Genomic DNA, 144,179 nt, shown 5'->3' with positions numbered 1-144,179 from the left:
ATTTGACAAGTTGTTTGATATATATTGTGTATTCATTCAAATAATTATAATTTTTGTATGTATTTGAATAATTTGTAATTTACACATTTTAAGTGATTCAAATGTTTGAATAATTTTACATGTAGAAATCATCATCATGCCAAGGAAGAAACCAAAAACTCAAACAAATGAAGATAGAGAGAGAGAGAGAGATTAGGAAATTAAAAGAGATAAAATGAAATTACTATGTGAGCAAAGAAAATTTCAAAGCAATAATGAAGAATTGACTTTTGAAGAGGATCAAGAACCATCGGTACAAAGAAACAAAGAGGAAGAATTGGAAAGACAAAGAGAATGAATGAGACTAAATTATGCTCAAGAAGACAATTGAATTGTGAAGCTACACCATCTTCCAATGTTGGAGTCATATTGTCCACTACACCATCTTCCAATGTTAGAGTCATATCATCCACTACACCATCTTCCAATGTTGGAGCCATATTGTTTGCTACACCATCTTCCAATGTTGAAGTCATATCATCCTCTCATGTTGAAGAGACACTGATTTGTAGATCTGACGATATACACACTCCATCATGTCATATTGTAGGCACAAAATCAACACATCAAGTAGGTGATATTCTATCTTTTGCATATTATTTTCAAGGCACATCATCTTCAATTTAAGGTATGCAATACACTCGACCTTATGTTGATGTTCAAAATATTGAGGGAATGGAAGAGATTATAACACCTTTTAGAATTCATTTTAGAAGACCAAAATATTTGATTGATATTGATACTAACATTTTGAAATCAATGCCTAACAAGATTAGAAAGTGTACTTGTCAAAGGAAAGTTAATTGTATGTGGAGATTATTTTTTGAAGAATTAAATATTACAGGTCAATGCCAATTATTTGTTGAAATGATGAAAAAATTGAAATTTAGGCCTATCATGAAGATTCTTGGGCTAAGAATGATGGACGATTCAAATGAAAAAAATATTGTAAAGAATCTAATGAGTGCTTATGACAAAATGGGTTCTAAATCATGCACCAAAGATAGTAATATCACAAGATGAATACTTACATCGACAATAGTAAGTAGCCAAATAAAGAAAGCTCGACTCATAAGAAAGACAAGAAAAACATTAAAATTTGGTAGAGGTACTCTAAGGAGAGCCATGCTAAGGCGTGAGAGATTGGAAGATCCAAAAAAAATGAGTTATGGAACTTTAGTGGTAGACTACCATGAAAGGATAAAGAAATTAGTGAAGTCTTGAAATCATGATTGAAGATTTTTTGGAAAAATAACACACGTGTTTCTCCTAATCAAAGAGATGTTGTAAGAAGGAGGATTGGTAGCCAAAATTGTGACCCACATGTGAAACATTTTTTGGACTCAACTTAGACAAAAAAAATTGCAAAATTTATTGGTATGTATCCTCAAATTTGAATAAGTCAAAGATTTTTTGAGATGGGTAAACCTTTTTATGTATACATATTGAATTTTCTAACCAATTTGATGTTTTTATGCATATATGAATAGTTTTGCATTCTTAGTTTCTTTTGTGGGATTGTGACATGAATGAGCCACCAAAATCTTCAAGGGAATTCATATCCAACATTTTATGTGAAATAGAGGATGGCCAACAATTTTACAAGACATCATGTTTGGATGGTACATGCTTATTTTGTGGTTCTTTTCAACTTTTATCAACTTGTCAACATATGGATAGTACACATGCAATTGGAAATGAAATAGTAGATTACAGAAAATTTAAGATAGTGACATATGCTCTAAAAGATGGGAAACATGGTAAAACATGTGATTTAGTCATTGAAAAGATTTCAGTGTATGAGTTCATGAAGATTTTTTGTGAAAAGATTATTTATGAGTATGCAAGGCATGCCCATAGAGCTCGATGGTTGGATTTGCAATTCAATTTGTGCAAGGATACATTTCCACTAGATACCATTGTTTTGGTTGTAGATTTCATAAAGAACTGCACACTACAACCACAAAATGAGGTGCAAGCAAAGTATTATACTCCTTAACAAGTTTCCATATTTGTTCACATAACATTCATGCATTCGTCTACAAGTATAGAGGATGATAGGAAGATTTTGAGGGAGTACCATTTTTACATCAGCGATGATCGATCACATTCTATGAAGTTCGTACATGGTTGTTTTCAACTATTTTATGGAGATTTGGCTAATAGGGGCATAACATATCATCAGCACATTATTTGGTTAGACAATTGCACATCTCAATTCAAGAATGCACAGATGTTCTATTGGTTGAGCAGGATGTACAGGTTGTGTAGAATTCAATGTATGTAGAATTTCATAGAGGCTGGTCATGGTAAGGGAGAGCATGATGGTGCAGGCACATGCATTAAAAGTGTCTTGGCTCGTAAAGAACTAAAGTACAAAGATGGAGCAATATTGATAGATGCAAAATCCATCATCCAATGGTGTAACACTACAATGGGTCTAGGTATGGAAGGTGAGTCTATGGTTCATAGATTTTTTTGGTTGATAGATAATACTAACATTGCACCATATCAAGATTGTTGCACACTAACATGATCTAGTGAGTTACACTCTTTTAGAAGCTCTGATGCAAGTTTATAGAGTATCCACACACAAAAAATGGCATGCTATTTTTCATAATGTGTAGAGGAAAATTGGAATGACAGTGAGTCAACTGAATGGGTGGACAAATGCAATATACGAGTTTTGGACCCAATTGACACCTATCATCCCCCACAAGCACTGGAAATGGTAGAGATGGATTCGTCTATTGACTTTACCGACTTGTCAGATCTATTACAACCTGGTAATATATATATATTTATATGTATTTTTAATTTCAATATATAACATTATAACTTTTGCCTAAGTATTTTATGAATTAATGATCGCATTTTGTACATTTGTTATTGCATGCCATGTTTTTGCTATTATTGCACCTAAAGACAATGAAGAAGGGACAAATTATTATCTGTCATTGTGTTGAAGCCAAAAAAAAATTGGATAACTTGGTTATAGATGGTGAAGGTTTAGAGTACCATGTCGGTGCGGTGGTTGTAACAGGCACATGACTTAGACAATATTCTATGAAGAACCCTGACTTGTGGTTATTCGAGGATTGGAAAATAGAGAGGAAGATTCTTCATTATTCAAACCTCTTTATTACATCAAATATCCACTTGATAAAATATGGTGGAAAATCACATAGTAAGATTCTTTGGAAATTTCACGAGTTAGACCATGAGGCAATACTTGAGACATTAAAATGTTGAGCAGATCCAGTTGGCTCATTAGATTGAATAGGGAGAGAGGGAGAGAGAGAAAGAGTGATCAATTGGATCCAAATACAATGTTAAAACCTCTTCCCCAAGATGATCCACATGACTAAGGTGGACCATATTGTTATGATGTGTAAGTGATGAGATTTAGTTTAAATCATAAAATTTATGTTTTTATTTGTTTAGAATCTAGATACGTTGTTTGAATTTATATTAGATTTTTTAATAGGACCCATTTTTAGATTAGTTGTTTGAATAAGTGAAAGTTTAAAATTTTTTTCTTAGATCAAAATGTAATAAAAGAACATGAATATTGTTAGGATGTGAATGCTTTGTGATGTAAAGTCATGATTGTGTGCATGTAACATGAAACTTCAAATTGGTGAAAGCAAGGATACAATGGGAGAAGTTTTCAATACTCATCAAGCAAGGGTTATCATATAACTTAGAAAGTAAGGATTTCTACAAATGTATAATTCTTAATGACAAGCCAAATTCATTTTTTTTCATTCTCTAATTTTAGTGGATTAATGTTATCTTAGATTTTTTTACTATGCTAATTCTTCATTTACAGGTCACCAAAGAAGAGAGCTAATAAAGTCAAAGCACAAGTGATAAAGGGCGAGATGCCAAAATCATCTACAAAATGGTATTATCAATTCACATCCTCAATATTTATTAGTTTTCTTTGTTCAAGTACCATTGTATGTTAATTATCTTATGCCTGGAATTGTAGGGGATCACAATCATCAAAAAGTAAGAAGGAAAATAGGTCTCAATCTGATGATAATGGGGTAGTTACAGATATAGTTCTCTGTAAGGATAATGTTGATCAGCTGATTTATAGGTTGAGATAACCAAAAGACTATTTAGGTCTACTGAAAAGAAATCAAACTTTTGATATTTTAGGATACAAAATGTATATTGATGGATTTGACAAGAATTAAAAGTATACAGACAATCAATTTAGTCTTCCATAAAATGGTTCTTATATTAACAACTTTTACTGTATTTATTGATTTTGTTACGGCATTTAATGTGATGAAAGTAATGTTTTGACTCACACAATCTAATCCAAAAACATTACTTTCATTATTAATGGATTGTGGAAATTTGATTATGTTAATTTAATGTGATTTAAGTGATGCAGGTATATATTGGGTAGGTTCAGCGTATACTTTGAATGATTTATCCATGATCATCATAAGATGACCATCTGAAAAGTTTTTATTAAGCTCATTTTCCTTGCTACAAGACTAATTTACTCTTAATTTTCTTCCAAAGCATGGTTTCTTGTAATAGATACACAAGAATACTTGCAATCATTGCATTTCAATTTGTTGGACTTTGACTCATTATTATCATAAGGTTGGAATGTTGGAAACAGTTAATAATTGATTATGTATATTCATCCCATATGTGTTCCATGAGGTTTTTACTATTGTAACATTTTAAGATTTAATTTTGTGGATATTTCCCTCATTTTGTACATGATAGTTTGTTCAAGTGACATATGATGAGGTTGTCTATACAATGTAATGATTGAGTTGAAGTGATTTATGAAGTAAAGGGCTATTTAATGTAGCTATTTAAATCATGCATATTTGATGGCCATTTCCCTCTATTTTGTAGTCCTTTTTCAAAACACTATTTCTATAATGGTTTTATTTGTTCAAGTTCATGAATGATCACAATATTCGTGACTATACAACAAGTGTGTATGTTTGATGCAAAGCCCTCCTATATTCCCTAAGGAACCACAACTCAACTCTGGGATTCTCTTGTATTCTTGGAATCTACCCAAGGAACTAGACTCTACTAGGGTTCAAGAGGAGGTTTTTGACTTTGTAACATCTTTTGACAACCATCTCTAAGAGGTTATAACCCAAATCTTCAATTTGTCTTCTAAACACTCACATTGTTCATCATGCACCTAGTGTACCCTGGTGCCTCCAACATACCAAAACTCGTCCTTGGCTTCATACCATGGACCTAACACCTTGGATCATCTAAAAACATCCCATCTAACATTTTCAAACTCCTTGCACACTCTCAGCAACTCATCTCTTACACTTTCTCACTTTTGCCTCTTCTAGGCTTGTTCCAACTAGCCCTTGCCAGTCACTAATTTTATGTTTTCTCCAAAAATTTCCATAGAACTTCCTAAAATATTGGGTGATTAAAATACCCTTTTCCTCACTCTAAAATATAATCCAAAACCAACTACACTTGTTTTGTAAAATATCACTCAAAACTGGCTATTTATGTCTACCAACTAGGCCTAGTTTGAGGCCATTTGCAAAGCAACTCACAATCCTTTGACTTTTGGAACTTGCATGACCCAAAAAAGTCTTAAGAAATGACACAAATGCAAGGATTCTTCTATTTTTTTGGTCTCATGATCAACTTTACAATGGTTTTTACAAAACCCTCCTTTCTAGCCCCTTTACCCTAGGGCTTTCTAGAACTCTTATTTGCAACATCTCTAGAACCACAAAATGGTTCAAACACATTCAATTTGGTTATATTAGATGACTCCCAACATAAAATGAAACTCTTGTTTGGAGAAAACACTAAATCCACCTTGGGAGCAATCACATACCCCTTTTTATGCACTCAAATTTTAGGGAAACCTATGCATTCATTGCTCAAACTTCAAAATCCTTATATTATCAATCAATTTTTACTATCCAAACTTGTCTCCCACATGTGGTAATGAGGTTTTAAACTCATTGAGACTCTCAAAACCAAATGAAACCTCCCTAACTACCCCTCTAACCATCTTTGTGCATTAATCGCCTTATTTTGTTGTCAAATTGACACTTTTAGTTGTCAATTGACAAATTTTTTATATTCCTTGCTACATTAATATCCCATTACATTAATATGGTCATTTGAAACCTTATTAAACTCAAAAAATAAAACAAAAATCGTATCTACCCTTTGGACCCCTTACATGACTCGATTATTGGCAATTTTACAAAATATTGCACTTTTAGTGCCTTTTACATCTTTTAGAGGCTTTGATAGCCTTATTACATTATTCAAGACCTTTATAGGTATTTTCTATCCAACCCTAGCCTAGGATCAATCTGAATCCATTCCTAGTGACCCCTAGGTACCTTGTAGGCTCAATAATGTCATTAAGGCTTACATTAAAGCTTTGATTACAATATGATCAATCTATGATCAAAACAAGATCACATGTCCATGATTAAACTCATTAAAATTTTTAATGACCTTAGAAGGCCATTTATCTTCCAATCTGCCTAAGGATTTCTCATCTTGCCTCTTGCTTGTGACCTTGGTGCTCCTCCACCTGTGTTGGCCAACAATTGGAAAATTTGTGTTATTGATTGAGCTACTAGATCTTGTCATTTTCATTTTTTTCCTTGAGAAAATTCTTACACTTAGCATAGCTACTATCTTTTAAAATTTCTTCCTTATCCTTATAAATATTTGATTTGAGTTTAGTTTCAATATTTGGTAGCTTATTACCAAGAGTAGTCATCTCATAGAAAAAAAGTCTTCCAACGTAAGCTTCTCTTGAAACTTGTTTTATACTTCTTAATTTCAAAATAGATACAACTTTTTCATTGTAACATGTAGGCACAAATCTCATAATTTTACTCATGTTAATCATCATCACTTAATGGTGTTGGGGCACCAAGGTCATTCTATGAAGATACATTCATTGAAGACACCAAGGACTAAGGATCTAATGGACTTTTAATACATTCTTGAATGTTCTCGGGCACACCGAACTAGAATGTCCCTAAGGGTCACTAAATGCCATAGGGTTGTGATCTTTGACAAGGCATATCTCAAAGCTCATGTGAGGTATGGATTCTAGTTCTTATAGGATTGTGTTGTGGAGACCTAAAATAACCTCTCTCAATTTTTGGAGATCACACACCATTTTTATTTTACGACACCATCTCAGGTGATGCTGCAACTTGCAGTGTTGGCCAGTACAAAGTTGCCAATGCCAAATCTCTCTCACCTTTCATCGTGGGATCAAACTATCTACTCTGTTAGCTCTAGGTGGTTGGGTAAACGCTATCCCCAACCTTGTCCTGTCCCCTTTAGTGCTCAAATGTTCTCAAGCATGTCGAACCCAAATGTTCCTAAGGGTCACTAAATCCCATAGGTCTATGATCTTTGATGGGGCATATCTTGGAGCTCATGCAAGGTATGGATGCAAGTCAAATTCCTATAGGACCATGTTGCTGAGACCTACAATAACCTCTCTCACTTTTTAGAGATCACACTCCATTTTCATTTTATGATGCCATCTCAGGTGATGTTGAAACTTGCAATGTTGTCCAGTACAAATTTTTCAACTACCAAATCTCTCTCACCTTTCATCGTGGGATCAAACTGTCTACTCTGTTAGCTTCAAGTGGTTGGATAAACCCTATCCCCAATTGCACCATGTCATCTTCAGTGCTTGAACATTCTTGGGCATGCCGAACCAGAATGTCCCTAAGGGTCACTAAATGCCATAGGGTTGCTATCTTTGACGGGGCATATTTTGGAGCTCGTGCAAGGTATGGATGTGATTCTATTTCCTACAGGACTATTTTTTGGAGACCTACAATAAACTCTCTCATTTTATGGAGATCACACTCTATTTTCATTTTACGACGCCATCTCGAGTGATGCTAAAACTTGTAGCATTGGCTAGTACAAAGTTTCCAACTACCAAATCTCTCTCACCTTTTATCATGGGATCAAACTATCTACTCTATTAGCCCCAGGTGGCCAAGTAAACCGTATCCCCTTTAGCACTCGAATATTCTCAGGCACATCGAACTAGAATGTCCCTAAGGGTCACTAAATGCCATAGGGCTACGATCTGTGATGGGGTATATCTCGAAGCTCTTCTAAGGTATGGATGCAATTTTGGTTCCTATAGGACCATGTTGTAGAGACCTACAATAACCTCTCTTACTTTTTAGGGATCACACTCTATTTTCATTTTATGACGCCATCTTAGGTGATGCTAAAACTTGCAGTGTTGACCAGTACAAAGTTGCCAACTGCCAAATCTCTCTCACCTTTCATCGTGGGATTGAGTTGTCTGCTCTGTTAGCTCTGCGTGGTCAATTAAACCCTATCCCTAACCTCGTCCTATCCCCTTTGAAGCTTGAACGTTCTCGGGCACACCAAACTGAAATGTCCCTAAGGGTCACTAAATGCCATAGGGCTATGATCTTTGATGAGGCATATCTCAGATCTTGTCTAAGGTATGGATGTGATTCTAGTTCCTAGAGGATTGTGTTGTGGAGACCTACAATAACCTCTCTCTCTTTTTGTATATCACACTCCATTTTCATTTTACAATACCATCTTAGATGATGTTGAAACTTGTAGTGTTGGCCAGTACAAAGTTGCGAACTACCAAATCTCTCTCACCTTTCGTCGTGGGATCAAATTGTCTGCTCTGTTAGGTCTGGGTGGCTGAGTAAACCCTATCCCCAACCTCATCCTATCCCCTTCTAAAGAAAATGAAAGTATGATGAGCCCTTTAGACAACCCAAAATGAGGAAAAGTGTAGAAGTGTTCCAAGAGACCCTTCTAGGTCTTGATGGGAAAAATCTACAAATAGTCAACTCTAGAAGGTTTCAGGACATCAATAGGTTTATTTTGGCATATCTAACTTGTTCCAATCAATAACTTTTAGTTTCAATACCTTCTAAGCCAAAATGCTCAATGTACCAAAATGTTGTCAATGCAAGTTTTTCCAATTTTATGACAGCAACAAGACAAATTGATCAATAACTTTTTTTTTTACCAAAAGAATCTTTGAAGAAATGGATGTTTTGGATAACCTTTATCCTCATGAAAAACATATATAAAACTTAGATACCCTTCCTTTGAAAAATATCAGAGATCCTTCACACTGCCCCTATTTCCAACAATGTAAGAATGATGCAATTACAAAGCAACTAATAGGAAGACTTAAGATCTGGTATGTTGATATCAAATGTAGATTTGGGGAAATTCTCCTATCTAAAGTTAACTAAAGGAATATGTTGATTGTATCACTTCATATGTACTGACGAAGAATATCATATGTATGAATTGATGTAGTGGAATAATCCATTGAGGGAGATGTCTTAGCATGACTTATAGAGAATTCTTAGCATGACTGGGAGAATTCTTAGTGTGATGTTGTAATGCCAAAATTATTTATATGGAGATAAAGATAAAATATTGAATGGACTTATATCAAAGGTAGTGATGTAAAAATAGAAGATACGAGTCAAAGGGGGAGAAATGAACTGTTGGTGAATGCTACTCAGGGAGAGAAGTGTTATAGTTAAGATATGAGTCAAGAAGAGACATGAAGTAGAGAAGTGTTGCAATCTAGTTCTATGAGTATTTTCATAACGGGGAATATATAATAGAAAAAATTGGAAACATTATTGTGTTTCATCATAATTTGAAGATGATAAATATTGGTGAGTATTGAAGAATATGAGTGTACTCATCCATGAATAAGTCAAGAGGATATGTGAGTATTATCATGTTGTAGTGTTATGATATGTAATTGTTGCCATTAATGTATGTTTTAAGATGAGTATTGCCATTAATGTTAAAGGGGGAGATTGTAGGCATAAATTATGCAACACTGCTACTTGATTTATTGATGAATATTGGTATAGATTTGATAATATGTGAATCCATTTTTTGGTTTTCATTAACATTCGATATTTTACTTAGTGTTTTTAGTATGTTACTAGATATTGATTGAATAAAGTATGCACTGTAGAATATTGTAGGAGTTTCAATCATATAGTTTGATTATGCTATGTATAATGATGATATGTTTATGATAGTACCTCTTAATATGAATAATTGAGTAAGTTACGATTGATGAGATCAAACTAGGTAATTCCTAAAATAGTCATTGACAAGCAATAAATTTATTTCAATGTTATAAATATCAATAACATATTAAATAGGTTTTTTTTGGCATATCTAACATGTTCCAATCAATATCTTTTAGTTTCAACACCTTCTAAGCCAAAATGTTCAATGTACCCAAATGTTGTCAATGCAAGTTTTTCCAATTCAATGATAGCAGCAAGACAAATTGATCAATAACTTTTGTTTTTCCCAAAATACTCCTTGAAGAAATTGACGTTTTGGATACCCTTTATCCTTGCACAAAACATATATAAAACTTAGATACCCTTTATACCCTTCCTTTGGAAAATATCAGAGATCCTTCACATTGCCCTTGTTTCCAACAATGTTAGAATAATGCAATTACAAAGCAATTGATAGGAAGACTTAAGATCTGGTTTCCAAATTTTTCACAGTCTCTTAAAATGTCTTTAATTAGGAGATTCCACACTCAATTTCAATCTAAGAGTTCCCTAACCCCAGAAGTCCCAATTCACCCTTTCAGAACCCTTGTTCCTAGGGCTTGGTCAATCTCACACGTGCCGACACTTTTCTGACCAATTAAAGATACAAACATCAATTTTTTTTCATCACAACCATGCTCCCAAACTCAAACACTATCCTTATTAATACAAATATCCTGCTATAGGTCTGTCCCCTGAACTTTAACCCGTGTTTTCACAACTTTCTTGCTTGGTGGCCACCTATTCTTCAGATTAAATGCTCATTACAAGGTTAGTAAGCATGGTACATGCTAGAGAAGTGTCTTAGGGAGTATGGTTTTAGTTGTGTGATCGTATTTGTGGTGATTCTTACAAACTAAGTTGATTTTTTGAAGATACTAAGTTGTGTTATTGTGATATCTCTACTATCTCTACTACTATCTCTGACATTTTTTAATTGATGATAAAGAATGGTGGTTATGTATTGAAGCTTAACAAATGGAGAGCTTCTCAAGCTACTGATTTCTTTCATGGAGTTCCTAATAAATCTTAAGGTTCTCATTTAGGTGACCAATTGCCAAGAGGTCCATGAATATTGCCTAATAAAGTTTATTGCCAAGAGGTCCTAATCAATCTTGACTGATAAAGTTTATTGCTAATCAATATTGTATCAATAATTCAAACTAATTAGGTATTGAATTAAACTTGATAAACAAATGATAGAGAAGGAAAACTTTAAACATGAACAAGATCATAAATCATATGACGATGACATATTGCAAATGATTAACTTATGCTTAAATAGTGATAAATTTTATTGTTAATCAATACTCTATCAAAGTTTCGAATAGATTAGCTATTGAATTTAATTTCATACATGGGTAAGTGCACCAAGCTGTGGTGCCAAAAGGGGGGTATAAGTGGACACCTTTTTCCTGAAATCAGCAATTTCTAGACTTCAACAAGAATTTGAAGATAGTTACGCTCAAAATTTTAAGATATGAAAAAAATAAAATTCATGGTCCTCTGAATCTAGTTTCTAAACTACTAATTTTTTTTTTAAATGGTTTCTTTTTAGGTCCTCAAAAAAGGGAGCCACAAAATGTGGTACTATTTATTTCAGAAAAACATAACATAGTACAAAGTGTGGCCCCCTTAAAATTTTAACCTTTTTTTTTTAAATCTTTAATCGTTGTGGTTAAAAGTTACCTAACACTGTGTAGTTTATCCCAAAATTTTTGGGTAATTTTATAATGTGTATTTCTTTTTTATGAATTTTTTCATCAGACACATCCCAAAAATGTGAAATATCTGTGTGCTCTCCCTAGAAATGATTGAAAACTAATCTAAAATAAAAAATTCTCTTTTTCAAAGTGTGTAGAATGGAGTCTAGTTTCTAAAAAAGTAAGTTGTTGCAAAATTTGATGAACAAGCTAAAATCTACAACCCAATTAGTACATGTTGGTTTTTGACAAAAAATAGGCATACATTCAAAAGAAATTATAGATGAAAGGCTTGAAATAGTTCAAATAAAAAATAAATTATATGGTTGTGTAGCTAGCATAGAGACCTACAATGTCATGTAACCTTATTTTATCGATGCTCAACCATGAGGAAACTGGAAGGAGAGCACACAAGAAAAATCAATCATTTTTTGTATGTTTGCAGAAAAACACGTCTCAGACTAGTTTATAGACTCCAAAGCTTTGGGTTAGATCCCCAAGGCAAAGCCAAACATTAGGCTTGGTAGAATGTAAAGCTTTAAATAGCGCATGTGCCCTATAGTGCGTGCGCGCCACTATTTAAAGCCTTTTAAATTTACTTTTAAATAGCGCATATGCGCTTTGTAATTTTTTTTGAAAAGTGTGCACGCGCTTTAATGCGTACACACTATAGCTCATACGTGCTATGGCTTGGTACACCCAAGCCATAGTGTGTGTGCACTATAGTGCATATGCACTATAGCACGTATGTGCTTTGCAAAACTAGAATGAGAAAAAGAGGTGTCATCTTTTTGGCACCACAACTTGGTGCACTTACCCACATAAACATATCTAATTTAATGTCATACATGAACATATCTAATTTAATGTCATACATGAACAAACATATAATATAAAATGATAACTAATAATGTCATGTACATTAATAAACACATAATATATTATGATAACCAATAATGTCGTATATGAACAAACATATCATATATTAACCAATAATGTCATAAGTTGAATAATGTCATACATCAAATAAATGTCATACATTAAATATAAAATGTCATATACATCAAATGTGTATCAAATTTTTCCACTGATGCCTATATATATATACATGTCTAGATCAACTATATCTTTTCCTTCCCATGAGAGGAAGGAAACAAATCTTTCAACATCTTCTATCATCATGTGGAGGGAGATGGTGGAGATGACAAGGTCCTCCTGACACACTCGCTCATCCTCTTATTGAGGCTCTTCTCCAGCTCGAGCTAATACAAACAAAGTAGATATGAATCAATATTTATTATACGTTGAAATCAAATATATGTACACACAAAATCAATTATTTTCTTACCACCATCAAATAGTCACTTTGTAAGTCCACCTTGAAGGCTCGTGGATGATCAGGCGTGATGAGACCCTACAAAAACTCAATAAATATAATCACTTATAAATAACATTAGAAATGTTGAGACTAACTATTATAAACAACTAAAATGAAGAAAATTCTTTCATACCTCAGTCAATGGCTATGAGCTAGCCATAGTTGTGGCCACTCCATGATCAACAAACTATCAAAGATGAGGAGGTGTGTCCGACATCATGAGCTACATGTCTTACAATACATGTTACATGTTACATGAAACATGAAATAAATATAATCAAATGAATTAAATTGACATGAAGCAATTGTACTTGTACGAAGCTCGTATAATGTCTATGCTCCAAGTTCGTAGTAAAGGTTGAGGGTCCTGTGGAGAAACTAATGCACATGCATAATTTTTTTTTCAATCCTTAATATGATTACTTAATAAATATTTTTATTAATTAAATTGATTAAATTGATACATACCTCTGAACTCATGGAGGGGACAAAAAATGGGCCTGGAGGATCACTGCCAAGCCTGACAACACTCTAACCCTGAATTTTGAGCAATGTCAATAGATGCTAATTAATTAATCATTCACTATACATATTAAATGTGATCAAATTAGTAAATTATAATTGTAATTTACTTGTGTGTCAATGCCAAATGTGTCATTCAGGAACTGATCAATGACAAGCCCATCATCTGCACCATCTCTAGCATGAGTGCCAAATGTGCATAGGGATCCACATGAAGTGCACATGTGACCATGATGCACAGAAGGCTCCCCCTCAACTAATGGGTTTGTGGAATGGATTAGGGTCTATGTCAAAGAATTAATGGTCCCTAGAGTGTTGGCCTCTACATGTTCCTTCACAACTAAAGGAATAGTCACATGCTCGTGTTGTGGCTTGACCACAGGTACCCTAACTACATCAAGGTCATGATGTGCTCCTGACCTCTCAAATGATGACCCCCCACCTCTACCCTGGGAGTCTAATATATCAAAATAATTGGGGAGGACAAACTCACAATATAATTTCTTCAAAAAATACATGGGGACCTTGTGATTGTGTCAAGGAAGGGCATCAAAAACCATCCACCATCTATCCCAAAAATTATTTCTAATAGCATCATGTATGCACCAATGGATGGGGAACTGTTTAGTACCCTCTCTAATAATATTTTGCTCATCAAGTTTTCTAAATAATGCACATATTCTACCTTTTGGTATTTCTTTTTTTCTAACATCTTCATATGACAATTTATTTGCATAAAATCTTTTTTGTTCATCCCTCTTAACATGCCAAATATCTAACTAACCACTAACTAAGGCTATCTAGGTCTTAATGGATTCAAAGGATAATGCCAATTGAGCCCTCATTGGATTGGTTTTTCCAAACTCTTTCAACCAAGCAATGAGTCCTTCTAATTCAGTTTTGCCTCTCTCTCTATTTCATTTATTATATTTTCTTGTGTTCCTAGTGGAGGTCTTGCAATTGGTTCAGGTTGTGGAATTTGTTGTTCTTCTTGAGGAGGATTTTGGTTTTGAGGTTCTTGAGGGTTTTGTGGATTTGTCGGTTGATTATGGACATTTATTGATAAAAAATAAATTGAAATCTAAATAAATAAACAAATCTAAATAAAAATTGTAAAAACCCTACAAAATAATATGAAAAACATATCAAACAATGCAAAGTTAAGTTTAGATCGCATACGGTGTTGGCGTGGGTGTGCTTGTGATCTTGAATTTTGCTAGCGAGGAGGCATATTGGCAAGGGATGGTGAAAATGTTGAATTTTTTAACCTGCATGTGCGTTGCTCTGTAGGAATAGTAAAAACCTTTGATAAAAATGATGGGTTGTAGGTGTGCAGCCCATCATATATAAAAATTTGATTTTTATAAAAGCTCATATGTAGCATTGAAAATATGAAGAAAAAAAAAAGCTTGTCAACTTTTTGGCACCACTACTCAGTGCATATGCCCCTTGATAGATTTAGTCTAAAAAACTCAGATATTATTCATATATTTCTCTCTCCTAGTTTGTGCATAATATGTTCTTCTTTGATAGACATATGAATCCCCTACTTGTAGGTGAGAGTGAATGGGCAACAATAGAATAAGGTAATCTTTCTCTAAATATTGAAATCATCTTTACCTCTAGTGTCACCTTCATATTCCTTTGTATTTCTTGATATCATTCCTCAAAAATATGAGATTTTTTCGGCCTAAAATCTCTCATTAATAGTGAGGATTACTGTACTTACCATACTAAAATTGCAAATATACTTCATATTATGATTGACTCATTCAATTGATTACTAAATAATTAAATTTCTTAATCAAGACTCTATTTTTTTTACTGTATATCTTGCTATTACTAAAACTATTTGGGCATATAATTGATTATGTGTAATCTCCTATAAAAGATTCTTCATTGTGATTGGCTCTCTTTGTGTTGCCTTAAATATGATGTTCATATTCTCATTCTAAATTATTTCCTCCCATCTTGAATCATAGATTGATTTTGAAATGATACATCAATATAAATGGATATTTGGTCTTAAAATCATTCATGGAAAGTTCAAGTCAAGATACTAGTGGCTTCCCATAGACTTCTAATTCAAATTTCATAATAGAAATTTCAAAAAAATCTACAACATATTTTTTAACTAGATGCAATACATATAAGGAAACATACTTGAAAAATAATCCATAAAAATGTTTATCGTTTATTTAACAATGCTCTAAAATTGTAGTTTATCTAATCATTTTGGTAGCAATTAAAATTGAAAGCAAAATATCAAACACAAACATTATCAATTTTTACCGAGCAAAAAAATAAATGATACAAAAATAATTGATTACAAAATGAAGGAAATAAATTCCCTATCTATTGAGAAATGTGAAGCTTGCAGATTCAATTATTGATGATTGGTACTATCAAATTTGGTTCAATCAATAAAAGCATCATAGATTAAGAATCAGTTGAGGTTTTATGTCAACAATCAAAAAATGGTTACAGTTTAGTTATATTATTCAATCCATTATCTACCACATCAAAAAATTTAAAATTCAAAATAAGGCTAATTGAAAACTATGTTACCAGAATTTCACAGCTTTTTGTTCCTTTATTATGTTCTAATCCTTCGTAGATTTAAGGGTGCTTATTTGACTAAGGAGCCTTTTGGCTAATTAGTAAATTATTTTATTATTATTATTTATTTTATTTTAAGTTCATGCATATATCCAGTAATAATATCAAGAGTAGAAACATGTTTACTAATAACTTGTTTCAGAACATCCTTTCCTTTTACATACTTTAGTTTATATGGAAATGTAGAAATGAGGATAAATTTCAAGGCAGTGGTCAAATACTTGCTGGTTTTCATCAAAAACTCATATATTTTAAAATTACTTCTCAAGTCTAATGTATGAAAAGATTGGAGAGGGAGAAGCTGGTAAAATTTCTTCAAGATGGTCACGCCACCATGTTTATCTATGAAATGAAGGATGGCTTCAAGTGAGCCAGCATTGCCAACAATTATCATGTCTTTAATAAGGCACTTAAGAGACTAATTAAATAAATGAAACATACTAGAGGGCCATAGTTTGACAAAGTCAAACTCTTCACTCAAATTTTAGAAAGAAAGAAAGTGGTTTGGATGGAGGGAGCTACTAGTTGGACCTCTTGGATTGAAGACTATAGCAATATTCTATCTTAAGCTTTTCCTATCATTTTTTTATATTCCAAGCTCTAACTACTAGCTTTTTTTTTTAATGTATTTTTTGGGTTCCATATGATACTTTGGGATTCAGGCTATGCCTCCCCAACTAATTTTGTAACTCTTCCTTTCGATTGTTAATATAAAATAAAAATAAAAATTCTTAGTATTATCATTGAGATAGAATTAGATAACATATCAAAACAATCATACATTCTAATAAAAAGTAGTTGCACTAGAATAATAACATTTTTTATTTGATTATATGAAAATGTATAAGGACTAGATTTTACTTTTTTTTATTTAATTTAATAAGTATTTTGTATATTCTATTTTCAAATATGTTCTTTCTTCATCTTTAAAATAAAATTAATATGGTGGATCTAATTTTAGCACTACTAACTAGAATTTCACTTGATTATTTGGATTATATGTTAAAATTTAATAATATTATTAAAAATAACATTAGTAATCAAAACTAAAAGACAAAATTATTATTGTGAACTTTTTTATTAAGATTGTAAAATTCTGAATCTACTCAAGCTTCACACATAATAATAATTAATCTAAACAAATAATAATAATCTCTAGGCTTCAACCAATTACCTACAAAAAAAAGAAGAAGATTGCAAGATCCTATCTTTTATTAAGATTCCTTCATCCACTCAATTTTGGTCTTTAAGGTTGAATTATTTTTTTAAATATGTTTATAGTACTTATATAAAGATAGATATAGAGATAGATATGCACCTATAGATTTCAAAAGTTGTGAGAGAGAAATGACAAAAAAAAAAAGAGTTAAAATATAAAAATCTAAAAATAATTGTGTAGAAGATACAAATTTAACCAAAACATAGCCATTTATTTAATCATTTGTATAATGTCATTTATTTACAATACAAATATTTACTAGAGCAAAAACTTCATGTTAAAGTGTGATAAAGAAAATAGGTTAATTCATAGGCAAACAAAAAGATTTATCAAAATATACTAATAAATATATTTAATTTATTCAAAATCTATTTATTTATTCTTTAATTAATTTAGATAAATATCAAGCACAAATAGGATCAAGTTTTACCAAGAAAAAAGTAAATGATGGAAAAATAATAAATTACAAAATGAAGGAAATAAATTTCCTAATTGTAGAGTAACATGTATACAATGATTGATGATCAGTACTATCAATTTAGTTCAATCAATAGAAGTGTTAAAGATTAAGAATCAGTTAACGTTTTATTTCAATGATTAGAAAATTATTACAATTTATTTATATTATTAAATAAATAATCTACCACATCAAAAATTTAAAATTCAATATAAACATAGTTGAAAACTATGTTTCCTGAGTTTCATGATTTTTCATTCCTTCATTATTTCATTATCCTTCACAAATTTAGCCACAACATATTCATTTATTTAACAAGAGCTCTGAGGAGCTAAAGTCCCTGCCTTTTGAAGGAAATAGAATATGGATTTATGTTTTGTACAGCATAGAAGATTTTTTATGCCTAGCATTTGTGTATGGTAGTAGACCATTGTTCTTCATCTATACCATTTGTAATTAGTGTGTGGCATATGTATTTGGCAATTTTGAGGTTATTTTCTTAGTATATTGTATAAGTAGTTGGCAATTTGGATTTAGGGGTCATTTTTCTTTGTTTCTATCATGCTATATTGATTTGAAGGCCATATTCACCTAACATGGTAGATTTAGAAATAGGTATGAAGGGCATGGGAAACAAGTGGTAAAATTTGTTTAAAAATATTTAAAATGAGGAAATTATAAAGAAAAGAATGTTTGAATCTTTAAAATTATTTAAAGAACAAATTTTAATTCTTACACTAATCATAATTTTTCATTTTTATTGTAAAATGCCCTTAAAAAATATATTTTATAAATTCATCTATTTTTATGTTTTAAAAATATTACATTTGCTTAAATAAATTTGTTTGATAGAAAAGAAATATTACATTGAGACAAAAGGCAGGCAAGACTATTTCTTAAAAAAGCCCTTTGATTAATAATATTCATACTTAGGGGTTTTGTCTCAGGACTGCCATTTTGAATGGTTCTTCTCCATGAAAGTCATTTATGATTGTATTTGTGCCTAGGATTCTACTCGAATTTTTTTCCTACTTATGTTTGATCTCTGTAAGCAATATTTGTTCCACTAAATTGATCTGAGTTCAATGGAAGAAGTGGCATACAGTCTAATAAATTACTATCAATGATGAGAGTTGAGACTGATTGAAGAACATTTTAGAACCCTATTTTTCCAATTTTTGATCTCAGAAGATCAATTTTACCCTTGGAAAAAAGGGGACTCGCCAATAAAAAAATAGAAATTATTGATTAAAAATTAAATAAAAAATAAATCACTATTTAAGAGTTTTGTAATGACATGTTTCAAAATATAATCATGTACCACCATTGGAAACATTAGTTCCCTGCCTTATAGATAACGTTGAGACTACTAATTCCTATAATTTTATTTATTTACAATGCAAATGTTTACCCAAACAAAAATTTCATGTTAAAGTATGATAAAGAAAATAAATTAATTCATAAACAAATGAAAAGATTTTTAAAAATATGCACATAAATGTATTTAATCTATTCAAAATCTATTATATCACAGTCTTATCAAAATTAAATTACTAAAATCTTTTGAAATTTTCAATGTGTAGTTATTTATACTAATATATTTCTAATTATAGTTATCCAACACCATTTATTATGATTTTTAAATTTTCACAAAAATCAAACTCATTAAAACAATTCAATTCTATAAAATCCTAGGATTCCTGATAGAAAATTTGTATGTTTATTTCCTCTAAGTAATAAATATGAATATAGAAATGAATCAGATCTTTCTATGTATACTAAAAATCTAACTCTTATTGATCATTAGTGTATTGATATTTGCAAACCTTTTTTGCTAAGACATAAGTATTATGTTCACTGCTATTAAGTAATATAAATATTCAATAACATAATGATTTGAATAATCAGTAAATCAATGTTCTTCCACTTTTCTTTATACTGTCATTATAAGGATTTCTACTTATTTTATGATATTTGTGTGGACATATAATACAAAAGTTCACTTATATTCCTTTATTCAACAAAGAACTAGTTAAAACATGTAATGTTAATAACTATATGGAAGAGCTAATATGGATAAATATAGATATAAATGTTATAGAGTTTCTTTAAAAAAATAAAAAAAATTCAAAAATACCTACCAAAAAGCCAAAGTCAGTATAAGCCAACAAATTTCTACCATTAAAATTATTTATTGTTATGAAATTAGCGTTTATGATTTTGTTTTGTTTAGTCATTTTGTTTTCATTATCAATTAAAATAATTTTAAAATATTATATGGAATATATAAAGATAAATGTAAATATAAATAAGATATCTATAATTTAAAAAATAATAATTTCAATATAGTAATAGTAAGAATAGAAAATTTTAAGATATTGTGTTATATATAAATAATATATTTATAATTAATTTCAAAGTGGTCATGCACTTAATTCAAAGCCTCATTAATAGTTTAATTTGGAAGGACCTAATTTTATATATATATATATATATATATATATATATATATATATATATATATATATATATATATATATATATATATATATATATATATATATATATATATATATAGTCTTTTTTTAATCAAATGGAAGAACTTCTAAAAAACAAGCTCATTTCATATAGCACATTATGAGAGTATTAAAATTTAGAGTTACCTATTGCTAAAAAAATTGGATATAACTTTTACATAATTATTCTATTTAAGACTATATTATATTTCAACGCTTGTGATTGGAATGAACTAATCTTTCAAGGTTGGAGTAAACAAAATTAAAATTAAATATCTACAAATCTTAGTCAAGTATATTGTAAACTTGATAATTAATTTGGTTAGAGAACAAGATAAAATATTTTTATAATGTAAATATTGAATGCATTTTTCAACTAGCGTAGCTTATATTAATTAATAGTTTTTTAAGTATTTATTTTATTTTAAAATGTGACATATTTTGTGTATTTCACAAGTAGGTTGTCTATTTCATATAAGAAATGATAATTAGAGGGATTGAGAGATATAGAAGGAGAGAGGTTATACAAGGTGAATAAGAGGAATAATATGAAGAGAGAAGTTAGATAAAGAGATGAAATATTTGGTATTGTTGTCTGTGTGTGTGCATGTGAGAGAGAGAGCGGGAGGGAGGGAGAGAGAGAGAGAGAGAGAGAGAGAGAGAGAGAGAGAGTGTGTGAGTGGGGGGGAGGGATGCATACAAAAGATCAAAGAAAAATAGAGAAATACAGAGAGATATACAAATATAGAATAAGATGAAGAGGAGGGGATAGAGATTGTGAGATATTCAAATTATTGATTTCAAATAAATTAGTTGTCCATTTTGTATAGAAAATGAGAGTTATAAGAATAAATAATTATAATGAGAGATAAGGAAAAAGTGGGGGTGGAGGGGGGAGAATGGGTAAGATGAATAATATAGAGAGATAAAGAGTGTAGAGATGTAAAAAGATTGATAGTGATAAAAATAAATAAAGAAACATAGGGGAAAACAGTAGATAGATACATGGAGTGTAATCAAATATCAAAATAGAGGATAGCTATGAAAGGAAAAACAAAGAGGGGGGCAGTGATAGGGAGACAATATAAGAAGAGAAGATGAGGTAGCGAAGGAGGGAGCGAGGGAGGTGATAGATTGACAGTGAATAGATAGATTTAGATAGAGCACATACATCGAATAAATTAAAGAGATATAGAAGAAGTATGATATCTAGATACATAAGAGCGAACACTAAAGAGGGAGAAAATAGTGTCTATGTTTGTGAATAAGAGAGATATAAAGAAAGGGTAAGGAAGTAAAGAGAGATTTTATGAATAACTACTCAAGAATATATCAAAAATATACAAGACTATCAGCTTAACCCTTGCACGCTTCAAAGATACAAGTGCTTGTCTAAATAAATTTAAAAATATTTCTTCCAAAAACCTCCAAATATTCATTTATACAACACAATTTCAACTTTTCAAAATTCAAACCGAATATTGTAAGATATAAAGAAGGGCCGCTCTTAAAGAGACGATATCATTAATATTGAGGTAACTAAATTAACAGAACCGGAGGGATCCGCATGTTCACTCTTCATAAATCTGAGACAGATAGTGATGTCGAATATCACCGAGAGTGACTCTCCTCGAACATATCGGACACTATAATCATTTATATAGAAATTAGAAATGAAACAAATTGAAAGGCATCAAACTAAAATAGAACAATAAGAAAAATGATCAAAAATTGACTTTCACTTACAGTGGAGGAAACGAGCCTTTCTGCATTTCCCAAAATCCACTTTGTTATACACGATTTCCCGAAGAAATGGCCACAAGAAAGAGAGCTGCATCTCCACAGTTAAGAATGTTAGAGAAAAGAAATAGAAGAACTACTATAATTTGATATTGTTTGTATCAACAACATACCAGACAATATGTTCTCCTGACTGAGCCCATGGTTCCAAACAAATTGAACAGTTCAACAAATCATTAACCTCCAAAACCTTAATAACATATTTTCTCTTCTTTGTAGCTCGCGGAGCCGCTCCTTGCTGATCGCATACTTCATCACACTGTTCTTTCACTGCAGCAAATGTATTACGCAGCTCGCGTAGCTTGTTTCTTGTTTCCTCGAGACTTTGTTTGCTGGATTCCTCCCCATCCTTGGCCTTCTTGAGCTCCTCCCTTTGTCTCTTGTTTGTTTGTAATAATTTCTTCTTCTCTCTTTCGGCCCTAGCCCAATAGGCTTGCATGTCATCAAATGCAGATTTGACAGAGGATTGTAAGGATTGAATACGCTCTGTGTGATTTCTCGCAGCTGAATTGTCGTCCTCGCGTTGTGGAGAAAGAGGCGCGTCATCATGAATATTCTCCGACGCCGGAGATTCCTCCCGCCGGAGAGTCTCCGATTCTTGTCGATCCCGCTGCATCGGAGATGTTGATCCACGTCGATTTCTCCGTCGGCAGTCTTGCCGGACACCCTGCGCGGTATAAAATCCTGGGGCACGAGTGGGTCGAACCAGATGATCGTGAGGAATACCCCACAGAGCTCTGTATGTTGATTCCTCAGGTTCCCGCGGCACAGCGCCCTATTGACTCATTTTTCTTTCCCTTTCGCCTCTCTAACCTTGTACAAGGGAGATCACACAATTACGTTTACCAGGAATGCAGATGCAACAATAACAATTCAAGTTTAGATGATAAAATTCCGAGCTTTTTTTTCAATTTGAAAAGCTATTTTGATTTATATGGAAGCAAGAGAGGGCGTATGTCTAGGCAGCCGACTAGATGGTTTGATTAGACATTTATTTGTTAGTTGTTAAATAAATTAAATATGCATTTCAATTTATTTGTATTTTTATTTTAAGGCGAGAGGCTTTCTCATTTCAACTTTTCCATTTGTGGAATGGCCCTCCACAAGATAGCAACTGCTATGCAACCAGGAACACCGTTAACCATACCAAGAAAAAAGACACTGTTTATTTTCTACAAGTTGTAAAATTTTATATAAAGAAAACGTATCTCCCCATAAGATACCCGATTTAGCATAAAGAAATAGTTGTTGATTAACTATATTAAATAGATTCGACTTTAAGGACGGTCAAAAAGGCGTTAACGTTATTGTCAAAGGCCAGATCTCCAATCCATTTAGTAACAGAGCGCCACAGAATTTATTTATAGCGACGTTCTGCAAACTGCTATGTTTTTGAAGAAAATCTTGATTAAATTAAATTAAATTCATTGAAATGGAAGCGAACAGTTTTTAATTGATCGGTTACAAGACTGGGAAGAACAATCTTATATATATTATCCTGTACAAGTGATCTTCTACATTTGTATTTTTCTGCAGGTAATCATATCTTAATTGGCTTTGGCGAAAGTAAAGAGAGACAAGATTGAAGTGAAAGAAGTTGCTTGGGAAGAGGCCAAAAGTGCACAAGTTGACAAAAGGTACGGACTTATTTTTTTAACTTTTGTTTCTTTCCCAAACATATATTTAATATTCTACACTCAATTTAGATAAATACAAAAACTATTGTCTCGCATTTAAAATAGGGCATAGTTTGCAGGAAATAGATGTTTACAAATATATTTTTGTATATTAGATATTGGAAATATTACTCTAGCATCCTTTTAAAGCTCAAATTCTAAGACTAATTGATGAAGTATCAAAAGCTGATTAGAAGTTATCAGCAATCCTAGTCACTCCTAATCACAATCATGATTTGAAAAACATACATATATACAAAGATGTATCAACTTCTAGAGCATAAAAAGAAATAGGTATCAGATAACAAGGATTACAAAGGACTTTTTACTTTTAAATGGAAATCATCTCTTCGTCTACTCATATTTATTGTTATTTTACTGTTTCAAAGAATATAACAAAATTTAGTCATCTAAATCTGAAGAAATTTCTTTTAATGCAAATTCTTTCTTCATTTTATAATATTGACATTATTTTACTGATTTCAAAAAAAATAAAATGGAACTTGATGAAATCAATGAGTGGAAAGTATTTCAATGTTTTGTATGCTGTTACTTTCAGAAATGATGGTAAGTTGAACAATGAACTGTGGAAAGCCACTGTCCATGGTAAAATTTATTAAAAATAGACATCAATCGAATGTTTTCGTTATTCATTAGATTTCAAATCTATGTGTACTGCTAGTCATAAATTGAACTTCTTGTTGTGTGAATGTTGAAATTTCATGTTTCTATTGGTTTAGTCCCTCAAATTTTAAAGAAACTTCAAACTTACATTGTCATACCAAGAGCTTTTCCTTTAATCCCTGCATTGCAACAACGCGTAACCTTCTTTCCCATTTGATTTTGTGCTAGCTATTTTTAATGGTAAATTTTTCATTGCCTAGAAGAATAAAGTCTTGAAATCTACATTATTGCTTCAGTGCATGTATCTTTCCTTTTCATCCAGCACATCACTAAAGGTATGAAAGTAGTGTGATAATTGGATGCCTGCATTATAGACTAGCATTTCTTCCTCTAATAGAAAAATCATAAATACACTCTTTGATAGCTCCAAGACAACAAAAATCTATAAAATAATATACTATATGGATTTTATATAAAATTCAGTAAGGTCTCTTTCAGATCCCTAGAATGCTTACAAATATTTAATTAAGTTTTTTTAAGAATATTGAAAGAATTTCGTAATGTTCCATTTAATAAACCAGTTATAAAATAGATATGCATGACATCTTTAAATATGTAATGAACATAATTTATTTTTTCTTTTTTATTAAAGAAGAAGATTAATAAATTTTGAAGATAGAAAGAAGACTTAACTTTATCTTTCAAATATACTTCGAAAGCTGTGATACAGTTATCATTTGTATCATTAGCTCTTTCAATGTATTATTTCCTTTACATATTATTATATTATGCACCTCTCTATGTTCTTGTTGTAGCGATTAGTAGCATTTGAAGACTACCTTTTATTGATCCTTTTGGTGGTTTCATACCATAATATGGTTAACATTTCTAGTTTTTGTAGATTTATTTTCTTTTATGTTTTTTTTTTTGACTTTCGGGAAAGGAAGTAATGGCTTGTCTTTGTATTTTTTGGGTTTAGACTATTCTTGCTTTAATTTATGTTAGCAAGAAAATGTATGTAATTTATCCTTTTGTTCTCTTATACTCGGATTGGGTAGACATTATTAGACTTAGTTGCTACATTTAAAAGGAGACATTTTGGTACTAATGATGGTTATAACTACTTAGAGGAATCCGTGAGTTTTGGTTCTCTTCTCAATTTTCTTTGTGAAGGATATTTATAATGGTTTCACCTTCTTGTTTATTTAATTCATTAGGTGTAAATTTATGATCTTTACAACATTGGTAATTTAACATTAACAAAAAAGGAAAGTAGATCCTCTGGAATTCAAGGATGGATGATTCATTGCTTTCAGTTCTATATGTGCTCTAACATGTTGATTGATAAAGATGAGTAGGAGTAATCTGAGTTCGGCATGGGAAGAATTACTACAATCATGTGGTTTTTGTCTCTAGAGTTGGCAAAGCACAACAATGTATTAATAATTGTGACATAGTCATTGAATCCTATTAGGGGTATGCCCCTATGCATGATGTAAATTAATTTGTATTGATATCTGGTGATTTAACTGGGATATGCCCCTTTTAAGATGTAATAATATAGGATGTCTATCCTAGGCTAGACTAGAGGTTTTCTTCTCCATTTTGTCCTACCAGTGCTTGTTTAAACGGAGTAAAGATATTGTAATTATTTATTAAATTAATAAAATTAATCAAGGCCTTGTCCATTTACCGATTAAAAAGAAAAAAAAACTTTATCTTTTGGATATGTTCACCTTTAAATTGTATCATGATGACACTACATCACTTTTGGACCAACTATTTTATCCACCATTTAAAAAATATTATGTTGAATATTAAAGTTATTATCATGTAATTGTTTAATATATAATATATTAATATTAAGTGTATTAGAAAAAGTATATTTTATAAAAGAAAAAAATGAAAAAGAAAACTATAAATAATCAAGTTATTAAAAAAGTGTGTAGAATCCCCTTTTTCAAGATATTGGATTCAAGGAATAACATTATGTTCTCATACACAGTTGCCACTTAAGGGTAGTGCTCCTAAAAAGAATGATCACATCTTTATCACCTATAAAAGATTATATTCTTCAAAATTTTAAAGCTTTAGAAAACTAATAAAATTAGTTACATTTACTTGCAATACTTTTTCTCGAGTGTGCATGTAGATGTGAAAATTGTTTAATAGTTTCAAATGTATTGAAAAGATATAATATTAAAGCATCCACAAATAGAGAAATGGTATCATAGTTTCAAGAGCATAAAATAATTATTTTTCAAGCTATGGGTATAAATTGATCTAAAGTCTATAATTTTACGTGTCATTATTTGCATTCCATTCAAAACATATTAGTGTTTTATTTAGTTATTTTTTAGAAATATTAGATTCAGTTCAAATTTTAATAGTTTGTCTTGTAGGTTATATTTAGTTTATTGATTTTAGTTATAATTTTTTTTTGAATAATATAGAAACATTATTTAGATGTTTTTTTAATGCCATTTGTATGAGGCAATATCCTATTTTGAATCAAATGAGACCATTTTTCTATTTTTTATTCCATTTTTAAAATTCTATTTATAATTGTGTAATTTAGTATAGTTTCAATTAGGGGACTCCAACTTCACTAAAAAACTAATATAAACTAAATATTTTTTCTATTACTTTTTGCTAAATTCTATGTTTTGAAAATATTTTTTCCCCCTAATATGAATAATATAAACTATATTTACTATTAACAATTATATTTATGTTATCATTTTAACAAGTAAAGTTTTCTATTTTTTTAACTGTGTAAAAAGGTATAAGACATGGATGTGCATATAGGGATGAAGGTTGAAGTCTCTTTTGATGAGAATGGTTTTGAGGGTGCTTGGTTTGAAGCAGCTATCATAGGACATTTTCATAATACTACAAAAATCAAGTATTATGTTAGATATGAGCATTTCATAACTGATGAAGTGGTTCCAGAGCCCCTTTTGGAAGAGGTCTTTCCTGAATATATGCATCCAATTCCACCTCAACTACCATTGCCTTCAGTTATAGAAGCTAACCTTCATGTCGAAGTACTAGAAAATGACTGTTGGTGGAGGGGAGTCATTGTTGATACATTTGAGTCACCTCTTAGCATGAAAGAGTTATATGAAGTATATTTCCTTGATAGTCATACTCTACTACCATTTTTACACTCCCAACTACAACTAGCACAAGAATGGGTTGGAGGTCAATGGATTCCAACACAATAATATTGAACAACTCACAATATTTTTGTATTGAGATTAACTACCTAATAGATAATTTTGAGTACTTTTTTTCTTTGAACTAAAAACTACTGTTTAAAGTATTCTTGAATCCCTCAGTATTTCCTTTTCTACTGAATCAGGTACGTTTGAAATCCATTCAACTACTTGTTAAATAATGTGCTTAACTTCAATTTTTCTTTCTATATTTAATTAGTAAATAAAAATTTTCTATTGGAAATTTAATTTGATTCTTCTATCATTTATTAAAATTATATTGTAAGTTTTGTTTTTTGTTTTCTCAATTAGAAGGAACAAGACTTGAGAGTTTTCAAGAAGAAATGGCACATATCAAGTATATTTTGATTGATGAAATGAGCTTCATTGGTCAGAAAATATTGGAGAACATAGACTCTTGACTTCAACAAACATTCCCTCAAAATGTAGAGATAAAATTTGGAGGTAAAAGGCTTCACTATTCCTCATTAACAAGTGCACCACGTACAAAATATAGACTAATACTTTACTAAAATAGAATTACAAATTATTCATTCTTGCATAAATATTTTCATTCTTATATTTCAACTGTATCTATTATTTTGGTAGGAGATTTGGGGCAGCTTCCTCCAGTTAGTGATAGACCAGCATATGATAGTAATAGAAGGGAAAAGTTGCTATGGTAGGAATTCAATATTGTTGTTACTTTGGATAAGATATTCAGAAAAGATGGGGAAAATGATGATCAACAAAAAAATTGTCAACTTTTGATGTATGTAAGAGATACAAACCCACATATTGATGATTGGAGGTTGCTAGTGACAAGAACCCCTATCAACATAGATCTTGGAACAAATTTACAGTTTGAAAATTATGTCCATCTATTCTCAACAAATGAAAATGTTCGTAGTCATAATAAAAAAAATGTTACATTCATTGAAGTATCCTATTGCACATAGTGTTGCAACAAAAATAGGACATGGTAATGCATTGGAAAATTATTCAAATGATGAGCTTGATCTGGAGTTGCCACTTTGTAAGGATGCAAGGTTCATGCTAACTTCAAATCTATGTGCACAAGTAGGTCTTTTAAATGGATCTTTGGGGTACATTTGAAATATAGTCTACAAACAACGCAACATTCCACCTGAACCTCCAACATATGTGATGGTTGAGTTTGATAACTATTCTAGACTACCATTTGAAGACCATCATCCAAAAACAGTTCCAATAACACCAATATAGAAGGGTAGAACACTTCAATTTCACTTAAGATTGGCATGGGCATTGACTATACATAAATTTCAAGGTTTGACTCTTCCAAAATTGACAATTGATATAGGACCAAGAGAAAGAACTTCATTGACATTTGTGGTGATTTCTCATGTTAAATCTTTATAGTGTCTAAGAATAATGCCTCCATTCATGTATGATCACTATGCGAAAATGAAAAAGGGTAGACAAGTCACCAAGTGCAAGGATGAAGAAAATAGAATTAAGTTGTTAGAAGAAAATTGATGTAATATATATTTTTTCAATACTTTGTGCAATGCAAGTACAATTTTAATTTTCTAGTTTAATATTTTGTAATTTTTATTATACTTACTATACTACTGTACGATTGTAGTATTTAAATAAAGTTTTCATGTACTTGTATACTACTATGAATCACATTTCAAATGTTTTAAATACATGTTTTCACATCCATAATATATAAATAGACTTTTAATATAACCTTGTAAATTCCTTTTAGTATCCTTACATTAAAGAAGATGACCACTTATTATCTTATGCCCTTATAAGTTTGTATAACAATATGTCAAATTATTATTTTCAAGACAAAAAATACTAACATTAAAAAAATGTGTCAAGGTATCAATTTGATCGAATATATTTTATGTTTATGTCATTTAAAGTACTTTAGTTTAATGATAATGGTTACTATCCTTGATGCAACATTTCTTTCCTTTTTGAAAAAGTCATATTATTTATCATGTTTTAATGATATAATTTATTTTCATAATCTCAATGCAACTTATGAAGAAGACAAATTACTTAAAAGCGAACTAGTGGAGCATTTTCTTAGAGAAGAAATTTATTGGAGAGATAAGTCTAGAGAATTATGGATTCAGGATGGGGACTCAAATACAAAAATTTCCCTTACTTTTGTAAAATTCAAATTGAGTCACCAGTAGAATTAACTACATAGAATATGAGTAGGGGAGGTGTTTTGACAATTCGACACAAGTTGAACAAATTGTGGTTTGTCATTTCCAAGCTCTTTTAAGAGCTTCTACTAACATTGTATCTCAGATACCCTCAATTACATTGCATGCTATAGATTGAATCATATGGATTGAAGATAATATATGGCACATGCGGCCATTCACTCCTCAAAAGATTAACAAAGCCACTTTTGACAATCCTCAGTACAAAGAAGTAGGGCCAAATGGCTTTCCTTTTGAATTAGTCCAAAAATGTTAGGATTTCATGGGCTTCAACATTCTCAATGTGGTAGAAGCATTTAGGAGTAAGGGGCAGTTCGTGAAGGAATTGAACAATACGATTATTGCTTTTATTCTAAAGAAACGAGATTGTTCATCTATGGATGATTTTTGTCCAATATCTTTATGTAATGTTCTATATAAAAAATTTCCTAAAGCCATGGCTAGTAGACTGAAATAAATTCTTAACAAGATAGTCTCTATAGAACAACATGGTTTCATGTTGGGTCATGAAATTATGGATAGCATTCTAATAGCAGGTGAGTTAATTCATAGCTTGCATCCTACAAAGAAACCAAGTATGATTGTTAAGCTTGATGTTAGAAAAACTTATGATGGAGTTCGATGGCCCTTCTTATGGCAAGTTCTTTCTAGATTTGATTTTACTCAAGATTAGATTAAATGTATTTCTTTTTCCATGTCATTTGTTCATTTCTCCATATTCATGAATGGAGTGGTATGTGGTTTTTTACAAGAAACTAATGGATTGAGATGAGGTGATCCAATGTCTCCATTTCTATTTGTATTGATGGAAAAAGTTCTTGGTAGATTCATTAAGAAACAAACCTCGCTTGGTAGATGGAGAGGGATCTCTATCCACAACAAGGTGGAGCCTTTTTCTCACTCCCAATTTGTTGATGATGCAATTATGTTTGGGGAGGCTACCATTAAGGAGTTTGAGATTATCAAGGAGGTATTGGACATATATGCAAGAGAATCGGGCCAAAGTATGAATATCCTCAAATTAAAGGTGTACTTTCTCAACACCATCCACAAAAGGAGGGAAAATATATCAGCCACTTTGGCTTTCAAGCAAGGTACATTCTTGATCATCTATTGAAGGGTACCTCTATTTCTAGGTCGGGTGGATAACAAGTTTTGCGAGGAAATCATTAACAAATATTGGGGGAAAGTCGCATCATGGAAGAGCAAGTGGCTTTCTTAGGCTAGAATGATCCTTATGATTAAATCTATGTTATCAGCCATTCCAATTTATTATTTGTCAATTTAGAAACTCTTGAACAAATTTTCAGGTGATTTGGAAAGTATTTTCAAGAAGTTTCTTTGGGAGGGTTCTAAAGATGAGAAGAAGATTCCCCTTATTAGTTGGGATACAGCCTGTTTGGTAAAAGAGGATGGAGGGGTAGGTCTTCATAAAATGTCTTTACAAAATCAAACATTGGGTGCCAAGTTAGCATGGAAAATGTATAAGTCACTAGAAAAACCATGGTGTCAGATCTTGTTGGAAACGTATCTTGAATCATGGGAACTAGACATAATTCTAATAGTAGAAAATGCACCTAGTAGATCTCATTTTTAGAGACATATTTGGGAGAGTCATGAGTTAATAGCATAGCATCTAATGTGGTAGATTGACAATGGGTGAAGACAAAGATTTTGGAGGGATTCATGGGATGGGGAACTTCCTATTAACTCCTTAGACAAAGACTAGGTTAATTTGATGGAACACATGGAGGGACAATGGGTTGCAAATTACATGGTGTTTGAGTCCTCATCCTCTAAGTGGGCTAGTTGGAGGTTCGTAGGAGCTACCTTATCGCCTCATTCTAATACATTACATAATATACTCTTGAACATAATTGTGCTTCAATCAACTTTCAAAGACTCTTTAATTTGGCCTAATTCCAAATCAAGTACATATAAGGTCAATCTTGGCTATGAACTACCTAGGCAACGGAAAGTCAATCCATTCTAGCCATCCAGGCTTTGTTGGGGTAAAGGGCCATTACTAAAGGTAGGGGCTTTTCTTTGGGTAGCTTTGCATAGAAAGATCTTGATAGGTAGTAGATTGAAATCAATAGGTATTGAAGGTTGCAATCAGTGCATTCTATGTAAGCAAGAAGAGGAGATTATAGATCATCTACTATTTTGGTTCCCTTTTGCATGTGAATGCTAGGAATGGTTGTTAGATAGGTTGTAGTAGTTTTCTATCACAAATTGCTCCTTATTTGAGTTTCTCTCTTCGTGGCCCATAGATAGATTAAAGTCTAAATGGGGATTTATTTTGTTAGTGAGTTTGTCGATACTAGTGTGGCATATATGGAAGGAGAAAAATTAGATGATTCACAATGGTATAGATAAATTACTAATAGAGGGGGATTCACAAATCATACTAAATGGTGCGGCTAAAGTAGAATTCTATAGCTGGAGATTAGATAACTAGTTGTTGAGGATAGAAGAGGCATTAAAATCATTGCATGATTTTTGCATTCAACATGTATTTTATGGAGGAAATAGAGTTGTGGACTATCTGGTAAATTTGGGGATCAATTTTGCAGCAAAGTAGTTTTTTGGATAGGACAATCTTATCCCAATGGGGTTGCAAGATGTCATCTTAATAGACATTGCAACACTCTTGAGAATTGGGATTGGCTAATTTAGTTAGTCTTAGCCAATGTGATAAGAGTGAGGTGGTAGACATTGTACAAGTTTGTTGACCCCCTACAACTCTGCTACCATCCTTTGTATCCATGACAAGGATTCTAGAAAATCTAGATTAGGTCTTGAGCTTGATATAATGTGCAGAGCCATCATACTTTGGAGACAAATTTTCAGTGGCACTATGACAACTTTCTTGGGCATATATTGCAGATACACTCAGGTGGAGTCACTGGAGGAGACCACACAGGAGTAGATAAATAGGGTTTTAAAATTTTCCAATGAGCAAGAAAAGGAGACTATGATTTCTTTACAGGGAGACAAATATTCGATAGGAGTCCACATTCACAATGGGAAACTTGTATTCAATCTTTTCCAGCCCATCATCCAAGTCTTTGGAAACCTGATGTCAGCTTATGATATGATTCACAAAATGGTTGGTGATGAGTTATACTTGGAGGTGCTCAAAGCTATGGATATGATAGACACTAATATTTCTAATCATGAGTCGTTGGGATTTTTTTGTTTGGAGGCTGAAGGGAAGAAGAGGATTATGAAGAAGGCTTGCGTATTGTTCAAGTTGTGCATAGTAAGGGAGAATGATATCTTCTATCAAGCTAATGTTAATCTCTTCCCAGAAAAAGTTGCAATTAGGTTGATTTCTATTAGCAAAGGAATTAGTTATTTGTATCATTAAAGATGGGTGATTTAGCTTGTTTTGGTTCAGTTTTTTGTATCTAGAGAGATATCTCCAATATCATATGGAAGTTCTATTTTGGCAATATAAAGTGTAGTACCCCCTAGGCAAGGTTTGCTTTAAAAATTAAAAATAAAAGATGATATATAGATAAATAAATAAGATAAATATTGAATCAAGTAATGGAATGAAATTGAGAGTAATCTTAAGTAAAAGTAGTATACTAAAAGAGAATAAAAAATATAAAAACTTAAAGGAACTTGTGCTTTTGTGGTTCACCTAAGAAGAATATTAAATTAGCTTTTCTTCAATTTTATAATAACTCAACATCTCCATGACCAAAATCTTTAGATGTCATTAGATAAGTAGTGCCTAAGAAATTTCTTAGCAATAAAATTAAAAATTATATATATATATATATAATAATCTTTCTTTTTATTTGTGAGCACTTATCAAACTAGAATGAATTTAGACATGGTGTGAGCTATTGCTCAATAAAATTTAAGAAGGTGAACTAAAATAACTTTTTAGGACTTTGATTTCAAAATTAGCTTTATCTATTTATTAGGCACATCCCGTCAATATATTTTGTTATTCGTTTAATTTTGGTGTTTAATAATTTTAGATTGGAGCATTTGTTTAAAGTCTATTTAGACTTACATATTGGCTATGTTTCAACTAAATGAGTAGCATTTTAACAACTAAATACAAATAACTAATATTAAAATAAAATATTGAGGACATATTTTTAAGAGAGTTGTATTATTTCTATGAAGTTAAAAATACTCTTATTTTAATCATCTTAATTTATTTATTTATTTATTCTTTATTTCTAAATAATAAATGTCCATTCCTTCATAAACTTATTTTAAACAATTGAATCTTTACACTTTGTGATATTCATGAATCATTGAAAATATTAGACTTGGTTTAATAGTTCAAAAATCAAAGTGCGGACTTGACAAGAATATAAAAAATTAACCTGCTCAACAATCCTTGTAATCAGCGACTAGTTGAGAAAACTCTGCAACACCTAACTTAGTGCAAAAGAATTATATGGACTCTACAAAAGAAAAATTAATGTTAATAAATAAATAGAAACATCCATGTCATCCTCTTCTTTGTGAATCTGGCATTCAATTGTGGCCTACTAACTTATTAAGAATTATTGCAGTGCAAATAGGATTGTAGTTTTTCTTTAATGGCTTGATTAGGATTCTTGACCTGTTATTGGTAGATTTTTTGTGGGCTTAATGTTTCAACTATAATGCCAAGGCTACTTATTTTTAACTAGTTTTAGTTTCAAAACTTGTCATGAATTGAAGGGGTAAAGAAAGAATCCTTTGTGGAACTTAGATTAAATCCTCATTGAAACTAGCAAATATAGAAGAATAGAAAAAAACATATAGATGATAAAAACATATATTATAAATAGAATCATGTATCCCTAAACAAAAAAATGTTTATGTGTTATTTCCTTGATTTATTTTATAATTATTTTGTACCTTTTATAACATGTAATTAATTGACAATGTTTTATTGCCAATCAAATGATATAGTCAAGTAGTGTTATGAATCTTAATGACATTTAAATATATATTACAAAAAAAAAATTGAAATTATGCAAAAATATTATTACAATACTATGCATTGGGAGTGAAGTAGGTGTTCTTCTATATTTTTAACAATGATAGACTCTATGTTCTTTTCATTTGGTCTCAGTTTCTTAGTTTTTATATTGGAAATGTTAAATCATAAGACATGCAATTTTTGAGTATGTATATGTGTGTGTACATATACATATACATATACATTTATGTACATATATACATATAAATATGTGGATAAATACACACACATGTGTGTGTGTGTATATATACATATATATCTAAGTATATGCATACATACATACATACATACATACATACATACATATATATTAATATATATATATGTATGTATATATGTATACATGTAAGTATATATATACATATACATATACATGTGTATGTATGTATGTATATAAAATAAAATAAGCTGAGAGATACCTTGGAGGTGCTCAATGCTTTGGATATAATAGACACTAATATAACTGATCATGATTTGTTGGGATTTTTTGTTTGGAGGCTGAAGGGAAGAAGAGGATTATGAAGAAGGTCTAGGCATTGTTCAAGTTGTGCATAGTAAAGGAGAATGATATCTTCTATCAGGCTAAGGTTAATCTCTACCAAGAAAAAGGTGCAACTAGGTTGATTTCTATTGGAAAAGGAATTGGTTAATTGTATCATTAAAGATGGGTAATTTAGCTTGTTTAGGTTCAGTTTTTTGTATCTGGAGAGATATCTCCAATATCGTATGCAACTTCTATTTTGGCAATATAAAGGGTACTACCTTCTAGGCAAGGCTTGCTTTAAAAATATAAAATAAAAATATTATATAGATAAATAAATAAGTGAAATGTTGAATCATGTAATGGAATGCAATTGAGAGTAATCTTAAGTAAAAGTAGCATATTAAAAGAGAATAAAAAATAAAATAAAAACTTAAAGGAACTTCTGCTTTCATGGTTCACATAAGAAGAATATTAAATTAGTTTTTTTAAAGTTTAATAATAACTCAACATCTCCATAGCCAAAATCTTTAGATGTCATCAAATAAGTAGTGCCTAAGAAATTTCTTAGCAATAAAATTAAAAATTATATATATATATATATATATATATATATATATATTCCATTAAAAGCTGATATTATTTTTCTTTTTATTTGTGAGCACTTATCAAACTAGAATGAATTTAGACATGGTGTGAGCTATTGCTCAATGAAAGTTAAGAAGGTGAGTTAAAATAGCTTTTCACAACTTTGATTTCAAAGTTAGCTTTATCTATTTATTAGGCACATCCCATCAATATATTTTGTTCCTCATTTAATTTTGGTGTCTAATAATTTTAGATTGGAGCATTTGTTTTAAATTCTATTTAGAGTTACATACGTACTATGTTTCTAATAAATGAGTAGCCTTTAACAAATTGAATAAAAATAACTAATATTAAAATAAAATATTAAGGACATGTTTTTAAGAGAGTTGTATTATTTCTATGAAGTTAAAAATATTCTACTTTTAATCATCTTAATTAATTTCATTATTTCTTCTTTATTTCTAAATGATAAATGTTCATTCCTTGATAAACTTATTTTAAAGAATTGAATCTTTACATTTTGATGATATTAATGAATCACTAAAAATATTGGACTTGTTTTAATAGTTCAAGTGTGGACTTGATAGGAATGTAAAAAATTAAACTTCTTAAGAATCCTTGTAATCAACAACTAGTTGAGAAAACTCTACAACACCTAACTTAGTGTAGAAGAATTATATGGACTATGCAAAAATAAAATGAATGTTAATAAATAAATAGACACATCTATGTCAACCTCTTCTTTGTGAATCTAGGCTTCAATTGTGGCCTACTAACATGTTAAGAATTATTGCAGTGCAAATAGGTGGTTTCTCTTTAATGGCTTGAGCAAGATTCTTGACCTATTATTGATAGAGTTTGTATGGGCTTAATATTTCAACTATACTACCAAGGCTACTTATTTTAAACTAGTTTTAGTTTCAAAATTTTTCATGAATTGAAGGGGTAAACAAAAAATGCTTTATGAAACTTAAACTAAAATCCTCATTGAAACTAGCAAATATAGAAGAATAAAAAAAAACATATAGATGATAAAAACATGTATTATAAATAGAATCATGTATCCCTCAACAAAACAAAAATTTATGTGTTATTTGCTTAATCTATATTTATAATTATTTTATACCTTTTATAACATTTTATACAGAGAGAGAGATGTATGTGTGCATATTTGTATGTATATGTGTATATAAATATATATATACATATACAAATACATATGTGGATACACACACACACACACACATGTGTATATATAGATATATATACAAGTATATATATATATATATATATATATATATGTATGTATGTATGTATGTATGTATGTATGTATGTATGTATGTATGTATGTATGTATATGTGTGTGTATATACATATACATATAGATATATGTATATGTACACATACATACATATACATACGTGTACATATATATGTATGTATGTATGTATATGTATGTATATAAAATAAAATAAGAGAGATACATTGGAGATGCTCAATGCTATGGATATAATAGACACTAATATCTTTGGTCATGACTTTTAAAGATTTTTTTGTTTGGAGACTAAAGGGAAGAAGAAGATTATGAAGAAGGCCTGGGCATTGTTCAAGTTGTGCATAGTAAACGAGAATGATATCTTCTATTAGGATAATGTTAATCTCTTCCCAGCAAAAGTTGTAGCTAGGTTGATTTCTATTGGCAAATAAATTGGTTATGTGTATCATTAAAGATGAGTAATTTAGCTTGTTTTTGTTCATTTGTTTGTATCTGGAGAGTTATCTCCAATATCATATGTATGTTCTATTTTTGCACTATAAAAGGGTACTACCCCCTAGGCAAGGCTTGCATTAAAAATTAATATTAAAAAATATTATATATGTAAATAAATAAGTGAAATTTTGAATCATGTAATGGAATGCAATTGAGAGTAATCTTAAGTAAAAGTAGTATATTAAAAAAGAATAAAAAATAAAATAAAACTTAAAGGAACTTGTGCTTTTGTGGTGCATGTAAGAAGAATATTAAATTAGTTATTTTTTAAGTTTTATAATAACTCAACATCTCCATAACCAAAATCTTTAGATGTCATCAAATAGGTAGTGCCTAAGAAATTTCTTAGCAATAAAATTAAAAGTTATATATATATATATTACATCAAAAGTTGATATTATCTTTATTTTTATTTGTGAGCACTTATCAAACTAGAATGAATTTAGACATGGTGTGAGCTATTGCTCAATAAAAGTTAAGAAGGTGAATTAAAATAATTTCACAACTTTGATTTCAAAATTAGCTTTATTGATTTATTAGGCACATCCCGTCAATATAATTTGTTCCTCGTTTAATTTTGGTGATTAATAATTTTAGATTGGAGCATTTGTTTTAAAGTCTATTTAGACTTACATAATGGCTATGTTTCTACTAAATGAGTAGCTTTAACAAATTGAATACAAATAACTAATATTAAAATAAAATATTGAGGACATGTTTTTAAGAGAGTTGTATTATTTCTATGAAGTTAAAAATATTCAATTTTTAATCATCTTAATTAATTTTTGTATTTCTTCTTTATTTCTAAATGATAAATGTTCATTCCTTGATAAAAAAATTTAAACATTGAATCTTTACACTTTGGTGATATTCATGAATCACTGAAAATATTGGACTTGGTTTAATAGTTCAAAAATCAAGTGTGGACTTGATAAGAATATAAAAAATTAAACTTCTCAAGAATCCTTGTAATCAACAACTATTTGAGAAAACTCGACAACACATATAACTTAGTGCACAAGAATTATATGGACTCTATAAAAGGAAAATTAATGTTAATAAATAAATAGACACATCCATGTCAACCTCTTCTTTGTGAATCTGGGCTTCAATTGTGGCCTACTAACATGTTAATAATTATTGTAGTGCAAATAGGGTGGTAGTTTCTCTTTAATGGCTTGATCAAGATTCTTGACCTGTTATTGGTAGAGTTTTTATGGGCTTAATATTTCCACTATAGTGCCAAGGCTACTTATTTTAAAATAGTTTTAGTTTCGAATTTTGACATGAATTGAAAGGGTAAAGGAAGAATCCTTTATGGAACTTAGACTAAATCCTCATTGAAACTAGCAAACATAGAAGAGTAAATTTAAAAACATATAGATGATAAAAACATGTATTATAAATAGAATCATGTGTCCCTAAATTAAAAAAATAATTTATGTGTTATTTCCTTAATCTATATTTATAATTATTATTGTAACTTTTATAACATTTAATTAATTGACAATGTTTTATTGCCAATGAAATGATACAATCAAGTAGTGTTATGAATCTTAATGACATTTAAATATATATTACAAGAAAAATTATCTATTATGCAAAAATATTATTACAATACCATGCCTTGAGAGTGAAGTAGGTGTTCTTATGCATATTTAACAATGGTAGACTCTGCGTTGTTTTTCTTTGGTCTTGGTTTCTCAGTTGTTATATTGGAAATGTTAATTCATAAGACATGAAATTTTTTAGGTGTGTGTGTGTGTGTGTGTGTATAAAGAGAGAGAGAGAGAGAGAGAGAGAGAGAGAGAGAGAGAGAGAGAGAGAGAGAGAGATGTACGTGTTTGGGTATGTTTATGTATATGTGTATATATATTTTATACATATACATATGTATATGCATATACATATATATATATATACAGACACATGTGTATATACATGTATATATACATATACATATATATACAAATATACACATGGATATATGTATATGTATATACATAGGTACATACATATACATATACATATACATATACATATACATATACATACATATACATGCATACAATACATACATATATATATAGACGTATACATATACATATATATGTATGTATCTATATAAAATAAAATAAGTTAAGAGATACCTTGGAGGTGCTCAAAGCTATGGATATGATAGACACTAATATCTCTAATTGTGATTTGTTGAAATTTTTTTGTTTGGAGTGTAATGCCCCGCCAAGGGATCCAAAAGAATTAACCTAAAATTTTCCTAAATTTGCCAAACAATTTTTTTTTTTAAACATGAAAGATAAACCATTCATCTCAAATACATAGTAGCAAAAGCAATAACATACATTCAGCCTAAGCATACATAACAAGTTACATTCGTTAAGGATCCCAAGACATTGAGTCACATTTAATCTAATTAATACTAAGTGTAACAACTACCACATCCACATGAAAGAATAATTAAAGAGTCTAATATCCTTAATACACATTTTTTATGAATGCCTCTTGGCAATTAAATTAGAAATGCTCAATCATCCACTATACATGTCATAGGGTATGAAAGGCTTAAAAGATTAAACATATGTAAAAATAAAGATACATTATCTTCATTGAATCCATGATACAAGTGCAATAAAGTAAATGAAACCATTAACATACATGATACATCCATCCATTAATAAAGATATAACAACCATCGTAAAAGATAACCATCCATCATAAAACACAACTAACTAAGTGCATGGTTCCTCCCAACCGTCAATAGCATCATTAGACCATCATGGGCCCTAGCCATCCCTCTGTGCATAACATCCCAAGTCACTGAAGAGATCATCGGTATTATAGTAATAGGAATGTCACTCCTAAAACATGCTACAACATATGCATAAAGAAATCTAACATGTATGAATAAAACATAAGATGATCCTACAAAGTAGATAACATCATCTATCATATGCTAATCATCAATATAAAAAAATGTACCAATAAATAACATCGATCATAAGATCCAAGAACAGAATGAACATAAATGCCAACAAAGAATGCTCCAATCATGGTGTCTTAGATGGATCCCAAATGGTAAGAGTGAAAAAGCACTACCACCTGACCGCATGGAACCTAAATGGACCACTCCCACCACGTTGAGGAGATAATCTCAAGTTTCAAAAAAATACCAAATCACATAACACAAGTACTCTCTAAGTCTAGGAATCCTAAATGTACACTAACTCAAAGATTCCACCACACAGATTGACATCTAATCCTAGAGGCACACAAGACATGTAGGAAACCTACTATGTAAGCAAGAAAGTGTCATCACACAAATCATGCTAGAGTTACCTTGGTAGTCTCTCAATAGACCCCGGCCCCCTAGTGATCCCTATGTGGCCACTAGTATCCCTTCTACTGACGAGGCATACTACAAAATGCAAGGTCATAACCAAGCGTTCTCTCTACTCCCATCCTAGTGTATACTAGCACTTGAGGCATGGGCAAGAACATACAATTATCTTATTCTGTTCATTTTAATCCCCATTTAGTGTAATTTTTACACTTATTAAAACAACCTAAAATGAGTTACCTTGATAGCCACTTAGGGCCCTAGCCCCAATTGCAAGCCACTTCTCGACACTATAAGTAGATAACCTACCCTAGGCTCATGAAATAAAAAATCACAAAATCAGCTCAGTCCTATACAAGCGATTGGAAAGCATCATAAAGACAATCCATGATAATCACATCAGTTCTACATGAGTAACCGAAAAGTATCAAATGATAATCATAATAATCATAATAGTTCTCTATAAGAAACTGAAGGCATCAATGATAAATCACAATAACCAATGGTTCTCAATGAGCAACTAGATAGTATCTCAAAGTAATATTGATCGAAGACTCCAAAATGGTCAAGTCAAAACATGTCACAGCATGACATCATCAAGATCAAAACAAACACTTTAGTCCCATCAAGGTGAATAGAAAGTAACCCAAGTATAACTGATCGATGACTCAAAAATGGTTAAGTCAAGTATCTCATATACATCCACCTCACCTTCACGCAAGAAGACTAGAAAGCAATAACAATCAATAAATTGCACACATCATAGAGCATGCCATCGCATTACCATGGTTAGGTTTAGAAAGATCGAGATCAAATAACATCAACATGCCATCACATTCGCATAACTCCCAAGCCTTTGGTAGGCAACCTAATTGGTCAACACTCTAGGACCACCCAAACCCCAAACATGGATAGCATAAAGAACAAGATACAAACACATATTTTAGTTTGCTTTTGCAATCACATGGTTAAGCCAAATATGAGGTTTCAGTTTTCGATTCAAGTATACTTCAAGTGTATCAACCCATTTATCTTTTCAAATAAAACATAGAATTGCATCTCCATTATTCTAAAACAATTTTCAAATAATGAAAAGGTAATTATTGCTTATGTAAATCATTGCACTAGCACCCATTGACTTTCCATAAAATTAATCGCATTATTTATTAAAAATCAATCAAAAAACTTCCTTTATTTCAAGAAGCATCTTCTGTTATCCTAATCATTAGAATAATACTAATCAACTTTTCAATCCCCTTAAAATGATATTATTGATAATCACATAAATTGCATAACTTAATGACTATTTAAATTTAATTAATTCTAAAATTAATTAAATTAATTAATAATTTCATAGGGTAAAAGAACAAACCTCTATCACCTTTTATAAAGGAGAAGTGATATCAAAATTTAAAGTCTTCAACTTTAATGAAATAAAAGTGGCATTTGTGGTTAGAATTTCAAGATGATGTAAACTAATAAAATGTGTAAAATTGGATGAAGTTTATGTCTATAATTTTTTTTTAAAAATTTGAGTGAAAATTTTATTTATTTTTGAATTTTTAAATTGAATTTTTTAATTTTTTTAAAATAATAAAAATATAGAGTTTTTTTCTCTGTAAACAAATATATGCAAATGTTCATATTTTGAATTGATTTTGGAATATGTTAGATTTAACATGTATACCTAGTGTACCGAAAAAGAAAAATTGAAATTCGGCTAATATTTTTAAAGTTATAACTGGTCAAAGTCAAAGTTATCAAAAATTGACAGCTTTTTTCTCCCGTCAAACTTTTTCCATCAAATCTACATATTTTTTTAAAAAAAATTACATATTCTTGAAGAATACTCTCTCCTCTAGTGCAACATAAAAAGAAATTAATTTTTTAACATAATTTACTATTTTTTTCTTATTTTTGAATAGACATCTTCCTGAATCTTAAGATACCTACTTGTCATATTTTCAAATTATAACATATTATTCATAACCAAAATTTTAAAAAATATATATATATATGATCATAATCGTGACTTCGAGAACTACAAAAGTGTATTTTTAGTTTTTAAAAAAACTTCAATTTAGTAGGTCAAATTTCCCTTCAAAGTGAGATGTTTACAGAAGTTCTAATTTTTGCTTGTTTGGCTGCCACATAGACTATTTTGGCCGAAACAATTTTGGCTGGAACAGTTTCAGCCAGAACCCCTGTCGACAGATTAAACCGCCAACGGTTATGTCACTGTTTGATATAAAAAATAATTTTTTCTTTTCTTTTTAAAAAAATTAAATATATAGGACATCGAAAATTGGAAGAGGATTTTCAAAAGATAATTATTTTTGAAGCAATTTTCAACAACTATTCTGTGGATTTAATCAATATTGCAAAGGATCAAATATTTTGAAGGTGCTTTTTTTCTCGTCTACTTATTTTTATTTTTATGTATTATATATTGAACCATTAGCTGGTATTTAGTGAAATCTATATTTATTTATTTATTTTTCTATAGATTGAAATATTCAATGGGTAGTAAAAGGAAAAGATCAAGGAAATATGATAGAAAAAGAGATGACAAAATGAAAGGCAATACAAAACATAGTCAAAACCAACCTATTGAAATCCCTGAACAGGATGAGATTCATGAAGAAAATGAAAGTAATGAAGAGGAAGAAATTGGTAGTTCTATTGATAGAGACAAATTAGAAAGCATAAAAAAATTTGATGGATTTGGATGAAGAATTACTTTTTAACCAAATTCCATCTAAAGATATGATAAATAATAAAACTATCAGAAAGCATTGTTAGAACATGTGGGATGAACATTTCAAGGATAAAAGTATATTTGGACAGGCACAATTATTTTTCAAATTATTTAGGAGAAAAGATATGAGACCTGTTTTAGAGTTTTTGGGTGTTGATAACAGGAAAAGCCATGTGGATAATATTAATAAAATAATAGTTGAAAATTTGCAAAATGCTTATAACAAAATTGACAACACAACTTGAGGAGGTGATTTGAGTAATGCACGCAAAGCATTGATGACTAGTATATCTAGTAAAAAATTGACACGTAGAAAAAGATACGTGCAATTTTTGATGTACTACATATATCTAGAAGAATTGTCCAGAGATACATCAAGAGGAGAAATATGCTAGATAATAAAATTGAGAATAACTGGGTGAATATTTGTAGAGTTCCTCAAAAAGACAGGATTTCTGAAGAAGTAAAAAGACAAGTTATTGAATTTTGGACCACACATTCTTGTGTTTCTTCCAACAGGCATGATACTATACAAATTAAAGATTAAGAAATAGGGGCCAAAATTGAACATCCAAAACATTTCATAGATATAACTCAAAGTGAATTATTTGAAGCATTCAAACAAGAATTTTCAAATGTCAAAATATGTCAGAGAATGTTTGAGATTTTATGTCCTTCCTTTGTAAGCATAATAAGATGCGTGAAACTTGTTTTTGTAGAAATCATGTTGAATTTGGTCTACACTTGCAATCATTTAAAAAAGTTATGGTAGTACTTGATCCTAATTTGGTCATCCCTAGTAGTACAACACAATTTGTTAGGTCCATATTATGTGAAAATTTAGAAGATTCAGATGAATTCAAAGTGCAATGCATCTAAAATCAGTGTGAAGATTGTGCAAATTTACACAAATTTTTTGAAATTATGCAAGTTGAGAATATTAATGAATCCACACTAGTTTCATGGATGAGATATGAATATGAGACATACCAAAATAATAGAGGAGATGAATCCAAAAAAATTGTATTGAAGGAGAGTGAATTGCATTATAATGAGTTCATGACCAAGTTCTGTCCATTGATATATCCACATATCCAACATTGTCATGGTGCATAATGGCAAGCTAAACAGTTTCGTGATTCCAAAAATTGTTTTCCACCTGGTTGTATACTTTCAGTTGTAGATTTTTCTGAGAATTATACATTTGTACCTCATACAGAGCTCCAAGGCCAATATTATCATTTTGAACAAGTTGCAATATTTGTGCAAGTGACCTATAGACATGCACAATTTGAGGTGGATCAAATAGAAAGATTGGATGAAAATGAACGCATCATCATCAAAGAGGTTCATTTCTATATTAGTGATGATAGAGTTAATGATAGGAGTTATGTAGCTCATTGTTTTGCAATGTTCTCTGAAGATCTTAAAAATCGTGGAATAAATGTTTCAGAGCACTGGATTTGGTCTGATGGATGTGCAGATTAGTATACATGAAATAGTTACACATTTATTTAACTTTATTTTAACTTATATTTATTTGGAAATGTCTATTTCTATTTGATATATGTACACGGATAATTGTAGATACTTATAATGTTTCATGTTCACAGGACAATTCAAATCTGCAAAAGCATTTAATTGGTTAGTAATGCAACATGCTAGAACCAATGTTAGGTTTTTATAGAATTTCTTTGAAAGTGGACATGGAAAAGGGGAGCATGATGGAATGGGAGCATGTAAAACATGTGCTTCAACAACATGAACTTGCAGGTAAATATATGCATTTTTTAAATGTGCATGTTTAATACTCTAGTAGCATATATTTTAAATTTTATATATACATGCATATTGTGTCTACATACAGGGAATAGGATAGAGAGCGCACATCAAATTGTTGAATGGTGCAAAGTTCATTTTGCTACTTGAGATACTGAATACAATAAGCGTTACTTTTGGGAGGTGAAAGGTGAACTAAGTTATATTTATTTTTAATGTATTTTTCAAATCAAGTTGAGTTTTTAATTAAATATTTATTTTGAAATTTAACAATTATTTTTTGTATTTGTAACAGATATAGATCGATCTAATCCTTACAATTGTCAAATGGTTCCTGGTATTAGAAGTTTACATCAAGTGATGACTACAGGAAACCATAAACCTCCAGTAATTAAAGTAAGAGAGAAAACATGTTTTTGTGATGGTTGCATTAAGGACAATCTAGTGAGTGCATGTGAAAATATTGGGAATGGATATGTTTTACATTGGGATTTGAAGGAGATAGTTAGAAAGCCTCCTTTTGAAGATGTTGACATTGACATTGACATTCATGATCCTGTATATTCAGCTGATTATCAGAGCATTTCTGATTTAGTTATGGTAGGTTTGTGTGCATATATACATATATAGAAATTAATATACATTTATATTTTAAAAAAAATTAATTTATATTTATCTATATTTTTATATACATGCAGGAGATATTTTTGCAGTTCAAGCCTTACCAGATAATGTAGAAAATGTGGACTATTATTTATTAAGATGCACAAAAGCAAAACACAAGTTACTAGAAGGAACTATAGATGCTGATCGATAGTCATATCCAATTGGATCATTTTTTATTGAAGGAACATATTATCAAAAAACAAGGGTAATTGATAGTGGTATTGAATTTATTGAATACAGGACTGGAGAAAAGGTTTTACACTACAGTAACCATGTTATAGCAACCAAATTATAATTTTAAGCAATATAAAGAAAAGAACGTCGTGGAAATCAAAAGTGGAAATTTCCTATTGAAGAACATGAAAAACTTCTAGACATAATAAAAAGTAGAGAGGATCCTAATAATACATTTTTTGTGGAGCTCTAGTTACCTATGTACTTATTGTGGAGCTCTAGTTGAGCTATACCTGTATAGCTCTTATACTTTCATATTTAATATTGATAGGATATTTGTTTTATAAATTTCTGTACATTGGATCATTTATCTTGGATATGCAAAATTAGACATGTATTGTTATTTTCATTTAAATTCAACATGGATATCGCATTTAAGACCAGGTCTCTTAGGACCTCCCCTTAAGACAATCTATTAGGACCCTCCCTTAAGACCACCTATTACAACATCCCCTTAGTACCACCTTTTACTTGACCTCTCCTTAAGACAACCCCTTTAGTATTTGTATCCATTTATACGTACATTGTTTATGTTTTCTTACATATGATTGTTAATGTTTTTATGTATTTATGTACGTATAATCTTTATATGTTCTTATATGATACATTTTTTACATTTGAATATAATCATTATGTTCTTGCATGTATTAACTTTTACTAATTAAATATTGTAACATGCATTCTTTAGGTCATACTCTTTATATGTTCTTACATGTATATGTTATATGAACTATGTTACATATTACATGCATTATATTTTATTAATTAAATGTTGTTAATTATAGTTAATTAAGAATGTATGTCATTAAATATAGTTTATTATAGTTAGATTAAATATAGTTAATTATACTTAGATTAAATATATAGAACTTAATTATACTTATATTAAGACATGTCATTAACTATAGTTAATTAAACTTAAATTAAGGCATTAAAAACAGTAACATGTATGTATAAACATGAATATTAAAAACATATACATATGTATCTTAAATTTTATTAATTAAATGTTGTAGTTCATGCATTCTTTCTAGGTGATCATAGTCTTTATATGTTCTTATGTACATGTATATGTTATATTCTTATGTACATGGACCATTACAATTATATAGTTAATTACACTTAGATTAAGGCATTAAGATGAATAACATATAGAAACATGTGCATAACACATACATAAGTTACATAAAAGATTAAGACATGAAAAGATCAATAAGATAGATGTGTACATTAAAAGGTCAATAACATACATGTGCATATATCTAGAGAATATAATGTACCCATATCAAATGTATAAAAATAGATCATGTATCAAATGTTTGGAAATAACATATATAAAACATCAAAATCTCCATATAATACTGTATCCATAAATAACATATAAAACATCATTTAGTGTCCATGATATAAACACATATTTGGAAATAACATATAAAACATCAAAGTGTCCATATAAACCATGTATCTAAAAATAACATATAAGACATCAAAGTGTCTGGATATAAAATGTATGCATATGGAAATAACATATAAAACATCAAAGTGTCCATATAAATATGTATCTAGACATAACATGTGTGTAATAAAATAAAAGGCCACATATGATCTAATCAGCTACATCCCCCCACCTGATCCTGGGCCTTGTCCCCAAAAGGGTCTATTAGCTACATCTGAACCCTGTGTCAAATGATAACTTGAACCATTTAATTATGTGTATAGAAAAATTATATCAAGATCTACATCATGTATATAAATAATATATATATATATATATATATATATATATATATATATATATATATATATATATATTATAACATACTTGGGACTCATGACGTGTAGGATCTATTAGTGTCTGCAGATCAGCAAAACGTAACATACTATTACTATCACTGAAACCCTATAATACATACACAAACACACACATATACATTAATTTAAACATATAGACATATTATTTACTATAATAAAAATAAATCTAAACATATAGAGATATTTATCATAGCATTATGTAATACTCTGCCGATCTGACTGATATCTAAATCATGTAATGAAAAAATAGTATTAGCATCCAAGTCAATAGTGTGACCTTGATCTAAAAGCATGGAAGTAAATAGACCAGGCTATCTAGCACTGAGATCCTGAGTAGGGGGGGTGTTGTAGGGTCCTGAGTAGCTAGGGTTGGTATTGTAGCCTGGGCCTGTGTAGTAGCAAGAGCAGTAGAAGGTGCAGGAATATCCTCCTGCCTCTGTGAATATTTTGGGACTATTGTATGTGACAAGATATGACTAATCTAAGAGCTCATGTCACAAAGTGGAATCCCTAAGAGTGTAGATAATTCTTGATATGCATCTAAAAGATCAAATGCTAAATATGATGCCAAATGATGCAATGCATCCACCTCTAAGACTGCAAAAATGTCTATAGGAGGAGGTATGTCTACAACTCCATAATCCTCATCAACAGGTGTGCTAGATGATGCAGTTGTGGGAGTGGTACCTTGAGGCCATAGCATATATCTACTACATCAATTAGAAGAAATCTCATGTAACTATGTGGCGACGATGGCGATGCTCGAAAAAATCTGTGTCCTAATTGTGTCATCAGGAACACTCTCCCCTGCAGTAGCCATCTGTGGACCTCTCGACATAACCAAAAGGTTTGGACCCACCATTGCCAGTTTGTTAATGGGTACAAGAGTGTTTGCAGGTCTAAATCTATTAGAAAGTCTCCCCTGACCCTGCCCAACATGCCTTGGATAATCTATATAGTCAACATCATAGTGTAAATGAAATTCTGCAAACAATTGTTTGCAAAAATATAGAGGGAACTCATCCTTCTGTGGCCATCTATAATGAGTGGCCAACCAACAAGGATACATTAATGGTGCAACAAGTGTATCAGTACACTTCATCCCAGAGCAGCCTCTGACTTTGCGAAGATCTGTATAAGATGGAAACATGGATTTCACCATGTCGATGGAAACCTCAATGTCAATCTGTGTGTACTTCACAATGCCAATGACACTGTGAGATAAAGAAGAATGAAATGTCTCAATGCTCATATCATCAAAAGGGTTGTATGATTCAACTGTCTGAATCATACAAAATAATTCCTCTCGCATTAATGTCACCTTCTCCCTATTAGGGAGGGTGGTAGAAGAGGAAAGTGAGGTATCCAAAATCTGCATAGCACGAGATAATCTCACAACTATATCTCTAATTAACTGTTGTCTATCATGAGTGGAGGAGGTCAATTTGCGTGTTGTACCAGACTCAATACTCTGAACCCCACCATGAACACTGGCATCCCATGAGGATGTAGGAGCATGATCCCCAGAACTGGATGCCATAATGTATATATGAAAATAAATATGAGGATATGAATGTGAAGCTACAAGAGTGATAAATATCTAGAGATCTGCACATGCATATATATATACAAATATAAACATACAAGTGTATTTAAATTAAAATAATTAAAAGTTAAATTTAATTTGAAACACACATACATATAAATACACAACATTAAATGTATGGTGCTAAATTCAATCATGTAACATACATATGTATTTTAAAACAAATTATCTTAGAGACCATATCTAATGTACATTGTAACATGCTCATGCAAATGTGAAAAATAAATATTCGTACATGTACATGTGTATATGCAATAAAAATAAAATAAAATTTCTTGATTAAATGATAACTAAGTGTACACATGTATACATGAAATAAAAAAATATAATTTTTGACTAAATTCTAGATTTTGATGTAAATGCTTTGATGATTATGGGGAGTGTAGATGAGAGTTAGGACATAGGGATAGAAAAATTTGTTACTAGATAAGTAAATGAGTTTAGTTAGCAAACGTTAGTTTACAATTTAGAACTCATGACTTAATTTAGTAGTTTGAATTAGAGTTAAGAATGTTAATAAAGTAAATGGGATATAGTTTTATTAAGGTTGATAGTAAGGTCAGTCTATTATGTGCTAGTAAACATATAAATACCTATTAGAACCTATAATAGACGTAATGACCTAGCAGGAGTCCCTAGGACCCCTTAACATACATATGGATAAAAATACCTAGAAATGTATCATAAGAGGTCGCTATGTGTTATTTGGTAATGTAAGAATCATCATTACCTAATAAGACCTATTATATCCTAATAATACATATTAAGACTTATTAGAACCTATAAAAAATAGTATGACCTATTACGACTCCTATCTCCCCTTAAGACACACATGTATGGATAACATATTGAAGAACGCAACATAAGTGATCTTAATGTGTTGTTTGGTAATGTAAGACTCATTATTACCTGACAATATCTATTATGTGCTAGTAAACATATGAATACCTATTAGAACCTATACTAGACGTAATGACCTAGAAGGAGTCCCTAGGTCCTCTTAACATATATATGGATAAAAATACCTAGAAATGTATCACAAAAGGTCGTTATGTGTCATTTGGTAATGTAAGAATCATCATTAATTAATAAGACCTATTATATCCTAATAATATATATTAAGACTTATTAGAACCTATAAAAAATAGTATGACCTATTACGACTCTTATGTCCCCTTAAGACACACATGTATGGATAACGTACTGAAAAATGCAACATAAGTGATCTTAATGTGTTGTTTGGTAATGTAAGACTCATTATTACTTGAAAATACCTATTATGTGCTAGTAAACATATAAATACCTATTAGAACCTATAACAGACGTAATGACCTAGTAGGAGTCCTTAGGTCCCCTTAACATATATATGGATAAAAATACCTAGAAATGTATCATAAGAGGTCGTTATGTGTCATTTGGTAATTTAAGAATCATCATTACCTAATAAGACCTATTATATCCTAATAATACATATTAAGACTTATTAGAACCTATAAAAAATAGTATGACCTATTACGACACCTATGTCCCCTTAAGACAGACATGTATGGATAACATATCAAAAAATTTAATGTATAAGTGATCTTAATGTGTTGTTTGGTAATGTAAGATTCATTATTACCTAAAAATACCTATTATGTGCTAGTAAACATATGAATACCTATTAGAACCTATAATAGACGTAATGACCTAGTAGGAGTGTCCCCTTAACATATATATGGATAAAAATACCAAGAAATGTATCATGAGGTTGTTATGTGTCATTTGGTAATGTAAGAATAATGATTACCTAATAAGACCTATTATATACTAATAAAACATATTAAGACTTTTTAGAACCTATAAAAAGTAGTATGACTTATTACGACTCATCTGTCCCCTTAAGACATAGATGCATGGATAATGTACCTAGAAACATATCATTTAATCAATCTTAATGTGTTGTTTGGTAATGTAAGACTCATTATTACCTAACAATAACTAGTTGTTAAAATAAACATCATCAATATCTAAGCGTGGTTCATTCAGTTAGTATAGGGCCTATGTTATGGTTAGAATGTGGTATGGGTTATGATTGTAGTTAATATAGGGTTATGTTAGAAGGTGTATTTAATGTCAAAATTAATTTCACCATAAGAGATTATTGTTTCACCTCTAGATCCATCAGGTTATGTTAGAAACTGAACAATGTCCCCTAAAAGTTTGCTACATTTTTATACTATTTTTCTATATTTTTTAACTATTTTTTTTGCCATTTTTACCTAATGTTTTTCTATATTTTTACCTAATGTTTTTCTACACTTTTAACTAATGTTTTCCTACGCTTTTATATCATGTTTAACTACATTTTTGCTAACAAATTAATTTAAATACCATTCTAAAAAAATATAAAATAATTTAAATAATTTAGACATATTAAAAACTAAACAATTTTAAATATGTCACTCATAAAATAGGTAAAAAACAACTATTTTAAGTACAATTAACAGCTATTAATCAAAAAATACGTTAAAAAATCATTAAAAAGTGGGGAGGAAAAAGCCACTAACCAGTTACGGCCGAAACACTTAACCCGCTCTCCAGGGAACTAGGAACTGTAATAGTGAAAATGATAGCCACAATAGGTTTATGACAGTTTTATTGCGACATGAGGTTTCGGTCAGAACCGTTCTGGCTGAAATGGTTTTGGCCAGAACAGTACATGTCACATCGACACACGAAATTGCCATGTATGTTCAGCCAAAACCATTCTGATCGAAAACCTTTCGGCCGAAACACTGAAAGATATCACAAAGGGTGACAGAGGTTTATGCTTTTACCCTTTTATTTTTAGGTTGTTGGCGAGGTTTAGTTTGAGGCTTCAATTTAGGCTTAGGTTTTACTTGAGGTTGAGCTAAAACTTGAGATTAAAGCTGAGGTTGAGGTTGAGATGGAGATACATAGTGAAGAACATGCTCCACTTGATTAACAACATGGTTAAGATCATCCATCTTTGAATCATACACAATATCCATAGATGATAATTGAGCAATAGTATTAGTATCATGTGTAGGTAAAGGATTTGTATAGATTTTCATATTTTGGATTAGGAGTAGAAACTGACTTCTTCCCACTACCATCAAAATTATCAACAAATACAGAATTAGAGTGAATTAAGTCTTGAACCTTATATTTTAAAGAATAACATTTATAAGTATCATGACCATTCTAGTGATTATATTGACAAAAAGCTTTAGAATCAAAAGATTTAGATGATGTCATAGTAGGTAAAAGAGGTCAAATATGAGGTAAAGTAATCATAGTAGCACTTACAAACCTATTCATAATAGAATATAAAGATTCAGAAAGAGGAGTAAATGTATGATTTAATAATAATAAAAAGTGGATGCAAAAGTGGCATTGTGAGATGCAACAACAATAACTTGATCAAAAACTACATTTTCTTATTTGTTTATCTTGACATAGTTATTGAAATTTTGAAATTTATTTGGATTAGGAGCAACATCACTTGTATTAATAAGAACAAGAGTTTTTGGAGTATTTCTTCAAATACTCACTTGTAATTGATAATGATGATGCATTGCAAAAAGTTGTTTAAAAGAGGTAAATTCTGTAAGAAAAATCTTATCTCTATTATCCTTTTGCAAATTTGAAATAAACATATGTTGAATATCAATATCAAGAATATGGTAGGAAATTTGATCATTTAAATTCTTAAATCTACCAATAAATGTAGTCAAATTTTCCTTAGAACTTTGTTTACAATGCATCAAGTCAATCAAAGACACTTGTGAGCCAATGTTGTTTTGAAATACCTAAATAAAACCATTGGAAAGTTGTAGAAATGAATAAATAGAATAAGGAGGCAGGGAACAAGACCATTGTAAGGCCTTATCGTGAAAGGTTTGAGAAAACAACTTGGCTAAAATCCTATGTTCATGAGCATAATCACTACAAAGGATTTGAAATGATTTAACATGATGAAAAAGGTCTCCCTTACCATTTTAATTCTCAAGATGAGGCATATCAGCTTGTTGAGGAATGAGAGTATGAATGATATCTCAAGACAAAGGACTTCCCATGTCATAAGTAGGAATGCTAAACTTGTTTTGAGTCAAAGATGCAAGTTTTGTTTGTAAACATGAAATAGCTTGAGCCAAACTGATAAGTGTTGAATCATTCAAAGAAATAGGAGAACTAGCAACATTAGAAAAACTAGATAAAGTGTATGAAGCTATAGGAATGGAAGACACAACTGGAGGAACACTAGGAACTATAGTTGGTAGAGGGTTAGAATAAGTAAAAGGAACATTATGATAAGAAGGTTGTGATATAGGAAGGGACACAAGAGGAACACTTATAGGAAGAGAGGAATTGTTATAGTCACAAAGATGTAGTATAGGTAGGAACACTAGGGAAAGGAACATAACAAGGTTCTACACTAGTGACAGGAGGAATCAACCATGAATCTTGAGCTTCTTAAGCTTACGGTATAACACTGGAATACACAAGGTGTGTAATACCACATAAGAGATTAACAACTTGATCACTATGACAAAGAACTTTCTTAAGAGCCTTTACAACTTGAATAGAATATTGATTATGGTTTTCTTGAATAATAAAATTATCCATTTTATCAAGTTCAGTTGAAATTTTTTGGACTTGTTCAACAAGAACTCTCAAAGCATCATCCTCATCATGAGATGAGTGAGAAGAATTTTGCTCCATAATAGGATTAGAATCAAGAAAGAATTAAATTCTCATCTAGGACCCTAAGGAAAGGAGAAGATGACTCAGGCTCAAAGATACCATAAGTATACGACTTTGTCTAACCAAAAGATTAGAAGTAGGAATAGAAGTAATAAAGCTCATTAACCAATACAATGCAAATGAACTAAACTAAGAAAACATAAAGCATGAATATTTTTGTATAATTTGAAAGAGATTTTGCAATTTTTTTGTATTTTAAAAATTTAAAATGCAAGAGCATAAACTAAATCTAATCTTAATGCAAAAAAAGACCTAACAAATATGAAATGAAATGTAACACTGCAAAACACAATAGGACATTTAATTCCACAAAATAAAAGAGGGTAAGCATGTCAAGTTCACCAAAATGAATAAGGTTAAAATGTGTTCACCTAAATGTATAGAGGAAAGTATTGATGATAGAAAGAAACGTGTATGAAGGGGGAATATAGGATCTATAATAAATCCAAATTCCCAAAAGGAATGATTCAAATTGATGAATCACAAAGAAATGATCAATGCACAAATGAATCAAACAATGGAGAAAATGAAGAAATGAGAAAATCCTATAATAAACTATAGAAAGTAAGCACTTAAAACCTTGAATGAATATAAGACAAATACTAACCTTAGAGTAGAGTGAATTTGGAAAATGCTAATTTTTGATGTCTGTGTATAGCTTCAAGAAATTTTGCATCCTATTATAGACTAGAAATGTCGAGGAAAAAATAATAATAATTTTTTCCTTTTGAAGGTAGGTCGGCCTTGACCCAGATAGTGGGGCACAATCTTACCCCAAAGCATAATTGTGCCCCAAAAAGTTGACCTTAACTTGCACAACTTAGATGAAAATTATGTTTGCAAGTCGCGCAAGTTTGAGAAAAAGGGTATCGAAATCTGCACTTTAATTCTTGCAAGAAAAATGTTTTTTTTTATTGGGATGGGGGGTTTCTCTTGGTCAAAATCCAATTTGGAATCAATCTTGAAATGTAATTGAAATTTTAATATGAATAAACAAATTAAATGGAACTATTCACCATGCTTATATTCAAATCCTTATGGAGGATTCGGATCCTTGAATCAATAAGTATGGATACTCCAAATGAATGTTGGAATGTATGAAGGATGTCTCAAATCAATGGCATTAGATCTTCAACACCAATATTGAATGGATCTTTGCATAAGAAGAGGCTTGAATGAATGTGGATGGAGAAATCTTCAACAAGAGGGCTCCATAGAGATTGAATCCTTTTATTGCTAGCAATGGACCTCCTTGAATTAGATCTTGAATACTTGTTCATACTTGAATGTTTGATAGACAGTAGATCTTCTCTTCATATAATAATGGATAATGGATCATAGATGCTCTCATAAAAATTAGATAACAACTTTTCTCATAGAGAGTTGATGTCAGAGGGAAGAAGGTTTCCTTATATAGAGATCTAGGGCACAAACTTCTAGAGAAGACCAACATGGGAGTATTAAATCCCAATTAACACTAATTTCTAGAAATGGACCTAGATTAAATTTAATTTAAGAGTGTACCATTTTGAAACCCAAAACAGCTAACTTAGAAGTCAGAGAATGAAACTTTGCAAAGCCTAATATCCTGAAACTTCTAGAACTTAGAAGATTAGACCAAGGGTTAGCGATGAGGTTGAACCTACCTTAGGTCAGGTTCAAGATTTTCCTTGACCTTTCAAGTCATCCTTGACCGAGAAAGTCAAAGTCCTCAGTTTCACAGAGAAAATTTTCAAGAATAAGTTAGAGGGGGAGAGGGAGAGGGAGAGAGAGAGGGGGGGGGGGAATATGGGAAAATAGCTAGATCTATGCAAAGACCTATTCAAGGCACTTGACATGACCCCAGACCACATACTTGGAGGGCTAAATGCTCTTAACATGGAAGTGCTTCAATTTTAAGATGATACAATAACATTTAATGATTTCAGAATATTCTATTACCACCAAAAAGGTACAATCAAGTAGTGTTATGAATCTTTTTGACATTAATATACATTTGATGTAGGACCATACTAGGTGTAAAGGAAATCTTGCATCACCCAAAAATATTTTTATTTCTATCTTTTCAATAAGGGTTATTTTAGTGCAGAGTTTCTATTTGTGGAAGCTTTTAGTAACTTGGTCACATTAGCTTGCAATGTTCTAATTTAATAGGTGGAAGTCCATCTTACATATATTAGCTTGTCAAATAAATTTCATTACCATAGCATATGTATTGGTGAGTTTATTGTAGATAGTATGAATTTTTGATATATCTTTAGGCTTAATTTTGAAGGCCTTAATTGCTCCAAAATGAGGTCAATCCTTGGCTAGCAGATGCTTGTGTGGTTATTCATTATATAACAAGAGCTTCTATTTCTAAAAAAAGGGTTATAATAGTCAAACGGATCAAAGGTTTGTAGGTTATAACCTCAAGAAGTTAGCACGTCTAAAAATGTAATTTATAAAATTTCTTGAGTTCATCATATGTAATAAAGTATCATAAAATTAAATAATTTGAAGTTGGCCATCCTCAAGAGTTATGGATAAGTTTCTAGAACCTTCATAGGCAGTGGAAAATGCATATTTAAGAAAGGCATATAGGTTTTCTAGGGAAATTTTGAGTGGTGTTTTGTAACTTTGTCTTGTAGAATATTTTAAGGAAGGCACCCATGATTCTTTGCATGTTGTATTTTTGAAATTTATAATTCCATACTTGTGGCACAAGAAGCCCATTTTTTTATCTTTCTTTTTTGTTATTGTTACTCTATTTTGTTATGTGTTTCCATTATTAAGGGGAGCACCCTTCAGAAAATGGTATAACATTGATATTTCTTGACTACGTTGACTATAAGGCACTTTGAACCAAGAAAATGGTTTGAGTGGAGTGTGTAGATAATCGTCAATTGTGAGGTAGTTTGCAATAGGGTTCCAACAATAAGCAAAAAAATGTCTACACAAAGGGAATGTGATGAAAGAACTAGAGGTGTGCCACCATAGGGTTATAGAGCCCTCTAGAGACAAATGAGAGAATTGTAATAATATATGCATAGAGGGATGAACTTTTTGTAAGCGATAAAAGTGAGAATGAGAGAGAAGAAGAAGTAGTAAATATTGAGTAGGAAGATGAAGGTGAAGTTTTGAACTATGGGGAGTAAAGGATACCTAGGTCCATTTCCAAGCTTTGTAAAAGACCTAAGATTAAGGTTCTCACATTTTCAAGAAATCTTAACCTAGAGGATTTGATCATTGGATCAATGAATTAGAAGAATACTTTGAGTATGAAGATAATGAGGATTATGATAAGGTCAAGTTTGCAAAGTTCGTACTAAAGGGGCACGTGAAGATTTGGTGTAGGATATTCAATTGGAACAAAATAGAAGAGAAAATGAGAAAATAATAATAACAAAATATAGGTCTTGTCCCAAATAAAAATTAGAGAATTGGATGATTAAGGAAATTGTCGTTTGCGGGTACCAAGATATGTCCACACATTATGCAAGAACATGTCCTAAATGGTATAGAAAACCTTGAAATCACATGAGCCTTGCCGAATCCAATTATTACATCTTACATGAGATGCCAAGAAATGAGCATGTTTCAAGAAAGGAGGAATTTAACCCTTTAGCAAGATGAATTAATTTTTTTGAACATAGGAGATGGTTCCATGATAGGTCCACAATAAGAATACAAATACAAAAAGGGAAGAACTCAAATATCAAGGACCATTCCTAAAATAGGTGACTGGTGCAAGAAAATAGGACATATTTTTGGTTGATGTGAGATTTCCAAACAACCCAATATGCTCTCACTTGAGATTCCTGAGCTAAATAAGGATTATTTTCCATATCAAGAAGCCCTTATATTTGGTGAATAGTCATAAAGAACAAAGAACCAATGAAAACCACAAAATAAAGCTTGAGAAGTGAAGCAAACCAAAAGCCTCAAAAAGGAAACCTGACAACCATAGAACCAACCCTACAAAGTGTGAGAGGGTAGAGTTATTAAAAAGGTGGAGAAATTGTGCTAGAAGTTCACCCCCACACCTAGGAAGGGAAGAAACTATAGTGTCAAGATGGCTAGAAAAAAAGCCACCAAAAATAACCACCATAGAGTCCCAAAAACTACAACTCAAAAAGGAATAGTGCAATAGAAGAAGAAGTTGTGAGTACCTCAACAAAGTCAAGTAGAAGAAGGAATACAAGAGGTAAAATAGGTCAAAAAAGAAGAACTAGATCCACCAATCATGAAATTCCAAAGTATTGGGAGGTGATAGAGAAATCAATACAACACCAACACAACTATTGAGAAGAATGAGCACCCAAATTGCCACTATCAAGAAAGTTGGAATCCCAACACACCAAAGCCTACACAAATAGAATGATCTAGAAAACATAGCCAAAACTAAATATCCTGAAGGTAGAGATCCTTAGTCCAGTCTCCCAACATGCCACCAAAAGAAGAAGAGGACCACCTACAAAAACATCTTCCCATTAGCTATGATCCGCCTCAAAAAGATGAGCCTCCACCTCAATAGGGCTGCTATCTAAAGAAGTAGGAAATAAGAAAAAGAGCAAGTAGAACCTCAACCCCCAATAAGAAATAAATATAAAAATCCCACCTCAATAGGAGTAGAAAGACCACTTAGAATCCCATACACCACCACTGGAAAGAGATAAAATCATAAAGAGAAAGGAGAAACACACACCTCTAGATCTAACCTCAAGAATCCTCACCGAATAAAAGCACATAGAAGCAAAGACCCACTACCCAAAAAAAGGCAATGAAAATGAGAACCACTACCTAGAAAAATTTAACTTGTATATATAAAACACCACTAGAAGAACTCTCACAACCAAGTTAAAGCACCCAAACAAGGGCACAAATTGCTCCCAAGGAGAAGAGGATCCCGTGACCAATAGATGCAACTGGACATCCCTTGTCCTATAAAAAAATCAAATCATGTCACCAAAATAGAGAGACATCCTAGAAGCCTTCACATCCACACCTTCAATAGAATCCAGTGCCCCTAACTAGCAAGCCATATGGGTCACCTTCATCATACCCAGTCTCCACCTCCTCCACACAACTAGAAACCCTAGCAAAGCAGTCCCCACACATGATCTATAGTGGGATATTAATTGTTATATGATAGTTATGTACACATATAATATTTATGTTCATTATTTAAATTAAATATTTCTATTAATAGTTGAATGATAATTTTGAAAACTTAGATGTTTATCACTCAATAGATAATGTTAAATTATAAAAAATAAAAATTCCAAAGTATCAATAATTTAATTGATTTTTTTAATTATCTATAAAATTTAGTAATACCTATGATATTATTTTGAATGAACATTTATCATAAACAGTTTTGGTAGAATTTTGCAAAGACCCCTAAATTACTTATCATTTTTCAAGTGAGAAATATGAATACCTTGCATTTATAAGGTTTAACATCTTGATTATAGTTTCAAACTCTAACTAACAAAATGTTTGTCTTTTACAACAAAGAGATGTAAATTATCAATTATGGAATCAATAAAAATGACATATTATGGTCACACGTAGGCTCTCTATATAATACTTCCTTTATTTATTTTGTTTTAGGTTTTTAGAAAAGATCGTTTTTATTTCACCAATTTATTATAGTGATTTGTCTTCTTTTTCAACAAAGAAAAGTAAATTTATTTTTAATAATTATATATTTTATTTTCTATGATTTTTCATTAGTCCGTACAGTTTAGAGTTGAAATAGAAATTATCTTTCCTACATCATATCTTCCTTGTTAGCTACTATAGAGGTGATGGTTGTTCAACTTCTAATGGATAGAAACCTAGAATCATTTCCATTGATAGCATGAGCTACACATTACTAGAATGTATTTCTTATTTTCAATCATAGGGACGAAGAGTGTAATTAATAAATATTTCTTCTTGAAAGAAGTCAATGTTAAATACTCTAGAAAATTTTAGTTTCACAACTAAATTCTTGTGCATACATTTCACAGCTGACCCCTTATGCCATTGAGGAGGAATTTGAAGTAAATGTTTTTGTTGGGCTTAATTTTAAGAACCTCATTCTTGATGACCATGTGGCTAAGGAGGTTAAGGATCCAGTCAACTCTATGCCTTCTATTGATGGTACTTTTGAAAATGTTAGAAAAGACTTGGAAGACCAAATGAAGGACCTTAATGAAAAAGTGTTATTGCTTAACAAGAATTTTTATAATGCCATCATTGGTATTGAGCTTGGTGTGGCTATTTCTACTATATGTAGGGTCCACAAAGAGATGGCGAGGAAGGCCATATTTGGTAGTATCACAAGTCAAAGAAAAAATGTGCATGTGAAGATGAAGAGCAGGAGAATATCCACAATTGGACTGAAGACCTCAAATACTTGGTCAAAGACTAGGAGAACATCAAACACACATAGTATCTCTTGGCCTTTTCTTTCCATTTTGCTTATGTTTTTATGTTGAATAGTTATTAATTGGTTTCTTTATATGGTTATTGTACTTTTAATTATAATTTTCAGACACAATTTTAATATAGTTATGTTAAAATTGGTTCTTGTTAATGGTCAATACTCAAAAATTCAGTTATATTTTTGGATAGTCAACATTTCTTTGGTTGATAAGTTACTTTGATACTCATAGAACTTTTTCTTTTTTAATTAAGTTTTGTTCTTTGGTAGGTCTCTAGCACATATTTTTTGTTGCTTGCCTGTGATAGTCCAAAGCGGAAAATTTCTAGTTTTACTATGTTGTTTCTCATATTCAGGGCCCTTTTCCTACCTCCTTTAATTAAAAAAATAACCATTTTACAAAAGATGACTCATGATGCCTTGTGGCAGTAGGGTTGGTGGCTTTCAAGAGATTTAGATTTTTTTTATGTTTTCTACTCTCTTTATGATTTGTTTAGGGGCTTATATCTCCCATTTAGGCATCGTTTATTTTTGGGCTACCGTTTTCAAGGAAGCATGTTATTTTTTGTGTTGATAATATTTTTATTTTTTGTTATTTTTCTAGTGTTAGTGAGGCATTTTATATCAATTGTAAAGGGCATTTGTTCGATCATAGATTTTTTTTGTTGAAATTACACAGTGTTTTTGGTAGGCTTTGAAGGTTTAGGATCCTTAAAGAAAGTCCTTAAAGGTTCGCAATCCTTTTGAAAACCCTACAAGGTTTGGGATTCCCTTAAAAAACTTGCTAGACTTGGTTTTGGAGGCTTATTGCCTTAGCTAGATTTATCATTTGGTGTGCTATTGTATTTAGAATCTTCTCATTGTAAGAATTTTTAGGGGTTTCCATCATCCATGCCTTTTTAATCAAAAAAAATTTCTCTCTACTCCATTATTCATTGTTATTGCTTCTATACTATGTTTCTTGACTTACTTGGTCTCTAAACTTTTTCTTTCAAACACATGTTATATCAAATAATAACACCAAGGAAACATGCATGATATGATCTTCTTTGTATAAGATTTCTCTAGGAGAGATTATACAATTCTAAGTAATAAGATTTGAAGGGGGGAAAGAACTCAATAATTCTTATAAAACAGTTACTACTTTTTGGGATTGTATTTGCATAATATTGCATAGCTCTTCATAGACATCAAATTTTAACATTAAGAAAAGGATGTTGTAAATTTTTTTCATCTTCTTTAATTTATGCATATTTTGACTAATCCACCTCCATTGTACTTTTGACAATTCAACTCCTTTTATTTTAATGACATTAATACTACATTAGATTATTTATTTATCGTTTTTAAAATAATTTAATTATGTAAGTGTTAAAGATTAAAAAATAAGTAAACTAAATGTTAAAGATAAGAAAATTCAAAAAGCAATCCTAATCTAATACTAAAAAGATTTTATTTTAAAATGATATTTTAAATCATGTAATGAAATGCAATTGAGAATAATCTTATGTATACAAAAGTAATATATTAAAAAATATGTAAAAAAACATGAATTTAACATTCTATAACAAAAATGATCACCACTATTTGAACACCAAATGAATCATATGGAAAGATGCCCCTTTGTACGATCACAAATTAATTCTAAGCCTTAAAACTTATCATCTAAACTGAAAAATCTAAATAGTTGGCACTGATAAAGAAACTCTATATAATAAACCAACCACATAATCTTATAGAATCCACATCAATTGTTATTTACCAAACTAAACAAATTTCCCAGCCCAATTATACTAATTTTCACAATAAAATAAATTATACAGATTTATTTAACACTGCCAATTACAATAAAGAAAAATAGAATGATCCTCTACTAAATAAATTCAAGAATGATAAATCTTACGAATAATTCGAAAATCATATCTTTCAAAAACCCTAAATATCCATTCATACAACACAATTTTAGATTTTCAAAATTGAAATTAAACATATTCAAATGTAAGTCAGGACCTCCATTAAAAAGGCGGTATCAATAGTGCTCTGGAAGTACATGAATAGAACCCACTAATGTTCATTCTTCATAAAATTGGGATGCACAATGATGTCTGATATCACTTAGAGTAACTCTCCTGGAGCATGTCGGACGCTGTAATCATTTACATAAATATTAAACAGATAAATTGAAAGGTATCACACAAAACCAAATAGTAAGAAAATGAATAAAAATTAACTTTCAGCTAGAAGAATCACGACTTCCTATCTTTTAAATTTGATACCCTTTGCATCACCATCATAAGTAAATTGAGCAGCATCACCATCATAAGTAAATTGAGCATGTTTTTTTCATTTTGATGATAGATCACAGATTATGAGGATTATGATTCCAAACATTGAGCTATAAATATAAACTCAAATCTCAAAAATTATTTTAAAGATTGTGCAATATCCAAAACCTTAATAATTAAGCCGCTCCTTGTTGATGACATACTTGATCACACTGCTCTTTCACTGCAGCGAATGTATTACGCAGCTCCTGCAACTTGTTTCTTGTTTCCTCAAGTTCTTTTCTGCTGGATTCTTCTCCTTTTTGAGCCCTCTTGAGTTCCTCCTCTAACGTTTCGCTAGCTTTCTCTTGTTCTTTAGTCCTCTTGACCAACTTCACTGCTAGTTCCTTCACTTTGTTAATATGTTCAAGACGTTCTCTGTGATTTCTCCCAGCTTCACCTTGCCGCACCATAGACTCCCATCGACTCATTTCTTCTTCCGCTTCAATTCCAACCAGAGATCATCTACCATACGCTGAATGCAAATGTAATAATAACAATAACAATTCGATTTAAGATCATAATCTTTTTAGTTTTGGATTAATTAATTATTTTGATTTATAGGGGAGAAAGAAAAACCAACTCAGCCGACAAGATATTTCTGATGAGACATTTATTTGTTATTTTTTAAATAAATAAAAGATTGCATCCTAATTGATTTGTATTTTTAATTTAATTGATAAATAATATATAAATAGGTATTTTAGAGCTATATGACGATTAATTAATTTCTATTTTAATGAGATTTGTATGATAATAAATGATTTTATTGTTTTTAAATAATTAAGTATTTAAACATTATAAAAAAATCATTTTAATTTTCATAAGATTTGTATAATAATGTAGGCAAGTGTAATGTCCTCATTTTTTTAGCATCTAAGTGGAGTTCTTAACCTTCATGTTTTCCAAAGGCTAAGTGGAGCATAAGAGGAAATTAAATTAATTTCCTATAAAGTTATTAAATAAATTAAAAATTAAAAGGTGGCTTTATATGTAATTAATTTAATTAATTACTGTATTACAAGGGAGAAGCTTCTAGAGTGTGTATTAATTATTGGAAAGGGGGAACCCTCTCGTAATTTAATTTTCTAGAAGCACAATTAATTATTGTATTGCAAGGGAGGAGTTTTTAGAGAGTGCATTAATTATTGGAAGGGGGAAGCTTCTAGTACTTGCAATTAATTAATATTTGATTTCCTTCTAGAAGGGTGTAGGGAAAGTATAAACAGAGGTGGGAGCTTCATTGTTTAGCATCAGATGATTGTGAATTGCATTTGATAAAAGCTTGGAGGTGTGAGTTAGAGATTTGGTCTTGGCATTAGAGGATGTTCATCCTCTCTTATAACATTCTAGATGTCATTCCCTTGGGGTTTGGCCTTTGGAATACATTACTATGTATTTGATTTTATCATTTTAAGAACTAATATTATTTCAGCAGTGGTTCAATCTTCAATTTGCATCAATTTCTTCTTGCTCATGTCATGTGGATTGAAACCTATGCAAAGACATTAAAATCGCTTTTAGCAATTGGTTTATTCTTGGGCATTTTTAGGGTTCTCATTATAGTGGTATTAGAGCTATAAGGCTTGCCATACTGTGGAGGTCTTATAAGGAATTTGGAATAGTTGGATAGAGGAAAAAGTGTTTGACAAAATGTATATCAGTCCAAATCAAGTGGTGATGTTCAAACGGTTACTGGGTACATTAGAGGAAGGGCAATGTATGCAATGGGAGTAGAATACGTGAATGTATATGATGCAATAGGGGCAGAATAGGCAAATGGAAATGATGTTGTAGCTTATGGCTAGACAGATGGGCATCAATATTGAAAAAAAATTATGTTGCTCCAGTATAGGAGGTAGTTGATTTCTCAGCTATGATTGAGAGACGTATAGAGCCACCTGACTATGATGTTGGTGATGTGGTTTACGCTCTAGTATTATTGATTCACAATCTGGTGTTGAGTCATGTGTGCAGAGTCAAGAGTCCACATATGAGGCTTTTTCAGGGGATGGCTATGCAACAATAGTGAGATTAGGAGAATGAGAGGATACAGTCACATCAACACCCACTTCTGTGTTAATTGAACCATCTAATGAGGAGTTTAGCAGTATGCATGTAGTGGTTCATGTGTCTTCTAATGATGTCACACATGTTGATTATGAGTTTTCATCAACTATAGATTCGATCCAGTTTACTTTTGTGGCAGTTAGTGTTGTTCCTATGTCCATATATTTTGATGCGACTACACGTATTGTTGATATAGTTAGCATGAGTGCATATGGTTCACCTGTAGCTACATATTTTTCAATGCATGTTGGTGATGATCAGGATTTCAGTCCAATATATACTATGTGGATGGATACAGGGAAGAAGAGATTTCATAGATCTTCTATGGAGTTGCCTTGTAGTGACATTTTGACTTCTACATCATCAACACAAGTTTTGGGTGCTAGGCTGCAAGACATGTGATTGGTCTTCATGATGCTTGTTAGCACTTGGTTTAATTTCCATAGGGATATCACATACTACTTCAATTGGGATCCGAGTGGAGGATGGAGTTCATTGTGTTGCTAAATTGCTTGAGGACAAGCAATTTCAAGAAGGGCAGATTGTAATGTCCCCATCTTTTTAGCAACTAAGTGGAGTTCTTAGCCTTCACATTCTCCAAAGGCTAAGTGAAGCATAAGAGGAAATTAAATTAGTTTCCTATAAAGTCATTAAATAAATTAAAAATTAAAAAGTGACTTTATGTTTAATTAATTATTGTATTACAAGAGAGAAGCTTCTAGAGTGTGTATTAATTATTGGAAAGGGGGAAGCCTCTAGTAATTTAATTTTCTAAAAGCACAATTAATTATTGTATTTCAAGGGAGAAGTTTCTAGAGAGCACATTAATTATTGGAAGGGGGAAGCTTCTAGTACTTGCAATTAATTAATATTTGATTTCCTTCTAGAAGGATGTTGGAAAAGTATAAAAAAAGGTGGGAGCTTCATTGTTTAGCATTGAATGATTGTGAATTGCATTTGATAAAAGCTTGGAGGTGTGAGTTAGAGATTTGGTCTTGGCATTAGAGGACATTCATCCTCTCTTGTAACATTCTAGACATCATTCCCTTAGGGTTTGGCCTTTGGAATACATTACTATGTATTTGATTTTATCATTTTAAGAACTAATATTATTTTAGTAGTGGTTCAATCTTAAATTTGCATAAGTTCCTTCTTGCTCATGTTATGTGGACTGAAACCTATGCAAAGACATTAAAATTGCTTTCAGCAATTGGTTTAGTTCTTGGGCATTTTCAGGGTGCTCATTACAACAAGAGCCTACAACTCAATGGTAAATTGTGAGCTTCTCCTCAAGGAATCTTGGGTTTGATTCTACTCGAATTAACACATAATAATAACTAACCTATAAAATAATAATAAATGAATAATGAATAGTAAATAATCTAGGGTTTGGTCAATTACCTACAAAAGAAAAAAAAAATTCATATAACAATATATTATTTAGTTGTTTTCTAGAAAATATTTTAGTTATCTTCTAATTTTTTGACAGTGTTTTGGCTTAGCCCAGGATTCATCAAGACCAAATTTAATGGTGATAATGTCTAGAAGCTTGATAATTATCACAAGCCAAGGGTCTATGTAAAGACTACCCCTGCAAAACCAATGCCACGTCAACAATCTCCATAAAATGTTAAAAAAATCAATAAGAGTCAAAGTCATTTGAATTTTGACCAGTCAACATTAGTTGATTAACTATCATTAACTTTAACAAAATTGATACATATACATATATGCTCAAGTCTAAAAGAAACCATAGTTTCATTACCAAAATACCAAGATGTACCATTTATTTCGACCTTTTGATAGAAGCTCCAAAACTTGTCTAAGAACAAAAGGGTGAGAATATTGTAGAAGTGCTTTACCACCCTACCACGAAGTTGTTAAGCTTCCCCAGAATATTTCCTAAAATGAAAGATACTCAACCCAACATCGAGGAAGACTAAATAGGTAAAACTAAGAAAGTAATGAAATTGTGTAACATTTTGTCTACAATTCAACCAGACAAGTAACACAAATTTTGCAGCCAATTTCAAGATGATATATTTCAACTAATTACATAGGAAAAGTAATTAATCTCAATAAGTTTTCTTCTCATAAATCCATCAAGAAACCATATCACATGTTAAGAAAAACTCTTTCCAAAAATTTGGACCCCACATCGTAATAGTAAGGTAGTACAATCATTTTCTTAATAACTCATAGTTCATTTCAATTAAATCATGCCACAAAAAATCTAAATATTGACCACTATCAATACTTAGTTATCTATGTGTGCAAAATTTCTAGATATCCAATCTAATGAAGATGAACTCCACTATGCGTGCAAATATTAGCATCTATCAATCAGAACTATGTAAATCACATTCTTATAAATTGGACCTTTACTTAACAAAAGAAAAATTAAAACAACAGAATACTTCTCTTTAAATTCCATATTCTACACAAAATTTATCACACAAGGAAATTTAATGAGTAATGAAGACACATCTCATAATCCTTCATTTGAGGAATATGTACTTGTAAGGATTGTCCATATTTCCTCAAGCAGATCACCATGTACATAAGAAATTCTTATATCTATGAAAGAGAATAAACATCTCCTTTTAAGACTTCTTATCTAGTTGTGTTCGATAATTACCATTATGAATCATTGCATCATATCCAAGAGTTCAATATCATTCATTTATATAGAAAAGAAAATCCTTCAACATAGCTTACTTAAACTACTCTTTCATTCATGGTCATAAGTAATAAATAAATTCAATTTTCACTACACAACCACTTCCAATAGAGTATATACACAAGAATTAGTCATTGTCATTCAAAGAAAAGAAAAGAAAATAATTAATATTTTAATGCATTCTAGTCATATCCAGGTTTTAAGCAAAAATCTGAAGGGATTCTAGGTAATATATATTCAATCTTACCCCACTCATAATCTAATGTCTTTATTAAAAATACATCACTCCTATATTCCAGAATGAGAGCTTCATTTCTATGTTGACAACCAGTCCCTTATTGCTATCATATGTTGCATCATTCATTCTATGGTCATGGTTCAACTAAGTTATTTAATCTTTCAAGGCTTATTTATTTCAAGAAATCATACACATCTATAGCTTAATTCAATGATTTCCTATTTCCTAACCATTTCCATTTCAAGAGAACAAAAGTGTCGCAATAGGATAAAGGTTTCAATAAGATAGGTGGTTCTTTGCTAGGATTCTATAGTCCACCCAAATATTACTAGGAGGTGGTTTAAGAAGATGTAAAGGTATCACAACATAGGAATTAATGCACACTCCACAATCTCCTCTTCATGCATTTATGGATTCAAATGAAGAAAGCAAGGAGTTAATTTAAGAACAAGAACTTTCTTGAAATTAGAGTTTTATACATGCCATTCTAATTGGTAATTTATATGTAACAATGATTACACAATCTACTCAAGTACGTAGCCATACACATGTAGAAATACTCAATACATAAGCCTATTGGTTTGTAATTGATTTACATCCAGATTAAAAGAGAAGGAAAGAAAATAAATCTATCAATAATTACTTTGACTCTATTCACATTTCTTAAAAATATAATTGAAGGCATTAAATTTAGTAAATTGCACAAGCAAAAAAAACCTAGCTAACCAATGGTTTCCAAGGCTTGTTTCCATAGAATCTCAAGGCAACACATCAGTTCAATGAGGAACTTTATGGTGAATTCTCATTCCAAGACCCAACTACATTTATCTTTGTTGAAGGATACAAATATATCTAAAACAACACAAGTTGCTACATCAACTAGCCATGGCAAATTTGGCTTCAAGTTTTTCCATTCTAAACTCCTTACTAGAATACTTCCCACATAAGTTACATTCCCAAGAACAATTAACATGAACATAAAGGGATCGAGTCCCTCAACAGTTCCTCTCTTAATATTTAAGTGGATTTGTGGAAGTCTTCCACCCATATAAATAGCAATCATATGGCTAGACAACTCCTCTTCCATTACAATGCCAACCATTCCCTAGAATCCATAATAATTAGCTATAATATACTATCAAAGTGCTTCACTAATCAAAAAAAGAAAGAAGATGGGGGCCTTCAGAGACTTAAGTCTAAATTTTAGACCAGATAGTAACCGTGTCTAGCCAAGACTAATTGACTGATGTTAGAAACACCCAAATGCCCTCTAAAAGATCCATTTACTTGCTCTATTGGTCTGAGCTATGAATCCGGATTATTTTTTGTTGCATTTCAATGGGATGAAAACTATCATTGATATGTTAGGTAGAGTAGTTTCTTACCTTATTTTAGTGGAAATATGTGTAGGTATATAGGTTTAGAAAGTGCTAGGGTTGGAGAAAAAGTGACGGGAAGCTGCCAAGAATTAACAACTTTTCACTCAGCTTTCTAACTATTTCTTTTCAGCTCAGAGTTGTAATTATTTCTTTAAAACCTCACGTCATTGCTTCTAACAAATTCATTATTAATGTTGTTCCTTTCTAAATTAAGAAAATAATTTATTACTTTAATCTATGCATAGTTTAATATCAAATTATTCGATATCTCATTAAGTGGGTTGTGACGTCCTTCCCCCCTTAATAATGCATTGTCCTCAATGCTAGGTCAATATGTACAAATATAATCAATGAAAAAACAAGTAAATAATTTGAATTTAATTAAACTTTCATTGTTTAATGTTCCAGACAATACATGTACTCCTATTAAGATTCTATCATAATCAACAAGATTGTCTGACATTTCATACAATTGCATTCTAATACAAATAACACACACAAACACTCATAAGACTCTAATTTTCAACCCAAATTTAAACTACTTATTTGAAGCAATCAATTCTAGAGAAAAATAATACACATTATAAATAAGCACATGTATAATAATCATTTCAAGAACCTTTTCTATGTAAGTGTGTGAATTCCATTACCATTCTATAGTTTTACAAGGTTAGATTACCTCTCTCCAAAAATATTCTCCCTTTCTTATAATGTGTTGTTCTCTCTATTGCATTACAAGAACAACACAAAAGTTTCAATCCATCATATTTCATAAACCAAATCAAATATCAAATGGAATATCTACTCAAATACTTCCTTATTTCTATGATTCTAAAAATTCAAGTAACATATTACCTTAAAATTTTATGATATCACACACATACCTGTGGTTACTTATCATACCTTGGGACACATGGATTTTAACTTGTTAGTAGATACTTCATATCCACTTCCTACCATACTTATACACATGATGTCATAGTGATCTTAGCTCATTCACAATATCAATATCTCAAGGAGATCAATTCAAATATTAGGAGTCAACATTTTCCTTTAAATTTACAACTTCTTACTCATCTTTTAATCACATCTTGAGCATGAGTAACATAAATAATCAACCATACATACAATATGTACCATCTAATATATGGTGCTCACTAAGTGAGTGCTCATCCACATCAAAAGGTCAGTGTCCGCAAAACATAATCAAGTGATGCAATCTCATTACATCTAATTCATCATCATTCAATTCATGATGAAATATAATGACATGCAAATAATTACATCATATAGCTCCATACATTTAACCAATATAATAGAAAGATCAATGATAGAAAGTTACACAATCAAATGTATCAAGTAATATTGACCCAAGTTCTACATCAATAGATAATTTTACCAAATCTCAAACACATATGTTGACCAAATGGTCTAAGTTGAGTGCAAAAAACTTGAATGCATTATCAAAACCACAATTGAGGAGTAATTAATCAGACACCACATAAGCCCTTATATAACTTGTTTTCTATTATTGTTTTAATGAGGTAAGAATAACAAATATCATTCCTTGTAATCACACATTTCTAGATTTAACTATTTGTAAATCTTTCTTTTAAGCACCTTCAAAATTTAATAAATCCAATAAGTTTAAAAGCTTCACATGTAAATTAATCCAGAGCACTTTAATAGAAAGGAATATGATGCATCTATGTTGTTGTATTTGGTGGAGGAGAACTTTCCCTTCAAGAACTTGTAATCAATCCCAATTGTCAACAACTTGCAATTATTGTAAACACAATGTCCATAATCCATAGAGGGGCTTTTTGTCGGTATACGTTAAGTGACGACCAACACTTGCTATATAAGGAAATTGTATGTATATAGCCAAGCATTTGTAAACTCTATTAACAAAAAGGGGATAAGGGTGATATAAAATGTACCCTATGTATCCATAAAATAATAATAATATATGATTTTTGTAGTAAAACATTTGAGATTTTTATCATTGAGTTATAGAGTTACACAAAATGTTTCTTATACATCAATAAGAATAATTGTTTTCATATACTTAAATAAAAAATACACCTTATTTTATGGACTAACATTAATACATAGAATTGAGTACTTTTGAATTAACTTACCAAAATCATTTCCTACATGATATTACATAAATGGAAAAATTGTTAAAAACAATTGCATCTTCATCTATTTCACTACTTTAAAAAAGATAATTTTGTCAAATAGCTATAGAAATAATATAAAATGGAATAGGAACTATCCAACAATGAATTTAATGAAATATATAATTTTAAAATTTTGAAACTATTATAAGTACAAGTAGAAATTTTAAATTTCAATATTTATAAATATTATTTTTCTATCATAATTTCTTCAAGTTTTCCAAACATCCTTGAGATGCCAAGTTATGCCCTACACTCTCATATAAGATCTAAAAATACATTGGGGAATTATCTTCTTTTACCTTATTAATTGTGTCAATTTTTGTATGTCTGTAATTTTAAAAAACTTTAAAAGTAAGATTTTTTTTTACTCTTATTATTATTTTATACACTTAAAAGTATATAGTGTTTTATTTTTGCTTTCTTAAGATTATTTCTACAAATAAATAAAAAAGTCAAATTCTTATATACATGCCTTCTCTACTTTCTGTGAACATAATGTTATATAACATTATATCTTGTACTTTTCAACCTTCTAACCCTTGCACAAGGCAAGGACTCAAGCTCTATCAAAGCACTTGTTTTATTTTAAAATGTGACATATTTGTGTGCATTTCACAAGTAGGTTGTCTATTTCATATAAGAAATAATAATTAGAGGGATGGAGAGATATAGGGATGGACAAGAGGAGAGAGGTTATACAAGGTGGATAAGAGGAATAATATGAATAGAGAAGTTAGATAGAGAGGTGAAATGTTTGTTTTTGGAGAGAGAGAGAGAGAGAGAGAGAGAGAGAGGGAGAGGGAGAGGGAGAGGAGGGATGCATATGGAAGATCAAAGAGAAATAGAGAAAATAAAATATAGATGATGAGAGGTCAATGGTAAAGAGAGAAATACAATAAGAGACAAGGGTTGAAGAAAAAATTGCATGGATGCATAAGAAAAATATAAAGGAAATCTTATAGAGTTAGATAGGGAGAATAGGTTAATTAAACAAAGCCGTATAAATATAAAAATGGAGAGATATACAAATATAGAATAAGATGGAGAGTAGAGGATAGTGATTGTGAGATATTGAGAATTTTAAATTATTGATTTCAAATAGATTAGTTATCCATTTTGTATAGAAAATGAGAGTTATAGGGATAAATAATTATAATGAGAGATAAGGAGAAAGTGAGGGTGGAGGGGGGAGAGTGAGTAAGATGAATAATATAAAGAAATAAAAGGGTAGAGAGGTAAAAAGATTGACAATGATATTAAAAAAATAAGGAAACATAGGGAGAGACAGTGGATAGATAGATGGAGCACAATCAAATATCAAAGTGGAGGATAGCTATGAAAGGAGAAACAAAGAGGAGGGCAGTGATAGGGAGACAATATAGAAAGAGAAGATGAGGAAGGGATGGAGGGAGAGAGATATGAGATGATAAATAGATAGTGAATAGATAGATTTAGATAGAGCACATACATAGAATAAATCAAAGAGATATAAAGGAAATCTGATATACAGATACATAGATACTATAAATAGTGATAGGAAGGGAGAAATGAGTGTCTATGTTTGTGAATAAAAGAGATTAAAAGATGGGATAAACGAGTAGACAAGGAGATTTTATGAATAATTACTCAAGAACATTATCAAAAGTATACAAGACTATTAGCTTAACCCTTGCACCCTTCAAAAGTGCAAGTGCTAGTCTAAATAATTCAAAAAAATTATCTTCTCAAAACCCAAAATACTCATTTATACAACACAATTTCAAATTTTCACAATTGAAACTAAACAATATCAATATAAAGCAGGGCTTCCCTTAGACGGTATCATTAATATTCAGGTAAGAACATTAACAGAACCGAACTAATCCGCGTGTTCATTCTTCATAAATTTGAGACATAGTGATGTCGAATATCACCTAGAGTGACTCTCCTCGAGCATGTCGGACACTGCAATCATTTACATAGAAATTAGAAATGAAACAAATTGGAAGACATCAAATATAAATAGAATAATAAGAAAATGAACAAAAATTAACTTTCCCTTACAGTGGACGAACCACGCCTTTCTGTATCTTCTAAAATCCACTTTGTTATACACGATTTCCCAAAGAAATGGCCACAAGAAGGAGAGCTGCAGTTCCGTAATCAAGAATATTAGAAAAAAGAAATAGAAGGACTACTATAATTTGATATTGTTTGCATCAACAACATACCAGACAATATGTTCTCCTGACTGAGCCCATGGTTCCAAACAAATTGAGCAATTCAACAAATCATTAACCTCCAAAACCTTAACAACATATTTTCTCTTCTTTGTCGCTCGCGGAGCCGATCCTTGCTGATCGCATGCTTCATCACACTGTTCTTTCACTGCAGCGAACGCATTACGCAGCTCGCGCAGCTTGTTTCTTGTTTCCTCAAGACTTGATTTGTTGGATTCTTCTCCTTCTTTGGCCTTCTTGAGCTCCTCCATTAGTCTCTTGTTTGTTTGTAATAATTTCTTGTTCTCTCTTTCGGCCCTAGCCAAAATGGCTTGCATGTCATCAAATGCAGATTTGACGGAGGATTGCAAGGATTGAATACGCTCTGTGCGATTTCTCGCAGCTGAATTGTCGTCCTTGTGTTGTGGAGAAAGAGGCGCGTCATCATGAATATTCTCTGACGCCGGCAATTCCTCCCACCGCAGAGATTTCGATTGTTGTCACTCCCGCCACACCGGAGATGTTGATCCCTGTGGATTTCTCTGTCGCCAGTCTTGCCGGACAAAACCCGCGGTATAAAATGGTTGGTCAAGATTGAGTCGAAGCGGGGGGTCGTTGGAGGAGAGGATGAGGGAATCGGGAGGAATATACCAAAAAGGTCTATATGTCGATTCGTCAAGTTCGCGCGGCACAGCGCCCCATCGACTCATTTCTTCTTCTCTGTCGCCTCTCTAATCTGCTATTCGGAAGATCACAATATTGCGTTTACCGGGATACAGATACAACAATAACAATGATAAAGTTCCGGGTTTTATTGATCAATTTGGAAATTTATTTTGATTTATATGGAAGAAAGAGAGGGCATATGTCTTGGCAGCCGACAAGATGGTTTGATTAGACATTTATTTATTTGTTGAATAAATGAATAAATGCTTTCAATCCATTTGTATTTTTACGTTAGTGACGGTGCAACACATCTGCACCCAGCCCGTAACCCGCCTCTCTGTCTTAGCCCGTGCCTATTGTCCTCGCTTTTGTCCTTCTCTTACAAAAGGTGCAAATTCTTTTGCTGATAAAAAATTAAAACGAACGGAAATTTTAATTCATATTTATGCTTCTGGGTGCGATTGTGTGTAAGTTTGACAGCATCAACGTTTCGGATCATACTCAATGATCCATTATCAGAATGAGAGCACTTAGAGAACAAAACGATGGGTTGCAGACTTAGGCAGAATAAATAAAACGCAGAGGGGGGGCAAAGAGGGTAGCACACAGGTCGAGGATACACATGATTAAGAAAAGAGGGGAACAAAGATAGAGGGGAGAGCTCAGAAAAAGCAAAACAGGAAAATGAATGAATAAATAGAAGAACAAGGTTAAGTAACAAACTGCATTATAACAATAGTAGACAGAAAATAATTTAAGCAAAATAAGTGGAAAAGTATTAAGTTAAAGCTAAAAATTGATAATAATAAATAAGTAAGTCACCTAAAAGAAAAGAAACATATATATATATATATATTTTAAATAGATGAATTGATAAATAAAATGACAAAATAAGAAAAATAATAAGTGAATGTATGTACGTATGCATATATGTGAAAAAATATGAGCATATATACCTACATACATACAAATATGAGAAGGTCAAATTTAAAAATTAAAGATAAATAGATAAATAATAATAACAATAATAGATATACTAATATATATATATATATATATATATATATATATATATATATATATATATGAACAAAAATAAGAAATAAGTAAATGTACGAATGCGCGCATATATGTAAATATATATAAATGAGCAAATATACTGACATACAAAATTTTTAAAAAAATAGAAAATAAGAAATAAAAAATATAAATATAAATTTTAAAAAAATGAAGAGGAAAAATTAAAAATAAAAATAGATTAATAAAAATTATAATATATATATATATATATATATATATATATATATATATATATATATATATATATATATATATATATATATATATATATATATATATATATATATATATATATATATATATATAAGGGGCTATAAACGAGTATATGGGTGTGTGTGCATTCCTATATATATACATAATTGCCACAAAAAATGGAGAAGATAATAATAATATAAAGACATAAAAGGAAAAATAAATGAAAAGACGATAATAAATTAAAAAGCCTTAAGATAAATTCACATGAAAAATAAAAAAAAGGAGTAGCGTAAGAGAAAAGAAACAGTGGGTCAAGGGTATATATATATATTTATATATATATAAAGAATAATAAAAGAAATAATGAGTAGATTAACATAATAGGAATAATAAAAAGTAAAAGATTGTATGTATATATGTAAAAATATATACAAACATATATACATACTTACATAAAAAAGGCATGAAAAAGGAAAAAATAAATAATAATAATAATAATAATAAATATACTAAATATGAACGAATGCATACTTATATATATAAGAGTGTGTATACAAACATTCCTACAAATATACAAAAACGAGACACAAGAAAGGATAATAAGTTAAGATAAAGACATAAAAAGAAAAAATTAATGAAACAATTAACTAAAACGAAAATAATAATAAGTGCATTTAAGAAAATATGTAAATATATAAATGTATATAAGACAATAATTAATTAATTAATTAAAATAAAATTAAAAAAGAAAAGAACATAATACAAGAACAAAAAAACTAAAAGCAATAGTTGGGGGGAGGGGGGGGAGAGATAGAAGGGGTAGCAGGGGATGGAAGGGGAAGGGCGGCAAAGATAAGGAGAAAAGAGGTAAGAGAAGAGAAGAGACAAGCAGAGCAAAGGGCTAAGAAAGTTAAATAGGGGGATGATGGGGTCTCTTGATGGAAATTTTAATGTTTTTAAACCAAGATTTAGTTGATGCAAGGTCCACAATAATATTATTATGCATTTATTTTTATTTTAATAAAAAATACTAAAATATTTTATATTTTCTAATCAAAAAATATTAATATAAGTATAGCTTTAAAACTATATTAATTTATAATGTTTTCAATATTTAATAATTACTAAAAAATTAAAAACAGTTAATATATTTTTAAAATATCATATTAAATATTCTAAGTAAGAATTATAGATTAATTATTTGTTAGATTTTTAATATTATGTATTTAATAAAAATTAAATCATACAAAATATTATTAAAAATTAGATTTTTTTACAAACTTAAGTTTACAATTTTATTAAATTAAATTGTGAGTATTATTATGCATATCAAAATGAAAAGTATTAAAAATATTTTTTGATTTTTTAATCAATAATATAATTATATCAATATAAAAAATATATGAATAAAACTTAAATCATTACAAAATAATAAAGAAAATTCTTGTCAAAATATAATTAGAAATTGGTTAGATAATCATACAAATAAATTAATTTTTTTCTTATATAATTATTATTTTCAATATTTCATAAAAAATTAAAATGATTTTAATAGTCTTTATATTAAAATAATTGAAGATTAATATTTTTTAAAACATATCATTAAAAATGTTCATATACAAAATATTAGCTATGATGAATGTAGTTTTACAAAGAATAAAATAATTGCTATTTAACTGGTTGTTATAATTACTATCTGGAAACATAAACTTTTTTCTTTTTACCCTGTCAGTTAAGGACAACACAACCACAACAAGGGTAGGGCAGAACATACAAACAAGTAGCAGCTTGGTGCAAATATGTTGCACCATAGCCGGTGTCACGAGAGGTAGAGCTATACATGGAGAGGGGTTTATATGCAAGGGTAGCCAACGAGCGTAGGAGTTGGTAGCTCCACAAGATTGTAGAAAGCTAGAGAGCCCTACGGAAGCTGGCCAATGAGAGTTAGTACTAAGGCCATAAATGTTTGGATAGAATGTCTTCATTTTCCTTATCCCTTTGCAAAAAAAATTGTTGATTCCTTTCTTGTACTTGGTATACAAACAAATAATTTTAAGGTTCAGGAATTTTAGGGTATGATAGTGAACTTCCCCCAAATCTATAGCCTTGGCTGTCCATTTTATGAGTGCAGCTTATGACTGTATCCTAATTCATGTTTGATGTCAGCAAGGTCATATTGTCTGCAAGGAGTTGCATAATAAGTGTTTTTTTGTTCGAAAAAAGAAATTGATAATAACAACACCATAAATAAATAATAGAAAGATCTGCTACAACATAAGTTAATTTTAAAAAAAATTCTACAATAGAGGATAGGGTAGAGAATAAGAATTCTTCATTTCTCAATAATTATTTGGGTACAATGTCTATGTTTATATAGAATTTGAATTAACTATGATATAAATGAATGTTAAGAGAATTCCTCTAACTGTATGGTAGGGGAGAGAGTCTATATGATTATTTGTTGATAGCACTAAAGTAGTAATCAACCATTGGCTAGAGAATAGGGAATGTGAACAAAATATTTGTTCAATCAACAATAACCATAGAATAGAACACCAGTTTGGTTGCAGCTGACATGAGGTGGATATATTAATTATTCTAAAACCCTCCCTTAATTTCTACCACTAGAGACTATATGTGGGAGAAATTAGAGAAGAAATTCAAATAAGATGAGTCCCAACTTTAAGCCTTTTGAGGTACCCATTTACAACATAAAAATTTGGTTTCCCTTATCACTATCACTATGGAAAATTCATTCCTTTTGTTATTATGCTTTTTGGTTTTTAATCAATTCACCCTTAACTATTTGGGATTTCCCCCAACTGGTGCAACTACTCCGCTCTAGGGTTTTTCACCCAAACAAGTGGTTTTGGCTTACAACAAACCCTTCAATGAACTTTTAGGTTTTTCACCTAAACAAGTGGTTTTGGCTTACCACAAACCCTTGAATAGACTTTTAGGTTTTTCACCTAAGCAAATGGTTTTGGATTACAGCAAACCCTTCAAGGAGTTAGCAAAAAATATCATTTCAATGACGGCAAAATACTATCTTTAAGCTTTTCTCTTTTATGAAGTCTCACTTTTCATGGATGACTTGCTAGATGATGATTCTGATTTGCACGAACCATTTGTAATCCTTCTTGAGGGTTCACACTTTGATAGGGTTTGATTATTCCTCACACTCAGACATTTGTATCTAAGCAAACCTTTAATCATACCTATGATGTTTTCTCAACTTGATCCATAACTCCATCCAACATCCATTTTGAAGCATTTATCCATAGAATTATTTTTACACTCTCTGTTCCAACATGTCTTTTCACAATGACTCTTTAATCCATAAAGACTACATGGATGTAGATTCCAACACTTGTCTTTTGTGTGCCCTTTCCTATTAAAATTTAAACATTGCATATATTGTTTACATTGAACAAATTTGATTGAATCCATATAATCATTTCTTTCATCTGTCATATATCCTAGTCCTTCATACTTTGGTCTCATGATTGGCTCAATAGGCTCTATGATTCCTTATTCATGTTTTCCCAATCCTTTACCTTTGTAACCCATTTTCTTCATTATATTCCATCCAACATTCTTATTATCACAACTAATAGTATTTGATGCCACATTTTCATATTCTTTATCATAAACAACCTCAACAGACTCACACTTTTCTAGTGGTGAATTCAAAGCATCTGTACTACATGAAACATCACCTACTAATTTTTCTTTCACACATGCATTTCTTTCAATGATGGATTGATTTAGCTCATCCTTTAAAAAGTCATTTTCTTCTTTTACTTTCTTAATTTTCTCCTCTAATTCATCCTTTAATAAGTAATTTTCTTTTTTAACTCTCTTCATTTCCTCCTCTAATTCATCATTTCTTTTCTTAACATTATCCAACAACTTTAATTTTTTCTCTAGCTCTCTATTTTCTTTTATACAGTCATTAATTTCATTTAAGGAGTTGCATCTTTTTATATTCATTTCATTTCTTAACTGTGTCAATTCTTCTTGCAAAAAAATCTTCTCACAAATTAAGTCTCCATTTTCTTTCATCACATTTATTAATTATTTTTCTGAAATGTCTCTCTTAGAAATTAAATTTACATTTGCCTTTAACACTCTTTTAACTTTCTTCCCCATTGTGATTAATCCACAAATAACACTTTCTTTGAATTAACCTAGCATTTTTACCACATTTCACAATCACAGTGACAATTTAATATTTCCTCATCTATTCCTTTAAGAATTCAAATATAAAATTATTGGACATGATGACCATCTCAACAATATCACACCAAATTCTATGACCTTTTCTCTACATTGATGAAATAGATAATTTTACCTGTAACAATATAATTCTTCTCTTACTATAGCAATAGATAACATATTGACAGCCAACTTCCCTTCTCTTGAGTAATCTTTTATCAGGCACCTTTTGTTCTCCTTTACATAGCAACTTCAAAAAACAAAACAATATATTCTACTGCCCATCTTGGCTTTCCAAACAAAACCTCGGATGCTTCTCAATCAAATTATAACCTACAATGAAAAAAATTTCACACAAAAAATTCTTCCACAGCCCAAGAGTCAATAATGCTCTGATACCATATTAGAAAAATGAAATTGATAATAACATCATAAATAAATAACAGAAAGATCTGCTACAACATAAATTAATAAAAAAATCTGCTACAACAAAGGATAGGGCAGAGAATAAGAATTCTTCATTTCTCAATAATCATTTGGGTACAATGTCTATGCTTATATAGAATGAATGAATGAATATTAAGAAAATTCCTCCAACTATACGGTAGGGGAGAGAATCTATATGATTACTTGTTGACAGCACTGAAGTAGTAATCAACTGTTGGCTGGAGAATAGGGAATATGCACAACAAACCTGCTTAGTCAACAATAACCATTGAATAGAACACTAGTTCAGTTGCAGCTGACATGAGGTGGATATATTAATTATTCCAACATTTGTCTTTGTCAGATTCTTCACCCAACATATCCAAAGGCCTGCTTGGTAGGAGAACATGTTCAATCAGGTGAATTCATAATTTTATTGTAAAATATAGAAAAATTGAGATGATCTAACCCTGGCCTGATGGGATAGTTTGAAGCAAGTTGTTTCATTGCAAAATCTTGAGCATATTTGTAGGCAAGCTATATACTTTTTTTTTTAGCCTCCTTCGCGTCATCACTCGTCCTGAACTCTACCAGATAAGGAGATAAATTCCCTTCATCTTAAGACAAAACACAAGATGTAAATTACTACCATCAATGGAACCAGATACAAATCAAGAAGATGGAGAATATCTTCACACATATTGCAAAGCTCAGACTTGATCTTAGCACTGTAGCCTCTTATCAATACCACAGCTTTCTCCGGTCTCTTTAATTGAACAATTTATCCTTTAAAAATCCCTAAAAGATCTAGCCACATTCTAGATGATAAATTTGGGTATGAATGTTCATTCAGGCCAAGCAGAACACCCTTCATTTCTTCTGATATCAGAACTCGGTCAAAAAAATCTGTTATCATGGGATTTACCCTTCAAGGCTCTACAACTATTTAAATTAGAGGCAGCTTTCCTTTGTGTCTGGTGGAAGCTGTTACACTGCACATTTTTCTAGTGCCTCAATGTGGCAAGACTCCAATGGTGTTCTCTTTTGAATTGCAGGATACAACACTCACAAAATTGGCCAAAATGTTAATATCCCTTTGACTGGCTCCTCATAATCTCTTCCAAGTCTTCAGACAACTAGTTAGAAGAAGATTCATCCGTCATTTTTACATGTGCCCCAGCCAGAGCTCATACCCCACAGTTGGGAATCATACCCAGTTCTACAACTCGCAACAACGGAGGAGTTTGGTATTTACCAAGCAGATCACCTCATTAAAATTAACGTTGGAGGCACCCACAGAGATCGTCGACTGAGATTTCAATAGGTCTGAGGATGTTGATTGAGCAATGGACTGAGAATGTGTTATAATGCCAAAAAAAAAAAGGTTTTGATTTTGTGTGCATATTAAGTAGAGCTATTTTCTGAGGAGAAAAGGATTGTGTTGAAGTTCTTTTTTTATAATTGTTGGGGCAATTTTATAGTTGTAGTTGCAGTTGCAGGTTTCCAAAGATTGTGTGTCAAATTCGAGTACTTTTCTATTGACAAATAGGCAACTAAATCCTTGCTAGTGTGAGTTTTTGTTGTTGTTCAGTTTGAAAGGTGAATGGAGTTGCTATGAAGCAGGATCGAAATAGTCATTCAAAGCAAGAAAACTTTATTTTTCAAATCCAATTAAGTATACTCTATATAAGATTGTTTATATTGAAAGTCTATATACGATTGTTTATATTGAATTTTATTAGACTTTTTCATAAAAGATTCAACATTTACAAATGGGCATTTATAGGAATTACGACATAGCTGGGTTAACATCTTCTGTATTGATAAGCAGGAGATAATTTTCACAGCAAGTCAAATTGTGATATTGCTATCAGGATTTAACTGTGTGATTTTGAGTTAAACTCATTGACCCATGTTTCATGAGTAGTGATTCAACATGACTCCATCTCTCATGAGAATAAATGGAACACTTAGCACTCATTGGATCTAGGTGATGCTCACAGGGGTGAAACACTAGACTTCCTAGGAGGTCACCCATCCCAGTACTACTCCAGCTTGAGCGCACTTAACTACGGAGTTTCAAATACAACTAATATAGAATACTTAGCTATCAGTGAAGACAGTCTGATTTCTGATCTTTCGAGATGGAAGAGAGCATACTCTCTATGTCTTTTTGATATTACAGACACTGACAGAGCTTCTTAACCGATGGACTGATTTCACTTAGACTTCACTTGTCTTGAGCATGGAGACTGAAATCCTTATATAGGAGAGGCATCATCTTGGGCAACTCAAACAAGTTTACAAATATTTGAAATCCGTCCATAGGAAATGGACGCATGTTCAAACTTTTAGAAGCCTTATCACTAAGGAATTTCACACAGTAACTCCATTGGCCAGAAAGGGAGTGTGAACAGTAATGTGAGATGACAGGACACTTATTACAAGCATCTTTTTGACACGAGAAGGTTAACTCATGGTTATGTTGTTGGTGTAACCTGACCTCCTTTATACCATGGTAAGGTCCATGCTTAATTTTTATTCTCTTAGTATTAAGTAACTTGGATAAGTGACAACCCCAATTATTAGGTTAATACCTTCAACCTTTTTGAGATTCAGCTTTAGAGTCATAGCCTTCTTCTGAGCTGGATGTAGACATCTGATTTTTTTGCAGCATTCTTTCCAGTCGATCTTCAATGAATTCCTCCTTCCATTAAATGCTTCTGTCTAGTTTGACAAATATTGTAGGCTGACTAGTTCCTGCACCAGCTATTTGTGGCAATGTTTTGTATCTGGTGAAGATCTAGACAGGCTTTTGTTGAGTGACAAAATGATAAAGATTTTGGAGCTCTATTGTGTCACATTGCTCAGGAGTTGGGCCATAATTGTCAAAAATAAACTAATTTATTGGGTTAGAAATATGAGAATAGAAGAGCAGTTTATGCAAATACCCAAAATTTACCTCTACTGGCATAAGGGCATGAGAGTCAGGATATAGACCTCAAAAAAGCCTATCTAGATCTTCACCAGATAAGAACATTGCCACAAATAGCTGGTGCAGGAACTAGTTAGCCTACAACATTTGTCAGACTAGACAGAAGCAGTTTATGGAAGGAGGAATCCATTGAGGATCGATTGGAAAGAATACTGTAAGAAAATCAGATGTCTACGTCCAGCTCAGAAGAAGACTATGAATCTGAAGTTGAATCTCCAAAAGTCGAAGGTATTAACCTAATAAGTGGGGTTGTCTCTTATCTGAGTTACTTAATGCTCGGAGAATAAAAATCAAGCATGGACCTTACCATGGTATAAAGGAGGTTAGGTTACACCAACAACGTAACCACAAGTTAACCTTCTCATGTCAAAAAGATGCTTGTAATAAGTGTCATGTCATCTCGCATTACTGTTCACACTCCCTTTCTTGCCAATGGAGTTACTGTGTGAGATTTCTTAGTGATAAACCTTCTAGAAGTTTGGACATGCTTCCATTTCCTATGGATGGATTTCAAATATTTGTAAACTTGTTTGAGTTGCCCAGGATGACGCCTCTCCTATATAAGGGTTTCAGTCTCCATGCTCAAGACAAGTGAAGTCTAAGTGAAATCAGTCCATCGATTAAGAAGCTCTGTCAATGTCTGTAATATCAGAAAGACATAGAGAGTATGCTCGCTTCCATCTCGAAAAATCAAAAATCAAACTATCTTCACTAATAGCTTAGTATTATGTATTAGTCGTATTTGGTATTTGTAATCAGTCTTTATCTAGATCCAATTATGTGTCTTTTTTGTTCTGTCTAGTTCTGTGTGAAGTAAGTCCTCATTTTTCAGTCGTGTGATAGGTTTTTTGAGGCAAGGAAGGTAGCACATTCATATCACTTTGCAGAATGAAACGGGATGGCAAAATTCTAGAATACTGTAAATGATAGCAATAATTTTGAAGATCAACTTGTAAGTTTAAGATCTATTTTTGATACAGTAAATGATGTCAATATAGATGATGATAGTCTTTAGTCTAGTCAAAGTATATTAGATCTTCCATCTGAATGATTCAAGTTACCATCTAAAAAATGGAATAAAATCTATGGTGATTTAGGATTTCTGTCTTATAAGTCAAATTCAATTTTAAGCTTATTTAAATGCAAGTAGTAGTTAAGAATGATCAGCCACATATCTTTATTAATCTACTTTCAAACAAAGAAATTCAAGGTCTTGTCAAATAGGCCAAACAAAAAAATGGTTTCAAGTATTTGCATATAGGTAGTATTGTTGCTGGTGTTGAGCCCCTTTATCGTAAAGGGATTCCTGCTACTATGTTTATGACTCTAATTAATGTAAGGCATAATCATTATATCGATATGCTTATGGGAGGTATTTCTACTTCTATGGCTACTAGAGCTACTACTTTTGATGTGATTCCTAATTTTGTTGTAAGCCTCCTTGATGATCATTCGGATAAGGTTTTGATGTTTCAATTTGGTACCCAATATTTGGATATGAAGCTTGGATCTAGAACACATGCTTTATTATTTTCTTTATATGGTCATTTGTTCAATACTACTATGCCTATTGTGAAAGATCCAAGGTCTGATAAATCCAAGGCCCGATACTCCTTGCTCTAGCAAACTGAATCCAAAGGTGCCCAGTTGACTGTGCCTCGTATGATTAATCTCACAGATATCACAGTACCTAAGGAATGGATCATTGATGTCTGAGCTTTAAAGCAATTAGATGCACCTCATAATCTGACTACAATTGCTAGTATTCATGAAACAACAAATGAAGCTCGTATTTCCTTTGATGAAAACTGACCCTCAAGTTCCTCAACTTCTAGTAGTCAATTGTCTTTTCATGAAGCTAAGTTACCTCGGTCAACATCTACTTTGAGACAGAAAACTCGGCTAGTATGTTACCATGATGATGCAATCCCAAGTCCCATTGGTTCTTTGTTTTGTACTATTTGTCAACAATCATTTGAAGAAAAGAAATTTGTTTCTAATCCATTAACTCAACAGGTTACTAGCTATCCACATCCTCAGTTTACTGAACTTGATGATGGTAGCTTATAGTGTAATCACTGTCCTTTTTTCCAACCTATTTTTCATATGCGAATGATTTTTTCTGGTCAACAAACCTCTTTTTCTAAAGATCATTTTGTTGAATCTCAAGTACCACCTTTTCATGATTTCATTTTTCAATCCCCTGATGACAAATTCAGCATTCCTTTCTGGCCTCATCATGTTGTTGCTTCTAGTCAACCAGATGCAATCACACAAACCAAGATGCTGAATTATGCAAATTTGTGTATATGTAAAGCTTTGCTCATCCAACAAGATATGCATCATAAGTTCTTGCAAGCTGAACTAGCCCGCCAGAAAGCTGAAGCTAGTATGAACTCCAATTTTCATGCCGTTCTTGCTTAGCTCCAAACACTTGAATCATGTCTTACTGCTCATTTAAATTCTAGCATGCAAGCTGATGTTGCTACTCTTTGTCAAAATTATGTTGCTTTTCACACTATTGCTGAAGTGTGGTGGACCGATAATAGTCGTCAAATGCACCAATTGAAAATTGTTGCTCAAATTATTGCCTGCATAGATCAAACCACTACCCAAATTCACTCTCAATCGCTGGCTGATAGTCATGATTTTTCTCAATTCTTAACCATAGTCACAACCAAGATTGAACAAGTCATTGCAACCAATTCCCAAGCACAACAACAGGTTCCAAAATGTTTTTTTTCAGACCCTTCCCAAGATCTTACAAGGCTACAAATTCAGTTTAAAGGAAAAGATCTCACTCTTGATGTGCCTAAGCCTAAACTTCAAGAATTTGATCCTAAGATAGGTAAGTGGAAGAATGTTAATATGGTCAAACAAGAACCTGGAGGACCATATGATCAATTACATCTTTTTTCTAAGAATGTTCCACCATTGGTCAATTTTGATGAATATAATCCCACTAAGAATAAAGTCACTATTGATGCATTCAAAACTTGGATAGATAATGTTGTTTATACAGCTAATATCTCTCAAGATCAAGCAATTAAAAAAGCTCTAAATGCACTTACTAGTATTGCCTATTCTGCATGGGATTCTTTGTCACTTGAATACAAAGAAGATTTAATTACAAGTGGTGTAAATGTTGTTTGTGAAGCCTTGTATAGAATGTTTGTAGGACAGCATGATAATGAACAAAGAGCTGCCTACAAGCATTTCAAGGAAAATCATATTTGTGACATGAGGCATTTTGATGCCTATTGTAGTGAATAATATACTGATTTCTATCAATCAGGGCAAACCAATAACAATGTCTGGATGTATAACACATTTCTTGAAGGATTCCCTATTCAGTTACAATCCTTCTATAGGGAAAAGATTCTTAATAGCATCCTTAACACCCCTGACATGACTATTAATGTTGTCACATTCCCTCAGTTGGTCCAGTTCATAAAGGAAATTAACAGTGACCTGTGTAGTGAGAAGCAGAATAGGAAGAAAAAGAAAGAAGCTCTTCCTTATCTTAACACAGGATTGTGTAACTATAAACAGAATAGTTATTGTTGTTTTTAGAAAAAAGGAAAGCATAAGTCTATCATAAAATTTAAAGGCTATTCAGATAGAAAATCATTTCCCTGAAAACCTTTCAAAAAATCTAAACATAGAAAATTTTTCCTAAGAAATCAAAGGAAAATGCGCAAGAAGAATTTTACTCCTACATGCTATATCTGTAAAGGAGAGCACTATGCTAATAAGTTTCCTGATAAAGGTAAAATGAATTCAAAAAGAGTTTGTACTCTAACAGAAGCAAAATTGGACTCTTTGCCACTCACAGAGATACCAAAACCTTTAGATTCTAAAGATATCATCTTACTGAAAGTTCTAGTGAAGATGAAGATCAAGATGATATACAAGTGCACCATGTACTATAGAAATAAAGTCCAGAGGAATTCTTTTCTCCAGATAATTCATCACTGATTCTAAAATTTCATTTGTCTGTTTCTTGTTTAGATAGTCCCCATATCAAGTTGGTCATGGATAGTCACTCACTCAAAGCAATCCTCAATGCCTTAATCTAACTCCTACAGAAAAACTTCAGTGTTTGGCTATCAAAGCCTCGCAACTGGAGTCACGTAAGACTTAGTTTCTTACTCCTTTCTAGCATCAATGAGCTTTGGCTAAGCTGGTGAAACTTAAAGAATGCCAAAAGCTATTGGAGGAAAATCCTGAATTTTATGAAGAATCAACGCCTCTTGCTGAAGAACAAGAAGATGATTGTGAAGCCATTCGGCCAACACATGGGTATGTTTCTCATCCTTTGAAATCCCTTTGAAATCAAGCTCAAGGTTAGAGGTATGTACAGGAGACACCTGAGTTTGATCTATTTCAACTAGAAGTTTATCAAAAGCACTCAAAGAGCTAATGCTAGCATTAAACTCTTGCAATTCCTTCTGAATATTGGCAACTTCTTTAAGAACATCATTCTTAACATTATACAAAAATGCAAGATGATTGGATAACCATTCTTTACTAGAATTTTTTGCAAAAACTCTTTCTGCCAAAGGATGAGAAACATACCCATGTGTTTGCTGAATGGGTTCATGATCATCTTCTTGGTCTTCAGCAAGAGATGTTGATTCTTCATAAAGTTTAGGATTTTCCTCCAATAGCTTTTGGCATTCTTCTTCAAGTTTCACCAACTCAACCAAAACTCATTGATGCTGGAAAGGAGTAAGAAATTGAGTCTTACACAACTCCAGTTGCGAGGCTTTGATAGCCAAATGCTGAAGTTTTTCTGCAGGAGTTAGATTAAGCCATTGAGGATTGCTTTGAGTGAGCAACTATCCACAACTAGCTTGATATGCGGACTATCTAAACATGAAACAAACAAATGAAATTTCAAAATTAGATGATAAATTATCTGGAGAAAATAATTCCTCTAGACTTTGTTCTTGTAGTACATGGTGCACTTGTATATCATCTTGATCTTCATCTTCACTAGAACTTTCAATAAGGAAGATATCTTCAGAATCTAAAGGTTTTGGTATCTCTATGAGTGGCAAAGAGTCCAATTTTGCTTCTGTTAGAGTATAGAATCTTTTTGAATTTCGCTTGCAACCCCATTTGCAAAATCCTCACCAAGTGTTGTGCCTTATGAACCATTCATTAGAAAGCCCTTTAAGCTCATCAATTCATAAGTAGGATATAATTTCCACATCAATTCAAATTGTGATATTTCTATCAGGATTTAATTATGTGATTTTGAGTCAAACTCATTGACCCATGTTTCATGAGTAGTGATTCAACACAAATCCATATCTCATGAGAATAAATGGAACACTTAGCACTCATTGGATCTAGGTGATGCTCACAGGGGTGAAGCATCGGGACTTCCCAGGAGGTCACCCATCCTAGTACTACTCCAGCCTGAGCGCACTTAACTATAGAGTTTCCTCCCTAGTTAAACCCAAAGCTTGCAATCCCATTTGAAAAACCTTCGCCAAGTGTTGTGCCTTATGAACCATTCATTAGAAATCCCCTTAAGCTCATCAATTGATAAGCAGGAGATAATTTCCGTAGCAAGTCAAATTGTGATATTGCTATCAGGATTTAACTATGTGATTTTGAGTCAAACTCATTGACCCATGTTTCATGAGTAGTGATTCAACATGAATCCATCTCTCATGAGAATAAATGGAACACTGATCTAGGTGATGCTCACAGAGGTGAAGCACCAGGACTTCTTGAGAGGTCACCATCCTAGTACTACTCCAACCTGAGCGTGCTTAACTATGGACTTGGTGAAGGTTTTGCAAATGGGGTTACAAGATTTGGGTTTAAATATGGAGGAAACTCCATAGTTAAGCACACTCAGGCTGGAGTAGTTCTTGGATGGGTGACCTCCCGAGAAGTCTCGGTGCTTCACCCCTATGAGCATCACCTAGATCCAATGAGTGCTAAGTGTTCCATTTATTCTCATGAGAGATGGATTCATGTTGAATCACTACTCATGAAACATGGGTCAATGAGTTTGACTCAAAATCACATAGTTAAATCTTGATAGCAATATCACAATTTGACTTGCTGTGGAAATCATCTCCTACTTATCAATTGATGAGCTTAAGGGGCTTTCTAATGAATGGTTCATAAGGTACAACACTTGGTGAAGGTTTTTCAAATGCGGTTGCAAGCTTTGGGTTTAACTATGGAGGAAACTTCATAGTTAAGCATGCTCAGGCTGGAGTAGTACTAGGATGGGTGACCTCCCGAGAAGTCTCGATGCTTCACCCCTGTGAGAATCACCTAGATCCAATGAGTGCTAAGTTTTCCATTTATTCTCATGAGAAATAGATTCATGTTGAATCACTACTCATGAAACATGGGTCAATGAGTTTGACTCAAAATCACACAGTTAAATCCTGATAGCAATATCACAATCCTCTGTATTTTGATAATTGTGGACCTGAAATTGACCAATGTTAAATATCATTTTCTAGGTTCCAAAAGATTCTACAAGATGTGCGACACATGTACTTTTCTTCAAATGCAACAAATTTTTCTTGCGACAATAGATGATAGATACTATAATAAATTGCCCTTAGAATCTATAGCACACAATCAAAATTTAAGAGAACTAATGTAATTTTATCAATAAATTTTTCTTTGTTGATTTATTAAAATTTAAAAATTATGTACAATCTTTCTTTTTTAAACTAATTTATAAAATATGTAAACTAATATAAACTAGCATACGTAAAAATTTAATTCAATTTTTTTGAAAGGCCAAGACATATCCAATTTCAAGTATAAGTTTAATAAATGTTGTATTTAAATGACCACAAAAAATATATGAATAAATTCTTGTATTTATTTTATATATACTATCCCTTAATATTAATACATATAAATCTTAAATCTATCAAAAAAATCCATAGAAATCTTAAATCTTAAAATTCCTCTTTTGTTTTATAAGATTGGAAAATCGCAACAAATCAAATTTAGACAATGATTTACTTCATCACATCCAAAAAAATCATAGCAATAAGATAAACAATGGTAATAAATGTTTTGAATTTATTTTTTATTTTGTTTAATCTATGTAACTGCTAACATTCTATTTTATTTTTCTAACATGTAAATGAATGTCAATTTGTTTTCAAAATGAAAAATGTTTACATTAAAGATTGTTGCCACTGTAAAAAACCTCTCATCTTAATTAGTATGTATGTTTGCATTTAATTTATTATTTAAATTCATCAAATTTCTACAATTCATTTGAATTTAATGCACAAATTTCTAGCTTTGACGGTGTATATATTTTCAGCATCAACAATCAAAATTAAAAATTCTTGCATCAATTTATTGTTATTTCTTAATAAATTACTTAAGAAATATAAGTTTTCAATGAGTTTTTTTTGAAGTTTGATATATAAGATCAATTAATTTTTTTATTAATTAAATTAATATTAAGATTGTATTTAAGCAAGCATAATATGAATATAACTTAGTTGAAAACAAATGAATGGAAAAAAGTCATAGACCTCTTTGATGGTCATTATCTAGTAAGACGTTGCATACTAACCGCAACGTGCGTATACCCAACATTTCCTTTGTTCCAAGAGTCCCACAATATTTTTCTTGTGGAAAATTTACCATTTGTTTTTAAGTTCACTATACTTGGAGAATATACTTTACCATGGTTCATGGTTCATGGTCTTGAGTCAAATTTGAACAATCATTTAGTCATAAGTCGGCATTAGTAAAAGGAACTCCCTATACAACTAAGATATGTTTGTACACTCCCTTTTATAGGCATAATTATAACACTAACAAGTTAGATGCAACTTTCCCAAACCTTTTTATAATATGTGATGTGATGTATTGACACTCATAAGCCATATTTTACACTTGGAGAGGTACTATGGAAAAATATTTTTCCTTTTAACATTGAATTATAAAAAAATTATAGTCTATTTCATATTGAGATGCTCAAAGATTTAGGGTCTTTAACTGTGTAGAAATTTCTACTTGGCATTATAATCTAGGAAAATACAAATTATTTTTCAAATATCTCATTTTTTTTTATCAATATATCATTTTTAGATTATGGAAAAAGGAGGTTTTGAAGAGGCCCCGAGAAAAGATAAAGCAATAAAGTCCAGTCCTGAAACCTATTGAAAAATAGCATCAAAATCAAGTTGTACAAGGGCCTAAAACCACAAACATAGTCCAATAAAAGTACCTAGGTTTTACAAGGACCTAGAACCTCAAATATAGTTTAGACGAAAAACCAATAAACAGGATTAAAAACAAGAACCATTTACTACAACTAGAAAATAGGCCCAGAACAAGAACAAAACCAATGAACAAGACCCAATGCTGCTATTGTAGCTACATAATCATCTTGATAGCCTCCTTACCAATCACAATAGTATCCTGGATGGAGTCAGCAGCTAAAGTAGCATTAGCTTTCAGGGCTATCTTCCTCGGCTCTACCTTGTTCTCTTGCTTGGACACTCAAAAGATATAATTTCTTCATTAGCTCTTTTGCCAAGGCTTGCAGCGACAACACAAATACTAGATGTAACCTATTCCATATTTTTTCCACTTTCCTTGATAAGCATTCTGAGATTTTGCTTATAGTATTTAAGTTTATTTGGGATATCTCCCATTTGCACCTCTAATTGGCTGATTTTGGCATGATCAGTATCCTGGTTGTGTTGCAGAGTTTCCACTTTCCTCTTCAGCCCCATTCATTCATTATAAATCCATGAATCAACTCATAGGATGGAGTCAGATTTGAGCTTGGCAGAATCTAGGAAGGAAAGCTTGGTTTCCCTTTGTGGAGAGTCACTAGTGTCTTCTGCAATCTCACGAGGAGGGGAACCAACCTTGTCAATATGTTCCTCCCTTTCCATCTGGTCCTCCTCCCTAGTCTCAAGAGGGTCCTCATTTTGAACAAGGTCCTCCTTATCTTTTTCCCCAATCTCCATACCAAGTGAAGTAGGCTTAACCATATGATCCTCCTCTCTCATATCAACAGGATTCTCAACTAATTTTTCTTTGTCTTTATCACCTCCAACAGAAATAGTTCGATTGCCCTTATTATCAGAGTTACTCTGTTCTGAGTTTCCTTCACTTATGTATTCCTCATTCCCTTTCTCATTTTTTCCCTTGGTCTCTGGATACCCTTCCAAATTGGAACATAAATCTCCAACATCTGTACCTCCCTCTTCCTCAGGGATATCATTCTTAGAGCTTTCAGTATTCTTAGACTCAAAATGCTCTTCCACAATTTGTTTTTGAGAATTAGAAGGTTTAAGTTTAAGAACCTTCTCTTTTCCTTTTACATTATCCTCCTTCTTACTCTTTTTAAAGTGAGCTTATCAATATATCCTTGCAAAGGTGGATAATAATTATTTTTAGTTGATAGAGAAAGGGCAGAGGTGAAAAATGGTGAGTGAAAGAGCGAGAACTCTTAAAGGGTTTTGATGGGAATCATTCATGGGCACCAAATTAGACTAGTTTGATTGTGATGCAAAGAAAGGAATTGTGGATACAAATTTGGATAGGGCCAAGCTTTTTGCATAGAAAATGAAGGGTAAAAATTTTTAAACTACAAAATTCATAGAAAAATTTAGAGGGTTCTATGATTCAAGTAGAAATTGGAAAAACCAGGATTGCAAAGTAGGGAAAAATGTTTCATGGGACAAAAATTTCTACCAAAAAGCAGTGGTGCAACCAGTGAAGCCAGTCTTTGTAAATCCAAGATTTCATATTAAATAAAAAGGCAACGAGAAATGACAAGAGTCATTTGACATTTGTGAAAGAGAAACACCTTTCAATGGTAAGATCATTGGGGAATCTGTAGATCAGGTGGTGGTATATGATGGTTTGTCAGAGAGGGTATGATTGAAGAATGAGAATGAGAGAGAATGCTCCTATTTAGTGAGCAATGCCAGCAAGAATTTAGAATCTTCTCAACAAGCTACCTTTAATCCAAAATCTACTCACAACAATGTTAAGGGTTTGTGGGAGAATATGAAGGTCAAACAAATTTGGAGGAAAAAACAACCCAAAGAAAAAGATTCCGAGAATAATGCTATCAAATGTTAGGAAACTTTAGAAATCACCATCCCAGAAAGGCTATTGGCACTGCATGTGGAGTTTTTGAGAAATATAGCACTGTGAGTGCAAATACAAGATAACCAATTAAGTTGACAAGAAATTCAAGATTGGGCGAAAGGAAATTGGGAAGGTATGAAAGAAATTTTGTTCCATGAATCAGCCTTAAATTGTTTTAAAATGTTATTTCATTTTGTCATGCATAGGGATAGAGTAAATAAATTTAAAGGGTGGTTCTACAAAGGTTTTGGTTTATCTACTTATCATTTTACACCAAATTTTGTTCCAAAATTGAATGATGTGATTTTCTTCCCACATTGGGTAGAATTTCCAAACTTATCTTTGGAATATTGAGATCTTGAGATTATTGATCTTATAAGAAATAAGATAGGAATATTTATTAAGCATGATTTGATCCTGTATGAGCAAGTCTTTGGATCAGTTAGGGTCTACATTCTTTTAAGCAACAAAAAACCAATACCTATTAATTTAATCTGTCATTCTAAATGGGGTGAGAGGAATCAAAATAATATTGTCCAAGGACCAAGGGAGATTGAAAAACATGTTTTTTTTTAGGGAATTTTAATTCACCATGTCGTGGTAATAATATAGACAAGATCATGGTTTGTGAAGACCATTCTACACTGGTTGAACACTGTAAGTTTTGGAAAGAATCAAAGACACTTCAAGTTGGGGTCACAGAGGTATCATCTAACTAGACTGAGAGTGGAGATGATGTAGAGGCAAATTTGGAGAGTTCAAATACAACAACATCTTTAATTTAGTCTAAAAGCTTAAAGCATCAAAGTATGCAAGAGATATACCAGTTGCAAGATCTCGATAATGATAGGGATTTAGTCAATAAGATGGGAGATAAACTAGAATTTAGAACAGATTTAGTTATGAAAAGGGGGAAGAGGTTTTTTTTGTTCACTTAGATTGTTGAAGATTTGAGATCAAATCAGCAAGAGTTGGTGTTAATGGACTTAAGTCAGAGTGTTCAACTCCCCATGTAGCAAAATGTAGTTTTAGAGGTAATGTCTCATAAGAAAATTTTACCTTGCAAAAGGAATATTGCTAGATGTCACTTTTCTCTGCAATTTCCTATTTACATAATAGGTTTTAAGTTTTAAGGACCAATTTCCAATTCATGGAATATGTTGATAAAGTCCTTAACTTATTGATTCAGAATCCTTTATCTCAAGAGATTTTTATCACAGTTTATCCTAAGGTATCTAGGTGCTAATTATGGATGGACTAGTGAGGATATTATCACCCAGCAAGTCATGTTTAATAATTCTTCATTGGAAAAATTTATTCCACAATGTCAAGGAGTCATTAAAAGTGTTAAGTTGGGTCATAATGTAGAAAAGGATATGCAAAATTTGGCAGAGGAGATATCTAATTTTATTGTTTTGGAGCAATAGATGAAATAAATAGAGAAGAAAATATTCAGGATTCAAATTTCTTGTATGAGGAGAATGATTTGAATCAAGGGCCAATAGACAAGATTTTGAAAAGATTCTATTGTTTAGCTTGATCACCATACATGAAAAAAATTGGAAGAAGCGGAGGTAAAATTTGATTTTTCACAGACTTTCTCAATAACACAATCACCTGGTGTAAAAAAAATTGCTATTCACGCACCTAAGACCCATGGTAGGAAAAGTAAAAGTATGAAAGAAAAAGGGGAGATTGCTACAGGGATTCAATCTACTTTAGGAGATAAGTTTAAATTAGTTAACAGAGTTACCAAAAGGACTAGATGTCCTCTGGCTGCAATATGAGGATTATTACATGGAATGTCAGAGGCATTAATGCCATTGACAAAAGAAGTAGAGTTAAAAGATTTATTAGAGAATTCGAAGAGTGACATCATTTTATTGCAAGAATCAAACTTATCAAATAGAAAATTTCATGATATAGTTGAAAAATGGAAATATTTGAATTTTGTTCATGTTACTAGCATGGGAGCATCAGGAGGATTAATAACTTTATGGAATCCTAGATCACTTTCAGGTCATTTGCTTGATAAAGGAATGGGTTGGCAATGTTGTTATTTTGAGCATTTTGATATTTCTATGATGGTATTTAATGTGTATGGGCCGACTAGTGGAGTGGATAAGTTAAAGCTTTGGAATGAAATCTCCAACAAACTTAGAGGTCTTGTGGATCAGAATTGCATTATAGGAGGAGATTTTAATGCAATCAGAAATATAAAAGAAAAATAAGAAGGGATTTTTCCTTCTATGAAAATTATGGAGGAATTTGATAAATTTATTTGTGATAATGATTTGTTTGAAGTGGTGTCTTCTAATGGTATTTTCTCTTGGTTTAATAAAAGAGATGAGTTCTTGCAAATTGTAGAGAAACTTGATAGATTTTTGATTGCTGAAGCTTGGAATTTAACCTCAGTATGCTTTACCTCAGAAATTTTATCAGTTCCAAGTTCTGATCATTTTCTAGTTGCCTTAAACATAGATAAGAATAAAACCAATTCATGTGGATAAGTAGAAGCCCTCTTTTAAGTTTGAGAGAATATGGTTCAGAAATCCTCATTTTTTGCCATTAATTAGACAATGCTTGATTAGTGCACCAGTAGTTAAGGGTAATTATATGTTTATTTTTTTTAAGAAGCTACAATCCCTTAAAGATAGAATTAAGCTATGGAATAAACTAGTTCATAAAAACATTTTTGAAGAAAAAAAAGGTTGTGTTTTAGAAATTGTCAGAGATTAATGAAGAAATTATTAAGTCTACACTGAACCCAAAGTTATTTTCCATTCAAAAGGAAAAACAAGATGAGTGGATGGAGTTGTCTAGCAAAGAAGAAGAGTATTGGAGGTAGAAATCTAGAGAACTTTAGCTTTGTGAGGGAGATTTTAATATGAATTATTTTCATGCTACAGCCAGTCAGACGAAAGAAAATAATGTTATTTTTTCTATTTTGGATCAAAAATCAGGTAAGGTTATCAAAGAGTAGTTAGAAATTAAGAGGGTAGGGGTTACAAAGATCTCCTTGACCCAGGGCATAAAGAAGATGTATGTGAAGACCAACTTGCTAAATTGCTAGATGTTGTCCCAAACATAATTTCAAAGGAGGGTAATCAAGGACTTATGAAACCATTTTCTATGGAGGAAATTTGGGAAGTGGTGAAATCATTTCCACCTAATAAAGCTCCTAGTTTACGACCTTATTTTTCTAGAAGTGTTGGGATGTTCTTAGTTGGGAGTTATTATTAGCATTAGAGTTCTCCAGGAGGAAAGGGAGTATGTTGAAAGAATTCAATCCACAAATGCTGCTATTATTCCTAAAAATGGAGATCCATAATTATTCTCAAATTTTAGGCCCATACCCCTATGTAATATCATTTATATGATCTTTACTAAAGCCATTTAATTTAGATTAAAAGCTATCTTGCCAAAAATTATTTCTTTAGAACAGGGTGATTATGTGCCTAGTAAAGAGACACCAGAGGGAGCAATAGTGGCACATGAAACTTGACATTATATTAATGAGAAAGCTTGATATGATGAAAGCTTATGATAGAGTAAATTGGTTTTTTTCTTTTTAAAGTTTTGGAGAAAATGGATTTTGCGAAAAAATGGTGTAAATGGATCAAAGCTTATGTATTGGGAGCATACTATTCAATTCTTATTAATGGTTCTCCAGAAGGTTACTTTTAGTCTTCTTAGGGTATTAGGCATGGGGACCCACTATCTCCATCTTTATTTATTTTAATGGCTGAAGCATTTAGTAGAGATGTCATTAAATCTCAATAGTTGGATAGGTGGCAGGGTATTTAGTTTGGGGGAAAGGAGTTAGCTATTACCCATTCTTTATTTGCAGATGATACCTTGTTGATTGGGTTAGCAAGTATCAAAGAAGAAAAACGTATTAAGTCAGTATTGGATTTATATACAAAATGATCTAGACAAAAGGTTAGTAATGAAAAATCTAAGATTTTCTTGTTCAATACAAGGACTGATGTTGGAAAAAGAATTTGCAAGATTTTAGAGTTTGAGCAGAATCATCTTCCTTCTACATATTTGGGAATTCCTTTTTTCATGAGCAGTAATAAGTGTTCTTATTGGAATAATATTATCAAAATGATTAAGGCTAGAACTATTTCTTGGAAGGGAGATGGCTATCTTTATTGGGTCATATTTTGTTAATCAAGTCTATTCTTGCTACTATCCTAAATTATTTTTTCTCTGTATTATCAACTCCTATTAATGTTATCAAGTAGATTGAGAGCATTATCAAAGGTTTCTTATAGTTTGATAATATGTCAAGGGTTAAGAAAATTCCATTAGTATCACTTAGTGAAATGGAAAATGATAAAAGTAGAGGGGGTGTTAATTTGCCAAATCTACAATGGAGGAATAAAGCATTTGGTGCTAAGTTAGTATGGTTTATGTATGAAAGAATTGATGCAAAATGATGTAATATTATGCAATGGTAATAATTAGATTCATCAGCTACTAAAAGGATTTTTACATTAGATAAATTACCTAAAGAATCTGTGATTTGGAACTTCATGATGGAATCACGTGATTTGGTTACCAAATATCTTTCATGGAAAATAAATAATGGTACTAGAGCTTTATTTTGAGATGATTCTTAGAATGGATTTCCAATTCTAAATACAATGCATTCTTTTGGGATATGGAAACATATCTTTTGTGAGTATTGGGGTTTTCATGTTGTAGATTATTTTAAGAAGGTGGATCCAATTTCAGGTGTAGTTAGTTGGAAGAATCTGACAAATCTTCCTATCCTAGAGGAGGTGAAGACAGATTATGTTAGTATATGTAAAGCCCAAATTGTGCTGGTCTCAATGAAGAATGATGAATTAATTTGGGTTCCTAATCAAGAGAGAAGATATTCAATAAAAATGGGATGCTTGACTGCTTCATATCAACATACATGTTTGAAGAAATCAAGGGCTTATAAGTTTTGTTAGAATTCAATAGTTTTGCCAAAAGCTGGTTGTTTTGCTTGGTTGGCACATGATTGCAAAAGATGAAAATAGTTCAAAATTCTCAATGTGTGATGTGTTTAGAGCAACTTCAATCAATTGATCATTTATTCATTCATTGTAAAATGGCCCAAGAATGTTGGTCTTTTGTTTCGCAAAAGTTAAATGTAATGTTTCCATTTCCAAATACACTTTGGGACTTATTTAATGACTGGCTATCTTCGAATAATCACTCTTTTTATGCTTGTTTGTGGAAATGCATTCCAACACTAGTCATTTGGGACTTATGGTGGGAAAGGAACAAAACTATTTTTAGACAGCAACATTCAAATGTATGAGGTGTACTGAAAGGGTAGAAGGTTCAATAGTGGAAGTGGTTTTGGCTTATGTAAAGAAAACAAATGAGCATCTAACTATAACAAATTGGGATATTTTAACAGAAAATAGATGGAAAAACTTACCTTCTCCTAGTTATAATTTTATTATCTCAAGGCCAAGTGTCAAAAAAAATAGAAGAAAAGTTGGATTCCTCCTATGAAGGGAATTTTATAGTTAACTTTTGATGGGTGTTCATGAGGAAATCCTGGAGCTTCATGTATAGGGGTGTGTATTAGGGATCATGAACATAAGGTGATTGAAATGCTAGCTAAAAAAATCCCTTCAAGTACTAATAATTATGTAGAGGCATTGGCTCTTTTATTTGGAGTTGATCTGGCCTTAAATCTAAACTATACAAATATTCATATAGAGGGGGATTCAGCCTTGGTAATAAATGCATGTTTGCAACGAAAAGTGGAAAATTAGAAATTTGGGTACATTTTGCATCAGGATTGGAATATAATAGATAGATTTAATGGCATGTCTCTTTTCACACTTTGAGAGAGGAGAATTGAGTAGCGGATGTTTTATCCAATTTGGGGTGTGATTTATAGGTGTCATGTATGTTAATGAGAGAATTTGATGCTACATTATTTCCTAATCTTTTTAACAAAATAGAGCAGGATAGATTATGTGTTTCCTAACTTTTTATATAAATTGCAAGCTAGATAGTTTTTATGAAAAAGGATGCTGCCGACATTTAGTATGAGTTTTTTCTCATTATTATTGTATCCTTTGTGGATATTGTGAAGTATGTGGTACAATGCATGTGAAAAAACAAGGTGAAATATAATCATTTTAACTACTTGCCGATGAGTCTAGCATAAGTGGTATGAGAATATGTTAGTTTGAGTTGGACTTCTTGATGGATTTAGATATTCACATGTGTGAGGAGATTGTTTTAAGAAATGCTATTTTTTCTTTATTCATATCTCTACCATGAGAATTGGTTGCGAATTTGGTAGTAATCTTTACTTTCAGTGTTATGGAAGGCAGTAGGAATTTCCTTAGAGTTACAAGGAAATGTTATGATAGGGAAATACCATTCTTTGGCTAGCTATCCATTGATGATTTGAAGGAATTTTTTCATTTTGGATGTGCCAAATGTCATGAAGATGTCATGGGTATTTTGGGATCAGACTTTTCTTTTCCATCTTTGCCAAGGTCAATTCTGCCATCACAAGTGGTATCTCTATTTTTAACCTATGGGATAGATTTCCTATTCAACTTTGAAGCCTTTGTTCACATTGTTGATAAGGTGTTACAATATAATGTATTTGATAAACTAGTAATTGTAGAGGAATTAAGGAAGTTTGACTTTGTAATGGGGCATGTTCCAATCAGGGGTGTTCTTAACAACCTGGGCTTAAGGAGGGATAAAAGATTTCTCAACTTCCTCTCCACTCTTAGAAACATGATTTTAAACAGGGATTTTGGTTAACTCAATGGCATTCTATGGAGCCAGAAAGACCTCATATCAAGAGAAGATGTTATTTTGATTGAAGGAAAATATTTATTCATCAGTGATTTACTTTTAATGGCCATGCCGCTTTGGGATATTTGCAAGCAAGTGAATGAGTTGGGTTTTAGTTGGTTTTTTATGAGCAGAAGGTAGTAAATATGTTGCAAATTGACAACCTAATGGCTCAGCTGAAATTGATCAAAGATGGAGCTTCAGTTTTGATGGAATGGAAGCCAACTTTGTAGTATGCTACAGAGTGCTATCTATAATTTCCAGTGCTCTTGGGTTTTTGTAGTAAGTCTAGTGTATTCAAATTTAGGGTGGTCTTATTTTGTGGATATAGTAGTTTTTTTTTGGAGCCCTAAGAAGTTTAAATTTTTTGAGGCCGATACATGTAAATATAAAAATATTTTGGGGTGTCTCTTTTGTATAGTCAATGGTTGATGTAAATTGTTTGTCACTATGTCACATACATATATGTTGTAAATATCTCAAACATTATAAGGGATTCGACTACTTTAACAATGAGTTCATCTCAATGTATAGAACTTCATATAACTTTGTATATGGTGACTATTCGAGGGTTTCTTACTGGTTTTTCCCTTCATGAACCATTAAACTAGCTTTTCATATAAATATATATATTCAAAGTGACATGCCACTTTTCACCTATATATATATCATTACAATGGTCTTTATTTTTTAGTTTCAATTTAAAACTTTTAAATTTCTAATGCATCAATCTATTAATTTTATTTAATCATAAATTAAATGTATGAGATTATTGGAGGAACCTTTGACACTTCACATCCTTGTTTTTATTGTTTTGACTCTTCTCATACTAATAAATTTACACATTATGTAAGGATTTAGGCTAGGCAAATTTAGTGCTCAATTGAAGTTGACGAGACAACTAAAATAGCTATTAATCTTAGATTTTTAAATTCATTTTGTATTCAATATGTCCTTTAAACTAGTATAGATATATTTTAAAAATGTATTTAAAGAAATAACAATAATTATAAAATGATTAAAAATAATTTACTACACTATAAAATATTTATATTTCTATGTATTTCTATTTATTTATTTAGAACTCAATTAAGTTTTTAAATTTAATTTCTAAAAAAAAATTATTTATATCTTCAAATTTTATACTTTTAGAAAATGTTTTGTGTAATTTTTATTTAATTTTGTTTAAAAATGTGTTATTTTTATAATAAATATTATGATTTTGGCATGTAAATGATTGTCAAATTTAATTTAAAAATATATATGCTAACATCAACACACTCACACCATCCCACTCCACCATTTCTACCATTGTAGAATGCCTATTAGCATTAATAAATTATGTTCTCTATTTAATTTTGAGGTCTATGTAATTTTGAATTGGAGCATATCTTTGAAAGTTTATTTTTAAAGAGAGACTTATATATTAGTCATGTCTTTACTAAATGAGTAGCTTTAATGAAAGTAAGTATAAATGTCTAAAATTAAAAATAAAATACTTTAAAAAGAATGTACAACACAAGTCTATTCGAACTTATCACCTAATATTAATTAATATAAATAATAATAAGAAGAATAATAAATAATAATTGGCTTCATTTAGACTTGTAAATATTCCTTTGCATTTTTTAAAAGAAAGTTTCATTATTTAAATACAGTTAAAAAAACTCTATTCCTTAGTTATTTTTTTAAAAAAATCTTTTTGTAAAATAATAAATGGTCATGCCTTATTAAACTCTTTTTTAAAAAGTTGAAGCTTTTAGAGGCCATTAGAATTGGGTTTTCTTTTGTTTGACTCATGAACCACTCTAAATTGTTGACTAGATTCAATAGTTCAAAGATCAAGTAAAGGTTTGACAAGAATTTCAAATATTGGCTTTTTCATAACTGTTGTAATCAATAACTACTTGATAAAACTCTCCATAACCCAACTTAGTGGAGAAAATTTCTTTCAAACCCACAAAAGGAAAGTGAATTTTATAAATTAGTTGGCCACATCTATATGAAACTCTTTTTTGAAACCAACCTCTGATTGTAATCTACCAACATTAAGAATGTTTGCAGTGCAAATAGGCTTCTTAGCTATTCTCTTAGGGTTTGGTCAAGAATCTTGAGCATTTATTGGAAGGTTTTTTGTGCACTTAAGATTACAAATATTGAGTCAGGACTATTTATTTCAATCTAGTTTTAATTTAAACATTTATTGTGAATTGGAGGGGTAGATATAAAACCATTTTATGGAATTTAGAAAAGATAAATCCTCATATTGAAACTATCTAGTATATAATGAGAAAATGAAAAATAAGAACATTTAGATGATAAAATTGTTACAACATAGAGTTATCATTGTACCAAAAGATCAACATGATAAGACCACTAGACTTATAAAACAAAGGAGATAGTTAATCCATACCAAAAATCCTAAAGGGGAATGTTGGCAGTTATTCCAAAAATCTCCTCCTTGGCATTACCCAAGGAGATTTGAGACTATGACCAGGTACTGACATCAATTTTTACAAGCTAGGCTTGTCATTGGACAAAAATATTTACATGTCAATGCTTGATACAACCACTAAACCTATAGAACATAGGAGATTGTTAAGCCATGCCACAAATCTCAAAGGAGAATGTTTGTATTTAATCCAAAAAAAAATGGTATTACAAATAAAATGGTATTACAATTAGAATCATGTATCCCTAAATGAAGAAATATTTTATACATTATTTCCTTAAGCTCTATGTTTATTTTTTATACCTATTATAACATTTAAATATTTCACAATATTCTATTACCATCAAAATGGTACAATCAAGTAGTGTTATGAATCTTTCTAACATTCATATACATTTGAGGTAGGAGCATACAGGGTGTAAGAGAAACCTTTCATCACCCAAAAATATTTTTATTTATGTCTTTTCAATAAGGGTTATTTTAGTATAGATTTTCTATTTATGGAAGCTTGCTATATTTAGTAACTTGGTCATATGAGCTTACAATGTTCTAATTTAATAGGTGGAAGTTCATCTTACATATATCAGCTTGCCAGATGAGTTTCATTACCATAACATATGTATTGGTGAAGTTATTGTAGATAGTATGAATTTTTGGTATAACTTTAGGCTTAATTTTGAAAGCTTTAATTGCTCCAAAATAAGGTCAAACCTTGGCCAATAGATGCTTGCATGGTTATTTGTTGTAGAACAAGAGCTTTCATTTCTTAAAAAAGGGGTATAATACTCAAATAGGTCAAAGGTTTGTAAGTTTTTAAAAATGTAATTTATATTTTTTCTTGAGTTGATCATCTAAAATAAAGTATCATAAAATAATATAATTTAAAATTGGTCAACCTCAAGAGTTAGGGCTAAGTTTCTAGAACCTTCCTAGGGAGTGGAAAATGCATATTTAAGAAAGGCATGTAGGTTATCTAGGGAAATTTTGAGTGGTGGTTTGTAACTTTGTCTTATAGAATATTGTAGGGAAGGCACCCACATGGCTTTGCATGTTGTATTTTTGAAACTATAATTCCATAGTTGTGGCACAAGAAGTTGATTTTCTGATCTTTCTTATTTGTTCTTGCTACTCTATTTCATTATGTGTTTACATTATTAAGGGGAGCACCCCCCAGCAAATGGCATCACATTGGGAGTTCTTGATTATGTAGAGAGATCGTTGACTATGAGGCACTTTGCACCAAGAAAATGGTATGAGCAGAGTGTGTAGATGAATTTTTCAATTGTGAGGTAGTTTGCAATAGACTTCCGGTGATAATTGAAAAAATGTATGCACAAAGGGAATGTGATGAAAGAGCTAGAGGTGTGACACTAGAGGGTTATAGAGCCCTCTAGAGACAAATGAAAGAATTGTAAGAATATATGAATAGAGCGATGAACCTTTCATAAGTGATAGAAGTGAGAATGAAAGAGAAGAAGAAGTAGTAAATATCGAGTAGGAAGATGAAGGTGAAGTTTTGAACTAAGAGGAGTACAAGATACTTGGGGCCATTTCTAAGCTTTTAAAAATACCTAAGATTAAGGTTCCTACATTTTTAGGAAATCTTAACTCAGAGGAGTTGTTTGACTGGATCAATGAATTAGAATAATACTTTGAGTATGAAGATAATGATGATTATGATAAGGTCAAGTTTGCAAAGGCCATACTAAAGGGGTGTGTGAAGAATTGGTGTAGGAGATTCAATTGGAACAAAGTAGAAGAGAGAAGGAGAAAAACATAAGATCGAATTAGATGGTGAATAAATTGAAGTGGCAATTCATTCTCATCTATGAGCTTTATTCGCTGAAGAAAATGAAAGGGTTGAAGCAAGTGGGAAGATTTTTTCAAGAGTATACACAAGAGTCCTATAAAGGCCTCATCAGGATGAGCCTTGCAGAAGCTAACAAGGAGAAATTTTCTCATTACCTTAATGGGTTGAGGCCAAGAATTCATGAGAAATTGAGTCTAATCTGAAGGAGTAGTATTGAAGAGGTATGCTAGTTTACTCTAAGAGTAGAGGAAAAGTTGAATAAGACATTTGAGAGTAAAAAAAGAAGAATAGGTCATGGTGGATAATCTTATGGAGGAAAAAATGAAGATCATATGAAGTATGAGGCTAATAGTAGTAATTAGAAATAAATGGTAAAAAATTTAAATCATTTTCATGATTATAATAATAGGGATCAAAGAGGAAGATGAAGAGGAGGAGGATCTAAAAGGGGGGGTTTTATGGAACATGTTTTCATTGTAGAGAAGAAGGTAATAGAGCATCTGAATGTCCCTAGTGATAAGAAAGGACAAATAGGATAAATGAAGGTGAGACTAGAGTTTCGCATGTGGATGAAGATGTCAAACAATCACATTTTGAAGATGCTAAAAGAGGGGAAGTCTTAGTTAACAGAAGAGTCATGCTAGGTAGTTAGAATGAACTTGGTTAAAGGAGGAGTTTTTTATCAACAAGCTTAGATGCTTGGGCTTATAGAACCTAGATGCTTTATCTTTTTTCTTACTAATCTAATTATACTTAACATCAAACTAGATCTCAAATATATATACATAAAGACCACAAATCAACTTGATAGACATATTCATTACAAAATATAGGTCTTTCTCCAAAGGAAAATCAAAGACTTGACAATTAATAAATTTCACATCTACGAGCACCAAGATAGGTCCACATGTGATCTAGGAAGATGTCCTAAAGGTTGCCTACCTAATTTCAGCCATATACAATAGAATTAAAATCAACAAGCTTAGATGTTATGTCTTATAGAGCCCAAATGCTCTGTGTTTTTTTCTTACTAACCTCTTTCTACTCAGCTTCATTCTAGATCTCAAATATGTAGCCATCAAAACCACAACTCAACCTCATAGACATATTTATTACAAAATATAGGTCTTGTCCTGAATAAAAATCAAAGATTGAATAATTAAGGAAATTAACATCTATGGGTACTAAGATAGGTCCACACATGATCTAAGAAGATATCCTAAAGGTTGCAGAAAACCTTGAAATCACTTGAGCCTGAAAAATCCAATTATCACATGTTACATGATATGCCAAGAAATGAGCATGTTTCAAGAAAGGAGAAAGTTAACCCTTTAGTGAGATGGAATTAATTTTTCTGAACATAGGAGATGGTTCCATGATAGGTCCACAAAAGGGTGATAAATACCCAAAAATGAAGAACTCAAACATCAAGGACCATTCCCAAAATAGGTGACTGGTCCAAGAAAATAGGACATTTTGTTTAATGCAAGATTTCCAAACAAACCAATATGCTCTTGCATTAGATGCCTAGGGTAAATAAGGATTTATTTCCATATTAGGAAGCCCTTATATTTGGTGAAGAATCATAAAGAAGAAAAAACCAATGAAAACAAAAAATAAAGCTTGAGGAGTGAAGGAAAACAAAAGCCTCAAAAGGGTAGAGGTACTAAAAAAGGTGGAGAAATAGTACTAGAAGTTCACCCTTACACCTAGGAAGGGAAGAAACTATAGTGTGAAGATGGATAGAAAGAAGCCACCAAAAAGAACCACCATAGATCCCAAAAAACACAACTCAAAAAGGAATATCACAATAGAAGGAGTTGTGAGTACCTCACATTATTCAAGGAGAAGAAGGAACACATGAGGCAAAATAATCTAGAAAAGAAAAACTATATCCACCAGCCATAAAATGGTAGAGTATTGGGAGGAGATGGAGAAACCAATATAACACTAACACTACTATTAAGAAGAATGAGCAACCAAACTGCCACTATTAAGAAAGTTGGAACCTCAACAATAAAGCCAAAAACTAAACAGCCCAAAGGGAGAGATCCTTAGTCTAGCCTCCCAACATGTCACTAGAAGGAGAAGAGGACCACTTTCAAAACAACAACTTCCCATTATCTATGAACCACCTCAAAAAGATGAACCTCAACATCAATAGGGCTTCTACCTCAAGAAGTAGGAAATAAGAAAAAGAGCAAGTAGAACCTCAACCCCCACTAAGAAATGAATAGAAAAATCCCACCTCAATAGGACTAGAAAGACCACATAAAACCCCATACACCACCATAGGAAAGAGATAAAATCCACAAATAGAAATGAGAAACACCCACCACTAGATCTGACCTCAAGACTCCTCATCGGATGAATACACATAGAAGCAAAGACCCACAACCCAAAAAGAGACAACGGAGAAGACAACCACTACCTAGAAAAAATTATCTTTCATTTAAACCACTATCAAAACTCCCACAACCAAGTTAAAGCACCCAAATAAAGGAACGGACTGCATCTAAGGAGAAGAGAAGCCCATGATCAATAGATTCAACCGAACACTCCATGTTCTATAGAATAAACCAGACTATGTCTCCAAAATAGAGTGACATCCTAGAAGCTTGCACATCCACACCTTTAATAGAAATTAGTGCCTCTAGCTAGCAAGTCATATGGGTCACCTTCATCATCCCCAGCCTCCACCTGCTCCACACAATTAGAAACCCTAGAAAATTGATTCCCACACATCATCTATAGTGGGACATTAAGTGTTATATGATAGATATGTACACATATAATTTTTATGTTCATTCTTTAAATTAAATATTTCTATTAATAGTTGAATGATAATTTTGAAAACTTAGATGTTTATCACACGATAACTAATTGTGATATTGCTATCAGGCTTTACCTATGTGATTTTGAGTCAAACCCAATGCTTCACCCCTATGTGCATCACCTAGATCCAATGAGTGCTAAGTGTTCCATTTATTCTCATGAGATATGGATTCATGTTGAATCACTACTCATGAAACATGGGTCAATGAGTTTGACCAAAATCACACAATTAAATCTTGATAGCAATATCACAATTTGACTTGCTGTGGAAATTATCTCCTACTTATCAATAGATAATATTAAATTATAAAAATTTAAAGTATCAATAATTTAATTGATTTTTTAATTATCTATAAAATTTATTAGTACCTATGATATTATTTTTAATGAATATTTATCATAAATAGTTTTGGTACAATTTTATAGAGATTCCTAAATTACTTGTCATATTTCAAGTGAGAAATATGAATACCTTGCATTTATAAGGTTCAACATCTTCATTATAGTTTCAAACTATGACTAACAAAATGTTTTTCCTTTACAAAAAAGAAACATAAATTATCAATTACAGAATCAATAAAAATGACAAATTATGGTCACACATAGGCTCTCAATCTAATACTCCCTTTCATTATTTTTCTTTAGGTTTTTAGAAAAGATAGTTTTATTTCACCAATTTATTATAGTGATATTTCTTCTTTTTCAATGAAGACAACTAAATTTATTTTTTAATAATAATATATTTTATTTTTTATGACTTTTCATTCTGGTTTGTTCAATTTAGAGTTGAAAAAGCACTATTATATTTCCTACATCATATCTTTATTGTTAGTTACTACATAGGTAATGGTTGTTCAACTCCTAATGGATAAAAACCTAATCCTTTCCATTGATAGCATGAGCTACACATTGTTGGAATGTTTTTCTTATTTTTAATCACAGGGAAGAAGAGCATCATTAATAAATATTTCTTCTTCAAAGAAGTCATTGTTAAATACTCTAGAAAATTTTAGTTTCACAACTACATCCTTCTACATACATTTGACAACTGACTCCTTGTTCCACTGAGGAGGAATATGAAGTGAAAGCAGATAATGAAGATTATGAGGAGGTCGAGCAGGATACCTAGGAGGCTCATATCAAGGTTTTTTTGGGGCCTAATGTTGAAAACCCCCTTCTTGATGACCATGTGGCTAAAGAGATTAAAGATCCAATGAACGTTATGCCTTATGTTGATGGTACTTTTGAAAATTTTAGAAAGTACTTGGAAGACCAAATCGAGGATCTTAATGAAAAAGTGTTATCACTTAACAATAAGTTTGATAATGCCATCACTAGTATTGAGCTTGGTGTGGCTATTTCTACTATATGTACGGTCCACAAAGAGATGGTGAGGAAGGTCATATTTTGTAGTATCATGGGTCAAAGAAAAAATGAAGAAAGCTAGTATGCAAAAGGAAAATGTGCATGTGAAGGTGAAGAGTAGAGAGGATGTCCATAATGGGACTGAAGACCTCAAATACTTGGTAAAAGATTGGGAGAACATCAAATAGGCATAGTGTCTCTGGACCTTTTCTTTCGTTTTTGCTTATGTTTTTATGTTGAATAGTTATTAGTTGGTTACTTTACATGGTTACTATGATTCTACCTATAATTTTGGGACACAATTTTAATATCGTTATGTTAAAATTAGTTCTTGTTAATGGTCAGTACTCTAAAACTTAGTTATATTTTTAGATTACCAACAATATTTTGGCTAAAAAGTTAGAATTTGATACTTATAGTACTTTTCTTCTTTTTTTAAATTAAGTTTTGTTCATTAATGGGTCTCTAGTAGTTTGTGTTAGAGATGGTCTTTTCTGTTGCTTGATTGTAATGGCCCAGGGCAGAAAATTTTTGGTTCTACTATGTTGTTTCTCATATTCAAGGCCCTTCTCCTGCCTTATTTAATAAAAAACAACCATTTTACAAAAGATGACTCATGATTCCTTGTGGTGGTAGGGTTTTTGGCTCTCAAGAGCTTTAGATTTATTTTTTAATGTTTTCTACCCTCTTTATGATTTTTTTAGGGCCTTATATCTCCCCTTTAGGCCTTGTTTCTTTTTGGGCTACTATTTTTAGGGAAGCATGTTGTTTTTTGGGTTGATAATATTGTTATTTTTGGTTATTTTAGTGTTAGTGAGGCATTTTCTATCAATTGTAAAAGGCACTTGTTGGATCATAGTTTTTTTTTGTTGAAAAGACATGGTGGTTCTAGCAGGCTTTGAAGGGTTAGGGTCCTTAAAGAAAGTCCTTGAAGGTTCGCAATCCTTTTCAAAATTCTACAAGGTTTTGGGTTCCCTTCAAAAACCCACTAGACTTGGTTTTGGAGGCTTATTACATTAGCTAGGTTTATTGTTTAGTGTACTACTATATTTAGAATCTTCTCATTGTAAGAAGTTTGAGGGGCTAACATCATCCATGCCTTTTTAATAAATAAATAAATATTCTATCTACTCCATTATTCATTGTTATTGCTTCTAGTATGTTTCTTGACTTACTTGGTCTCTAAACTTTTTCTTTCAAACACCTATTATATTGAATAAATATCACCAAGGCAACATGAAGAAAATATTAAGGAAACATGCATTATATGATCTTCTTTATATAAGATTGCTCTAGGACAGACTATACAATTCTAAGGAATAAGATTTGAAGGGAGAAAAAGAACACAACAATTCTTATAAAATGGTTACTACTTTTTGGGATTGTATTTGCATAATATTGGATATCTCTTCATAGACATCAAGTCTCAACATTAAGAAAAACATAGTGTAATTATTTTTCATCTTCTTTGATTTATGCAAATTTTGACTAATCCACCTCCATTGTACTTTTGACAATGCAACTCCTTTTATTTTAATGAAATTCATACAACAAAACATTATTTAGTTGTTATTTAAAAATAATTTAATTATGTAAATATTAAAGATAAAAAGATAAGAAATTTTTTTTTTTTAAAACTGTTTAAGATAAGAAATTTCAAAAAACAATCTCAATCTAATACTGAATAGATTTTTTTTTTTAAGTGATATTTTAAATCATGTAATGAAATGCAATTGAGAATAACCTTATGTATGCAAAAGTAATATGTTAAAAAATATGAAAAAATCATCAATATAACATTCTAAAACAAAAATGATCACCAGTATTTGAACAGCAAATGAGTCATATGGAAAGATGCCCATTTGTACGATCACAAATTAATTCTAAGCTTTAAAACATATAATCTAAATAGTTGGCAGTGATAAAGAAACTCTCTGTCATAAACGAACCACGTAATCATACAGAATCAACATCAATTGTTGATTACCAAACTAAACAAATTTGCCAGCCCAATTATACTAATTTTCAGAGTAAAAAGAATCATACAGATTTATTTAACACTGCCAATTACGATAAAGAAAAATAGAATGGTCCTCTACTAAATAAATTCAAGAATAGTAAATCTATAAAAGAAATCTTCACAATAATTCGAAAATCATAGCTTTCAAAAACTCTCAATATCCATTTATACAACACAATTTTAGATTTTCAAAATTGAAATTATAAATATTCAAATATAAAGCAGGGCCTCCATTAAAGAGGCGGTATCAATAATGTTCTGGAAGTACATCAACAGAACCGATTAATGTTCATTCTTCATAAATTTGGGATGCACAATGATGTCTGATATCACTTCTCACTTACACAGCTAGAACAATCACGACTTTTATCATTTAATTTTGATAGCCTTTCCATCACCATCATACCAAGCTCTATAGTTCAAAGAACATTTCTCATTCTGATGATAGATCAGAGAGTATGATTTCAAACAAATACATATTTAAATTTTAGAAATTATTTTAACAAGTCGTTAACATTTCTTATTCTTATGATAGATCACAGAATATGATTTCAAACGTTGACACTAAAAATATACCCTCAAATCTCAGAAATTATTTTTAAGGATTGTGCAATATCCAAAACCTTAAGAATCAAGCCGCTCCTTGTTGATGACATACTTGATCACACTGCTCTTTCACTGCAGCAAATGTATTACGGAGCTCCTGCAACTTTTTTCTTGTTTCCTCAAGTCCTTTTCTGCTGGATTCTTCTCCTTTTTGAGCCCTCTTGAGTTCCTCCTCTAACGTTTTGCTCGCTTCTTCTTGTTCTTTAGTCCTCTTGACCAACTTCACTGCTAGTTTCTTCACTCTGTCATTAATATGTTCAAGACACTCGCGCTGCTTGTTTCTTGTTTGCTCAAGACTTTGTCTGCTAAAAACTTCCCCTTCTTTAGCCCTTTTGAGCTCCTCCTCTAGTTTCTTGTTCGTTTCGATCAACTTCTTCTTCTCTCTTTCGGCTCTTGCCAAATCGGCTACCATGTCATCAAATGCCGATTTGAGGGAGGGTTGTAGGGATTCAATACGTTCTCTGTGATTTCTCCCAGCTTCACCTTCCCGCACCACAGACTCCCATCGACTCATTTCTTCTTCCCCTCCAATTCTACAACCAGAGATCATCCACCATACACTGAATGCAAATTATTTTGATTTTATAGGGAAGGAAGAAAGGCCAACGTCGATCCAGCCGACAAGATAGTTCTCGTTAGACAATTATTTGTTATTTGTTAAATAAAATAAAAGTGCATCTTAGTTGATTTGTATTTTTAATTTAATTGATAAATAATATATAAATAGGTATTTTTAGAGCCTTTTTGTATGATTCGAGGTGCTTCCAGGTGTAATTTGTAAGATTTATATGACATCATTTGGATATATTAAGTGAACGCATAGAAAAATGATCCAGATCAATTTTGGATGCAAAATGATATAGTGAAATAATTTCAGTCATAAATGAAATAACATCTATGACAATATAGATTAACAAGAATTATTGTCAAGACACACGAAAAAGAAATTACAACAATTGTCTAACCTACTACTAATATTGAAAACACGTTAATATCTATTACATGTAACAATCATTGCTATATATAAATCACTAAATTTCATTTTTTTAAACAAATATATACCTCTACAATAACATTACTATTCATATAGAAATTTAAGAACGTTGATGCAGAAATCAATTTCCCTTGTTTTATTTTTATGTTAAAATAGGAATACCATCCAACGCTTCAACACAAACTTCTATTTTATGACCTGCATTCCAAAATTTAAGCCTTACCCAACTAACTCTTAACTGAAAATTTCAACAGCCATTTGTAGGCAAGTAAAATGCTTGATTATTGAGAAATTCTGGTAGTAAATAAATAAGGTGTTCTTGGCTTATTTATTGATATCTTGTTGACCACTTTAGCATCAACCTTCTTCCCTCCTTCAGTTTTTAGGCTTCAATCACCCAAAGGTTTTTTAATGAAATATTAGACCTTTTACAGTTCAAATTTTTCATATTGGATTGGACAAAAGTTTTTATAATAGTATTATTATTTATATAGTTAAATTTGTTGAATTTTTTCAACACTTGTTCATAAAGCTATCTTTAAACTTATTCTAGATTTTGTAGATTGTGATAGTATAAGAAATGTGTTTTTATTCTTATCTTGTGACTGCATTTTGTTTGAGAGGCCATTTAATTTTTTTTAAACTATTATTATACAATTTAATCAATATTTTATATGTCAATTTAATAATTGGAGTAGTTTAAAAATATAAATTTCTAACAATTTAATTTTATATTTGAATATAATTGAATTTTATAAGGTCTTTAATATATGAATTTAATGGTTTGATAATATAATTTGAATCAATATGAATTATGAATTAGAATATAAATGTTGATATCAGACAAAGTTTGAGTTTAATAGATATTTTTTTCATTTAACAAAAATAGTATGCTGAGATTTAGCTAGTGGAGCTGATATTTATGGGTTAAAATTGGAGATTTACAAAATTTAGGGATTTAATTGTTTTACAACATTGAATTGTAGTGGAAATGAACACTATCTATATCTAATAGAAGACAAATGTGCTTTTTAGATTATTGATGAAAGTAAAACTGAACTTGCATGTAGATTTATTTTTCCATGAATCTAATTTTTGAACTTTTTATATTCCTATAAAAATTTGTAAGGAGTAATTTTTTTTTAATATAATATTATAGATCCAATAATTCAATGCTTCAGCCTAATATAATTATAAATTAAATGCTCAATACTAGGAAAGTAAAAATATTTTTAAAAAATCAATATCTTTATGATCATGTTTGAATAATAATTTAATGAATTTCCCATAAAATACAGTATCAGATTAACTAATGAAGTATTGTATTCAACCAAGTAGTTCTATTGGAAAGACTTTCTAAAATACTTACCTAATAATAACAAATCATATGTAAATAAAATATAAATTATAAAAGGAAGGAGAGATTTGGTTTTGTTTCAGTAACATTACACCCATCTTCATCTACGCTAACAGAAAACGTATTATGGAAAAAATTAAAATCGGTAGAAGACTACATATGCTAAGAAAGACCAAAGAAAATTCACTAGTGCCTTTCAAAGGATATTGTCAAAGTAAATATAAGATTTTGAAAGACATCAAGGAGGATATATGCTATAAATTCTTAGATGTTTCAAATTATGTGAACATTTTAATTGGTGCCAAATAGCCTATTGCTCAAACTAAAGAATTCTATGTAAACAGTGATTAAAAAGAATCTCAGTTTATTCATGTGAGTTGCAAAACAACCATACATGTGAAGATAACAAAGGAGGAAAAATAATATTTGTAGGTTGGGCATTCATAGCAAGAACAAAAAAACAATGCCACTATCGATGGTTTTGAAAAAATGACAGTTTATCACAGGATTCCCAAAAGAACTATATTGAAAATAAATTGTAGAGATTAATCAAAAGAAAATTTACACAATCCCCCCTTAGATACAGTTCTCCATTTAATTGAGTTTCCAGTCGTATTAAACATGCAACTCTGAAACTTATTTACCCACTCACCTCATTTGCTTTGATGGTAACTACACAAACCAAGTTGATGGAAAAATCAAGTAGACTGGTAATGTTGGAGGCAGTTGGTTCATGTCATCCATATGACATTGGTTTCCATTCAATGAGGGATCTATGTGAGAAAGGCCGGAAAAAATTATTTGCAAAGAAGAGAAAATATTTTTAATTAAAGAAACATTTTCTTTCCCCTTTGGGTTGTTTGTCAAAGGAGGAGATTCTTACTTAAATATCAACTTTATTGACCATTAAGAAATTTTTCAGATATTAATCTATCAAAGAAAACTAAGAACCATTGAATCTATGTGCAGTCTTTGAAACCGAAGATAAGACAATGGTTAAAAACATCCCACAAAAGAATGCCCCTTTACAACCAAAGCACACTGCCCACTAGAAGTGACTTCACAAATTTTGGAAATTATGTGTTTCGATACTGTCATCTACAAATTTAAAAGGAAAATATATTGACTTCTTAAATTATTTAAGAAATAGGGTCGCATAGGCCACTCTGTCACCCAAATAAATAAATTGAAGACACTTAAAAAAATACAATCTACAGCAAGCAAAATACCTAGAAATAGATGTCCAGAAAAAGAAAAGAAACTAAATCCGACAACCAACATCCTTTTACTATGATTCGGGAAATAATATTTAAGATTTTTGATGCAATGGGAAACAGGTGCAAATTAATCCATAACTTCTTCCGTTTTGCTTCTACCACTGTCATTGAGTTGTATGCTTAGGGCACAATACAAACAAAAAGAAATAAATTACAACAAAACAACGAAAAATAATATAAATCTTCATAGGAGACTCAATTTTTGAAAAAGAAAGTAACCTAAAAAAAATTGATTTATAATCTTAGAAATAATATCTCTTGCAGTTTTTCAATGAATCTCCTCAATTGAAGATAGAACATTTTTTACCTTTTCTATTTTGTTTTTATTTTTATTTTTTTAATCTAATGCTTCTAGATTACCTCCATTAACTCTAGTGAGCTCCAACTTCATCTTCTAACCTTCTTCTTGTAATGATTTGATTGCATCTTAAACTAGGAAAAATTGGGTCATATTAAGTTCAAACAAAAAATTTGAACAAAATCTATGTGCAAAACCTAACAAATTAAAAATCTGAAAAATTATTTGGTTACAAAAGCAAACAATAAAATGAAATGGATCTATATAGCAGATTGTAGGAAATGAATTTCTATAGAAAAATGTAGGGCTCCAAATGAAATAGAGGAAACAATAAAATGACATTCAAATTGCAATATATATTAAAAAGATTATAGAATTTATTTGGAAGTACATTATAACTTATTGTTAACCTCAGAGTTTTATTTATCAATAGTCTAGTGTAGTTTCTAGGATTTGTGAGTTTTTAGTGTTCAATGATTGTAGTAAGATCTCTCTTGAACATAGACACATCTATAACAATTGTCTTTTTTGAAAATTGCCTATTAATACAAGCATGCATGCAATACACATGTCAATGTACATCATGCTAGTTGTCTTTCTAATCATCTATTCATATTTTTTGTAATATTTTGATGAAGAAAAAGGAAAGGAATACCAAGGAAAATGCTGATTACCAATAGAAAATAAGAAATTAAAATATTTAATGTCATTTTAATACAAAATTTTCTTTAGACTATAGGTTTAATAAAGTTAAACAATTTCCTAAAAGCAAATTAATAGTGAAATGGCTAACTGAAAACTTTAGTCTCCTGCCTTAGAATAGGGACTAATAAATGATTTTCTTATTTTTAAATAATTTAAGAATTTAAACATTATTTAAAAAAAAAAAAAAAAAAGATTCATATAATAATATAGGCAAAGCCTATAATGCAATAGTAAATTATGAGTTTTTCGTCGGGGAGGCCTTGGGTTTGAATCTACTCAAATTAATACATAATAATAATTAACCTGAAAGATAATAAAAAATGAATAATAAATAATCTAGATTTTAGTCGATTACCTATCAAAAGAAAAAAAAGATTCTTATAAAAATATACTACTTAGTTGTTTTATATAAACTAATTTATTTATCTTCTAATTTTTTGGTAGTGTTTTGGCTTAACCCTAGGGTTCATCAAGACCAAATTTAAAGGTGACAACATCTAGAACCCTAATAATTATTGGAGTTTGAGGGTCTAGAATAAAATCACCTTCCTTATCCTTATGTACAAATTTAGCTTGTAGAGGATCAAGCTCTTTTTGCAATTGTTGGTTAGAAGTTATGAAAGACTAGTGGTAGCATTAGATCATGAGAAGATGTGTTTGATATTAATTTTTAATCTAACACTTATATTTATTTTATTAAATAATTCGTTTATGATTTAAGATTGTTTAAATTTATAATATGATAATATTACATGATATTTTATATGCACAAGTTGATTTAGGAGTTTATATGAATATATCTCTAGTCTTAGCTATGTAACCCTCTTGAGGAAACCAAAAATGAACACAAGGGAATATGGTTTACCTAGTCAAATTTCTACAATGGTGGTAAGAGAATCTTTTTTGTACTTGACACATTGTATGCTAATAAGGACTTTTTAAGATTTTAATTAGGTTCCCATGATGCCTCAATCATAGTTACCCCTTACTTATATGTCATATCATAACCTTATACTTGCCAACATCTCTATTGTGGGTACGATAGACAAATGTTAGGGAAAAAGTGATTTTTTCCCTAAAAACTTCCCTATTGGAGGATGAATATCTAGGTTTTGTTGTAAAGATCATCAACTAGTTTAGTTATTAAACAAAAATAGGGGATGTGCCATTGAATGTTGGATTCAAAATGTTAAATCTTGGAATGTCCTTTTTCAAACATTCAACAAGAAAATAGCTATGGATGGGAGAGAAGAAGAACTAAAATTGTAAAATAAACTTCTTATATTTGAAATAGATATACAAATGAACCCATAAAATGAAAGCCTAAATGAAAGGACAGGGATTGCTCAAGATGCCCTTAGGAGACTCCAGCACTACAAAATACAATGAGTTAGAACCAAAGCTAGGATTAAGTAGAATGACATGTGAGATAGAGGGTCTAAGGGTAAAAACACAAACATGTGTCACTTTTTATAAATAAAAAGGATCCCAAAATGTAAGTTGTTCAACTTTAATGACATAAAAATAGCATTTCTATTTAGTATTTGAAGATGGTGTAAACTGATAAAATGTGTGAAATTGGATGATAATTAACCCTATAATTTTTTTAGTAAGAATTTATTTTTTCTTTTTTAATTTTGAAGTCATTTTTTTACTTCAAAAAAATTGTCAAATAAGTATATGTAAATCATCCTTTTTTATTATGATTTGAAAATATGTTATAGATGGCATGTGTAGCTAGGCATAAAAAAGGAATATTGGTTTTTGATGCATATTTTCTTTGTTATAAGTACTCGAGGTCAACCTTATCAAAAACCAACAACTCTTTCCCCCTATCAAAATTTCCCTATCAAATCTACACCTTTTTGAAAAAAACCATAGTCTTGAAGAGGACTCTATGCTCTAGGGATAAGTATAATTTTGAAAAAAAAAAAAAAAAAAAAAAACCTCATATAATTATGATATTGACTTTGAGATCTATAAAAGGGTATTTTAATTTTATTTTTGAATGAGTTTTGATAGAGAAATTGGATTTGACCGAAATAGGTTTAGATGTCCTAAATATGTTTTTAATATGTTTAAGGAAAAATAAGCTAGAGTAAGGATTGATTAAATTAAGAAAGGTGAGATGGACGTATCAAACTAGGGGGATATCCTACAAGCATTTGCAAGTTTCTATAAAAAATTGTTTACTTCAAAAGATATAAGATACATTATGTAGAATGAAAGAATGAAAGTCTCTAGGCTTATCCCTAAAAAGCTTAATTTACCAGATAAATTAGAGCTAGATAAGGCTATATCAAAAGCATAAATTATGAGAGGAATCCAAATATCAATAGTGATAAGGCCCCTAGCCCATATGGCCTACCCATAGAATTCTATAAAAAGATCAGTGAATGGACAAGCAAGGAATTGTTAAAAATACATAATTCCTAAAGAAGTAGATGGGACAATATAAATCAAAAACTAAAGACTCATAGCTCTTCTAAATGTATCATAAAAAATACTAGACAAAATTCTATCCTCTAAACTAAAAAACATATTACCAAAGATTATCAATAAAACCCAAACTAGGTTTTTCAAGGAGACATATATATTGGAGAACTTGATTACTTGTTGGGAAGCCTTGGACTAGAAAAAGGAGTATAATTAATAAGATAGTATATTATTACTTGACCATGAAAAATCCTATGATAGGATTGAGTGGGAATTTTATTAAAGATGATGTTGAAATAGTTGGGCCTCCCAAAACTCTATTTTACATCATGGCACAAATGTTGTTCAAAGATTCATATGACTATGTATAAATCAATGAAAATGTCTCAACCCTTTTTCTTCTCTAGATCTATTATGCAAGGCTTCTGATTAGCATCAACCTTATTTGTGATTGATGCAAATGCATTGGGTTACACTCTACAATTAAATAGCATGTCACCTTATGTGAAAGGAATCATTTTACCTAATGGGAAGAAAATTTCTAATATTCAATTTGTAGATGACACTTCTATAAATTTAATGGTGAAGGAAAGCAATATCCAAAACCTAGTGGTGAAATTAGACCTATTTTTTATAGATTTCGGTAGTAGGCTACATCACTTTCAAAATCTAGTATGCTAGGTTAACAAGAGGAACCTCAGCCTATTGCAGTCAATATGGTTTTTCTTAAGGAGGTCCTAGTCACATTGTAAGATATTTAGGAATCCCATTCTTAGTTAACCCAAATCTTGGAGAAATGTAGAGATGGGTAAAGAAAAAACTTGATAAAACAAATTAACAAATGGAATCTCAAATATCTCTCCTTAGTAGGAGGTGTGTCAAAAAATCCTTTCCTTATACAGTATATAAAAGGCATCTTGTTATTGGTAAAAGCCAATGGGATTAGTTAGTATTTGAAAGGTTATATGACAGTTGAGTCACCCTTTCAGGATATATATGTATATCATCTGATTGAACTATGGATCAGCATTATAGTTGTATTCATAATTGTATATTTTTGTCATATGAATAAAGTACTATCTTATTTTGTGTCATATTTAGGTCTTTGAATGTAATAAATATTTGTTTATCCTATACAGTAAACATTTGGTGTCATTTCTTGTCAAACCTAGTATAAAAGATGTATTTAGAATATTGATGCCAAATTTACTTAATAAGGATTAAAAATAGAATAAAATAAAATGGTGATGTATGCACAACACATGAAGCATTAATTCATACACAAAAATCAAAATGAAGGTATATACTTCAATAGTTCACTAACATGTACCAAGGGGGTGTCATTTAAGGTGACCACGATGCCACGAGAATACTGACTAACAAAGTGCACTCTATTAGGATTAACCTCAAATAGAAATAATAGTTACATGCAAATATAACCAATACTAGAAAATAGTAGATCACATGAAAGAGAACACAAGACACCAAGATTTAACATGGTTCACCCAATCCCTAGGCTATGTCCACCAATAGCGAGTACAATATTATTATGATCTATTGATTACAACCTTATTACAATCCGTAATCCCTTACAACTCAATACCACCATAAGAACCAATTTTTGCATCACACATAATGAAAATCCCTAACCCTAAGACTTCTTATACAAGCCTTTTTTCACTTACAAAATTAGGGCTAGAATAATAGAAAAATAGTTGCTGGCACCTTTTACAATATAAGATCATTTTTGGCTTAGGGGGTGCTACTCACGAAAACCCCTGTAGGGACGTTGCCCCTCAACCCCACCCTATACTATGATAGGGAGTGTACCTAGGGGGATACCCTAGGACCCCACAGGGGCACTGCCACTTGACTCCATCTTGGGGGCACTGCCTCTTAACCCCATCTTGGAGGCATTGCCCCCAAACCCCCATAGAAATAATCTAGAGGGAAACTGTACCGAATAAACCTCTCAGTCTAATTAGGCTTCACATCACAAAAATCTCCCATTGGAGACTGATTAGAATCCATAATAATAACCTCTCACTTGGAGATTAATCATAGCATTACTAAACTTGTAGCTCCCACTAGAAGATTAAACCACCCTAGACTCTGTTGCTCTTTTATTTTGTTCAGTCTAGAAGACTAATCGAAGCTGAAGAGGAGTTTAGCTTCTCCCTTGTCACTACCTTTGTAAACATATCTATTGGATTATCATGTATATTTAACTTTCCATCATTCAAAACAAACCGAATGAAATGTTACCACAACTATATGTGTTTTGTCTTTCAATGCAAAGCTGAATTCTTTGCAAGATGAATGGCACTTTGACTATCTATAAAAAAATATAATTATCACTCTATGGTTGTCCCAATTCTTCCATGAAAATTTGAAGCCATATCATCTCCTTGGCTACCTCTATAGTAGCAACATACTCTATATAAAGCATTAACCTTCTATAATTGAGAAACCTACCTCATTGTTGCCCCACCAATAGTAAATACATAACATGTAGTACTCCACCTAGTATCAATATCCCTTGTCAAATCTGAGTCAACATATCCCTATAAATCAGTAGTAGAGCCCCCACAGTGTAAACAGTTACTAGATGTTCCTCTCAAATATTTGAGAATCCACTTAACTGCCTTCCAATATTCAATTCCTAGATGGCTCATATGCCTTCTAACAACACCCAGTGCATGTGCAATATCTGGCCTTATACATTCCATAGCATACATCAAGCTTCCTATAGCTGAAGCATAATGTACCTTAGACATATTATCCTCCTCTTCTTATGTCCTGGGACACATCTCCTTTGTCAACTTCAAATGACCAGGTAAAGGTGTTCTGACAGCTTTAGCATTCTCCATGGAGAAACATTGCAACACATTCTCATATAATTAGCATGAGATAATGTCAATTTCTTGTTCATCCTATCTTGCAAATCTTCATACCAAGGATTTGTTTTGCTACCCCCAAATCCTTCATAGAAAATGCATGTGCTAACTAGCATTTCAGCCCCTTAATATAATCCATGTTAGACCCAACTACAAGCATGTCATCAAAATATAAACATAAAATAATGTAGCTATCATCATCCAACCTCTTAAAATAAACACAATGATCTAAATGACACCTGCTATATCTATGCGCATGCATAAACCTATCAAATTTTAGATTCCAATGCTGAGGTGCTTGCTTCAAGCTATATAAACTTTTTTTCAATCTGCACACTACGTTCTCCTTACCTTTGACCTCAAATCCCTGTGGTTGTGCCATGTATATCTCTTCTTTCAAATCACCATAAAGGAAGGTTGTTTTAACATCAAGCTGCTCTAAATGAAAATCTTCAGTAGCCAAAATACTTAAAATAGTGCAAATAGAAGTCATCTTAACAATAGAAGAGAATATCTCATCAAAATCAATGTCCTTTTTTTGTGCAAATCCTTTTACCACTAACCTATCTTTAAATAGTTTCTTACCTCCATCCTCTTCTTTTAACCTGTAAACCCATTTATTCTATAAATCTTTTTTACGTATAGACAACATACATAAATCCAATATTTTATTTTTTAGCAAAGAATCCATTTAATCTTTCATTGCAAACTCCCACTGAATCTTTGTATCCACCTGCATAACTTCATCGTAAAATTCAAGTTCACAAGCATTAGTAGGTAAAATAAAATACAAGGAAGGAGAAAATCTTTTTGGTGATCTACTTATCCTTGTTGACCATCTAACATTCACTAGGGTGTGTGGTATTTTTTGTTGCAGTTGTCACAGATCATGAGGAACTGCTGGAGTGCAACTTTTGGAGTATCATCCAACACTACATAATCATTTTCTTTCTTCTCATGTTGCTGCAATAGATATTTGTACAATACTTTCTCACTGAATATGGTATCCCTGATTCTTATAATTTTATGATTTTCAAAATCATAAATCCTATAATCATAATGCCATATCCAAAAAAATACATTTCTTTGACTTAGCTTTCAGCTTGGTTCTATTTTCAAAATCTATATGAGAAAATGCTTCACAACTAAAGGCTTTGAGAAAAGAATAATTCACCTTCTTACTAGTCCATGCTTCCTCTAGAATACCACAACTCAAAGGGGTAGAGGGACCTCTATTAATCAAATATACAATAGTATTCATAGCCTCCATCCACATGTTTAAGGGAAACCCTATGTGCAACCCATGCTTCTTGCATGCTCCATTATAGTCATGTTCATGTGTTCAACAACTCCATTTTCTTGTGGAGTCCTTGGAATAATTTTATGTCTATGAATACCATTAGCAGAGAAATAATATTCAAATTCATGACTACAATACTCACACCATTATCAGATCTGGGACATTTTAATTTCTTTCTAGTCTCATTTTCAACCAAGCATTTCCATTTCTTAAAAGTTTGAAATACATCAGATTTTTATCTAAGGAAATAAACACATACTTTTCTAGTTGCATCATCAATAAATGTAACACAATAATGAGAGCCACCAAGGGAAAATACCTAAGCTGGTCCCCATACATCTGTATGCACAAGCTCTAATCTCTCACTTCTCTTTTCCTTCCCAATCTTCACAAAACTCACTCTTTTTTGTTTTCCATATAGACAACTTTCACAAAAATCCATATTGACACATCTCAAACTTTGTAAAACTTACATTGAATGAAGTAATTTCATACCTTTCTCATTCATGTGCCCAAGTTAGTTGTGCCATAGGGCTATATCAAAATCTATAGCAGATATTTGTTGTCCCTACTCAACTGTAGTAGCTATTGTTGAACATTCATTTTTCTCTAAAACAATCAAAGTAGAAGGAACAATATAACCTATAAAGATATAAGGTGCCTACTTTCACACCTTTTGCTACTACAAGAGAACCTTTTGAAACCTGCCAATTTTTATCATTAAAAGTAACCACACAACCCTCATCACCGATTTGCCTTGCTGAAATTAAATTCCTACTCAACCTTGGAACATATCTTACCTCATATAGTAGTCAATGATTACCATTCTACAACTTAATCTTAACTTTTCCCTTTTTAATAATTTGATAGGGTTCATTATCCTCCAAATAAACAAGCCTAAAATCCCCTTGGACATAATCAATGAAATAAGCTCTATGAGGTGTAGCATGAAATGAAGCATCAGAATCTAAAACCCATGAATCATCAACACTTTCTAAAGATGGAAGCAAAGTATCCTTTTCAAATTTGTTACTTACAACATTTGCCTCCTTGTTCCCTTCTAGTTTATCTCCTTCATTTTTTTTCGAGTCCAACAATCTTTCTTCTTATGTCCTATTCTACCATAGTACTAGCAATCTCTCAATCCTCTGGATTGAGACCTCTTCCCCTTTGACTTTCCTCTTGATTTTCCATGATTTTTGGAATTATTTTCTCTCTTAGTCATTCTGCCTCTACTTTGTGCATTCAAAGCACTTCTTGATATAGATCCACCTAAGGATTTCCTATTAGTTTTCTCGCTCAAAATAACACTGATCACAGATCATCAAATTTTAGGGTATTAGATCTAGAAATAGAATTACTCATAGCCATTACCAAGCCATTCTAGCTCTCAAGCAAAGAATACAAAATCAAGAGAACCCTAATTTCTTCATCAAAATTAATACCCATAGAAGATAACTGACTAGTAATAGTATTAAACTCATTTAAATAATCTATAATAGATCCACCTTCTACCATTTTGATATTAAATAAATGCTTCATGAGAAATACCTTATTTGAAGCAAAAGGCTTTTCATACAATTTCACTAGGGTTTCCATCAACTCTTTCATCGTCTTCACTTTTGTAATGTTAAATGTCACTAATGGTGTCAAGCATAATTGAATGCTTTCAAGTACCTTGTTGTCTAAAATCTCATATTCATCATCTGACATAATTCCTTGTTTCTTAGATTTTCCTTCCAATGGCTTTCATAAATCCTTTTGATAAAGATAGTCCTCCATTTGCATCTTCCATAACTGAAAGTTTTACCCATTAAACTTCTCCACATTTAGAATACCCTCATCTGCCATAACTCCCACTCAACCGTGAGACCTTCCTATAGAGGATCACTAAAAAAATGATGATGATCTCACTAAAAGAAAATGACAACCATATGTCCTTGGTACCACTTGTTAGGATCAACCTTAAAAAGAAATAACTGTTACATGCAAACATAACCAATACCATAAAATAGTAGATCACATGAAAGAGAACACAAGACACCAGGATTTTGCATGGTTCACTAATTCCCTGGGCTGCGTCCACCAATAGCAAGTCCAATATTATTATGATTTACTAATTAAAACATAATTACAATATGTAATCCCTTATAGCTCAATATCACTGCAAGAACCAATTTTTGAATCACACAATATGAAAATCCCAAAACCTAAGCCTTTCTATACAAGATTTTTGCTACTTACAAAATTAGGGCTATAATAATAGAAAATTAGTATCCAACACCTTTTACAATATAAGGTTATTCTTGGCTTTAGGGGTTTTTCCCCCAAAAACCCTCACAAGGGCATTACCCCTCAATCCCACCCTCTACTATGAGAACGCAGCACTGCCCCTTGACCCCATCTTGGGGGCACTACTCCCAAAACCCTATAGAAATAATCTAGTGAAAACATGCTCCAAACAAACCTCTAAGTCTAATTAGACTCCACATCACAACAATCTCCAACTTGGAGACTGATCAGACTCCATAATAATAACACATTTGACTAACCACACATAAGAGGAATTGATAGAAGAGACAAGGAATGAGTTCTAATGACTAAGGTTGATTGACGAATCAAGGGAAGAATTCCCAAAGTTGTATTCACCAAGTGTAAAGAATCTTGATGGAAGAGAAGGAACCACCATGGCTCAAGGTATTGAAGGAGCATGAGCATAGGGTGAACTCTTCATCCTTGATAATGAGGCAAATAGATACAATTTGATAATCAAAAAACTTTATTATTAGAAGAACTAATCACATTATCATAGACCAACATGGTTATATAGAGTAATGCAATTGTGTAGAACAATGTGAGTATATAGAACAACATGGGTTCACAGAACTATCCAAGAGTGCAACAAGCACATAACTCAAGCAAAACAAAAAAGAAGCTAGTGATGGAAAGGCCGAAGGAGACTACCTAAATTTACTAGCAATAAGACCATTGACCTAGTTTGACACTATAAAATGTGTGAAATGATTTGGACTGTGAATGCCATAATTAATGAGGATGACTAGATCTGTCGGCTTCCAACTACCCTAAGAGGTGTAGCAATCAATTGATTTTTAGACATTGACAAAAAGAAGGTGGCCACATGGGTGAAATTCAAGAAATAATTTACAATAGAATTATGACTACTAAGGGATGACAGTGAGATCATAGTAGAAATCCACAGTATAAAGCAAGGGAAGAACGAGACTTGAGGCAAAACACTTGGTGAAGGTTTTGTAAATGGTGTCACAAGAAGAGTGAGTTTAACCATGGAATGAACTTCATAGTTAAGCACACTCAAGTTGGAGTAGTACTAGAATGGATGACTTCCCAAAAAGTCTCATTGTTTCACCTCTATGAGCATCACCTAGATCTAATGAGTGCTAAGTGTTCCATTCATTCTCATGAGAGATGGATTCAGGTTGAATCACTTATCATGAAATATGGGTCAATGAGTTTGACTCAAAAAACTACATAGTTAAATCCTGATAACAATATCACAAATTGACTTGTTGTGGAAATTATCTCCTACTTATCAAGAATGAGATAGTTTGTGAACACACCAAGAGATTAAAGGAGCTAGTGGAAAAGATAGAAAGCCCACTAGTTGATGGGTTGAAGAAACAATGGTTTTTTGAATGGCTATGACTGACACTTTAGAAAAAGATATTCAAATAGTATATTCGACATCATACGTTGATGCATATAACCTGGCAATGGATTTTGAAAGAAAATACAAAATAGGAGAAATAAGAAGAGAAGATATTCTAACTTAGAAGACATCGTCTGAAAGTAACGATGAAGAATCAAATAAAAAGACTCAAGCTTTACAAAAAGACATTTTGTGTATGATGATAGAATTAGAAAGTAGAAAGAAAAACACATAAGGGGAACTAATGGTGTACAAACTACAAGGAAGAAGGTCATACAAATGATGCTTGCCCCAAGAACTATTTTTACAATATCTACCAAATTGTCAAACATTCCACCAAAAAATGCTCGTTCAATATGAAAAAAAGAGGTCACCAACAAGTGCTACTAATGCAAGAAGTTTCCACCTCAAGAGCTATGGGAATAAATAAAAACAATGTCATGGCAACTTTAGTAGGATATCAAAACAACAACCGACACAAAAGAGGAGGCAACAATAATAACAACAATGATAATGGGGGTTGCAGTAGGATACAACATGATCCAACTAGATGGCCAATGATATAATATCACTCATGCAATCTATGGGGCCACTTCATAAGAGATTATACCATGAAGGGCATGTTGTGGCTATTGTATGGATGGTGTGGTCATGGAGACCACAAAGAATCAAAATGCCCCGAGCCTAGGGTGAATCTATTGACTATAGAAAGAAGGGAGGAAAAAATATTAACAGTTATCCACACACAAGTGAAAAAGGTGAGATACCCAGTTCCTAAAGAGGAGAGGAGAAGGATGCATTAGAAAAAAGGAGAAATAGAAAAAGAAATGGTGGTTGAAAGAACAAAAATGAAAGACATTGTGAATACCTCAAGGAGGACCTAGGTAGAATGGTACAATATATGGAAAGTAATGCAAGCTATAGTTCCTATGAAATTAAACAACCTTCTTCTTGCAATGTCATAGCTAGGCACAACAATCCTAAGCATGACACCATCCCCAAAGAAAGATAAGCAAAAGAAGAACACCCATGGTGGAAGTGAAGCCCCCACAAAAGACACTAGAATGTTAGTCACATTGATTGAAGGAAGACATTCAACTGTGGCAGAGATGAGTATTCTTGAAACCATCTAGATGTACACTATTGTTGATGGAGGATCTAGTATAAATGTACTACCTAAGGAAATGTAGAAGAAGTTAGGACAACCAACCCTATGGCAACTTACATTCCAATTTTTTAGTGCCAACCAACACATAATCAAACTCCTAAGGACTTTAATGGCATAGAATATAACAATTGAGACACAACCCTTCCTGTTTGACTTTGTGATCATTCTACTAAAAAGAAAGGCTTATGACACCATCCTCAAAAGGGGTTGGCTTGTATAGGCAAAGTTGAAACATGACTAGAAAAGGAACACTCTTTCGATGGAAAGAGGGGGTCACAGGTTCATAATTGACCTTCACACCAAGATGGTTGGAGATGATGTGGCTTCCCCTTTAGATTAGGAAGGAAAAGAAGGAGATGATGAAGGAAAGAAAAGGATGAAACCTAATAAAGAAGAAATTATGAAACAAGGAAGATCTAACAATGATGACTTGGAATCATTGAATGGCTTACTCTATTGGCAAATGGAGGACTATGAACTCTTCCCAAGTTGTCACATGTTAGGGGTGGAAGAAGAAAATAAGTAAAATGAAAAGAAAAAATTCCCAACATAATACAAAGAATTCAAGGAATGAGAGACATCGATAGATAAAACACCCACACATGTATTTAGCAAAGAGAAATCCATTAAATATGAAGAACCTATGATGAAGACTATGAACTTAGAGGATGATGCCAACACAAAAATATTTTTTGTGGGAGATGATTGGAGTATTGTATTGAAAGAAACAACATTCAAAATATTCATGGAGTACAAGGATGTTTTTGCATGGATGTACAAATACCTAAAGGGAGTGCCACTAAATTTATGTGTCCACCTAACCCCACAAATACAAGGACTGGTACCCATACAAAAGTGATTGAACTACGTGAATAAAAACTATTTTGCATAAGTCAAGGATGAGATTAACCAAATACTCAATGTAGGCATTATCTTTTGAGTACAAACAAGTGAGTGGGTGTCCCCAATCATAATCTCACTAAAAGAGGATCCCACTCAAATAAGAGTATGTGTAGATTTTTGTTATTTGAATACAAAACATTCCTAATACCATTCACTAACAAAATTTTGGAGGAAGTTGTTGAGCATAAAATATACTTTTTCATGAATGGATTCTCTAGCTACAATTAGATATTCATTACTGAGGAGGAGAAGCTAAAAATCACCTTTCTAGTGGAAGATATAGATTACACGTCCTACAACTAGATGTCGTTCAATCTATGCAATGCCCTAGCAATCTTTTAAAGGATCATAATGCACATCTTCTATAAGATGTCAATAGGAAATTTTAAGGATTTCTTGAATAATTGGCCAGTTTTCAACATGGTGGAAAAACACCTAACCACACTCAAGGTGTGTAAGGAGAGGGGCAAACGTACATGACTAGCACAATATCTTGAGTAGTTTAGATTCATGGTACCCCAAGGAAAAATGTTGGAGCACATCATGTGTAATTTGCGCTTGAAGATAGACCTAGAAAATGCTTAAGTGATACTGGAAATGCCAACTTTGAGATACATGGTTGAGGTGAAATCATTCCTAGGACACATCAAGTACTACAAGAGGTTCATTAAAAAAATTGCTAGAGTGTCTTACCCTCTCAATGGGAAAACTTACAAGGGGGAACCCTACAAGTGGGAAGCACAATAGGATGAAGTCTTCTAGGAGTTGAAAGAAAGACTAGTCATATATAGCACCCATTTTGGCTTACCCAAACAAGGACAAGGATATCCACATACATGTTGATGAGTCAAATTTTACAATTGGAGAAACACTCACACAGACAAGTGATCATGGATTAGACCACCTGGTTTACTTTACAAGTAGACTCTTGTTGAAAGCATACAAGAACTACAACATGATAGAGTGGGAAGCTCTTAGCATGGTGTATGTTGTACAGAAGTTCAAGCACTACTTACAGGTAACCTCATTCGTATTTTACATACCATTAGTATTTTCTATATTTGGTGAATAAACCAATCAATCAAGGATGGATAAGTAGATGGTTAATTCTCCTGTGTGATTTCACATTTAAGATTATAGTACATTTGGGAAAAAGCCATCTAAGTGCATATCACCTCTCTACAATTAAGCCATGGGAACTGTCATAGGCAGTCAATGATGACTTTTTGGATGTCCAATTTCTTTAGATCATTGTACTTCCATCTTGGTATGCAAGAATTAGAGAGTATCTTTTAATGGGTTAGTTTCTTAGAGAAATGCAACTAAATGAAGGAAGGAAACTTGTACTAAGAAATCAAACATTCCATTTGATCAATGAGATACTTTACAAGATGATACCTAACCAAATCCTACAGTGATGCATTCTCAAAGAAGAAATATCAAGAGTATTAAAAGAGGCACACAAAGGGCCAATAGGTGGGCAGATGGGGCTAGACACAACCACATAGAAGATACTTGTCACAAAAATGTCAAGGAGTGGTTCATTAGATGTGATACATGTTAGAGAGTCAAGAAGCCACTAGAGATGGATTTAATGCCCTTGAACCCTTCATAAGTGCAAGAAACTTTTGAATGATGTGGACAAGACTTTATCAAACCACTAAAAGTAAGTAGAGCCTATAGATGTTGATACATTATCATAGAAATGAATTACCAGACAAAGTGGGTAGAGGCATGAGCCTTCCCAAAGAAATCTGCACTATTGAGTCCAGAAAAAATTATTTATGAAAAATCATTACAAGGTACACCATCCCTATCTAGTTGAAAAGTGACCATGGAGTGCACTTTATCAACCATGTCATCAGAATACTTGTGAAAGAATTTTAAACATTACCATTCCCTTTCGAGCCCATACTACCCAGGAGAGAATGGACAGGTAGTATCAACAAATAAAATATTAGTTTCAGTGATTTATAAATCTTGTGGTGTTGAAGGTGAAGATTGGGAAGAGAAGTTTCCATCAACATAATGGGTGTATCATACCTCCTACAAGGTCACTGTGGGACACACCCCATTGTAGATAATAAATGGTTAGGTTGTCATAGTACCAATAGAGATTATGGTACCAAGCTTACAAATAGCTAGTGAGAACAAGTTGAGAGACATGAAGAGTCTTAAGGAGAGGTTATACAACATAAATAAGCTCAAGGAATGGGGACTATAAGCACAATAGGCTATAGAGACTTCACAATTTAGGTGCAAGGATTGGCATGAAAAACATCTTTAAAAAAAAAAATTCATGTCAAGCCAACTAGTACAAAAATGTAATGGTTATAATGAGATCAAACTAGGTAAATTCTTCAGGTGAAGTGGGTTGGGCCATATAAGATCTAGGAAGTTGGCGATAATGGAGCAGTTAAACTGTGGATGTTTGATAGAAAGGATGTGGTTGGTCCTGTAAATGGTTCAAAATCAAAAAATTATCATTAGAGGAATGAAACCCAGCAAGATAATGACACCCAAATGAATGATATAGATAGAATGTAAATATTCAATCATATCTATATATAATTATTATAATAATAAATATGTAGAAAATAAGAAAAAAGACAAGGGAGTATATGTATAAGAAAAAGAGACGTTGATTATTAAAGTCATGCAATATCTATTAGACAAAATTAGAGAAATAATAAGAGTTGGAGTGTAAGGTTCATAGGAATTGATATCTCAATCAAACTCAAACACCATACGACCAAGTTGGAGATGTCGTATGGCTGAACTAGAAGAAAAGGAACACTACACGTACATATAAGAAGGGAAGAAGAGGCACTGTGTGGGTTATTTCAAAATTACAAATAGAAATTATCACATAACCATATGACCAAACAACATACAAATTTACGAATAAGTCAATAGTTACATAGACATCATCAAACAAGGAAAACTAAACACCATACAACATTGAAAGAGCAGGGATTTTAGAACAAAACACCATATGACCATAGCAAGAGGGGAATCCTTTACTATACCGTATGACCACAACAAGAAAACATAATAGGATTGCTATGCAAATGTCATATGTTAATAGCCATACACCTTCACCACGTGTCATTCAGAAGATGTGCAACCTTAGAAGGGGAAACACATAGTACAGTATCTATCCCAAAGTTGTTTCATAATCACCAAATGAACAACACATAGTCAACATACAACCATGCAATATGGGAAAGTGTATTGTCATATGCTCTAACAACCTAGACAAGGAGCAATATTAACTCTATATGGCATGTGGGAAGACCTTGAAGGTGGAATATAACACTATGGCCAATGCAAGAGACAATATGCACTGTGTGACCAAGTCATAGAAAACACATTGTACAATAAGAGGGAGGTACATGTAGCAAGAGGGTCATATTATATGGGCATATGAAGTAAGCTTAGTAAAGTTTGAAGAGAAAATAAAAATGCCAACAAATAGGTATCCATAAAAAGTTATTACACGCCATTAATAGTACCATACATATTGTTTAGTAAACCTATTCAAATTATATTGTCATACAAACTTAGAAATAAAGAGGAAGAGAGGTATAGACTACACAAGCAACAACAAAATAAGGAATAGGCATGTGAAAGGAAAATTTTCAATTGAAGAAAAAATAAAACCTAACCACTTTCTTGAAAACAAAAAGACAAAAGAGGAGATAATTATGGAGTTGGCTAGGAAGAGAGCCTAGAAGAAGAAGTTGGAAGAGGATTCAACTACCATTAAGAGGATGAATAATAATGTGAAGAAATTACCCTTAGGCATATGTGTTACAGGAGCTATGAGCTTGAGAAAAAAGAAGGGCAAACAATAAGCACAAGCACAGAAGGCTACAACAGTACATCTCATGCCTCAAATTATACCTGTTGAAGGTCTGAATGGGTTGGAGTGCAAGGAATGGTGGAAATATACCTACAATGATCACATGATAAAGAAAATTAAGAAAGGCACATGTGGAATGGGAAATCTGAATGTCGGTCTTCTGCATTCAAGAGTATGAGGGCTTTCGACACATGATGATAGACACTTATGACAAGTTCTCCAAAACCAAATCATTTTTCTCCTTAGGGTGAGACCTAGTAATTTCCTTTAGGGTAGAAAACTTCACTAGGGTATTTGGCATACCTAGCCATGCATAGGGAGGTAGGAATATTGATGGCAAACCTAAGAAATTGAGTCAAGAGACTTAATCATGCCTAGTAGAGCAATGTGTGGAAAACTATCTCAACCAAAAAAAGAAGTGTTGATGAACACTTATAAAGGAAAAGGACTGAATACATCCAACATTTAGTAGGGAGAGTGACATTTCCTGATGGACTTGATTAAGAGCAAGCTCATGTAATTGAACTATATGTAAGATATTTATTTCCTGCAGGTTGTGACAATGAACAAAATCATGAATTGGAAGGTGTGTGATTGGGCAACAATACTTGCAAAATGTATGTCTAAATTTATGACTTTGTAGCACAAGACATTTTATATGTCACATTATAGAATTGGACTATTACTTGATGCTATAGCATAAATGATCCCTATTGATAGGCCAAAGGTCAAGCATACCCCACTTGCTCCAAATGAGCCCCCTATTATGTAGTGGAAGCATTTAGATGCACCCGGTGGGCATATGGCCATGGTAGGACATAAGACACTTAGAAAGGAGCCAGGCTCAAAATATGGGAACACAAATAGCAATAGGTAGGACACATCATCTAAAGGTACCAATGAGATGGATGAAGATGAAGATGATGTGGAAGATGAGGAGGAGGTCAAAGGTATTTCCATGACACTGCTATAGTTTTGATAGCCTACCCTCATTATGACATCTTGTTTGGCTCCTATAGGTGTGCACATTATTGGCTTTGGATAGTTTAGGTAGCCCATAGTCATGACCCTAGTTATAGTAGAATCCTAGCTAGTTCTAGCATGGATTCTAGAGCCTACAATTGTTCAAAGATAGTGGTAACATCATAGATAGAGTCTCATCCATCACCCCTTACAACCTTATCAAAAGAGGTAATCTAGATACCTACATAGGAGGCACCTGAGAGTCAAAGGACACCACAAGTTTGATTGGATGTAGTTGGTTCAAACATTGTAGTCACCATAGATGTTACATTACTAGTCAAGCTAGCCAATGAGGATACTAGCATGGCAAGTACAATATGAGAATTGAGTACTTATCTGAGTCGAAAGTTGAGCATCATGCCTGTAGTGTGGGCATCCATTATTCTCCTACTTATGAGGGAAGTGCCCCAAGAGGTGGACCCTATAGTTTGACAAGAGGAGGCAAGTCACCCTGCTAGTACATATGAGCTACCACCTGTAATGAGAGCCATTTACAATCTATTTTAATGCCATATTTGTATCTACGTCATGTACCTTCATACTCACTTCCATGCTTTATTTCTATTCTAATTCATCTCATTTTATCATTTTATGTTACATATGATTTAATATATGTAAGTAATATTTAATATGGTTTTGGGATTAAAATATAGAAAATTTATTATTGATTTTTTTTACTAATAGGAATTATAATCCTAAGCTTTTGGAAAATTAGTCTTGTTGCATATATATTACAAGAACTTTTTGCTACATGAGCTTTTCGGTCTTCCTATCGCTCTCTTCACTAGAATCTATTATCTAAATAATTATTCCTATCATCTACCAAATCAATTATTTTTACAACCACGTGGATTTATTTGATTATGTACTTCAACATTTTGTATATTTTCATTTTTATCACCCTCAAGCATGTTATATGATTATCCAATTCTTCCTACAACTTTCTTGAGGATTATGGAAAAGGATGCATTCATTGGCTGCATGGAGGATTTACATTTGTAATTATTTTTTGTTATAAAATAATTTTATCAAGTGGTTGGTATCCCAAATGTTATGGAGATTATTCCCATTTACAGCCATGGTTATAACAAATCTATTTTATTATGTGGCCAACAAATAATATATTATGTTACAAAACACTTATTTATATTTTGTTGGTCACATTCAAAAACAAATAATCTATTCTCAAATTATTTTTTATAGGCTGCAATAATATAAGTAGCATATGTAAACATTTGAATGTAATTCTTCTAGGTATGAAATTCCTAAGAAATAAAACCATTGTGTTGATCACTTCTATCATAGTGTTGTAAATTTTAGCTCTGTCATTTGTTGGGAGGAAGGGCACCCACTCTCCAATAGCTGATGGACTATAAATAATTTATTATTATGTGTTTTGATATTTTTGATTATATTTAATATTTTTATGTTTGATAGTTTGATAGTTTTTGTTAGATAAGATTACATTTTTATATTTGATGAGTGTTAATAATCTATTTTTATTTCTATGTTGTAGATCTAGTTGATATGAGTTTCAAATTTGATTTCTATTATTTATTTATTTTTAAATTGTGTATTGTAGCTCCCATCACATTTTGGTATGATAGTTCCTATTGCATTTCTATATTGTTGTTCCTATACAATTTTAATCATAGAATTAGAAGAGAAAGTATTGTCAATTAAGGAATTATTTTACCAAATTAACCATTTATGCCTTGTGCTCATTTATGGTCTATACATTAGTTTTCTTTGGATTTGTGAGTTTTATTTTGAGAATTATTAGATTTTTTGAAATTGTTGTGACTAGAAAATAATAGTTCCTATTGATAAAAAGTGATAGTTTGTGTCACCAGAATTACTTTAGTTTGTTGCAGGTATTTTTGTGTGTTCTAGTTGCATTCATAATAACTCATCTCACAACCTGCACCCCTTGATGGTATATTAAATGAGCACATTTCACAAGCTTATGCCCCCTTATTGACATGAATAGACCAAGGTGAAAATCATCTTAATTTATATTAAGTATTTCTAATTATTTGCCCCAGTGTTGGCCTATCATTTTAGCATCATTTTCAAGGGGTTAAAATTGCATATAAACTTTCAAGGATCCATTTACCATCTAATGATGTGCTTATAATTGGAAATCAACATTGGAATGAATTGTATCATATAAGGGATGTCATTTTGGTTTAATTGACTTAGAAGAACAATATAATTTATTAAATCATAATCAACTTTGTTTTTTTTTAATACTTAGTGAATCACAAATACACACGAATGAGGTCATACTTCAAATTGACTAGATTTTAATTATTGAATTCATAAATATGTGTGTTTTTATTAATCCTACACTAAGGAATATTGAACCATATGCATTCCTCATTCCAAAAATGTGTTGTTGGATCCTCTAAGATCTATATTTTATTAATTTTATACCTATCCATATCAATCTTTGGAGGCCTTTGGTTAAAATGCATATTCCTCACACACTTGTTGAATTGGGACCATTGATAACTGATTAAGCAAAATCATAAGGGATTATATGCATTAATGAACAAATAAAACAGGTTTCAAATGGATGATCTTTAATTTCAAAAGGATTAAAATATTCATATCTATTCCTCACTCTTGATCCATTGCATTTAAATGATTGTTCATTGGTAAAAGGTTTTATTCTATTAATTAATTCCTTAAATGATCTTTATCTAGTATCTTTGATCAAGGAATAAGGTATTCTTAAATACGTTAACATTATTTATATTATCATCTTAATGTTCTCATTTCCTTGTAGTATGAAGTTAAGCTGGAGGGAAAATCCCTTCAATTCCAAGTGATTCTTAACAAATCCTCCTTGAATTTTTTATTGGTGACTTTTCTATTCATAAATTGCGTGACACTTGGATCACATCAAGGTATGCATTCTTGTGTTTGGTAATAGTTATCTTTTGTCTATAAAAGAATTCATCATCAAGTAGTTATTAGTATAAAAACTCTACCATTTATATTCTACTAAAAATATCCCATATCATGGTGGAGTTATTAAATAAATAATTAGTATACTTGATCTACTTGGTCTTGAGAATGTGGTTATAGGTCTCTTCTGGTGGTTATGCAAGATTGTCACACACACAATAATTGACAATTACTTTCTTGCTTAGCATCCAATCATAAGATGTTTTGGTCTCATTGGGAGAAGAATAGAATGATACCTTTTTATTTCCCTCATGGAAACCACAAGTGGATTACTATAATTTATACTCAATATTCATGGTTATGAGATCTCTTCTATACCACCTTGGATGACAGATAATGTGACACTTGTTTTTTGAGATCCATGGGTCTTATATGTTTGGCTAATTCTTCATCATACATGGAATGAAGACATGAATGAGAAATTAGAAGACCCTAAATATGTTAATATCACAAATTGATTCATCTACCAATTTGGAGCCTTGATGATGACTTGGAGTGGTACATTGGTTTTTCTCTACATGGCCTTCACCATGGAACATTACTTGTACAACTAGTAATTATGTCAACCAAGTCAGTAGGCATGTTTTCCAAAGTTCTATAATCAGCTTTTCAATGTGGTGGCATGGATTTACTAGGATCCAAAATTCTTATAACACTCATGCTATGGAGATATGAATGGTCACTCTTCATGTGGTATATCTCTTTCTAATTGGTCATCATTTGAATATCTACAAGCAACCCATTTTCTCAATGAATTTCATGGAGCTCTATAATTTGGATGGTTTTTTTTCTGCATGAGATTTTCCATTTCTTTGGTTATTATATGTAGATTCTCAAAGAAAAAGAAAAAAAATTTAAAGGAAAAAAGAAATAAAAGATCCAACAATGAAAACCTTCAGACATTGTTGCCCAATTAATATTTGAAAACTTATTTTTGACGGATGTTAACTAAAAAATAAATTCTTAGTGGTGAAAATTGGTTTTATAGTGTCATTAAGAGGTGATTGATTAAAAATTGGCTTACCAACAGTCACTTGTTGTTATCAAAAAAAAAAATTAATGAAAAAAAAAATTGAAAAAAAAAAAATTAAATAGAAATTTAGAAAAATAATGTAATAATTGGTTTGAGGTGGCTATTTTTTAGGGACAATTAGCTTCTTCTATAGTTCTTTATCTCTCTTAGTGTCTCTAATATCTCTTATTACTCAATTTTGTGGTTGTGCTTCTATTATGGTGATCACCATTGATCACCTTGGGTATACACTACAAGTTCAGCTGACATGTTATAAAAAGTGAATCATGCTCCCTTCAGTGTGATCTATATTTCTTCAATTAGATGTTGGTGGCTTCTCAAGTTGCAAGACTTCACAATTTTGGTTCCTTCTAGTGGAATTTTGTCTACTACTTTCAGTCTGATGGTGCTCTTTTGTGGTGTTGCAATTCTTGGTATACTCCTTGATTCCTTGTTGCAGCTTCATTATCAATATTATTGAGATATCTTGGCTTCCCTTGACATGCAAGTTGGTAAAATAATAATTTTTATTTTTCATTATTTTATCTCTTACCTTTATTAATATTTCTTAATATATTGATCAATTTACAACACTCGTACTTAGCCCCTCCTTGTTTCCTAAGCCAATCAACCTTTTTAGTGGGGGGGAGGTGTATCATCCAATTACTTATCCATTCACCCAATATCACCCATTATTTCACCTTTTCCTTATCATTTCACCACAAATACCATTATTTCAACTTGCATGACAATTTTATTTTTCTAATCAATCCCCCTTACATTTCTTTTTTCATATCACCTATTTCATATGACGAAGTATGGAAACTAATTTTTGTAATTCCATGAACACGAAAGGGTAGAAAAGAAAAGAAAATGAAAATGAAAGAACAAAAAGATAAAGGCTTTGATATAAAATATATTAGAAAAATTCATAAAGTTTCCTATGAAGAATATTTTGATGGAGTATACTAAAGGGTGAAGGCCATGAGTTACAAGTTCAAACATTAGACCTCTAGATCCTAATGATTGCATGAGGACATGCAATATGTTAAGTTGAGGGGAATGATGAGAGACAGTTATAATCCATTTTTATGCCATATTTTAATCTATTTCTACATGTACCTTCGTACTCACTTCCATGCTTTATTTCTATTCTAATTCATCTCATTTTATCATTTTATGTTGCATGTGATTTAATATATGTAAGTAGTATTTAATATGGTTTTGGGATTAAAACATAGAAAATATATCATTGATTTTTTTTACTTATATTAATTATAATCCTAAGCTTTTGGAAAGTTAGGCTTGTTGCATACAAATTACAAGAACTTTTTGCTAAGGAGCTTTTTGGTCTGCTTGTCGCTCTCTTCACCAAAATCTATTATCTAAACAATTATTCCTATCATCTGCCAACTCAATTATTTTTACAACCATGTTGATTTATTTGATTATCTATTTCAACATTTTGTACATAGTCATTTTTATCACCCTCAAGCATGTTATTTGATTATCCAATTCTTCCAACAACTTTATTAAGGATTATGGAAAAGGATGCATTCATTGGCTACATGGAGGATTTGTGGCTATAATTATTTTCTATTTTTTTTTTAATTGTAAAACAATTTTATCAGGTGGTTGGTATCCCAATTGTTATGGAGATTATTCCCATTTATAGTCATGGCTATAACAAATCTATTTTATTATATGGCCAAAAAATAATATATTCTGTAAACCACTTATTTTTAGTTTGTTGGCCACATTCAAAAACAATATATTTTCAAATTATTTGTTACAGGCTACAATAATATAAGAAACATATGTAAACATTCAAATGTAATTCTTTTAAGGTATCAAATTCCTAAGAAATAAAACCATTGTATTGATCACTTCTATCATAGTTCTATAAGCTTTGTCTCTATCATTTGTTGGGAGGAAGGGTGCCCACTCTCTAACAATTAATGAACTATAAATAATTTATTATTGTGTGTTTTGATATTTGTTTATTATATTCAATATTGTTATGTTTGATAGTTTGATAGTTTTTGTTAGTTAATATTACATTTTAATATTTGATTTGTGTTAATAATCTATTTTTATTTCTATGTTGCATATGTAGTCGATATGGCTTTCAAATTTGATTTCTATTATAATATTTTTAAAACATTTTTACTATACATCATGTCACATTTTTGTATTGTAGTTCCTGTCGCAATTTTGTATTATAGTTCCTATAGAATTTTAATCACAAAATTAGAAGAGAAAGTATTGTTCATTAAGGAATCATTTTACTAGATTAACCATTTATGCCTTATGCTCATTTATGGTCTATACATTAGTATTCTTTGGGTTTGTGAGTTTTATTTTGAGAATTATTAGATTTTTTAAAAAAATATTGACTAGAAATGATAGTTCTTTTCACTAGGAAGTGATAGTTCATGTCACCAGAATTACTTTAGCTTGTTGCAGATTTATTTTTGTGTGTTCTAGTTGCATTCATAATCACACATCTCACAACTTGTACCCCTTGATGGTATATTACTTGAACACCTTTCACAATCTTATGCCCCCAGATTGACATGAATAGACCAAGCTAAAAAATAATATTAATTTATATTAAATGTTTCTAATTATTTTCCCTAGTGTTGTTCTATCAACCTTCACCTCCAATAGATAAAATTGTCAAGAGGATGTTAGAGGCAGTTGAGCCAGTGATTGGAACACAAGAGAAGCCCACATTAGGATCACCAACAAATATGGGAGATGATGTAGAGGCATACTTCATTGATATGGTGGCTTGAGGTCACCAAGTGGTGATTTCTACATAGAGACATGCACTAGAGATAGTTGTTCAAGAGCTAAAGCATGTTCTATTCTTTATGCAAGTTGGTTGCCTAGCTACATTTACAGTATGCTTTGAGGCATGAGGGTGGTCTAATACAGTGACTCTGAAGATATGACAAGAGTGGATTATGAGAGAGCCAATAGTAGAGATCCAAGTGGAGAACCTCACTCGAGAGATAGTGCAAGTGTATCGAGACACCTACTATGCTCTATAGAGGAGCCAAGCATATAAAGTAGTAGAAGAGAGGGATCGGGAAGAGACAACTACTTGATTAGTGGTAGTAGAAGCAAGGTTGGCCATACAACAATTAGCTTAGGAGTCAAAGTGGGAAGCACTCATTTCCTAGTTGGATGCACTTAAACAAGAAAGATAATTAGAGAAGGCAACATTCTCATATCAGCTTGGTGAAGCGAAGAAAGAAAATAGTTTGCCATAGATGGAGTTGAAAGAAAAAGAGGCAGAGCTTGAGAATATAGAAGATATGGTGAAGAAATTTTTAGAGATTTAGATGCAATCTAAGGTGGATATGAACACTCATACCCAACAGGTGCACAAGTTACAAGCATAGTTGAAGGCTACTACACCCACACCACCCACACCACAAGGAACATGCCCTTCATCTTCCTAGTCTTGTTTTGATGTACTTAGTTTTCTCTATTTTGTCCTCTAGATATGACTTCTCTTTGAGGGGGAGATGATGCTATTAGAAAAGTCCGATGAGATTAGTTAGTATTTGAAAGGCGCTTGTGTGACGGTTGAGTCACCCCTTCAAGATATATATGTATATCATCTTATTGAACTATGGATCATCATTATAATTTTACTCATGATAATATATTATGCTTATATGAATAAAGTACTATCTTGTTATGTGTCATGTTTGAATCTTTGAATGCAATAAATATATGTTTACCATGTACAGTAAACACATATGTATAAATGTTTAATCAAATTCAAATAAATTACTTCCAAAAGTTAATTAGAGACTTCTTATGGTTAGATGGTCAGAGAAAAAAGAAATCACACACAACTAAATGGCCATGGTACACCATGGATAAATCAATGGGACGTTTCGGCCTTAAAGACCTCAAACTACAAGGGATATCTTTGGTAGTAAAATAGGTTGCCAGGGCAACTGGAAGTAACAAACCATAAGAAGTGTTGAATAGGACCAATATAATTTGGGGCATCCCTCCAAAGCCTCCTATTGGAAAAAAATTTAATATGTGTGACCTCCTATCAGGGAGTTTCTCTATAAAGGTTAAAGAATCTAGTATCTTTAGATCATCATGGAAATGGTGGGAGTCAGTAAGATCTCACATCAATTTAAATAACAAAACTAGAAATAATAATTCAATCATCAAGGATAAATCTATATAGTGGAACTTGAAACTAGGGGAAAGCCCCTAGCTTTGATGCAAGGGTATTTGACTAAGAAGTAGAATAGCAAGGTTATCTTCTCTTTCAAATATATAAATGAGGAAGGAAGGCTATCTAGTTAAGAGATCTTGTACACCAAATTTGACCTTCATGTCACACAAAAGAAGACTTATGTAATGATTTAAAAGGCTTGTAGCAAATGTTTCTTTCCGGACCTATTTCTACCCCATATGATATACCTTTGGATCTTTCCTAGAAAGATGGTACTCCTTTCCCTTGTACTAAAAATAAACTTATACACCATTTCCTTTATGTTATTCCAATATTTTCTGAGCATCTTAATATTGCCTAGAATTCTTTCTTTAATGCTAAATAGTGGGAAAGTTTATTCATTAACATGTGGCATAAACCAAATAGTCCTAAGAAGTTATGTAGCTTTTGGCAGCTCCTCTTCCACAAGTTGCCTATATTTAAACTGGTTGGGGATCTTAACCTTTACTCCTTCTGTAAAAAACTTGAGACACTCTACTACATCTTTTTTATTGTTTCTTTTTATAAATAGATTTGGGTCTTTTTTCCTTTTTTTCTTGACTAGAATTTTTGTACCCAAAAAAAAATTTCACAAAATATCTTGAGCAATAATAACTGTTGTAATCTATTTTGGTTTGTACTTTTAATTAAAAATTTATGGTTATTATGGAAAAAGGAATGATACCATTTTTTCTAATGCTTTTATAATCCTAATAGGGTATCTTAGGAAACTCATAATCTATGACATATCATTGTAGGTCACCTTTATAGTAAAAGTTGAAGAGCATAAATTTCAAGAGTTACTACAAAATGGAGCTGCCACCATGCTAACGAAGGAAGTTAGGTATGGGTACATGATAGAGGTAAACAAGATAGAGTCATTCACCTTTGAGAGAGCATTGGAGGAAACTAGAAGGATGGTTTAGGAAAATAGAAGACCCTGCATCATTGCAAATCTAGTTTAAATCCTTCCCTCAATGATGGTGAAAGTGATCCACCTAGGCCCTCAAGTACATGGACAATTGTGATTTCTATAGTATGTAGTTCTTGATTAGAAAATTGTTTCTTTTTGAAGAGGTATAAATAAATTTTATTTGGGATGTATTTTTCTAATTTTGTAAACTTATATTTAAATATCTATGTATAAACTGACAAATCATAGATGATACTAACATATGAGATGTATTAAACTAACATAAAAGTTGTAGAGATGTACATTTTGATCCTTTATACTTAATAGAAAAAAAATTGCGCATTAGTAAACACTTGCCTTGTTTTATACATCTATGATTGATTTTGTGCTCTGTCCAGTTTGATGTATTGATTGTACTATATAGAATTATTCACATGGGAATTATGTCATCTTTAGAAGTGAAACACCAAAGGCTTTGGGTTTTGTTGTCTATATGACATATGTACTTTTAGTTTTTTTGTGATGTCAACTTGGTCACAATTATTCATCCCAAACAAAGTTCTTAAGCTCATGATTTTATGGACTTCTTAAGAGATAATGTGTTTTGATGTTATGGTTTAAAGACCAATATTTATTTATGAGATTTTAGTTTGAGGAGCAATATGAGTTTAAGTTATCAATGTATGGAACTGAAATTGATTATCATCATTTTTGTGATTTTTGAGATCTATTGTTATTTGTAAGATTGGGAGAGGTTGTCTTAGTACATCTTATGGGAGTGGCTCACAATAAGGTTCTAGGGCCCTAATTGGTCATTACTAGGGTAACCTATTGTAAGTCATATAATAAGTGATAACATTAAAATTAAAATATTTAGGTAGATGTTAAAAGGATAAATTGAGTTATTTTCTCTCCCATGCCTTGAGTTCTTGTATAGGCTAAGGGTGGGATGAAATTAATACATAGTGAAAGATATGACTAACACTTCTTATCTTAATGAGAGGATTAATTGGTTTTGCATAAGTCATGTTGAGGGTTTGGGGTCTAGAG

Source organism: Cupressus sempervirens, chromosome 5 (assembly GCF_028749045.1).
Source record: "Cupressus sempervirens isolate cs-2001-9-10 chromosome 5, ASM2874904v1, whole genome shotgun sequence".
NCBI classification, from domain to species: Eukaryota; Viridiplantae; Streptophyta; class Pinopsida; order Cupressales; family Cupressaceae; genus Cupressus; species Cupressus sempervirens.
The sequence above is the reverse complement of the archived record's forward strand: the minus strand, read 5'-3'. Positions refer to the sequence as shown.